The sequence below is a fragment of the Camellia sinensis genome, chromosome 11 (assembly GCF_055761805.1).
Source record: "Camellia sinensis isolate YWXY chromosome 11, ASM5576180v1, whole genome shotgun sequence".
Classification (NCBI taxonomy): domain Eukaryota; kingdom Viridiplantae; phylum Streptophyta; class Magnoliopsida; order Ericales; family Theaceae; genus Camellia; species Camellia sinensis.
The window spans coordinates 126,499,199-126,643,377 of record NC_138971.1 but is presented as its reverse complement, the minus strand read 5'-3'; the positions used below and the strand labels follow the sequence as shown (position 1 = coordinate 126,643,377).

General features: G+C 38.3%; 3 protein-coding genes across 13 annotated transcripts; 2 read left to right on the top strand and 1 right to left on the bottom strand.

The window, feature by feature from the left end:
- Positions 1-25,232: 25,232 nt before the first annotated feature.
- On the top strand, positions 25,233-78,207 carry EMB2410 (embryo defective 2410). Of its 6 annotated transcripts, none has more exons than XM_082894713.1 (25): positions 25,233-25,472; positions 26,072-27,692; positions 27,855-28,287; positions 29,610-29,808; positions 29,992-30,051; positions 33,696-33,800; positions 36,142-36,282; positions 36,956-37,018; positions 38,891-39,121; positions 39,219-39,302; positions 40,196-40,353; positions 40,458-40,986; positions 41,727-41,894; positions 42,016-42,075; positions 68,370-68,492; positions 69,378-69,653; positions 70,909-70,974; positions 71,150-71,281; positions 71,811-72,635; positions 72,779-73,059; positions 73,389-73,645; positions 75,565-75,803; positions 75,939-76,130; positions 76,752-77,024; positions 77,761-78,207. In XM_082894713.1, the coding sequence occupies exons 2-25, from the start codon at positions 26,183-26,185 to the stop codon at positions 77,905-77,907; spliced, it is 6,552 nt and encodes a 2,183-aa protein (XP_082750839.1). In that variant the 5' UTR covers positions 25,233-25,472; positions 26,072-26,182; the 3' UTR covers positions 77,908-78,207. The 6 variants fall into 6 exon arrangements, with proteins under 6 accessions (XP_082750839.1, XP_082750838.1, XP_082750837.1 ...); XM_082894712.1 differs by having other exon boundaries at positions 27,834-28,287; XM_082894711.1 differs by having other exon boundaries at positions 26,072-28,287.
- Positions 61,484-62,789, top strand: LOC114295205 (uncharacterized). Its single transcript, XM_028239407.2, has one exon. It carries the CDS (start codon positions 61,988-61,990, stop codon positions 62,768-62,770), a length of 783 nt encoding a protein of 260 aa, XP_028095208.2. The 5' UTR covers positions 61,484-61,987; the 3' UTR covers positions 62,771-62,789.
- An 18,770-nt stretch (positions 78,208-96,977) lies between the features above and the next one.
- Positions 96,978-109,597, bottom strand: CID6 (CTC-interacting domain 6). 6 transcript variants are annotated; one of them, XM_082894720.1, is made up of 4 exons: positions 109,143-109,524; positions 107,592-107,758; positions 102,698-103,167; positions 96,978-97,491 (listed from the first exon to the last, which is right to left on the bottom strand). In XM_082894720.1, the coding sequence occupies exons 3-4, from the start codon at positions 103,142-103,144 to the stop codon at positions 97,327-97,329; spliced, it is 612 nt and encodes a 203-aa protein (XP_082750846.1). In that variant the 5' UTR covers positions 103,145-103,167; positions 107,592-107,758; positions 109,143-109,524; the 3' UTR covers positions 96,978-97,326. The 6 variants fall into 6 exon arrangements, with proteins under 6 accessions (XP_082750846.1, XP_028093266.2, XP_082750847.1 ...); XM_028237465.2 differs by lacking the exon at positions 107,592-107,758 and having other exon boundaries at positions 109,143-109,597; XM_082894721.1 differs by lacking the exon at positions 107,592-107,758 and having other exon boundaries at positions 102,698-103,179.
- Positions 109,598-144,179: the final 34,582 nt, after the last annotated feature.

Genomic DNA, 144,179 nt, shown 5'->3' with positions numbered 1-144,179 from the left:
AATTGAAGGCCTTATCGGCGGCCGAATTAGAAACCGATTGATGTTCCGTGACCCTCATAACTAATGTGATTTTATGGTATATTTATCTGAAAACTGATTAGGTATGATTAAATTAGATTAAAATAAGCCAATTAAAGAGTTTACCATATTTACCATTTTGCCACTATCTCATATACACACACTTGAGCCTTATACTTGAATCAAAACACATTTGCTCAGCCATTTTCTTGTGCTTAACCGACCAAGAGAGGGAGAGGGAGAGAAATTGAGTTCTACCTTGTGAATTGCTTGGAAATTAAAGGAATTGGAACATAGGTTGCAAATTTAACTTCCACACCTTGTAACTAAAGCTCTAGGTAAGGAATTCAACCCCTCTTTGTAATGTGTTTGAGCTCATTCATGTTAGATTCTTGAGCCTCTAGTGATTCAAGTCTAGAATTGGTTCATTGTGTTGATTTGGAACTCATTTCATGCATGCATGTTTGTAATGTAGATATTTGAGTTGTTTCCATGGCAAAAGGTTACATGCATGTCCATCTTTTGGTCATACCCCATGAATTCATCATGTTCTTGAAGAAATGAGTCCATTTGAACAAGCTTTGAAGATTTAATTTGGTTTGAAACTCATGCATGACATGTTTGAATGTTGTTCTTGAAAATGGGTTTGAATGTGGTTTTAATTGACTCACCTTTGGGGCTTGAATTCATAAATTGAGCTTTGAAACTTGTTATACATTGAATTTAATGATGTTTTCCAGAATTTGGGCCCAAGAGGTCGAGTTTGGAGTGGTTGAATGCTTGGTTTGAGCTTGGGAGGCAGATCTGGAAATTCCAGATTTGGCTTCCTCGCTCGAGCGAAGGATTCCCCGCTCGAGCGAGCACCTTTGTCCAGGGCTCCGCTCGAGCGACCATCGAGCGACGATCGCGCGTAAAATTTCAGCATCCAGTACTTTTACTGTTTTGCAGACCGCTCGAGCGAAGGATTCCTCGCTCGAGCGAAGCCTTTGATTTTGGGCTTACGCTCGAGCGTAGAAAGTCTCGCTCGAGCGAGGCTCCTATTTTCAGCAAAGTTTGCGAAATATTTTCTAAGTGTATTTTTGCATCCTCATCCCATCCTAGGCATTCTTAGGCCTAGTTTAAGACATTTAGATGAGGATATCGTTGTAGAACACACCGAGGCAAATTAGGGATTAAGTTATGAGATTTCCCAACTGTGTAGCTTAGTGTGTGTTCAACCTGTGAACTGTGTAGGGTTGGCAACTGGGGAGACACGCTCTAGCATACTGTAGCCCAGAACTCTGTGAGTAACAATTGTGTAAAGATATGTTCAACTGATATCTTTTGAATACTGAACTGAACTGTTTACTGAACTGGTATTACTGAATGAATGTATGTCCTTTATTTCTGAACTGTACTGTGGCATCCTTAGTACCTACGGTTTACTGTTACTGTTACTGTTACAGAGATCTCTGTCGGTTCTCTCGTGGAACCACTACTGTTTACTGACTGATGGCCATCATTACTGTTCGGTCTTTTAAGACCTACCGTTACTGCTATGCTAATGGATGTACCACATATGACTGTTTACTGTACTGAACAACTGAAATACTGATTGAATTGAACTGTTTTCATTACTGTAAGGACATTCATTCTAAACCCCTTTACGCATTATGTTATTCACTGGGCTTTAGCTCACTGCTCATATATATATGTAGGTGTTCAGGCACCAGATCGGAGCTAGGAGCGTCAGGGTTACTCCAGTTTTGTCAAGCCAGCCTTTGCGCCTCACTGCGAGGTTCCGAGTTGCCATGCTATGGCTTGGGGGTGTTTTGGTTGTTTCCCCCACCTGTCTTCTGTACTGTCTAACTGTTCTGTATAGACTGACTGTTTACTGTACTGTTATACAGGGATTAGGTCCCTGTACTGTGTGACTGTAAATTTTGTATAGACCGTACTGTTTGTACAGACGGAATGCTTTCTGTACTGTTCTGTAGGGTTGAGTCCCTAGTTGAATGGATGTGAATATTGTACATACTGTCCTGTACTGTTTATGTGTGAATGTATGAAAAGCCTTTTTGCATTCAGACTGTCACAGCTCAATGGACACTATTTATTTACTGTATTGGCTTCCGCCAGGCCCTGTACTCTGTTTTACTGAAATACTGTTCAGCAGGCCTTCGGTAATCTCGGATTACTGGCCGGTTACGGTGCTAAACCCATAGGGCCGGGTTTGGGTCGTGACAGAGTGGTATCAGAGCGATACTTACCACGAGTTATACCGCACACACGTGTCCAAATGAGCTATAGGGTGTCCTAGAAAAGTGATTAGGGCATCTCATGAGCATGATAAGTGTGTGGTTACGTTATGACTGAATATCTGCTAATGTGTTAAACTGGTAAACAAATGACTGCTTATGTTTAAAACTGTTATAACTGCTTATAGTGAAATGGACAATGCAAATGAACCTGAGTCCTCATCTACTGAGGCAAGAATGGAAAGAATGGAAAGAATGATAGAACTGATAACTGCTAGACTGGAACAACAACAGAACCAACAGCCTCCTCCTCCTCCTCCTCCGGTACAGCCGGAACCTAATGCGAATGCGGATGATGGGGATATTATTGCTCTTACCCAGAAGTTCAGCAAAATGAAACCGCCATCCTTTCAGGGAGGCCTTGAACCGCTAAAAGCTGAAGCTTGGGTTCTGGAAACAGAGAAATTATTTGAAGTGTTTCCGTGCTCTGAAGCGAATAAAGTACTGTTAGCTACCTTCACCTTACAAGAAGAAGCTAGAAGGTGGTGGATGTTAATCCGTGACACAAATACTGTTATGACTTGGGCTCAGTTCAAGGAGTCCTTCTTTGAAAAGTACTTCCCTCAGTGTGTCAGGGATAGAAAAGTGACCGAATTTGAACAGCTGAAGCAGGGCACAATGTCCGTTGCAGAATATGAAACCAAATTTACTGAACTTGCCCGTTATGCACCGCACATGGTGGATACTGAATATAAGAAGGCCAGAAAATTTGAAGGTGGCCTTAATGTGGCAATACTTGACCGGATAAATGTTTTGAAATTACCGACTTTTGTGGGTGTTCTCGACCGGGCATTGATGGCCGAGTCGAACATTGCAGCAGTGAAACAATCTGAAACACCAACAACTGAATGGCATGGTAAAAGGCAGAGTTTCAAATTTAAGAAAGGCAAGCACAACCCAGCCAACAAGAAACAGAATACGGGGTTGACAACTAGCCCCAGCCAAGGGAGTGGTTTCATACCACCCTGTTCTGAATGTGGCAAGAAGCACAAAGGGGTTTGCTACAGAATATCTGGAGCCTGTTACAGGTGTGGCAAGGTGGGCCACATGGTTAAAGACTGCCCCTCTGCTCCACAAGCCAGTAGTAAAGCTGCACCAAGCGCAGCAGTATCAACTGTAGCACCAAAGCCTAACCCCAGAGCTACCGGGAAAGAGCCCATGAGGCAGGGCCGAGTGTTCGCCCTAGTACCGGGAGACGTGCAAAATACTGAGACCGTTGTGTCAGGTATCCTCTCTATCTGTACACAAAATGCATATGTATTGATTGATTCGGGGTCTACGCATTCTTATGTATCATATGCTTTTTCACGGAAATTGGATAGACCCTTAGAACCCATGAACTATCTGCTAGCCGTATCATCACCCGTAGGGGGATCCATGACATGTGCTTATATGTACCCCGCATGTGAAATCATTGTTGGGGATATGCATCTGTTTATTGATTTACTGCCATTGAACATTGATCATTTTGACGTAATATTGGGGATGGATTGGTTACAAAAATATTATGCCACTATTGACTGTGTGACCAAGCAAGTTGTTTTCCGTCCACCTGGTTTGCCTGAATTTGTGTTTAATGGGAGTGGAGTAGTACCTCCTCCGTATTTGATTTCGTCAGTGAAAGCTGTTAAATTAATTAGAAAGGGGTGTAAAGGATATCTGTGTTCTGTACTGACTGTGTCTACTGATGATAGTGTTAAAACTGATGTGAATTGTATTCCTATAGTCAGGGAATTTCCAGATGTTTTTCCAGATAATCTTCCAGGAGACTTGACTGACAGGGAGATTGAATTTACCGTTGATGTGATTCCCGGAACACAACCAGTTTCTAAAGCTCCCTACCGAATGGCTCCAACTGAACTGAAAGAACTGAAAGTGCAACTGCAAGAACTGTTAGACAAAAAGTTCATCAGACCTAGCACTTCGCCATGGGGTGCTCCTGTTTTGTTTGTCAAGAAGAAAGATGGCTCACTGAGACTGTGCATTGACTACCGTGAACTGAATAAGGTAACTGTAAAGAACAAATACCCATTGCCACGCATTGATGATTTATTTGATCAGTTACAGGGTGCACAAGTGTTTTCTAAGATTGATCTCAGATCGGGGTATCATCAACTGAAGGTTAAACCGGAAGACATTGATAAAACTGCTTTTAGAACAAGGTATGGACACTACGAATTTTTGGTTATGCCTTTCGGAGTCACGAATGCCCCTGCTGCTTTTATGGACCTCATGAACAGAATTTTTAAATCGTACCTTGATGACTTTATTGTTGTATTTATCGATGACATATTGATTTACTCCAAAAGTATAGAACAGCATGAACATCATCTGAGACTTGCCCTACAAACCTTAAGAGAACAGAAACTGTATGCTAAACTGTCTAAATGTGAATTTTGGCTTGACCATGTTATGTTTTTGGGGCATGTTGTTAGCAAAAATGGAATTTCTGTTGATCCGCAGAAAATTGAAGCTGTAGTGAACTGGCCTAGACCAACAAATGTGACTGAAGTCCGAAGCTTTTTGGGATTGGCTGGATATTACAGAAGATTTGTCAAAGATTTCTCCAAAATTGCCCTACCATTGACTCAGTTAACTCAAAAGGGGACATCATTTGACTGGACCGACCAAAGAGAATCTGCTTTCCAGGAGTTGAAAACTCGACTCGTGACTGCACCAGTTTTGACTTTACCCTCAGGTACGGATGGTTATACTGTATTTAGTGATGCTTCTCATAAGGGTTTGGGATGTGTTTTAATGCAGAATGGGAAGGTTATAGCTTATGCTTCCCGACAACTGAGACCACATGAAAAGAATTACCCGACCCATGATCTGGAACTTGCTGCAGTAGTATTTGCACTGAAAATTTGGCGTCACTATCTGTACGGGGTGACATGTGAAGTATACACCGACCATAAGAGTTTAAAGTATTTCTTCACACAGAAAGAACTGAACATAAGACAGCGGAGATGGCTAGAACTGATTAAAGATTATGACCTACAGATATTGTATCATCCGGGAAAAGCCAATACTGTTGCCGATGCATTGAGCCGAAAGTCAATTGCCAACTTAGCTTGTTTGCTCACCGGACAGAAAGAGTTGCTTTGTGACCTTGAAAAATCTGAGATTGAAATTGTTTTGAGAGAACAAGGTGGAATCTTGGCTGCTATTTCTGCTCAACCAGCACTGGTTGAAGAGATTAAAGAGAAACAGCAACTGGATGACTTCTTGAAAAAGATCATCGAAGAAAGAGAATCTAAACCGAGACCGGGATTCAAATGTGAGAGTAATGTACTGAAATTTCAAGAAAGACTGTGTGTACCGAATGATACTGAACTGAAAAGAAGAGTCCTGCAAGAAGGCCACAATTCGAAATTGTCTATCCACCCGGGGAATACGAAAATGTACCAAGATCTGAAACAGAATTTCTGGTGGCCGGGAATGAAGAAAGAAATTGCTGATTTTGTATCCAAATGTCTTCGTTGCCAACAGGTCAAAGCTGAACATCAACGACCTGTCGGATTACTGCAACCCTTACCCATACCGGAATGGAAATGGGAGCACATCACGATGGATTTTATCGTTGGGTTACCTCGCTCCAGAAAAGGTATGGATTCAATTTGGGTTATTGTTGATAGACTAACCAAATCTGCTCACTTCTTACCTGTCAAGACGATTTATAATGCGGACAAATTGGCTGTTATCTATATTGATGAAATCGTTAGACTGCATGGAGTGCCTGTGTCTATTGTTTCTGACAGGGATTCGAAGTTTACATCGAGGTTTTGGCAAAGCCTACAAACTGCACTGGGTACTGAACTGAGACTGAGTAGTGCCTATCACCCTCAGACAGATGGCCAATCAGAAAGGACCATCCAAACTCTGGAGGATTTATTGAGAATGTGTGTCCTTGATTATCAGGGAAACTGGGAAAGTCACTTGCCCTTAGTTGAATTCGCCTACAACAACAGCTACCATTCGAGTATTGGTATGGCGCCTTTTGAGGCATTGTATGGCAGAAAATGTAGATCTCCAATTTGCTGGGCAGAAGTTGGAGATGGGCCGTTGCTTGGGCCCGAGATTGTGTATGAAACAACTGAAAAAGTGAAACTGATACAGCAAAGACTGAAAACTGCACAGAGTAGACAGAAAAGTTATGCAGATGTCAGAAGACGGGACAGAGAGTATGAAGTGGGTGATCATGTTTTTGTGAAAGTGACACCAATGAAAGGCCAGACTCGTTTTGGAGTCAAAGGCAAGTTAGCACCGAGATACGTCGGACCATATGAGATCATTGAGAAAATCAATCCGGTGGCGTATCAAGTTGCGCTTCCTCCTGAAATGGAGCATATGCATAACGTCTTCCACATTTCTATGTTAAGAGACTATCTCCGGGATCCCTTCCATGTAATAGAGCCTACCCACGTAGTGTTGAGTGATGACTACACTTACGAGGAACGGCCTATACAGATTGTAAACCGACGGATCAAGAAACTGAGGAACAAAGAGATCCCGTTAGTGAAAGTTGACTGGCAAAACCACGGTGGCGTGTATGCCACTTGGGAAAGGGAAGATGACATGGCCAAAAGATATCCTGAACTGTTTCCACTGAATCCTGTTTTCTTCCAGAATGAAGGTAACTCGAGTTTAGAGGACTAAACTCTTTATAAGGAGGGGAGACTGTAACAACCCTCATACTGTTTACTGATTAAGGACTGATCGATTACCGATAATCACCGATTACTGCTAAACGGAACTGATAACTGACTGATAATCGAACTGAATGAAATACTGAACTGACTGGCTGAAATTGAAACTGAATTGACTGAGTATATGTTAGTTAATTGCATTCTATCTGTTTGATTGTCTGATTATCTGTTCATGTTTATATGTTTAAACTGCTAATTGAAGGCCTTATCGGCGGCCGAATTAGAAACCGATTGATGTTCCGTGACCCTCATAACTAATGTGATTTTATGGTATATTTATCTGAAAACTGATTAGGTATGATTAAATTAGATTAAAATAAGCCAATTAAAGAGTTTACCATATTTACCATTTTGCCACTATCTCATATACACACACTTGAGCCTTATACTTGAATCAAAACACATTTGCTCAGCCATTTTCTTGTGCTTAACCGACCAAGAGAGGGAGAGGGAGAGAAATTGAGTTCTACCTTGTGAATTGCTTGGAAATTAAAGGAATTGGAACATAGGTTGCAAATTTAACTTCCACACCTTGTAACTAAAGCTCTAGGTAAGGAATTCAACCCCTCTTTGTAATGTGTTTGAGCTCATTCATGTTAGATTCTTGAGCCTCTAGTGATTCAAGTCTAGAATTGGTTCATTGTGTTGATTTGGAACTCATTTCATGCATGCATGTTTGTAATGTAGATATTTGAGTTGTTTCCATGGCAAAAGGTTACATGCATGTCCATCTTTTGGTCATACCCCATGAATTCATCATGTTCTTGAAGAAATGAGTCCATTTGAACAAGCTTTGAAGATTTAATTTGGTTTGAAACTCATGCATGACATGTTTGAATGTTGTTCTTGAAAATGGGTTTGAATGTGGTTTTAATTGACTCACCTTTGGGGCTTGAATTCATAAATTGAGCTTTGAAACTTGTTATACATTGAATTTAATGATGTTTTCCAGAATTTGGGCCCAAGAGGTCGAGTTTGGAGTGGTTGAATGCTTGGTTTGAGCTTGGGAGGCAGATCTGGAAATTCCAGATTTGGCTTCCTCGCTCGAGCGAAGGATTCCCCGCTCGAGCGAGCACCTTTGTCCAGGGCTCCGCTCGAGCGACCATCGAGCGACGATCGCGCGTAAAATTTCAGCATCCAGTACTTTTACTGTTTTGCAGACCGCTCGAGCGAAGGATTCCTCGCTCGAGCGAAGCCTTTGATTTTGGGCTTACGCTCGAGCGTAGAAAGTCTCGCTCGAGCGAGGCTCCTATTTTCAGCAAAGTTTGCGAAATATTTTCTAAGTGTATTTTTGCATCCTCATCCCATCCTAGGCATTCTTAGGCCTAGTTTAAGACATTTAGATGAGGATATCGTTGTAGAACACACCGAGGCAAATTAGGGATTAAGTTATGAGATTTCCCAACTGTGTAGCTTAGTGTGTGTTCAACCTGTGAACTGTGTAGGGTTGGCAACTGGGGAGACACGCTCTAGCATACTGTAGCCCAGAACTCTGTGAGTAACAATTGTGTAAAGATATGTTCAACTGATATCTTTTGAATACTGAACTGAACTGTTTACTGAACTGGTATTACTGAATGAATGTATGTCCTTTATTTCTGAACTGTACTGTGGCATCCTTAGTACCTACGGTTTACTGTTACTGTTACTGTTACAGAGATCTCTGTCGGTTCTCTCGTGGAACCACTACTGTTTACTGACTGATGGCCATCATTACTGTTCGGTCTTTTAAGACCTACCGTTACTGCTATGCTAATGGATGTACCACATATGACTGTTTACTGTACTGAACAACTGAAATACTGATTGAATTGAACTGTTTTCATTACTGTAAGGACATTCATTCTAAACCCCTTTACGCATTATGTTATTCACTGGGCTTTAGCTCACTGCTCATATATATATGTAGGTGTTCAGGCACCAGATCGGAGCTAGGAGCGTCAGGGTTACTCCAGTTTTGTCAAGCCAGCCTTTGCGCCTCACTGCGAGGTTCCGAGTTGCCATGCTATGGCTTGGGGGTGTTTTGGTTGTTTCCCCCACCTGTCTTCTGTACTGTCTAACTGTTCTGTATAGACTGACTGTTTACTGTACTGTTATACAGGGATTAGGTCCCTGTACTGTGTGACTGTAAATTTTGTATAGACCGTACTGTTTGTACAGACGGAATGCTTTCTGTACTGTTCTGTAGGGTTGAGTCCCTAGTTGAATGGATGTGAATATTGTACATACTGTCCTGTACTGTTTATGTGTGAATGTATGAAAAGCCTTTTTGCATTCAGACTGTCACAGCTCAATGGACACTATTTATTTACTGTATTGGCTTCCGCCAGGCCCTGTACTCTGTTTTACTGAAATACTGTTCAGCAGGCCTTCGGTAATCTCGGATTACTGGCCGGTTACGGTGCTAAACCCATAGGGCCGGGTTTGGGTCGTGACAGTAATGACAACCCTCTATTGAAACCCCACCCCCACATCTATCAATCTTCATTGCCCATACCCACCATGATAACATCACCACCATAACACCATCGCAAGCCACTGTTATCCATTACTTCTTACTCAATCCAAATGAACTTCACTGCCATCTCTAATCCATTAAACTTTCTCAATGACAATCCCCAATTCACACCCAAACTAATTTTGACAAATATGTGACAACCCCCAATTCGCACCCAAACTAATTTTGATAAATGTTTTGGAATAGAAGAAGAGAAATAAACCAAAATTCAGTCAAAATCCTCAACACTGTAAACCCACTTCACCTCAACTACACCCTAAATGAACCAATCCACTTCTACTGTCATTGCCACCCAAAACTACCAACCCACCTAAAGTAATGCCATGAAAATAGACCAAAGAAAAATATAAATGCGTCATATAAATAAATAAGAAAACCACAAAATTGAGTAACAAAGATGATTGTAAAGAGTAATATGGTAAATTACATTGACTTAAAAGGGGTAAAATATCCATTCAGATATGTTGTTAACCGTGTAGACATAAAGAGATGCTCAGATAAATTAGGTCATAATTGTCAAATTAGATGTAATTTTCTCTAACTTTATGAAAATTATTGTAAATTACTCAAAAATTTTAGGTGCCGTTTGGTAACACTTACGTTTTCAGTTTTCTTCTTATATTTATAAAAATTTTAAAAACTCAAATAAAAACTTGTTTGGTAAAATTTTTGATTTATAAATTAGTGGTCCCAGTTTATAAATTTGGCCAAAAAATGAAAACACAAAAATGTGTTTCCGTTTTGAGTTTTGAATTATTTTTTTTTACCACCCAACACTAGCCACCACCCGCCACCATTTTCCATCACCGTCTTCCGCCACCACCACCCATCACCCACCCCCAATCACCACCACCACCACTACCTGCCACCACCACTCACCACCCACCTGCCACTACCAGCTACCACCCACTCGCCACCACTACCCACCCTTCGCCACCACCACCTACCTGCCATCCACCCTCCCGCCACCACCACGCGCCACCAACTTGCCACCACCACCCACCATCCACCACCAGCCACCCACCACCACTAGCCACTTGCCACCCACCCGCCACTACCACCCACCACCACCACCACCCATCCGCCACCCACCTGCCACCACCTACTCGCTACCACCTACCACTCGCCACCGTCACCCACCCACCCACCACCACCACCATAACCCGCCATCCGCCACCCACTTGCCACCGCCACCCGCCACCACCACCACTCACTCGCTACCACCCACCACCGTCATCGTCACCCACCCACCCATCCATCATCATCACCACCCACCCACCACCACCCGTCATCCGCCACCCACCTGCCACCACTACCCGCCACCTGCCACCACGACCACCCACTCGTTACCACCCACCACTCGCCACCGTCACCACCACTCGCCACCGTCACCTACCCATCCGCCACCACCACCCGCCATCTGCCACCCACCTGTCAATACCACCCACCACCCACCACCACCCACTCAGTACCACCCACCACCTGCCACCGTCACCCACCCACCCACCCACCATCACCGCCTATCACCCACCCTCCACCACCACCACCCGCTACCACCACCATCACCCATCCACCCATCCACCTACTACCACCACCCACCCACCTACCCACCACCACCACTAGCTACCCGCCACCCACCATCACCACTTTCCACCACCGTCTTCCGCCGCAACTTGCCACAACTTGCCATCTCTCACTCTTTTTTATATTTTTAAATTTTTTTAAATATTTTGTCAATTACCAAACGCGTTTGTAGTTTATGTTTTTCTAAAAATAAACAAAAAATAAACAAAAATCAATTTATAAAATTTTTATAAATATAAATTGAAAACGTAAACGTTACCAAACACACCCTAAACAATAACTGATTGATCCGCGTTGTTCTTTCGGTAAGTCTGTAAACCAAATTTATTGACCCACATCTTGGTCAAAAATGGAATGTGTGGTAAAAATTAGAAGTACGTATTGTGAAATTCATATATAAAATGAATCTGAATCATATATTGATATTTCTTTATAATTTTTGGGTAAAATTTTTGGGTTTGTAGTATTACACCCTGTTTGATTTGGAATTTTCAAGAATGATTTTATGAGTTTTTCAATTCGCATTTTTATATTTTTCGTGATTTTTTAAAAATATTTTTATCGATTTTTTTTACTTTTTAGATCCACTTGATCTTGATATACTTAAAAAGTATAAGATTTATACAAAAATTTAAAAAATTCATTGAATACAACAAAATACAATGGACTGATTTTTCATATATATATGTATATTATATTTTATGTATTTGGTGAATTTTTAGTTTTTTTCACAAATACTATACTTTTCAAGTATATTTACATTAGGTGTGTCTAACAAATAAAAAATTTGCATAAAATATTTAAAAAATCATTAAAAATATGAAAAACAAAAAAAATTTGTTTGATTACTATGGGTGTTGATTTCAGACCACACAACCAAAGGGGAAACTCAGCTGGAGAGTACCGACAAAATAGATTAAGCCCAACACCTGCAAACAAGAAGATGAGAATATCACGGTGGTTCGTCCACCCGAGGACACTCCGACAATCAAGTTAGTAATCTCTCAAAGATATCAAATCAAGTATTCAACTCACAAGTCAAAGCATAAAAAGCATACCTTAGACCCATCGGAGGTGTCTTACTTTTATAATGATTAGTGTCCAACTTCCCCTAGAAGTGTTACTTCATAGGACTCTATCCTTTACAAGGCTAACATCAATCACAACTCACACTATTCACATTAAGATGAACTTCCTCAAGAGTCTCATCTCTATCTAAATAGGTAGTTTGATGTCATCTAGGACTCTAGTCCTCTATCCAAATATCTCGGATTCCGGTATTATCACACCATATCTCGGTACCATGGTTCGCCCACGTGGCACCTCCGCTAACAACCTCGACCGCGTGGACTACCCAAAAATATGTCCCCACAACTGCCCCCTAGGTTTTATTACCTCGGTAAACTAGGGTAATGGAACCTATACATGTACTTCTCCAACCAAGATTGTGACTTGTTGGCACCAAGAAACAAGGACTCAAATGTCCACTCGTCAAGAATCAAGAATTAAGAACCATGAACCATGAACCATCATGTTCCATTTCATCTAGGTCTAACATCTCGACAAAGATCGCACTGCTAACAGAGATCATGACTTACTAGTTCAAAAACATCAAGATCCTAGTATCAACTCATCAGAAACCAAGAATAAACAAGTTCTGCCCCTATCTAAATTCTATATCTCAACCAAGATCAACATCTCAACTGAAATCATCATGTCAACCAAGATCACCATCTCTATTGAGATCGTCATCTCAACCGAGGTCATCATCTTTACCGAGATCAATATCTCAACTGAGATCGCACTTCTCAATCAAGATCATCATTAGATTGGAGCGTACCAACCACGTCCCACTCATGTCGCATCAGTTCTGCCCCCCGCCACCTAACGTTAACACCGGCACGTCGAGACTCAAAATCATAACTTTTTGCCATATATAATTCTAGCAAAACCATTTCATTTTCCCATTTCGTCTCTATCTGTGTCCCTAGACTTTCTTTCTCTTGGCCTCTACAAACCATCATCGTTGTTCTTGAAGCATTCATTACTATGAAGACTCCCTTTGTGCGCAAGGTTCAAACTCTACCAGCTAAACCAGACTAGCAGCCAAGCAATTCATTAGCTGCTCTACACATCGACCCACCATCTTGATGGCAGTGAAAATAACGACAATCTTACAGTTAGAACCAGGAACAGGAAACACCGAAGTCTTAAGCTCCCAGCCTTAGACCTTGATAATTTTCTAATCGCCTTATCTATGAGTAACCATCGTCGTAGCCAATGACGACATGTCTCGCTGAACTCTTGTTGTAGAAGACCTTCTTGTTGACATCCCTGATGTCATAATTGTGCAATCCACTCCATCTATAATCAATCCAATATGCTCATGTCTTCAGCAACTCAATATCTCGAAAGAGAAGCACATGAAACAAGTGGGCCAAGTTACTGCTGCCAATGCCAAGGCCATTGTTAAGGCCGAAAAAACAAGTCAACATGGCCTGCAAAAAAGGCTACTATCTCAGTTGGATGGAAGCCCTCAAAAAGATGTCTGTCCTCGAGGACTCACCTCTCCGTAATATGGGTCAGCTCAATGTCCCTTTCCCTCCCTCTCCCAATTAATCTGAGAATGAGGCCGATGAAGTAGAAGAGGCCGACAACGAAGAGGCCGGAGACAAGGAAGAGGCCGAGACTGAGGTTGCCGAGAAAGAATCTATAGCTACTGCTAGAGCCAAGTCCCTTACTCTAAATGTTCAAGTCCTGGACTTGACAGAGGAAGATGGAGATGAGCTCTTCAAGAGCACCTCGCCAAAGAAGGCCGACACTTCTGAAACCGAGATCACTATCGTTGCAAAGAGCCTGGACCAAACTCTTCTGGAAATCAAAGCCGAAATCGCAGCCAAGAAGCTTGCCCAGCTGTCTACCGAGGCCGAAACAATTCCAATAGCCAAGGTTGAACAATATGAGATCAATGCACAAGATCCTAGTACTTAGGATTTTTTTTTCCATTGTACTTTTTTCTTTGTAATTGTATGTTCTTCTGCTCTGTTTTAAACAGTATCTATTTTTTCGGGCCGATGTGCCTGTTTATGTACTTAAATAAGCTATCTTTTTTCAATGCAAGTCTTATCTTTTCCTCTAAGTGTTGAATGCTTCCTTCATGTATGCTCACTACTTTGTTTTTATGCCTTGCATGTTTTTTCTATACTTAGAAATTTCTTGTCCTTTTTCCAAGTCTGGTAACTTGGTTCCTCACCTCGGACATAAGTGTCTTGGATACATCCACACATTAGAGTTGAGCAGACTAATTATCTCGGATAACAGCCTTTGTTACTTATCTCGGCTGAACAATACTTGTAAATTTTTCTCATTAATCTCTTTATAGGTATTATTTCTTCACTTGTACTTACTGTCTTCTGGCAAGACTTCACTATTCCAAGCCTAACAACCTCACTGGATATGCTGGATAATTACACTTCGGGTACAGTACAGTACTGCCATGTCGAATAGTATCACTTGTCAATGATCTTGAATAATATCAATTTGCAAATTTTTTAAAAAAATTTCACAAATGCTATGCTCATTCCCACTTCCTGCCCTCTAATGTGAACCTGAGTACCACTTATGTTTACATTAAGGACGCATCACATGGTTATCGCCTAAGTCTCTGTTAGACATTCTTTGGCCGAGGTCATCATGTTTGGCTCACCTAAATGAAGCACTTAAGGCTTAACCTTAGTGCATCGAGAGTACCATACTCCTCGGCTTTCTTTTCAAACTGACCAAGTCATGGCCAGTTTCACCTTGTTTCATGCTAAAACATCGCAGACTTAGTTCAACTCTACCATCATAGAAAGCCTAAGTTAGTCGTCATGTTTCAATCGAAAGTATCGCAAACTTAGTTCAACTCTACCATATGGCAAGTGTAATTCAACTCCACCATATGGTAAGTCTAAGTTTATTCGTCATGTTTCAATCGGAAACATCGCAAACTTAGTTCAACTCTACCATATGGCAAGTCTAAGTTATTCGTCATGTTTCAATCAGAAACATCACAAACTTAGTTTAACTCTACCATATAGCAAGTGTAATTCAACTCTACCACATGGCAAGTGTAATTCAACTCTACCATATGGAAAGTCTAAGTTATTCGTCATGCTTCAATCGGAAACATCGCAAACTTAGTTTAACTCTACCATATGGCAAGTCTAAGCTATTCGTATCGGAAACATCGTAAACTTAGTTCAACTCTACCATATGGCAAGTGTAATTCAACTCTACTATATGGCAAGTCTAAGTTATTCGTCATGTTTCAATCAGAAAAATCACAAACTTAGTTCAACTCTACCAAATAGCAAGTGTAATTCAACTTTACCATATGGCAAGTCTAAGTTATTCGTCATGTTTAAACCGGAAACATCGCAAACTTTAGTTCAACTCTACCATATGACAATTGTAATTCAACTCTATCATATGGCAAGTCTAAGTTATTCATCATGTTTCAATCGAAAACATCATAAACTTAGTTCAACTCTACCATATGGCAAGTGTAATTCAACTCTACCATATAACAAGTCTAAGTTATTTGTCATGTTTCAATCGGACACATCGTAAACTTAGTTCAACTCTACTATACGGAAAGTGTAATTCAACTCTACCATATGCCAAGTCTAAGTTATTTGTCATGTTCACCATGGGAACATCGTTATAAGACTATTTAGTCTTATCATACAATCACGGATTCCAACAACATTTTCACGCTTCTTTACATAGGCTTCGACATCATTTTGCATATAAGGCCACCAGAATCTCTATGATATAGCTCTATAGGCAAGGGATCTGCTCCCTACATAGATCTTGTGTAAAAAGTCTTTAACCTAGGAAAGATGTACACATCGCAATAGAGGTCTAGTAAAAGTCCTTCTGTACAGATGGCCTTCTGCCGACAGGCAGAACCTGGCCAACTTCAGTATGATCTTGTGTGCTTCTTTTTTCTCTTCTAGGATCTGGGATCTGCTCATTTAGGCTGAGCTCTTGTCTTCTCAGACCTACTCATCTAGGCCGAGATCTTGTCTTCTAGGATCTAGGATCCGAGATTTGGAATTCGGGATCTGCCCACTTAGGCTGAGCTTTTATCTTCTCAGACCTAATCATCTAGGTCGAGATTTTGTCTTCTAGGATCTAGAATCTGAGATCTGGAATACGGGATCTGCTTACTTAGCTAAGCTCTTGTCTTCTCGAACCTACTCATCTAGACCAAGATCTTGTCTTCTACAATCTGGGATCCGGGATTTGGAATCTAGGATCTACTCACTTAGGCTGAGCTCTTGTCTTCTCGGACCTACTTATCTAGGCCGAAATCTTGTCTTCTAGGATCTGGGATCTGAGATTTGGAATCCAGGATCTGCTCACTTAGGTTGAGCTCTTGTCTTCTCGGACCTAATCATCTACGTTGATATCTTGTCTTCTAGAATCTAGGATCTGGGATCCGGGATCTGAAATCCGGGATTTGCTCACTTAGGCTGAGCTCTTGTCTTCTCGGACCTAATCATCTAGGCTGAGATCTTATCTTTTGGGATCTGGGACCCGGGATTTGGAATCTGAAATTTGCTCACTTAGGCTGAGCTCTTGTCTTCTCGGACCTAATCATCTAGGCTGAGATCTTGTTTTCTGAGATATGAGATCCGAGATCTGGAATCTGAGATCTGCTTACTTAGGTTGAGCTCTTGTCTTCTCGAACCTACTCATCTAGGCTGAGATCTTGTCTTCTAGGATTTAGGATCCGAGATCTGGAATCCGGGATCTGCTCACTCAGGCTGAACTCTTGTCTTCTAGGATTTGGGATCCAGGATTCAAGATTTGAAATCCGGGATCTGCTTACTTAGGTTGAGCCATTATCTTCTCGGACCTAATCATGCAGGCCAAGATCTTGTTTTTTGGGATCTGGGATCCGCGATCTGGAATCCGGGATCTGCTCACTTAGGCTGAGTTCTTGTCTTCTCGGACCTAATCATCTAGGTCGAGATCTTGTCTTCTAGGATCTGCTCACTTAGGCTGAGCTCTTGTCTTCTCGAACCTACTCATCTAGGCTAAGATCTTGTCCTCTAGGATCTGGGATCTGGAATCCAGGATCTGCTCACTTAAGCTGAGCTCTTGTCCTCTCGAACCTAATCATCTAGGTCGAGATCTTGTCTACTTGAAGGTCGCATTTATCTCCTCGGGAGTGTTCATTCCCCTGTATCTTTGCATTCATCTCTTCTGGAAAGGGCCTTCATTCCGTCAATGTTAACACATTCTTCATCTTCGTTGAACTCATCGCTATCGAAACGTTGATTTTGCGCAATGATAGCCATCTATTCTAACTAAGTTCCCATAGACGGCGCCAAATTGTGAGTGTTGATTTCTGACCACACAACCAAAGGAGAAACTCAACTAGAGAGCACCGACAGAATAGATTAAGCCCAACATCTTCCAACAAGAAGATGAGAATACCGCGGTGGTTCATCCATCCGGGGGCACTCTGACGATCAAGTCAGTAATCTCTCAAAGATATCAAATCAAGTATTCAGCTCACAAGTCAAAGCATAAAAAGCATACCTTAGGCCCACTAGGGATGCCTTACTTTTATAATGATCAGTGTCTAACTTCCCCTAAAAGGTTTACTTCATGGGACTCTATCATTTACAAGGATAACATTAATCACAACTCACACTATTCACATTAAGATGGACTTTCTCAAGAGTCTTATTTCTATCCAAATAGGTAATTTAATGTCATCTAGGACTCTGGTCCTCTATCCAAATATCTCGGATTTCAGTATTATCGCACCATATCTCGGCACCATGGTTCGCCCACATGGCACCTCGGCTAACAACCTCGGCCACGTGGACTACCAAAAAATATGTCTCCACAATTACATTTTTCAGAAACTATTTTAAACGGGTTTTCATTTGTCTTTATTGAACTTTTTAATTATTTTAGTCAATTTTTTTATGCATCTAAAAAGAAAAAAAAAATGAACTAAAATACGAAAAAAAATTCAATAAAAATAAATTAAAATCTGAACAAAAATGGATACAATTTTTTGTTTACATTTTCATGTACTTTAGTAATTTTGTAAAAATATTTTATTTAATTTATTTTACATTTTAAATGCATATGAAAAGTATAAAAGAATTAATTAAAATAAAATTCAATAAAAATAAATGAAAATTCATTTAAAAACAAAATTTGAAAACTCAAACCAGAAAAGTGTTAAATTAAGGATGCTGCTATTAGCACCTCCTAAATTATTTTGAACCCCTCAATTTGTAACTTTTTTTAATTACAATAATAACTTCAAATAAATTTACTAAAAAGAACATCAACCCTGTTTGGTAGAGCTTATTTTCAGTTTATTTCAGTCTTTAGCTTAATTTAAGCTATTTTGGTGTGTTTGGTTCAACTTAATAATATAAATTATAGCTTTTTATAAGCCAAAAATTAGCTTTTTCTTTGAGTGGGATTGGAGAAGCTTTTCCGAAACAGCTTCAGCATGCAGCTGCCATTCGAGGGGCAAAATGACTTAAATGCCCCTCTTAATTTCAAGTTATTACAAGTGTGCCATGTATATAAACCAAACAATAATGCTACAGGCTCTAAAGAAATGATTGAATGAATCACCAAACATCTAGTTGGATTGCCACCTAAAAAAAGTGGGTCCTACACTAACTAACTCTCCATCTCCCACCGGGCACAAGTTTGGAAAATGGTTTTGTAATGCCCAAAACGTGTCGTTTTGGGACAAATTCTGGAAAAAGAAAAAAAATGAAAAAATGAGGCAATCTGTTCCTCACGCCCCTCCATTACCGTCCACCTCTCCACCAGCTTTGGCAAGCCTCCACCCCCTCCCTCCTTTGTTTTCCTCTTCTTTCTTTCATTCATTTTTCTTCTGCTTTTTCTAGATCTAGAAGAAACCATACCTAGCTTTGCTATTAGAGAAAAAGTTTTCAAATTAACCATTTCGAATCCATACAAGCAATACTACTTTTCAATTCTAGCCACCACCAGCAAACTTCAATAGAATATTTCATTCTCTCTCTAACTTCTCTCAATTAAACCCACTTCTTTGTGTATTTAACTTTCATTATTCAAACACATTTTTCAGAAGTAAATATCGTTTATGGGATTGAACAAAATAAACATCATTTATGCTATAAAATATATGAACAAATGAATTTATTGTATATAATTTGAATATCACAACAACATCAACAAAGATCAATATTTGGGGAACTATTTTGTCATGACCCAAACCCGCCCCCATGGATTAAGGTCATAACTGGCCAGTAATCAAGGGATTACCTACGGCCTTAAACCAAAACAAGAGATATTCCATCAGAGTTAAGGGGGCCAAATGGAAGCAAACCAAAACTTTGTCCATAGAGTTGTGCTTATATGGCACATCAAAACATCAAAATATATGTATTCATAAATAACTCACACCCAAACGAAAGATAGTTCAAGTTCTATACATACAGTATCATTCAAGTCCAAGTCAACCAGAATAAAACTTATATGCAACGGTGATTCAACATTTTCGCCAAAACGACAAAATTTTAACAAAAGAACAAAAAAGGCGAAAGTAAGTCTCATGCGTGAGACGTTTGGGCTGACTCTCCAAAACTTGACCTTTCTAACAGACTTCACCGGGGTTGGGTTTGGACATCTCTTTGCTCACCTACATACACATGAATGAGTGTGAGCGAAAGCCCAGTGAATAATATTCAATAAAGAAGGTACGCAAATGAAATTCACATATATCATACGGCCTTGGGCCAATGTAGAATTCTATTTAGTGCATTATTTTGGTACATTAGGCGGCCCGAGCCCGAACATATCAGACGGCCTCTGGCCCATTTCGTTCCTTAACAAACAGCCTCGAGCCCAATTAATTCATGTATATCAAACGGCCTTTAGCCCAATCAATTGCATCTAACGGCCTTTGGCCCATTCGTTCATTCATTCACGTCAAACGGCCTTCAGCCCAATCGTTCGTGTCAGACGGCCTTCGGCCCGATCATTTGTGTCAGACGGCCTTCGGCCCGATCATTCGTGTCAAACGGTCTTTGGCCCGATCAATCATGTCAGACGGCCTTCGGCCCAATCATTCATGTCAAACGGCATTCGGTCCAATCATTCATGTCAAACGTTTGTCCACAATTCAATTTAACAAACTTATAAGACTTATATGAAAATAAGCAATTGGACAAATAACATACTTCAAATATCTTTACTAAGATATTACTCACAGTGATCTGCCGATGGATTTGCCCTCGTGCTTAACCCTACACATTTCATAAACATAATGGGTCATAAACGATTCAATCCGTTCTTAATTCATACATCCCTCTTAGGCTTCTATCCTATCATTTTAACTCATTTACGATGCTCAATACATGCCTAAGAGTGCTTAGAGATGAAAGGAAACGGAAAACGAAACACAGAACACCTCTACAAAATTTATGAAACAGGGGTCCTCGCTCGAGCATAGGTTCCGCAGCTCGAGCGGACCTTTATGGTTTGCAAAAGTACTGGTTGCCTCATTTTTACGCTCGAGCGTGAATTCGGACGCTCGAGCCGAAGGTCACACTACATGGCTCCCCGCTCGAGCGTGAATATCCCCGCTCGAGCGGACATCAATGTCTGCAAAAGTTCTAGGAGCTCGCATTTCACGCTCGAGCGGACATACCAAATTCTGGGTTTTCCAGAACTGTTCTTGAAGTTCAATTTTGATGTTTAAAGGTTCCAAACTCATGATTTCAGTTCAAAAACATGTAAACACATTATATTACATGAGAATATAAGAGTATGACACCAAATTGTTCAAAATCATCATCTAATTCTCAAATAACCCTCATTTCTTTTGTATGATCAAAACCCATGCATTCAAACTTTATACCAAATTCATGTCTCTATCAATTCAATATGCATGTTAGTCTTTGACCCCAATTCCATTTCAAATAGCACCAATGATGCTTATAACCATGAAACTCAACAAAACTATGCTTGCATGTATGCTTCAATGCTCAATCTTTCATAATTCACATATTACATGCTAGATTATGTAATTTCATAGCAATTCTCTTCATGCATGTACACATGGACTCCAATCTCAACTTAATCAATTCAATTCATGATCTAACTTACCATTTAATCTTCAATTCACAAAATCACAACTCAAACTCATGAATTAAGGGTTGATTACTCACCTAGGAGCTTCAAACACCCAAGTCCTTTGAGTTTAGCTTCCAATTCTTAAGCCTTGAGCCAAAATTGCATAATTCTCTCTCTTTCCCTCTCTAGAGCCGACCCTCTCCCTCTCTAGAGTGTAAAATCTGCTTTTGAGCTTAAACTAAAGGAATGTGGGTGTATAGTGCCCCTTTTAAAGTCTCCCTTAATCATATTCCATTAACACTAATTAATTGAGCACTATTTCATCAATTTAATCTAATTAATCTGATCCGAATAAATTTTCAATTAAATTTTACCGTAGGCTCTAAAAATTACGCTAATCATAATGGCGTAGTTAATTTCGGGTACTGTGGTCGTTAGGGCCTTCAATTTAAATTCTAAAGCAGAAAATCAAACAGATTTTCCTACGGTGAACAGATAGAAATTCAAAACCACATATATTCATATAAATGTCACTCAAAATCATATCAAACACATAATCACAATCATAATTAAGATTAATTAGCATAATACGGAACAAGGTTATCACATATTTCCTCACCTGAACTTAGACAAACCAAGTAAAGAAACCCACATTATTCTATGCTCTGTTTCATGCTTACGAATTAGAATCATAATAATTCCACAAAAATTAAGCCATGATTTCATGTTTTGTTTCATATGTTGCTTATTTATTTATTTGTTTGTTTTGATTTATAAAGATATACATATATATGCATATATATATATATATATATACATGGTCCTCTCCCTCTATTTTTTTCTAGATCTAGAAGAAGAAAGAAAAGAGGAAAAGCAAGGAATGGGGGGGTGATATGGCTGCGGGAGGACCACCGAAGGAGGAGAATAATTTGGGGAGGTTGCCGAAGGAGAAAGAAGGCTTAGGCGGTCGTCGGAGCTGTTTGGGAAGATGGCTGCCACCGGTGATGATTTTTCCTTTTCTTCGATGATGATTATTCTACTTTCAATGCATTGAAATGAGTTGAGGGGTTTTGGTAGCTCTTTCTTCTCTCTCTCTTTTTTTTTTTTTTAAATTTTCCCAAAAGTATCTTTTTACCACGTGAGAGGGAAATAAATGAGAGTTGTTTAGTAGTGGAACCCACTATTCTTATGTGGCAGTCCAGCTAGGTGTTTGGTTATTCATTCGATAATTTCTTTGGGGCCTGTAGCATTACTGTAAACCAAAACACACTCAATCTGTCTCTCGCACGAACCAGAGAGGCGATTTCCGACGAAGAGAGATGATTTCTAGTTCTGTCTGTCTGTCTGTCTGTCCGTCTCACGAACTAGTGCTCTTCATCTCTCTCATACTCACGAACCAGAGCTCTCTTCTTTATCTCTTTCTCCCTCTCTCTCCGTATCTCTCTTACAAACCAGTGCTCTCCCTCTCTTTCACACTCACGAACCAAAGCTCTATTCTCTCTCTCTCTCTTCCTTTTCTCTTCACCACCATAATCGCATTGTAAACCCTAGCTTTGCGATCGAGCTTCTGTATCTGCGATCTCAATTGAGGGATGAAATCCTAACCATCGCAATTTGAAACCCTAGAGTCACGATCGACTGCGTGACGATTGACGGTGACGATCAACCGTTCGTCGTCATCCCCCATCCCTATCGCCGCTGTGCCTTCGACAGTGACGATCAACAATCAACGACAAACCCTCAAGTTTTTAGTGTTTTTTAAATAAAAAATAATAATAATTAAGCATTTTAAGCCATTAATGAAATAAATACATTTTATATTAATTGATACTAATTAATAATTTTAGTAGTAATTGATACTAATTAAGCCATTAGTTGATAATAAATTAAATAATAAAATGAAAAAATAGTGGAAAAAAATATTGTGTATATTGTATATTTTTGTAATGAATTAATAAATTAAACAAATTAACAAATTTTATATTATCAATAGAAGAGTGTAATTTACTAATTTTATTTTACTTTTTGCAATAATTTTGTTGATTCATCTTTAAATAATTAATATGTAAAAAGAGAAGAACAAAAAAGAAAAGAAAATAAAATGAAAAAAAAGAATAGCAAAAAGTCAAGATAAATTAAATTCATAATTAACAAGGGTAAAAAAGACATTTATGCAGCAAAAAGCTATTTCGTAACTTATTTAATAAATACTACTTAGCAACTTAAATTTATAATTCAACAATTACACCAAATAGATTAATAACTTCTGATTAAAGTCATAATCTATAATTTGTTAAGTTATAATATATAATCTGTTTTAACAGCTACACCAAACAGGCCCATCATTAATTTGGGACACCTTATCTCACAATTAAACCTACACACCCCATACATCATGAATTAGGGTGTATGAGAGCACCCGCATCCATCACTACCCATCCATCTTCCCCAAATCCCTCATTCAAAATTTACCCACCCTCAAAACCTTGAAAACCCTTTGATGGCAATATTCCAACGGTAATGGTAGTAACCATTTGATTACCTACACTTCTCCAGCAATGACAATTAATGGAAGTTTTGTCGGCAACCACAACTTCATAAGACGAGTGGAGTAGAACAATAAAAGTTCTGATGAGTTTCATAGCTTTGATGGTATTCTTAGCTTAGAGGAGATTGGCTTTGTAAGAGTAAGTTTCTTAAAAAAAATGGCAAAAATAATAAAATCTGTTCGTCATTTTTTCCGGGACTGAACTTTCGAACATATGATCAAAATTCGAGAATACAGGCCCGAACATTGTTTATTTGCTTGGGAACTGTTAACTAAACATTTATTATTTGTTCAGAAACAGGTAACTGAACACTAATCATCAAAGAAAATGATAAGGCGATAGAGACAGTAATCACACTTGGCTCTTTTTCTTTTTCGTGGGTTTTGTTAGGGTTTTTGACATAGAGATATTTTTGGGCTGTGGGGGTATGTATTCAATTGAATGGGTGGAATGTTTTTACGAGGATAATTTTGATATTATTTGAGGGGAGAAAATAAATTTTAAGGGTTTCAAAATTTATAAGTAGGGGTTCCAAAGAAATGAGACGTCTAAAATAATAGATGGGGTGTTAATAGTAATACTCTAAATCAAATAGGGCAAATTTCACTTTCCGTCATTGTAATGTTTGGAAATGACCATATAACCCCCTTGTGATTTGTGGACTAAAGTGTACCGTTAAACCCTTTAATGATTTAATAAAAAAGATTAAAATACCTTTATATTTTCGTTATTTGTTTGGAAAGTAAAGTGCACTTTAATTCTGTATTTATTCCATGTACAAATTACCTCATTCAATTTTGAAAATGAACATGTAAACCCTTATATTTGCCACATATTTTACTCTTACTATTAAGTTAGCCAAATATTTAACGATATATTTCATTACACGTACCACGTGAGAATTATAGATCATTTTCAAATATTGATAAACTTTAGATCATTTTCAAATGGGTATGGCTTCTGTCCAGTCCGACTGGACCGTGTTGTTGGGCCCGTGGGGCCTACTACGGGTCCCGTTTTGATAATCTGAACCGTTTAATGTGTAGAAATCGTAGAGTACTATATGCCTGTAAAAAATCACGTTGATCGGATATCGATAGCTATGTGATCAAAACAGTTTTTTGTCAACCATTAATTTGTTCACCGTCCAATTTTTTTAATACGAAACTGATTTGATCATATAGCTATCGATATCCGATCAACGTGATTTTTTATAGGCATATAGTACTCGACGAGTTTTACACATTGAATGATTCAAATTATTAAAACGAGACTCGTGATGGACCTCCACAGACCCAACAGCACGATCCAATTCGATCCCAGACTGGACAGAAACCATGCCCTTTTCAAATATTGATAAACTTTAGTTTGCCCAATCAAATAATTTGGGTTCTCATTCGATAAGGTTATGGTTGCCACTTCCTGCATCCATTAATGGCATTTTCGTCAAAGCAAAAAATATGTTTCGCTTCTGAACAAAATTGGCCTGCGAGCCAAGCAAGTCTAGACCTTTCTCTCTCTCTCTCTCGCTCTCTCTCTCTCTCGATTAAGGAAGCGAGGGAAATCGGAGAACAGACGCAACTTCATAGAAGCAATCTCAGAGAATTGTTAAGATCGAGATTTATGTTGAATCCTATCCTTACAGGTACTCGAGAAATGTTGTTGACTCTGGTTTTCTACTTTAAACGTCATTGTATCTATCTATGCATATTGCATATGTATGTATTTCTATTTCTATTATAACAATGAGTGCAAAATGTTTACTTTCATATGGGTTTCATGTCTATATGTTGATTTCACAGTTTTTGGTGGGTAAACTTTATTCTTTAATGTTCTGTCAAGTCCTAAAAAAAATTATATGAATTTCCATTTTGAGTTGGGGAAACAACTTGTAATCTGTTTGGATTGTGGGTGATAAAAAGAAAAGAAATTATTGCAAGTGATTGTGTTTTTCACTATATGTTTGGATGGGTAAGCAAGCAAAACATGTGGGAAAGGGTTATGGGTGACATTTTTTCTGTTTGAATTTTGGGGACAATTACTTTTGGTGAGAAATGAAATAACCAAAATGAGAGAGTTAATTTTTTATTTTTTTTTGTCCTCACAATTTCTCATCATTTCTGACCAAATCATCCCATCCAAACAGAGTGTTATGTCTAATATCTGGTGGTTGTGTTTGATTTTTTATTTTTATTTTTTGAAATTATTGGTAATTGGAGATGTTTCATTTTGATTATTGTGTAGGTGTTGATTCTTTTGGCACTGGTTAATATTCTGAAAATTTAGGGGACTGAGAGCTGGTTCTTGGTCCCCGGAAAATGAGTTCTGAATTGGGTTAGTGTGTGAATAGAGATAATGAGCACCAAATTACATAGCCCATTTCTGGGGTTTCCTCTTCAATACTCTGTAAATAGAAGAAACAATGGCAATTTAGTTTATCTGGACGAAGTAAAACTACCCAAAAGGGCTTTCAGCAAGTGTAAATGTGTGAAGCAAAATCATTGGGTTTCTCAGGGGATTAGGTTTTCTCATTTTTGCGGAAGAAATGTGGAGCTGCTATGGAAGAACCTAGGGTTGAGAGGCGGGTTGATTGTGAAACATGTAACAAAGCCCTTTTCTGCTGACAAAGCTCTGGTTAGGTCTTTGGTTCCGTTGTGGGAAGAAGGGTTGCTTTTAATCAGGTGCTCTATTTTTTTTGCCGTGATATCTGGGGTGTGCTTATTGGTTTGGTATGGGAAGGCAAAAGCCAAGACTTTTGTCGAAGCGAAGCTTTTACCTTCTGTTTGTTCGGTTCTGAGTGAGTATATTCAGCGCGAGCTTGATTTTGGTAAGGTTCGGCAAATTTCACCTTTGAGCATTACCTTGGAGTCTTGTTCAATTGGGCCTCATAATGAAGAGTTCTCTTGCGGGGAGGTCCCTACTGTAAAACTACAAGTTCTTCCATTTGCAAGTCTGAGGAGGGGGAAGATTGTGATTGATGCAGTTTTGTTTAATCCAAGTTTGTTGGTTGTGCAAAAGAAGAATTATACCTGGCTAGGAATACCTTCTACTGACGGTAGTCTACAGAGGCACTTGTCAAGTGAAGAAGGAATTGATCATTGTACGAAAATTAGGAGGATTGCTAGGGAGGAAACAGCTGCTCGGTTTGATAAAGAGAGAGATGACGCAGCTAAGGAAGCTGCAGACACGGGTTACATTCTTTCTGAGAACGGATCTCATACATTTGAGATTGATGTGCCGAAGGACTATGCTAGTCGTCTATCAGGATTAGCAACCTCTGAATCATTCTTCTCTATGGACGAGCGACTGCACTGGCGAGATGATCACTGCATGGATACAGGTATTGAGTATGATTTGAAGCATGCAGATTTAGAGAAAGCATTTGGTGTAAAAATTCCTGGTTCGGGGGATAAATTTTGGTCTAGATTTATACCAGGGCCTATAAGATATAAATTCAAGAGGAAAGCTAATGGGCGGGATAGATCTGTCACTGGTGTCGCAGCCAAAAGAAGAATTATTGAGCGCAGTGCATCAGCAGCACGTTCTTACTTCCTGGGTCTATCACATGGGAGGTTTGGCGATTCTAATCAGTCATCTGGAGATTATGATGTTCTGAATACTGAGACTCCTGTGGTGAAAAGTGAGGTTGATACTAGTGCCCAACCTTCAGTAAGTAGTTATGAAGAACATATAACAACTGCTTATCAGGATGGGGCAGTTAACTTTGGAGGAGTGAAGAATCCTGAGCACGGAAAAGTTGAAGCTGCTAATGATTATTTGACTATTGGGGGAAAGTCAAGATTGGAGGACAAAACAAAAGTTGGTCCTAAATATGAAGAAAAATCTGGAATCCAGCCTTTTCCAGGTGAATATCATATTAATAGTCTCAGTGTTTTACGCGATCCATTTCTTATGACTGTAGGTAGATTGCTACGAATTAGAAATTCCAATGACAAATTTTCATCTATTCCTGGTGTCATGGGATTGGCAAAAACTAATGGTTCAGATGTACATGACGGAGATTTAGGAGCTGATGGCATAACTAGACATGTGAATACGCCAGATGAATCCAGCAGATTGGAAGACCAGACGTTGAAGTCTATCGACAACGTTTCAGACGGTCAAGGGGGGCATAGATCTCAGAGTTCAACAATATTAAATTTTGAGCCTTTGCTTGCAATGCACCATTCTATCCCCATTTGGCTCTCTAGCCTGAAGTTAGGATTGCCTTCTTCACATAGAAACTTGGGGAAGCTGTGGTCTTACTATCTTGCCGGTCCTGTTCAAAAGCTAAAGTTAGATATGAGTCCAAAGGTTGAAGATATCATTGCAGAACTTGTTGACGGGGCAGATGAGATGCAGACATCAGGCATTGAGAAAATGCTTCCAGTTACTTTGGATTCTGTTCATTTCAAAGACGGAACACTAATGCTACTTGCTTATGGTGACAAGGAGCCCAGGTAAAGTTCCGTTTTCTCACAGCTCCCTCTCACTCGTTAAATAGACTTTACTTCTGTTTTGTTTTTACTAGTTTTGACTGAAAGATTATACGAAAGGCTTAAAATTATAGAATTGTTCATTAATGGGACATGGGAGTTCTTGTTCAAGTGTGAGCACTGTCCAGTCTTCTTGGAAACCCAACCCAGACTGGCAAGATCAGTGTTGGCTGGGTGAAGACCATTCGTGAAATGGATAAGGTGGTTAACAGTTTGGATATCAGAGCCTATCTGTGCATTATGTGATGCAAAAAATAGAGAAAATCTCTTCAAATAATTCCTAAAAAGATTTCATGTGAACATAATATTTTCAAGCAAAAGAAATTGCTTTGGTTCAATTGTGTATAGAGAAATACTTTTTCCCATTTATTTTTATAGTTTTTGTTTTATTTAAAATTTATAAACTTTAAAATTCTTTCTTGTCTATGATTTTGGTGATTCAACTGGTGGCAGTGGGCCAGTTCAGAGCACTGATTTACCCTTTTCTTCTTGTTCATTGTAATTTTAGAGTTTAGTATATCGGTAATGTGTATTTGAGGTTCTTCGTGTGACATTCTTTTCTTAATATACATGAACTACATATTTTTTCTTACTCATGCACCGGACTTCTGAGGATATTTACTAAGCAATAATAGGACCTGACATGCTCCCATAAGTATCATATAGTAGGGTTGATAAGAGACAGGTCATAAGATTATTATTATTTTTTGGGTGGGGGGTGTTGATTGTATTATTTGTGCTGTTTTTTTGGGTGATTTGGTTAGAGAAATTCAAGGAATTTCAAGAATAAATTAGAAGAATTAGAAGGATTATGGGATAAAATTTGTTATTCTTTTTTTTTTGGGTTTTAGTTTCATCTCCTTTTAGGGGGATCCCTTTATTTTTTGTTTCTAGAGATTAGATAGCGGTTTGTGATATGCAATTTTGGTTTTATCCTTCCTTTTATTTTCTGGTGTTCTTCTTGCTCTTCATTACATGGTTTTGTACTTTTTTTTTCCTTTAATAAATTTTTTCTTTCATGTCTAAAAAAAGACTTGATTACTCCACAAGCTTCATCTCGTTGCTTACATCTACAATAAGTAGCTTTACTGCTGTTCTTTAACCACTATGGTATCTGTTTTATCATCAAAAGTAAGTTTAAGTTGGTTTCTGCCCTTGCCATCTTACATGAATCTTTAATTGTCTGTTGGTATCAATTTGCGGATTCATAATTATACGTTATCTGCTAGAAGATGCATTTTATTTGCATTATGACACATTTATGTTCTTTTATACAACTTTAATAGGGAGATGCACAATGTCAATGGTCATGTAAAGTTTCAAAATCACTATGGTCGTGTGCATGTACAACTGAGTGGAAACTGTAGTATGTGGAGATCAGAAGTTATGTCAGAAGATGGTGGCTGGTTGTCTACTGACGTTTTTGTTGATATTGTTGAGCAGAAATGGCATGCCAATTTGAAAGTTGTGAATATATTTGCCCCGGTAAGGTATATAGTGTATACTTAGTTATAAATTTTGGAAACTAATATGAAAGTCTTTGAAGCCTTCTTTTTTGAATTAAAAACTGCAAAGGATGTACTGGTGTAGCCTGAGTTGTGTGATTGTTTATACGTCTTGCTTCCTTTCTGAATTTTCTGATAAGTTTCCTTTTTTACTTTCCTGCAGATCTTTGAAAGGATTTTAGAAATTCCAATCTTGTGGTCTAAAGGGAGAGCTTCTGGTGAGGTGCTTCTCTAACTTTATTAGTTCATTTCTTTTCACAGCATTTTATCAGAATATATCTCACATGAGCACTTTGAGGGTGACCATTGATGACATTCCTGTTCAACCTCTTATATGACTTGCATGCCATTCAAATGTCAAAAGCTGCAGTGAACCTGATCTTTGCATTTTGGTTATGAATTTCTAACTCTTTGGACTGCCTTATGGAGTGATTTCTTGTTGAATTTTAGAAAGTTCTTGTTTGCTTCTGATCTGATTTCTAGAATTTCACTAATTAATATAGATGCAAGTGGTTGAGTTTCCATAATAATGATATCAATTTTAGTCCTTAGACCCTAACAAGGTATGATTGTTTTTTTTTTTTGATAAATAAAGTTAATTATTAAAAAGCATCCAAAAGGTGCAAAGAATACAAAAACTACAGCCCACAGCAGGCCAGAAGGCTAAGAAAACTAAGAAATCAAATCATCCACAAAATCTACAAAGGCCAACACATCCGGATCCACCGATACTGTAACCCAATGATTTTTTTTTTCTTTTTCTTTTTCTCTTCACATTTTTAGTTCTATATAATGTTGTTCATAATTATTGCATGGGATGGAACAACACATCTGTGTAATGGATACCAAATGTGAGGGGATTCGCTATTCAAAGTGGAATTGATTCGCAACAATTCTTTCATATTTCATATAAAAAAATACAGATACGGATTTGGTTAGTGGAACTACTTGGTGTTGCATATTAGAACTCATTAAAGCCTGATTCGCATCATTATGCTTGACAAAAGGAATGAGGGAAGCTTCAATCTAAAATATTGGAGGGGAAAATACTTCGAAGATGAGAATTTGTACATGTAATGCTTGATGCTATTTTCCAAAAGATAGTCTTGTAATCTGTCTTGGATTCAATTTGGGATTAGATCAAATCTGTTAGGAACTTTGACCGGACTAACTCTACTTGAAGGATGAGCATAATATGGATCATAGCAACTCATGACGATATAGTTCAAGGGAAGAACAAAAAAAATTATTTTTTCAATCAAAGCATGCAACAAGCAAGAAGCACAAACTCATGGACCTCTTGCAAATTTTACAAATCCTTCAATGAATAAAAATATTAATCACAATTTTTATGGGAGAATACATACCTTATTTATTATATATATATGCTTGGTTTTGGGCTGTTTAGAAATGTGGTGGTTGCTTTTGGGTTGTTGTGGAGGGTGACTGGCTTGTGCTCAATCAGCTTTTGTGTTTAAAAGTTGGGTCAGATTTGAGTTGATATTTGGGCTCGTTGTTGTGGGTTGATTTAGGTATATGTGGGCTGGTATGTTTTGGGAATATTGGGTTGGGCAACTTATAATTAGGTTTGGTTTTGAGATAGTAATTGTTGGATGGTCTAATTGGGGTAAAGAATTAATTTGGACTGGTTGTTGAGTGCGGTTTGGGTCTAATTTAATTGGGCTTTTGTTGACTGTGATGTGGATTTTAGTTTAAACTGGATTTGGTTTCAGTTAAAAATTTGGGGCGGGTTTAATGAAGTGGTTGGTGGCTTAGGTCAGTAGGGATGGCAATGGGGCAGGGTAGCGGTGGCAACAATGGGGCAGGAGTTGTGCAGGGATGGATTAATTTTGTAACTTTAGGAATGGAAGTACTAATAAAATTGAGAATTAATATGGTATATTACAGAAATAAATTTGTAAGTGATGAGAGTTATACATGTAAGATGAGAAATAAAGAAGTCAAAATGAATGTCAAGTGTAAAATTGTAATGTTTTAGTCTTATTATATTAAAAAGTTTAACTTTATATATTATATATGCATAAATATATTTAATAATATAATTGGGGTTTCGGCGGGGTAAAACAGGTTGGGAGTAGGAAAACCTGTCGCCGCCCCGCTTCCTCATCGAGGGTGGAGAAAACCTACACGGAGCGGCGAATGCGGGAGGAAATTCCTTCCCTACCGGTCAAGTTTAACTTTTTAATTCATCACATTATCTTATCCCGTAGAACAACAGACAAGTTTGGCGGCAATCGAAGAAGCCCCATCTTCCATTGCAACAAACTCTAGCTAAGACACGAGTGAACATGCAACAATCAAGTGTCGTGATCTCTGGCATGCAAGGCAAATATTTTGGTGGCAGTGAATCGACTATGGCATTCCCTGATGGCAAGGTCTGGCTGAAAATGGCTGCTCAAAGGTCAGTGAAGTGATTTGCAAAGGTGGTAGTGACATGAATATTCTAGCAAATCTCGTCAATGACAAACAAGACAACTAGTGAGGGTGGTTCAGTGCCGATCAGTCTCCTCTGTTCATGGATCTTTCTTTTTTTTCTTTTTTTTTTTGTTTCTCTCTCTCTCTCTTTCGCGGTATAAGAGGCAAGCATGCCAACGACAGAAGTAATGCGTTGATATAGGTGATGGTGAAGATAGTTTGAATTGATGTGGTTATATCAAGAAGGCAACCACTCTATTGAACTTAGACGGTGGGCCAAAATGGGCTTTGATACCAAAATTGGGGTAGAACCAAGAGAGCGAAAATAGAAGGAATAAACTACGGAATCACAATCCCAAGACAAATATCTCAATTATTAATAGTCAAATCATATCATAGTCTAGTGTAGTCTCCTAAAACATTACATAAAAGCCAATACATAAGCATCTTAAGGAGCCCTAATTAAATTAAACTTACCAAAACTAAACACTACAATGATTAAATCCTTATAAAAATAAAGCCTAATAAATTAATAAAATCCAATAAATATGAAATAATGCCAAAATAAATCACTAAGTATTTTTATCCAATGCCTCTCCGATCCCCACCAGTTGGGCTTTAGGATATAGATAATTTTGCCTGTTGTCGACAGTTCTTGGACCTATGAAGATAGAGGTAATTTTCACGTTCAATATGCATGAATTAACTTTCTCTAATATCAGAGTTACACCAATTTACCAAAAATCAAGTCTTTAGTATGATTACATTAATGCATTGTTTTATGGAGTATACAAATTCTATATTAGGAGAGGTTCACCAGTATTTATAAAAAATTGTTCCATTGAGTTCCTAGGATTGTAATTTTCGAATTTGTTTTTATTGAAGATTTAAGTATTTAGAGCTTAAATCATGCATCTTCAATTCTGCGCATAAATGTTTTTATTTATTTTTATTTTTATTTTTATAAGCACTTTCTTCACACAAGTTGGTATTGTTGATTGCTTTATACACCCTCCGTCCCATTTTGTTGGTCCATCTTTTCATTTTAGTCCATTCCAAAATATTTGTCTACTTTCTATTTTGGGATACTAAATTTTGTTTGATTCCCAAAATTGCCCACTATAAATTATTATAAACACATTTTAAAATTCAAATAGAAGGGCAATGGTGGGAAAAACATTTCAAAATTTGAATTAAAATGTAATGATTGCATGTCTCCTTAATAAGTTGGATTTTCTATAATGGACAAACAAACTGGGACGGAGGGAGTATTTGTTTCTCTTTTCAGCTAAGCAACTTGACAAAACCTTTTCCAAATTACTGGGGGTTGGTTGGCTATTATATTTATTTTTATTGCAAATTTGCCCTCTACTACATGGTGAGATACCATGATTTATTATTCTTAATTGTATATTATGTGTCTATTTACAGGTCCACATATGTATGTCGAGAGGAGAAACCTTTCCTAATCTTCATGGGCAGCTTGATGTCACAGGGTTGGCCTTTCAAATATATGATGCTCCATCATGGTTTTCTGTATGTCTGGGTCTCATAAGTTGTAATTCACTCTTTTTCCCTTGGAGTTCTCTCTTTTAGTGTAGCATATATTTATCTTGTTTCTAATTAGGAAAAAATTCTTCCTTACTAGATAGAATATAACAATCGATGTTATCTCATCTCTCTGTATATGATGCAGTGACCATCTTTCATCTACATCTAGATCTCTTATCTCATAACATGTTAGGATTATTCTACCAAATTAAATTCCAAGTAGGACTATTTGGAAATTGGGTTTCCTACCAAAATAGTTTTCTTTCTTTGTACAATAGCTTGGATGCAAAATTCAGTATTAACTAATAATAACTTGGGAAGGAGCGGTTCTTTTTTTTTGTAACCGGTTTATATGCAAATGGGTGGAGTCACTTGATCACCTGTTCATTCATCGATGTAGCTAGAAAATTGTGAAGCGTATTGTTTTCTATGTTTGGTGTGAGTTGGGTGATATTGGCTTTTGTGCTTCAACTTTACGAATGTTGCGCTCATGGGTGTTATGTGAAGAGGGTAAAAAAGGCTTCAGGGTGACTTCCATATGCTTAATGTGGTGCCCTTTGGAGAGAAAGAAATTATAGACTTTTTAGGATGTATATAGAGACTTAAAAGCTAGCTTTACTTTGATCTTTTCATTTTTGGTTGAAGGACGAGTTTTGTCATTCTTTCTTATTTTTGGCGGGTTTATAGGAGAGTTCAGTTTTAGGTGGGTTTACAATGTTTGTTTCTTGTAATAATTTTCTTTTTGAGAAGGTATTTATAAAATTGAGGAGCAGAGGAATATGGAAGTTTAGGATTAGAGGAATATGGTGGCCTTGATGGAATTAGAGAATACAAGTTTTATTGTTGAATAAGGAAGTTTGAGGTGGAAATTGCTGACGGGCTGTAATTATAATTAGATCACTTGCAGGAGAAACAAGTAAGTTTCCAATCACTGTAGGATTATACCAAGAGTCAGCCTTTAGCCCTTATCTATCCTAGTCATGTATGAATTGATGAGACACATTCGGGATGATGTCATCTAGTTTATATTGTTTGCAAATGATATTGTCTCAATGGATGAAACTAAAAAAGGAATTAAAAAAGAGAAGCATTTGAGTTTGGTATTTTTGTGTTTTTCCTGTTTCTCTTGTTTGGTTTTTCCATTTCTCTTGTAAGAGGATGCCTTATTCTCTTTTTTCTTGGCCTTGAGCCTTAATAAATCTTTGTTTGTTGCTGATCCAAAAAAAAAAAAAAAAAAAAAAAGGGAAGCATTTGTGTCAAAATAGTTTAAAACAAAATAGGATTAGAACTGAATATGTGGAATGTAACTTTAACAACTGAAGTAGAAATAACGGAGGAAGTATAAGGTTAAAAGTCAGGAAATTCCAGAAAGTGAACAATTTTGTTATCGATTATTGATGAGGATGGAGAAGTTGGAGATGATGTGACCCATAGATCAAACTAGGTTTGCTTAGGTGTAGGGATGTTTTTGGCATATTATGCAGTTGATGGATATCAACAAAAATGAAGGAAATTTTTTATAGAACATTTATAAGGCCAACGATAGCACATTTATAAAATGAGTGTAGCTATATGAGTATGTCAATATTAATGTGTGCAAAGACCAGATAAGATAGAATAAAAAATGAATACATTCATAAAATGGCAAGAATAACATTAATTGAAGATAAGTTGAGAGAGAGAGAGAGAGAGAGAGAGAGAACATACTAAAATGTAGATTCAACAGTAAGGGAATAGTGATATGATCACTGTTAATGGAAATTTTAGGGGGAGGGGAAGACCTAAATTGACATGGGATGGGATATTTTAGTAAATAAAAAGTGATATGAATTAGTTTATTTTGATTGAGCATATAGTCCTTAACAGAGCCAAATGACGGAAAAGGATTTATGTAGCTGATCTCTATTGATTGGAACACAAGGCCTTAGTTTGGTTTTTATTTTCTTTTTGTTCCCAATGTTGTACAAGGTTGATGCTCACTGGTGTCCTTTTAATACTATTTCATACTCGTAGAAAAAAAAAACCTATGTTAATGAATTTTGCTGATGGTGTAATTTTTCTATGAACATTATAGTCCTCATATCTAATTCAAATGGTCAGCCCTTCATTGTTTGAGGCTTTGAGCATTCCTTAAGCTGATGCTATGTTTTTCTTTTCTTAATAATTTGTTTTCTTGCTATGCTCCAATTATGTGCTACTTCTCTCATGATTTTTCCAAGCAAACATTTATGCATCTTTCAGCTTGTGCCCAGACCAAGATAACCATTGAGTAATTTTGTAGCCATTTGGGAAGTTTTACTGGATATCATGCTTGCGTTTTCCGTAGGATGTGTCTGCCAGTTTATGTTTCCGTGGTCAGCGTATATTTTTACACAATGCAAGTGGCTGGTTTGGCAATGTTCCTTTAGAAGCTTCTGGAGATTTTGGCATTAATCCGGAGGAAGGAGAGTTTCATCTTATGTGTCAGGTATAGTCTTTTCAAATAGGCTTGGGTTGGTTCTTTTTGCTATTCAGAATCAACATCAGTCCATTTAATTTGATATGAACTTCTCATGTTTCTTGAGTTGAAGTGGTGCATTTTGAAACTTTGTTACCTGTAGACTCCATCTTAGAAGTAGACAAATTAAAGAAAAGAAATTTCTTCATGCAACAGTATGTTTGTGTGCGCCCATGTATGTGCATGAAATTATATTTGATCTCCTACTGTGCTTATGCACAGTTTCACAAAGGAGTTTTGCTATACTGGGGGGTGTTATATGACTAAATTCTTTCACAGAAATAGAATTATACCATATTAAATAAGACCTCCCAGCTTGAAGTGGCTGCTTGAAGCATGGTCAATAGTGTGGAACTGAGTACATGAAATGAAATGTGAGATGAAAGCAAGAATTATGTAAGTGCTAGGGAGCATTAGATTCTATTACAGGAAACATGGTTTGGAACATGGGACAAAGAACAAGAAAAGTGAGAGTCGACTGGATGTGTTGGAAGGTTCATTAACTATGGCTTTAAGCGGTGTTTTATTTCTACTTATTCCTTTAGTACTTTAATTTTTTGTGGCTTAGTATGGTAGTTGTGTGATTATTCTTTATTTGATTTTTTGGTGGTATTTAATGGATGTGTCATCATTTTTATTCCAGGTTCCTTGTGTTGAAGTAAATGCCCTGATGAAAACGTTTAAGATGAGGCCATTGTTGTTCCCGGTATGTTTATCTTTTGTTTATTGCCTGATTTCACATTAATCTTATGATCTTTATGTGTCTATACTCACACACACACACACACACACACACACACACACACATATATATATGTTTAAATTCAATTCCCCTTGCAGAGCATTAGACACCTTGGTATCATCTGTTGGGGTTTTATGTAGACCTTTACCAATCTGTTGGAATTTCATTTGATGCAAGCACAAATCTTACATGAGCAAAGAATATGAAACAAACAACGTGAATTTATTGACATTCCTTGGGCATCATGGCCTATTGATGCAACAACCAAAATTGCAATCGAGGATCAAATCAAGAGAAAGAGAGAAGAAACCCTTCCCTAGGGCTAACCCTAGGTTAGAGAGTAAAAACCAACACTTTGCTCTAATTACTATCTATAGTCTTCAATTAAAAATTTCTTCCCTAGGGCTAACCCTAGGTTAGATAGAGAAAACCAGAGCACTTTGCTCTAATCATATCTATATTCTTCAATTAAAAACAAAGTACAATGACCCCTACATCATCTATTTATAGACTAAGGCCACTAACAATTATAACTAATTGGACACTTAAAAGACAAACCTAATGACACCTACTCATGAGATTCATTTTTTTTTTTTCAAAGATGTTTATTTTATTACATCACCAATAAAGCTTAATTAATCTTGAACCTTCTGAGAATTCTAGCTCCTTGCTGAGAGATCTGAATCCATGAGAGGAGCATGCCAAGTTTTCTATTTGGTTTACCATTTTTGTACTTTCTTCGGAAACATGTGTGAAGGAGCGGTATCCTAGTCACGGGCAAGATGTTTACTTTCGAAGGTCAAAACCTAGTCACTACTGGCATGGCAACCTAAGGAGGAACTATGATGGGCAAATGTGTTGTACATTGGTGTTCTATGTATGGAGGCGAGGAAAATGCTGATCATCGATTTGCTTTATTGTGGGTTTCAATGTTGTTGTGGTGGCTTCTCTTGTGTGTTTTTGTGATTGCTTGGGGACAGTCAGAGATTCATGGGATTGGGTTTGTGAGGGAGGCATGGTTGATGGCCTCCCTGTGCCAAATGTGGAGAATTTGCTTTCTTTTGAAAGAGTAGAGCTCCTATTCACAGGTTGAGGAGTCTGATACTTAATTCCTTGTTTTGTTGGCTGTATTATAATATTATTCCTTTCATGGTTCTGTTGACTTTTTTGTTTGTTTTATTTTTGGTTCAGTTTTTGGACATTCTTCCTTTGTGTAGATAGATTTAAGGGTCTAAGAACTTGGGTAGTTCTTTTTTTTTTTTTCCGGCAGCCTTCAATATATTGCAGATACTTGGTCGGCCCACTTTTGGCAACCTCAATATATTTTTACAGTTTTACTTATCAATAAACAATTGACTCTGAGTCTACCTCTTCTAAAGCATTCCAAGATCCTCAGTAAGAAAATACAGAGCCAATAATAAATAGATTGCATTTTGTCCTCAGGCCTTGGCTGAGAACTTGGCTATTTTAGTTGGTTTTTTGGCTATTTTATGAGATGAAAAAAAGTTGTGTTTGGGATGATTTGTGAATTTTTTTGTAGTTGAATAGATGGTTATGAGAGAAAAAATAATTGATGTGTAGGATGTGACATGTTATTGGCTATTTTAATCTTTTTTGTCTTTATTGGCTATTTGAGCCAAAACCTTAGCCGCCAAAGGCCAAGTAGCCATCACTATTTAAAAAAATACCTCCAATTCTATTAGAGAAGGGATGCTATTTGCGAATGTTCAGGACTATTTTACATATTTGTAATGTTTGTTTTTCAAAGATTTCTAGACATGAGTTTTTCCTAGTCTTTCTTCATATTATTCAGTTCTCTTTCTTCATTCACTGCAGTTGGCTGGTTCAGTAACTGCAGTATTTAATTGTCAAGGTCCCTTGGATGCTCCTGTATTTGTGGGAAGTGGATTGGTTTCAAGGAAGATAGCACATTCACTTTCTGATTTTCCTGCTTCATCTGCATCTGAGGCAATGATGAATAATAAAGATGCTGGTGCGGTTGCAGCAGTTGACCGTATCCCATTTTCATATATTTCAGCCAATTTCACTTTCAACTCTGATAATTGTGTAAGTTCTAGATAATTTGTGTGCATGTTAAATTAAAGTGTGTCTTTTTTTGTTTCAAATTTGTATATATATTGGCAATTTACTCTGTTTGTGACAGGTTGCTGACTTGTATGGAATCAGAGCTAGTCTTGTTGATGGTGGAGAAATTCGTGGGGCTGGGAATGCATGGGTTTGCCCCGAGGTACTTTATTGAATGTGAAATAATCTCTCTTGCTTGGTCTGCACTTAATGCATTCATTTGTTTTTTTCCCATTCTTGATTTATGTTTACTTCTTTTCATCTGAGAGCTCGTCTTTGAGGGAAAGTGAGTACAGCGGATTAGTAGATTGTAATTGTGAGTTATTATCTGTTGGAATACCTTGCCCCAATAACTTGTGGTTACACATTCCTTTTCCTCCAAATCCATATCTTCAGCTAAGGTATGAATTGGTACTAGATTATATATAGACAGCCATTACCAAACATTTATCCTATAATTCAGGATGCGGGGTGGACTGGATACAGACCAATTTTGACCTGCAGGTGTGGCCCTTGGCTCTACCCAAGCTGAACTTGACTTGGGTTTGCATTATCTTTCCCTTTTTGGCTCTACCCAATTTTCCCAACAAGAGTTGGACAGGGCTCACCCATTACTGATCCATAATTCTGAAGAAATTTATAAATAGTTGCAATTGTGCACATGTGCACCCACACCTACAAAGGAGAACACACTCACAGAGATTCAAGCTATATTTACTGGTGCAAATGGGCCATTTTGGATTTGATGATTTAGAAATTTCTAAATTCTAGCATGTACTTGTGCTAACAATCATATATGATCTACAACATGACTACCTGTTTCAATTGTTACCTCTTGTGAAGTTTTGTTTCCATGGCAGCAATGTCTTTTCTGAATGCAGGCCATAGACTGACATCTGTTATGTGTTAGGTTTGGTCTTTCTTTTGATTATTAATTGTGGAATTGGACCATAATCTTGAGAGTTGTTAATGAGCTTATAATACATACATATCTTTCTAATTTTTTTTCTTAGTTATCTTTCTCAGTTATGATGTTGAAAATCATTATTTTTGTAGGGTGAGGTGGATGAGACAGCAATGGATATGAACTTCTCGGGGAATTTATGCTTTGATAATATTGTGCAACGATATTTACCTGGTTCTTTCCAGTTAATGCCTTTCAAATTGGGATATTTAAATGGAGAAACAAAAGTTTCTGGATCCCTATTGAAACCGTAAGTTCCAAGTCCTGTTTTTCTAATTGTTGATAAAATCACTGATTTAATTGCAAATTGATTATATATGAGGTGGGGTTTTATGCCATAGTTTTCAATTGCAGGAGGTTTGACATTAAATGGACTGCACCAAAAGCTGAAGGGTCATTCAGCGAAGCCCGAGGAGATATAATCATCTCTCACGATTACATTACTGTTGATTCTTCATCAGTTGCTTTTGAATTGTTTGCAAAAGTTCAAACATCTTATCCTGATGAATATTGGATAAACAGAAAAGAGTATGATGCGAAAGGTGCAATTCCCGTAATTGTAGAAGGAGTGGAATTGGATTTACGTATGCGCAGTTTTGAATTTTTCAGCTTAGTTTCTTCTTATCCTTTTGATTCTCTAAGGCCTATACATTTGAAAGCTACTGGAAGAATCAAGTTTCAAGGGAATGTTGTTAAGCCTTTTGACATTATTGATGAGCAATTCTGTTGTTCTGAAAAGAAAATGGAGGATATGCAAATAAAAGATAATGGAGATACACATAGTCTTGTTGGGCAGGTGTCAATCTCTGGTCTTAAACTGAATCAGTTGACGCTTGCACCTCAGTTGGTTGGATCGTTGAGCATCTCACGTAAATGTATCAAGGTTTGCCTTACAACTTCTGTGAATATCTGTAAATAAATTGCTCTTTTGGAGTGTACTTGAGATATTATTTTAATTTATTTTTTGATCAACATACGTGGCATCAGAAAGCACCAGTTTACATGGGTTTTCTACTTTTTGTTTAGATTCTCTAGATTTCATAAAATCCAGAGAGAACAAATCAATATATCAAAAAAGATTTGGAAAAAAAAGAAGGGAAAAAGCCAATAAGCAATTGGATCCAAAATAGGGTTTCTAAGTCAGCTTTTCATCCTTATGTGGACTTTGATCCCTTGTTTTATAATGTTTAAGATCGTTGGTCTTCAAGAATCTGAAATGGGAAAGAGAGGTGAACAATGAGGTTTTGAACCAACCTTTGGTAATTTGCATCCTAACAGGTGCAATAGTGGCTGCACCGCCTCTATGGCTATGAATCAGCATGACTCTGAGGTAGTAGCCCACAGTGGTATTGTTTTATGATATGCATTACGGAAATGGGATTTCCATTGGATGATTTAGCTGGGGACCAGTTGATACATGTGGTGTCTAGTTGATCTGATTTTGATCATATATGTATACATATATTGTGTTGCACAGCTAAGTTTTGAATGCAGTGGTCACCTATCATTGTGCATCTGCTTTTTTATGCTCAAGCAGTGATTTTTATTTTTATAAATTATAAGTAAATATGTACATTTCAATTAATCAAAAAGAGTGGTTTTTCTTGTTACGTGGCGATGCAGCTGGATGCCACTGGTAGGCCAGATGAGAGTCTTGCTGTGGAGGTTTTAGGAGCATTACAGCCTAATGTTGGAGAAAACTTAAATGGAAAAGTTTTGTCCTTTTCTCTTCAAAAGGGTCACCTAAGGGCTAATGTTTGCTACCGACCACTACATTCAGCTAACTTGGAGGTTCTTACTGTCTCATCCATGATCTAATAGCAAAGTTAGTCTTTGTTTCTCTATTTTGACTCTTGAATGGTCTTATTTTGTGAGTTTTTTTTTTTTTGGTCTTCTTTTCATATGCATTTAGGTACGCCATTTACCACTTGATGAATTGGAGCTGGCTTCGCTTCGAGGAGCATTACAAAGAGTAAGCTGTCATATTGGCCTGCTTGACTTTATTGTTGAAAGATTACCTTGGTATCTTCCATATGAAGCTCTCGTTCCCATGTATGATAATCTCATTGGATAGTAGAAAACAAATAGACATAATACAGTAAAAAGCATGAACAAAACCAAAGAAATACATAAATAAAGATGCGTTATTGTATTGAAAGTGGTGTGAATGATTGTTAGATTAGATTGCTCCCACTTGTGTGAGCTTTGAAATTTTTTTTTTGCTCTCCGGCACAAACACTAGTGCAGTACTTTATTACTTGATCAAATTATTCATATATTTGATTAGTGTTGGACAATCTTTTTGTTTTTGTTTTTGTTTTTTGTTGATAAATAAGCAAATATGATTAAGAAAGCATCAAAATGATGCAACGAATACAAAATGACATCCCCAATTAGGGGAAACCAAAAACAGACTAATCAATCACTTCATCTAGAAAATCTAAAAAAACAAACATGCCCGGATCAACCTTCATCTCCAACCAACTATACAAAACTATAAAATGGCGATTTTCTAACCAAGCAACCCCATGAGAAACTTCTAAGAAAGTACGTTTATTCCGCTCCATCCAAACAAGCCACATCAAACAGAATGGCCCCATCAACCACACCCGCCGGCGTTGACGCCCAATCCAAACACCCCATCACACCCAAAGCATATCCAACACCCCCTTCGGTTGGACCCAAGCAATCCCAAAGAGAGCAAATGAAACCCTACAACCGTGAAGCCGCCGAACAATGAAGAAACAAATGATCCATCGACTCGGCATTAGCACAGCACATGCAGCATCGATTCACTAAAACATGCCCACGCCACATCAAGTTGTGCAAAGTGAGATTTCGTCCTAAAGCTGCTGTCCACATGAAGAACGCCACCTTAGATGGAAAGCCCGGCACCCAAACACTTTCCCAAGGAAAAGCTTCCCCCACCAAAACCCAATACAATGATGCAACTGTGAACCGCCCCTTTGCACCCACCCCATTCCACACCATAACATCTTGTCCCACCCCAGTAATCCCCAAACCGTATAAAAAAAACCCCACAACTCCACCAACTGAGCAACCTCCCAATCTTGCACCTCTCGCCGTAACTGAATATCCCAAACCACCACATCCCCACCCCCTAAATAAGATGCCACCATCGCCTCCCGATCAACCATAATATTAAAAATCAAAGGAAAACTGGCCTCCAGTGACTCCCCACCACACGACCTATCCTTCCAAAATCTCACCCTCAACTCATCTCCCACCTTGAACCCTACCCACTTCCAAAATTCCTCCCTCCCTAAGCCAAATCCCTTTAGTTGAAGTGTAAAAGCATGAAAAACTTTGATTAGGGCTAGAGAGAAAGAGAGAAGTTCCTTTCATAAACCTAAAACATCAACAAATATATAGAATACAATATGACCATAGTACCCTCACTCAAACACAAAAAATAACATATATCACTATATATTCTAACACTCCTTCTCAAGTTGGAGCAAAGAGATCGAACATGCCCAGCTTGGCAGAGAGACACTGAAACGAAGAGCGAGCAAGTGGTTTGGTGAAGATATCACCCAATTGATCATCAAAGTGAACATATGGTGTCACAAGTTGCTGACGCAACAGCAACTCCTGTATAAAAATGACAGTCAACTTTAATATGTTTCGTACACTCATGAAACATGGGGTTATTGGCAATAAAAATAGCAGCTTGATTATCATAGCTCATGCTCATAGGAGTAGGAACACGGATACCAAAATCCTATAGAAGATAATAAACCCATAACATCTTAGAGGCGGTATGCACCATAGCACGATACTTAGCTTCAGCACTCAAACGAGCAACAACTGGTTGTTTCTTGCTATGCCAAGTAACAAGGTTACCTCCAACAAAAGTGCAATATCCAGATATAGAATGACGGTCAGTCCGATTGCCAGCCCAATCAGCATCACTAAAGCCAGTGACGATAGATGATAAAGTAAACGGCGACTTGGAGCATGTTTGAGATAACACACGATTTGAAACACAGCATCAAAATGAGGTTCATGAGGAGTATGCATAAATTGGCTAACAACACTCACCACATAAGTGATATCCGGATGAGTGATGGTAAGATAAATCAACTTTCCAACTAAACGATGATACTGACCAATATCATTAAACAACTCTCCAGTCTCACCATCAAGTTTAACCGAGGAGTGTATAGAAGTGTCATTGGGACGAGTGCCCAGAAGACTAGTTTCAACAAGAAGATCAAGAACATACTTACGTTGAGAAAGAAACAAACCCTGAGACGAGCGAGCAATCTCAATCCCAAGAAAATACTGCAGACTACCTAAGTCCTTTGTGTGAAATTGCTTACCTATATAAAGCTTCAGATTAGCAATACGGGTGGAGTCACTGCCAGAGATGATGATGTTGTCCACATAAACAATGAGAACAACAACCTCAGTAGATGAGTGACGAACAAAAATAGAGTGATTAGAAGTGGAATGACAGAACTCATGCAAGCACAACAATACTGAAGCGATCAAACCAAGCACGAGGACAATGTTTGAGACTATATAAAGCCTTCCGTAACGGACAAACCGAATGCTCATGACTAGGAACAACATAGCCAGGAGGTTGATCCATATAGACCTCCTCGTTAAGGTTGCCATGAAGAAAGACGTTCTTTATATCAAGCTGATATAAAGGCCAAGACTGACTAATGGCAACAGAGAGAAGAATCTGAACAAAATTAAGGCGAGCCACAGGGGAGAAGGTCTCTAGATAATCAACGCCATAGGTTTGAGTATAACCTTTGGCCACGAGACGGGCTTTAAGCCGCTCAACAGTACCATAAGGAAGATACTTAACAGTATAAATACAACGATAGCCAACAACAAGTTTCCTAAAAGGAAGAGGTGTAAGTTCTCAAGTTTGATTCTAATGAAGAGCACTTATCTCCTCATCCATAGCATGTTTCCAACCCAACATCAACATAGCCTGCTGAAAAGAAGATGGAATAGAAAGACAAGACAAGCTATGAACAAAGGAGTGAAAACTAGGGGAAAGGCGAGCATAAGAAACAAAATTAGAAATAGGATGCTGAGTACAAGTACGTTTACTTCGGCACAATGCAATAAGTAAATCATCATCAAATGGCATAGGTAGAGGGGGGGCAGGAACCTCAGACATAAAAGATGAAGTAGCCGGGCCATAAGAAACCACTTGATAGGCTTGGGACTGCTGATGAACTTGTAGAGGAGATGACGGAGAAGAATCCAAACCAACAGAAGATGACGAGGAAACAAAGGGCACCGGAAGAGTAGGAGTTAGAACGGATGTCTCCCCCTCATAACAAAAGATAAGATCCTCTGATAACTGCTAACCAGATGAGGAGAAAAAGGAGGTGGACTCAAAAAAGGTGACATTGGCACTAATAAAGAATCGACGAGACTCGGGATGATAACACTGATAACCTTTTTGTGTATGGGAATAGTCGACAAAAATACATTTGCGAGCTCGGGAGATAATTTATCTTGCCCCGGATCAAGGACATGGACAAAGGCCACACAACCAAAAACATGAGGAGGAAGAGGAAACGAAGAACAATTAGGGTATAATTGAGAGAAGGGAGACTGATTATGTGCTGGAAATTTGTGTTAATGCATATAATAAGATAGTGGCATATGATAGTGGTGTTGGTGGTAGATAGTGGCATGTATAGAATATGATAGTGGTGTTGGTGGTAGATAGTGGCATGTATAGAATATGATAGTGGTGTTGGTGGTAGATAGTGGCATGTATATAATATGATAGTGGTAGATAGTGGTAATATATAATATGTAAGTGGCATATAATGGGTTATAATGATGTTTGTAATGTCTCCTATATAAGGAGTGTCATTTGGTCTTGTAAAATAAGAAGTTTTGAATATAACAGAAATATATTCCTTCTTCCTCATATTTTCGGAGTTCTTCTTCCTCATATTTTCTAAGTTGGTATCAGAGCTACAAAAAACACAGCAGCCCTAAAACCGTCATAGCCATGTCGGAAGTCACGTCCGAAACCACTTCAACCCCTGCCGCTGCCATTCCGGTGAAAACGTCCAACTCTCACTCTGTCCAAATCACCACCATCCGCCTAAATGGTGATAATTTTCTCCGCTGGTCACAATCTGTCCGGATGTATATCCGTGGGCAAGGAAAGATCGGTTACATCACTGGTGACAAGAAGGCTCCTGCTGTTAATGATCCGCTGTTCGACAGTTGGGACGCTGAAAACTCCATGGTTATGACATGGTTGGTCAATTCCATGGAGGAGGATATAAGCTCTAATTACATGTGCTATCCTACTGCACAAGAATTGTGGGATAATGTTAGTCAGATGTATTCTGACCTAGGAAATCAATCTCAAGTTTTCAAATTAACTTTGAAGTTGGGAGAGATTCGTCAAGGAGATGATTCCGTCACCAAATATTTCAATTCGTTGAAAAGGTTGTGGCAGGATCTTGACATCTTCAACACATACGAATGGAAATCGGTTGACGACTGCAACCACCACAAGAAAACTGTGGAAGACAACCGTATTTACAAGTTTCTTGCCGGCCTCAACATTGAGTTCGATGAAGTGCGAGGAAGAATTATTGGCAGACCTCCTCTCCCATCCATTGGCGAAGTATTTGCCGAAGTCAGAAGGGAAGAGAGCCGAAGGAGCGTCATGCTTAAGAAAAAAGGTACTGGTGAATCAATTGAAATTTCTGCTTTAATTAGCGATGCTGCGGCCAACAAGGCTGCAAATTACCAGCGCAAGTTTGATGATAAGCCACGGGTCTGGTGTGATTTTTGCAACAAGCCTCGCCATACACGCGAAACGTGTTGGAAGATCCATGGCAAACCTGTCAACTGGAAAAGCAGCAAACAAGGAGAGAAGAATCGTGGCTTTCCTACCGCTAATGAAGCCGATTCAGGTCCCTTCAACAAAGAGCAGATTGATCAACTCTTAAAGCTGATAAAATCCAACTCCTCATCCGGTACTCCTAGTGTTTTGTTGGCACAAACAGGTAGAAATCCTAAAGCCTTCTCTTGCCTAAACTTCTCTCCGTGGATCATAGATTCCGGTGCCTCCGATCACATGACTAGTTTTTCCCATTTGTTTAGTACCTATTTCCCTTGTTCTGGTCATGACAAAATCAGAATAGCCGATGGTAGTTTTTCACCTATTGCAGGAAAATGATTTATTAAACTAACTGAGAAAATTAATCTCAATGCTGTTCTTCACGTCCCCAACTTAGCTTGTAACCTTTTGTCTGTCAGTAAACTATCTAAGGATTCTAATTGTCGTGTTACATTTTTTGAATCCCATTGTGAATTTCAGGACCAGAACTCGGGGATGATGATTGGGCGTGCTAGGATGCTTGAAGGTCTTTACTACTTTGATGAAGTACCTGTTAGTAATAAAAAAGCTCAGAGCTTTAATAGTACTAGTTCAATCTCTGTTCGAGAAAAAATAATGCTATGGCACTATAGGCTAGGACATCCTAGTTTTCTTTATCTGAAACATTTATTTCTAGAATTATTTAAAGAGATTGATTGTTCTTCTTTTCATTGTGAAAGTTGCATTTTTGCAAAATTTCATCGCTCTACTTATTTGCCAAAACCTTACCAGGCTTCCAAACCTTTTTATTTGATTCATAGTGATGTTTGGGGCCCTTCTAAAATCACTACTCTTTCTGGTAAAAGATGGTTTGTTACATTCATTGATGACCATACCCGCTTATGTTGGATTTATTTGATGAATAAAAAATCTGACGTGAAAAATTTATTCACAAATTTTTACAATATGATTGAAAACCAATTTCAAACCAAAATTGGTATTTTACATTCTGATAATGGAACAGAATATTTCAATGAGCAGTTGGGTGAGTTTTTGAAAAAAAAAGGGATTTTTCATCAATCTACATGTCGGAATACCCCTCAACAAAATGGCATTGCAGAACGAAAAAATAAGCATCTACTTGAAGTAGCACGTGCTATAATGTTTTACATGCATGTTCCTAAATATTTATGGGGTGAAGCAATTTTAACAGCCTCTTATTTGATAAACAGGATGCCTACAAAGGTGTTAACATACAAAACACCTTTCGATTGTCTCAAAACTTTTTTTCCTGACACGAGGTTGTTTTCTGATTTACCCACCAAAGTTTTTGGTTGTACTGCCTATGTTCATGTTCCTAGTCAATTTCGTTCAAAACTTGACCCCCGTGCTATAAAATGTGTTTTTTTGGGTTATTCCTCAAACAAAAAGGGGTATAAGTGTTTCGATCCTCAAACCAAGAAATTTCATGTGAGTATGGATGTGTCATTTGTGGAAACAAAATCCTATTTCCCCAACACTTCTCTTCAGGGGGAGACAAGTGGAGTAGAAGACCGTTTTTGGGATATTTCTATCCCGCTCCCCAATGTCATTTATCCTACACAAAAACCACATCTGTTTGATAATGATCACTTAGGAGAACCAAGTTCTATGGTGCCTAGTCAAGAAGATTCTTGTTTAGGGGGAGAAGTACTACAAAATGATCTAAATCCTGAGCTTCAGGTTTATACTAGGAAGCGATTTCATCTGAGGAATAATGACCCGAATGTCCATCCTAATGACCCGAATGTCCACCTGAGTTCTGGCATCGAAATTTTAGGTAATCCTATTCCTTCTATTTCCGACCTTGATGTTCCTATAGCAATAAGGAAAGGTGTCCGAAATTGCATTAAACATCCTATTGCAAATTACCTCTCCTATCAAAGACTGTCTAAAAACCATAGAGCTTTCACATCTAGGATTTCACACTTGTTTGTTCCAAGGAATATACAGGAAGCATTGGATGATCCGAATTGGAAATTAGCAGTCATGGAGGAGATGAATGCTTTAAGGAGAAGTGGTACTTGGGAGATAGTTGATCTACCCAAAGACAAGAAAACAGTTGGGTGTAAATGGGTGTTTACGATAAAATGTAACGCAGATGGAAGCGTTGAGAGATACAAGGCGAGACTGGTGGCTAAAGGCTTCACTCAAACTTATGGGATCGACTATCAGGAGACGTTTGCTCCTGTTGCTAAAATAAATTCCATCAGAGTACTGTTATCTCTTGCAGTAAATTCAGATTGGCCTCTACATCAACTTGACATTAAAAATGCATTTCTCAATGGTGATCTTGAAGAGGAGGTGTTCATGAGCCTACCGCCGGGATTTGAGCAGTGACTTGGAAGCGACAGAGTATGCAGATTGAACAAGTCATTATACGGACTCAAACAATCACCAAGAGCGTGGTTTGAACGCTTTGGGAAGGCAGTTATCAGTTGTGGCTTCTCACAGAGTCAAGCAGATCACACAATATTTTATAAACATTCAAAAAACAGTAAAATTGCAATTTTGATTGTTTATGTTGATGACATCATTTTAACTGGTAATGATGAAGCAGAGTTAGCAGCCCTCAAAGAGAAACTCGCAAAAGAATTTCACATTAAGGATCTGGGAGCCCTCAAGTATTTCCTCGGAATGGAATTTGCAAGATCCAAGGAAGGTATATTCGTTAATCAGAGAAAATATGTTCTTGATCTCCTTGGAGAAACAGGTATGCTTGGTTGTAAGATGGTGGAGACTCCGATCGAGCCTAACTTGAAGTTACAAGCTGCTAAGGCTGAAGAAGTCAAAGAGAGGGAACAATATCAGCGACTTGTCGGGAAATTGATTTACTTGTCTCATACGCGGCCTGATATTGCCTTTGCAGTCAGCATGGTAAGTCAGTTCATGCACTCACCAGGGGCAGAGCACTTTGAGGCCGTTTATAAGATCTTAAGATATTTGAAAGGAACTCCAGGGAGAGGCTTACTGTTCAAGAAACATGGACATCTTCAAGTTGAAGTATACACAGATGCAGACTGGGCAGGAAGTGTTACAGACAGGAGATCAACATCCGGATACTGCTCCTTTGTAGGTGGGAACCTAATTACATGGCGGAGTAAAAAACAGAATGTGGTAGCTAGAAGTAGTGCAGAAGCAGAGTTTAGAGCTGTTGCCCATGGAATCTGTGAAGTAATGTGGATTAAAAGAATTCTTGAAGAATTAAAGCTTTCTCACCCGACACCTATGAAGGTCTATTGTGACAACAAAGCAGCTATATCTATAGCTCATAATCCAGTTCTACATGATCGCACAAAACATATAGAAGTGGATAAACATTTCATCAAGGAGAAAATCAATGCTGACATAATCTGTATGACCCACCTTCCAACAGGTGAACAATTAGCTGATGTGCTTACGAAGGGACTACACAAGAAGCAATTTGATAAGCTGACTAGCAAGCTGGCTATGGAAGATATCTTCAAACCAGCTTGAGGGGGAGTGCTGGAAATTTGTGTTAATGCATATAATAAGATAGTGGCATATGATAGTGGTGTTGGTGGTAGATAGTGGCATGTATAGAATATGATAGTGGTGTTGGTGGTAGATAGTGGCATGTATATAATATGATAGTGGTAGATAGTGGTAATATATAATATGTAAGTGGCATATAATGGGTTATAATGATGTTTGTAATATCTCCTATATAAGGAGTGTCATTTGGTCTTGTAAAATAAGAAGTTTTGAATATAACAGAAATATATTCCTTCTTCCTCATATTTTCGGAATTCTTCTTCCTCATATTTTCTAAGTTTATGTATAACAACGGAGGGCACGCGGTTAATAAGGAAACATGCAATTAACAGAGCATCACCCCAAAATTGTTTAGGAACATGCATGTTAAACATCAAGGTCCGGGCAACATCTAGCAAATGTCGGTGTTTCCGCTCAGCAACACCATTTTGCTGCGATGTATGAGCACAACTAGTTTGATGGAAAATACTAAGAGCATCACAAAAATATTCATAATAGATTACACATATTCTAAGGCATTATCAGACTGAAATACCTTAATGCGTTTCCCAAACTAAGTAAAAATTTCATTATAAAACTTAGAAATTATTTAGGGCAAGTCAGAACACTGCCATAATAAAAACAACCAAGTCATTTGAGAATAATCATCCACAAAAATAACAAAATAATAATAAAAAAAACCATTAACAGTGGGAGTGCAAGAAGGACCCCATATGTCTGTATGGACTAAATCAAAAGACGCTGACACAAGACTAATACTACGACTAGAAAAAGAACTACGGTGATGCTTGTTGAGTTGACACGCTTCACATTCAAGTTGAGACAAATGGCTTAAACCCGAAATAGCTAACTTAAGCTTGGCCAAGAATGGATGACCCAGATGGGAATGCCATTGCAAGGGAGACACGGTAGCACTTAAAACAACAGAACTAGAAGGAAGAGAACCAGCAGTGTCCAAAAAATATAAGTCATCCTTCTCATGCCCTGAATCAATCATCTTCTTGGTCTAGAGGTCTTGTAAAACACGAGAGGAGAGAGAAAAGGTTACAGAACATTGTAGAACTTTAGTTAATTGACTAACAAAAAGAAAATTAAAAGGAAAGAACGGGACATAGAGACTAGAGGGTAAGGAGAGAGATGGAGTGGGCTGAAGAGTGCCTTGGCCACTAACAGGTCGGGAGGATCCATCACTGAGTATAATATTACGGGTAACAAGACGAAGAGTATGAAAAAGATAGGAATTACCAGAAATATTAGAACTAGAGCCAGAGTCTAAAGCCAAGGTTGAGGGGATTGAGCCATGCATGCAATATTACCTGAGCTAGCTAATGTAGCAGTAGAAGATGAAGAAAAAGTAGTATGAAGAGAATTGACTATCTCAGTAAGCTCGTTAATCTGGGTGGTGAGTGCATCACGAGAATCAGTCGGGGAAGCATTTGGTCCAGAGGGAACTAAAGTCAACTTAGAGGATGGAGCATCCATAACCTGATTCACATGATCAGGTTTACTATACTTCTGTCAACACCAAGGTTCAGAATGACCCAAGGCACCATAATGAGTACATTTCCGATCACCACAAGATACAACACCAATACCACATCCACCACCACTATGAGAACCATGAGAATAATGACCACCACGAGAGCCATGTGAACAATCTCAAAGATAGCCTCCTAGGGCTATTTTGGCTCCCAAGGAAGAGGCTTCAAGAAGCAAAAAACTCTGGGTAAGGAGCTTGATCGCAAATAAAAAATATGACACTATTAACTCGAAAATCTTTCAAAAATAAAAAACTCACATCAGATGGTCTCAAAAAAATTCACAAAAATCACCATTGAGATCAGAAGAGGAAGACGACTAAGGAAGGGTCACTTCGTCCGTATAGTCTGTGACATCATGTTGACGTCATCGTACGGAAGATGATGTCAGCACGTCGTTGTCCCCCCAAAGGAAACGCGAGTGACTAAAGAACACTTTGATAAGGTTGAATCGAAGCTCTGATACCAAGTTGAAGTGTAAAAGTATGGAAAACTTTGATTAGGGCTAGAGAGAGAGAGAGAAGGAACAAAGGGAAGACTGTGTATCTTATTAAACGTATGTTTCTTGGTTCCTTTCATAAACCTAAAACATTAGCAAATATATAGAATACAATATGACCATAGTACTCTCACTCAACACAAAAAATAACATGTATCACTATATATTCTAACACCTTTCCATAGCCCACATTCATAAGTCCTGATCACGTCCCTAGAGACCCAATTCCCCCTTCCCACCCCATACTCAGAAGATACCACCCTTTGCCAGAATCTATCCTGCTCCGAAGCAAAATGCCACAACCACTTTCATAACAACGTTGCATTAAAAGTCACCAACCTCCTCACCTTTGAATCCCCTACTTGCTTAGATCGACAAATTCGTCCCCAGTCAACCAAATGATATCTAAATTCATCACTGCCACTACCCCACAGAAAATCCCTTTGAAGCCTCTCCAATCATTGCGCCACAAACATTGGGATAACATGGACCAACATGAAGTAGGTCGGAATGCTGTTTAACACACTCTTTTCTTTCAAAAGATATTGCCTCTTCCAAACGACGTTGAACACGGTTCACCACTCCATCCCACACTTCTTTCGCCTTGAATGAAGCTCCTAACGGCAAACCCAAATAAAATACCGGCAGAACTGACACCCTGCAACCCAAGACTGCGGCTAGAACTGGCAACCTTTCAACCTCCTCAACTGGAAAAAACTTTAACTTTTGCAAGTTAACCTAGAGGCCTGACTCTGCCTCAAAGCATAACAAAACACAATCTTAAATATCCTATCTGCTCCACTTCAGCCCTACAGAAAATCAAATCATCATCTACATATAATAGAAGCCCTAAACAATGATCCCACAGCAAAACCCTGCAATAGACCTTCATGCACAGCTCTATCCAATAATCTACTAAACGCCTCCATCACTAAGAGGAATAACAGAGGTGACAAAGGGTCCCCCCACCGAAGACCTCGATGCGTCGGAAAAAACCGCGCTGGAGTCCCCGTTAATCAAAACGGACATCCACATAGTCGATACGCAAAACTTGATCTATTGGCAACAAATCTCCATAAATTCCATACGATCCAACACATACAAGAGGAAATCCCAATGACGTTATCATATGTCTTCTCAATATCCAGTTTGCATATCAAACCAGGGCGCTTTTTACGAATTCGAGAATCCACACACTCATTAGCAACCAACATTGCATCCAAAATCTGCCTACCCCCCACAAACGCATTATGAGACTTAGACACCGCAGCTTGCAAAACTCCTCTAAGTCTATTTGCCAACACTTTAGCCAATAATTTATATACACTCCCTAACAAGCTAATAGGCCTGATGTCACGAACATCCTCAGCCCCCTCTTTCTTAGGGATCAAAGCAAAAAAAGTTGCATTGAAACTTTTCTCAAATTGTCTAGACATAAAAAAAGCCTCCATTGTTGCCATCACATCTCCCTTAACCACGCTTCAACAGTGCTGAAAGAAAGCCATAGAGAAACCATCTAGACCTGGGGCTTTATCACCACTCATGGCCCACAGAGCCCCATACACCTCCTCCGTAAAAGCTCGCTCCAACATCTCCCTATCCTCACCCAATATCATATCAAACTGAACCCCTTCTAAGCCCGGACGCCAAGCCCTCTCTTGATGTCGAAATCAATACTGATAGAAATCCACAACCTTTTCCTTAATCTCCACATCCGCACATAGCTCTCGACGATCCACTCGCATCCTATTGATCTGATTAACCTGCCGATGTGCATTCACCATCCGATGAAAGAATTTCGTGTTCTGATCCCATCCTTCAACCACAAACATCTAGATTTTTGTTTGAAACACACCTCCATGCGAGAGATATGAACAAAGTCCTGTCTAGCTGCCTCCTTCCTAACACTATCGTCACTAGACAATCCCTCTTGTGCCTCTAATTCATCCAGGGCTTGGAGTAAAGACACCACCTCCGTTTTTTGGCCCTCTAATCGACCAAACACTTCCTTATTCCACTTCTTCAAATCTCCTTTAAGCATTTTCAATTTATAGGCCAGCACACCACTAGGAGAGCCAGAAGTGACATAACTACTCCACCATCCCCGCACCAAATCCAGAAAGCCTTCCGCTTGTAGCCACATATTCTCAAAGTGAAACGACACGAGGCCACGCCGAATCCCCCCACTATCAAGCAAAATGGGCCAATGGTCAGACACTGGGCGAGGAAGGCGTATATGAACGACCTTCGAAAAATGCTCCTTCTATCCCCCAGTAACTAGAAAACAGTCAATTCAAGACAACCTCTTCCCATTTAACCAAGTTAAGCTTCACTCTCGAATAGGTAAGTCAGCCAGTTGCAATTTATCTATGAAAGAGCAAAAGGCTCTCATGGAGCCCGAGACGTGAGTATTTCCCATCTTCTCCAATGGGCACCTGACAACATTAAAATCACCCCTCCACACACCATGGTTCATCCTATCGAAACACAATATTCTCCAGTTCCTCCAGGAACACTCCTCGTTCCGAATTTTGCACCGGATCATACACCCCAGTAAAGGCCCGCCGAAAGCTATCCTCTATACATTGAAACAAACAAGACACTGAAAAAATCCCGACCTCCTCCTCCTCCTTCACCACCATCCTTTAATCCCAGCAAAGAACCCCACTCGCCATACCTGATGACGACGAAAATGTCCATTCCACAAACCTCCTCCCCCACACTTCCCGAGTCAACTCCATCCTCAACACCTCCATCTCTGTTTCTTGTAGACACACAACATCAACTTTTGCACTCTGCAGCTCTACCTTCATCGTCATCCTCTTATCCTTGTCGTTCAAACCCCACACATTCCAAGATAAAATTTTTAACTTCATTTCAACAACAATGGTCCCCTACGATCTCTTCTATCACCTTGTCTTGCATTCTTCCTCCCCATGATCATAATTACCCCTTTTACCAGGGGTAACGAACGGCGTACCCACTCTCTTACTGGGAGCCCCTTGCTGCCACGATGTTTCCACTGCCACAAATAATCGCATAGCCTCCGCTTTATAGCCTTCAAACGACAGACCCAGACAACGACTAATTTCCCTGATGTGTTCCAACACCCATTCTGACACTGCCTCAGACGATGGTACGTCAATCCCATTCAACCCACCACTAGCTTGAAATATCTTTTGGTTTTGTCCCAGAAATTCCTTTGGAGCACCCTCCTCCATCGCTAATGGTTGCAGCACCATGGGCAACACCTCTTCACTGCTATTGTCACTCTGTCCACCTTTGTCAGCCCAAGAGACACCTCCATACGCCTCCGTATCTGGGTGGACCTCTTCGTCTTCTGAGTCCGAGCTCTCTGATTGAGAACTAATTCCACCACCATCCGACATCATCTTCGACCAAAGATCATCGCCAAATGAGTCACGATGGGCCACTAGCTCCCACCCCAACTTCGTCTTTGACCAGCAACGCTTATCGTCTTCATTGGCCGGCTCCGCCCTACCCATATCACCTGGGTTCTATCATCCAAGCCATGGTACCCGCTCCTCATCTCAACCCGACCCACATAAATAGGGTCTGTATTGACTTCGGTGAACGCAGGTTGGCCCAATTCACTCCCCTTTGGGCTTGAGTCACGAGCTGAAGTTCCCACCACATTATTCTCACTGACCTATACTTGTGTAAGTTTCTGAATATTTTTGTATATTCCAATTGTCAATAATACAAAGAGTATAACCGAATTATATAGACCTAATCTAAAAAAAGAAATAAGAATTAACTTATATTCTTACAATCAATCTAATATTCACACTATTAATCTAATATATTTGCATAATTAGCATAATATTCTCACACTCCCGCTTAAACTCAAGATGTTTTAGTAGAAAATACTGAGAGTTTGCCAAGAAGGAATTGAAAACGAGCAGTGGTGTGAGTCTTGATAAATAAATCAGCAAGTTGAAGTGCTGAAAAGATTTTGGAAGGGAGATAGAGCCAGACTGCAGATGCTGACGAACAAAATGACAATCAATCTCAATGTGCTTCATCTGCTCATAGAAGACAGTGTTATGGGCAATCTGAATAGCACTGCGATTGTCACATTAAAGAGAGGTCGGAGAAGATTGAGGTACACCCAAATCAGATAAGAGACAACGAAACCAATCAATTTTAGTAGTGGCATAAGCCATAACACCGTACTCAACCTTTGTAGTGGAACATGCAACAACAGTCTATTTCTTGCTCTTCCAAGAAATTAAGGAATCACAAAGAAACATGCAAAAGCCAGAAGTAAACTTGTGATCAGTAACATCATCAGCCCAATCAGAATCAATATAGGTTACCACGTCAAATAGGAAGTAGAGGACAACGGTAAGCCCTGAAATATAGTACCCCTGAGATAGCGAAGAATGCAAACCAAAGCAGCCCAATGTATAGAACTAGGAGTAGAAATGAACTGGCTAATCACATTAACAACATAGGCAAGATCAGGATGAGTGACAGTCAGATAGACTAAGCAACCCACAAGCTCTCCATATGACGTAGGATCATCCAAAGGGACACCATCAGTAGTGTTAAGATTCACATTAAGCTCAACTGGGGTATCAGAAATTCTAGTGTCAATAAGACCGACACGATGAATAACCTCATTTGCATACTTAGCTTGAGACAAAAAGTAGCCTTTAGGAGAATAAGCTACCTCAATACCAAGAAAATACTGCAAGGGGCCCAAATCTTTCATTTTGAAGGTACGGAATAGATGCTGCTTAACCTCAGAGAGAGCAAAAGAGTCAGAACCAGTGATGATCGTATCATCCATATACAGTAACAGGGTAACAAAATCAGCAGAGGTGTGAAGGAGAAATAAAGTAGAATTCTGGGTATAAGGATGAAACCCAAGTGAAGTGACAGCAACTTGAAAACGATCATACTAGGCATGAGGGGATTGTTTCAAACCATACAGAACACGCTGAAGACGACAAACCTGTCCAGAGGAATGGGGAAGGCCAGGGGAGGACGCATGTAAACCTCCTTAGTGAGATTGCCATTAAGAAAAGCATTCTTAACATCTATCTGATAGAGAGGCCAATGATGAACAACAGCAATAAAAATCAAAGTACGGACAATAGTTATATTGGCAACAAGGGCAAAGGTCTCCTCATAATCGATACCATATTCCTGTGAGAAACTTTTGACAACTAGGCGAGTTTTGTAGTGCTCAAGAGAACCATTAGAGCGAGTCTTGACTTTATAGACCTATTTACAACCAACTGGATTTTTGCCAGCAAGTAACGAAACTAGCTCCTAAGCAGTAGTCTTCTGTAAAGCAAACAACTTATCCTCTATATCTTGAATCCAATTAGGATCCTGACGGGCCTCCTTGTAAGACTGAGGTTTTGAAAAAGAGTGAAAAGCAGACAAAAAGGTGCAATATGAAGGAGAAAAATATATCATAGCAAAACCAAGTTTGACTACATGTTTACGGATGCGAAGAGAATACTTACGGTAAGCAAGATCAAAGTCGTCAGAAGCAAGGTGATCAGTAACAGGGGCAGAGATAACTGGTGGAGGGAGAACCTTGCGATGAGAATAGACTAACAACGGAGGAGGATGAGGAGGAGAAGGAGCAAGTAGGATAGGAGGAGGAGTAGGAGGAGAAAAGGGAACAGACTCATGGGGGTTAATGGAGAGGGACTCATTAGGCGGGGTGGGACGAGGAGAAGAGGGAACAAGTTCATGGGGAACAACAGAGATGTACTCATTAGGAGGGACCTCAGAAGGAAATGGATCTATATGAACCAAATCCTCTTTGGAAACTAGGGTGGTGAGAGAAGGAAGCTGAAAGTAAGGTAGACGTTTAAGAAATGCAACATGGCGGGAGACATATAGGCGACGGGAAACAGGGCCATAACAACGATAACCTTTCTAAGTAAGATTGTAACCCAAAAAGACACACAAGACAGATCGGGCATTCAGTTTGGTTCTATCTTTACGGGGTAAAAAGACAAAACAAGGAGACCCAAACATACGAAGGAGGGAGTAATTGGGAAGTTGTGAAAATAGAGCCTCATAAGGAGACCGACTAGAGAGGAAAAGAGTAAGCAAATGGTTGAGAAGAAAGGCAATAGTAAGAACTGTCTCACCCCAAAACGGAGTCGGAACAAAGGCTGAGAGAATAAGAGACCTAGCTGTCTCAAGGAGATGACGATATTTACGCTCAACTCGACCATTTTGGGCAGGTGTATCAGTACAGGAAGTTTGGTGAATGGTATCCAAATTGGCCAAATACTCATAGAACTCAGTTTTAAAATATTTCCCACCTAAGTCAGACCGTAACAATTTAATAGTAGACCCAAACTGTGTAGTGACCATAGACTGAAAAGTACAATATTTTGGTAGAAATCAGACTTATGAATCATAAGATAAATCCAAGTGTAACGGGTGCACTCATCAACAAATGACACATAGTATGCAGAACCCCCTTTAGTGAGAACATGAGAAGGACCCCATACATCAGTATGAACTAAAAAAAACGGTGTTTCAGATATAGAAGTACTTTTATGGAAAGTTAAGGCTATTATTTTGGCAAGTTTATACCTCTGACACTCGTTAAGTTGACTAGGAGAAACTTTATCCAATATACCTGACTGAGATAAAGACTGTAGGCGGTCAGCAGATAAATGCCCTAATCTAAAATGCCACAAATAGAAAGAACTAAACAGAGAATCTAACTGAAAAGAGGAAAAGACAGTCAGAGAGATAGTCATAGGCAGATGCAAGCTCTCTACCACATACTTGGATATCTGATCCTATACAGAACAGATAGAAGAAGAAAAGATAACAGCAAAATCAGAAACATCAAGCTGACTGATAGATAATAAACTGACAGATAACTGGAGAACATAAAGGACAGATAGAATAGAGACAACAGACATAGCAGACGGTAAGATAGACTTAACAGATATAACAAACATACCAAACCTATTAGCAGCATCTATGAAGCACGGACACCTCTCCGAGGGCTCCGTACCAGTGTCGGACACGTGTCGGACACGGACACACGGTGGACACGTGTCCGACACGCACTAGAGTGTTCAATTTTTTTTTAATTTTTTTTTAAGCCGGACACGTTATGGACACTTTCGGGACACGCATGGGGTCAATTTCAGAATTTACAAAACATTTTTGGGTCAATTTTAGAATTTACAAAATATTTTTGGGGTCAATCTGTAAAAAAACAAAAATAACTTCTGTTTGCCCTAAATCGATCAAAAGCCCTAAATCGATCAAAGAGCTTAGCAGAGAACAAAAAGAGAGAGAGAAGGCGAAGATAACAGAGGGGAAAGAGAACCTGGTCGCTTGTCCGTCGCTCGTCATCGCTCGTCGCTCGTCGTCGCTCCTCGCCCGTAAGGTACACCTTCTTCTTCCTTCTTCTTCTCGTCTTCGTTCGTCAGTCGATGTTTCTCTCTCTCTCTCTCTCTCTGTCGACGTCTCCTCTCTCTCTCTTTGTCTGAGTATATTTTTGTTTTTTATTTTGTTTTTTCAAGTCTTTTTTTTTTCTATTTTCATTTTATATTTTTTTCCCCTTATATGTCTTATTTCAGAATATATATATATCTATATATTTATATATATCTATATATTTATATATATGTCTTATTTCAGAATATATGATAGTTGTTGGTACATTGGATAATTTTATATTTTGTGGTTTGATTTTCATGCATTTTGTAACAAATGATGGTTGGTAGCTTCGAATGACATGTTATGTATTGATGGAATGCAATTTTATGTTATTTCAATGTTTTTTTAATTATTTTTTAATAATTTTGACATATAATAAATAAAATTAATTATATATATTGAACGTGTCCCCAGCGTGTCGTGTCCCCCATTTTTTTAAAATTTGCGTGTTGGCGTGTCCGTGTCGTGTCGTGTCACGTGTTCGTGCTTCATAGAGCAGGATTAACAATAATAAGAAAGGGAGGGGGAATACAATTTTGAAGTAAGAAGAGATGGGGAGTCGTATGATAAGAGGCATCAGAGTAAAAAATCTAGACATACGAAGAGATACCTGAAGAAGATCCAAGTAAACTTGAATGAAGAGAAGAAACAATAGAGGTAGACGGGGATGGTTGGGAGGTAGACAGTTTATGATGAATTTGACTAATCTGAGCACTCAAGGAAGCTAAGTCAGGATCAGGAGCCGGAGCTAGAGCTGGAGCTGGTGCAGTAGAATCGGCGAGAGGCCGAACAATACTCAGAAGAGGGGTGTAGAACTGGATCGGAAATTGCTGAGAAGACGAGGCAAACAGACATTCCTTTTTGGGACAATGGTATTTCCAATGGCCCCTCTGATAGCAGAAGGTACATTCATCAAAAGCCAGAGACATTGTAATAACCAGAAAGCTCAGGGGTTCAAGTATAATAATCCAAAATCAAAACCAGAGGGATCAAACTATAATAAGCAAAAAAGTTATCCAACAAACCCACAAATTAACAAGGTCTTGAATGAAAGATATAATAACCAGGTGTGGTCCAAATATAACACCTAGATTTTTTGACCCTAACACCCACAAATATCAGAATTTGAATGAATCAGTAATGTAAACCAGAGTTCGAGGAAGATCCAAGAGAGAGAGTCTGAAGCTGAAGCCCAAGTCGAAGAGGGTTCAGACAGAGATCGTGAGAGAGAGACACATAACAACCACAGACCAAAGATGAAGGCTTCGCAAGATATAGAGAGAGGCTTCGCGATCACGAATGTGAGTCTGGGGAGAGAGAAGTCGCGATTTTGATGGTGACGAACCAAACAAACTAGAGAGGGCTGATACGAATTAGAGAAGTGTTAAAATCCACCTACTCTCCACCTACTTCACCCACTTAAACCTACTCCACTAAACCTAACCCACTACACCACACACACTCACCTACTTCACCTACTCTTCACCTACTCCTTACCTACTACACACTCACCCTCTTCTATATATAGGAATCATGAATCATTGTAATAGATATCAATATAACATTATATCAATCAATAATACAATCATTTCTCTTTATACATTAAATTTCTACATGGTATCAGAGCAAGGTTAAGCTCTTGGTGCTCTTCGCCTTCTGGCGGGCGGCAACTTTGCCTTAACCGCCCGCCAGACCTCAACCAATTAAAACCTACCAAAACCTCCAACCACTGCAGCAACTCAAACCACTGCTAGCTCGAATTGACGCCAACTCTTCTCGCAACCAGTGTTTCATTTCGGCCTACTGCAGATACAGATTGCCTTGCTGCAACTCCAGGCACCGTCGCCGACCATCCCAACTCGCATGGTTTGCATGCTTCGTGTCCAGCACCTGCAATATTGCTGCGTCTGACTGCTGACCACGACGCCTACCCAATACGTCGTTGGTCCGTCCATCATCTTTCTCATTCACTGCTCATGCGAGCTACATGTGCTGCCGCCGACCTGTTCTAACTGTCTCGGTGCCGTGTATGTGTTCAGATGTAAGAACACAAGACATGTCCTCTCGTCCCAAAGTCTCCACTCCTCTCACCTCCCTCCGCCGCCTGGCTGAAGGTTACTGGTTGAAACAGTCCTCGATGTCTCCCTATGCAGATTTTGTCACTGCAATGCTTATTCGTTCAACTGGCCTGAATCTTCAAAAAGCATATTCTCAAAGATTGAAATCACTAGGCCTTGTTGGACTGTTGGAAAATTCAGAGATTCTTTCATCTGGGGATATGGCTGCTCTGGTGTACTTATGGAATCCTTTTACCATAGTCAGTTGTGTGGGTTTGTCTACTTCTCCAATTGAAAATTTGGTCATCATACTGTCACTTTATGGAGCTTGTACACGACAAATTCCATTGGCAGCTTTTGGATGGGTCATAGCAACACATTTGTCCCTTTATCCTGCTATTCTGATTGTACTGGTGATTCTTTTATTAGGTTATGGTCCAGATGCTCCCCCAAGGAAATTGTTACTGCAAAGGAATTCCTGTGAACTGACAGGTCAACAGAAGGAACTGAAAAATCAACCAGTGCAACTAATTTGTTTCTCTTGGAAACCAGTTGTGTGTTTCTTCTTGTGGGCATCCATGTGGGCATTCTACGTGTTAGTTCTATGTGGCATTTCTGTTAAACAATATGGTGGTCTTCGGGAGATGTTTAAGAGAACTTATGGGTTTATTCTCACAGTGGAAGACTTGTGCCCAAGTTTGTCATCTTGTTAAAGCAAACAAATTCACTCTCTCTCTCTCTCTCTCATCTTTCCACTTTCAAACCCACAATCCTTTTTTTTTAATCAACCCACTACCTCACTTTCTTTAAACCCCACTTTCACTCACACTCACATGGGCTTGTCCCATTCTCCTCTCATCTTTTCAACTTTTCTTTCAACTTTTTTTTCCAAAGTATTTGATCTGCCCAAGACGTGGCACAACACTTTATTTTATATATTATTATTATTCTTATTATTTCAACCAAAAAAAAAAAAAAAAAAAAAACAAAGGCAGAATTGTACACCAAACCTTCCCTTATTTTATTCATGTCGGGCCTCACCCCGATCACCATTTTACATATAAAAAAAAAAATAAAAAAAAAAAAAAAAAAACCCAAACAACCACATACACAGGCGGGATTTTTCTTCTCTACTCTGCCGCCTGTCTTTTCTTCTTGCCTCCGTCCTGGACGGCCCTTGACGGTGTTGCCTCTGTGCTTCCTAGACCACCAAGCAAGTTTCCTCCTCCCTGCTCCTCCACTACAACATATGGTGGACCTCCAAATCGGAACATCACGGTGGCCTTCCGCTTCAGCTCCTTGTTTTCTGTCTTTAGCACACTTATCTCTGCTCGCGCATCCTTATACATGCGTTGGAGCAGAGCCAGCTGGGAGTTTAACTGTTGCACCTCATTTGTCCTGCTCTGCAGCCGGTGCGACAAGTTTGTGACCGCAGTCATGGTTTCCACACATGACTTCAGAGTATACTGATTGGCCTCAATATCAGTTTGCACCGCCATTTTTTGCTCCACCGACCGCATCGGAAAGTTCAACGGAGCAAAACCAGAGGTGTTTGGTTGAGGTTCACTGGCCACCGCACCAGTTATTTCTCTTGTGGACTCGTTCAGTTCTGGAAAGAGCGTGAGCAGACACCGGGAAGAGGAGGCCATGTTTTGGGTCGCTGGACGGGAAGAAGAGGCCATGTTGCTGAGTGTTTCAGAGACGGGTTGGTTACAGAGTATTACAGAGTTTCTCTCAGCAAAGGAAGAGTTTTTTCAGAGGATTTTCAGAAGTTTTTTGTCTGCCTCAGCCTCAGCATCAACCTTGGTTAAATAGCCGAGGCAGCCACGCGTATCGCGCGCCACTTGACGCCAGACGACAAACGGGCGCGCCAGCCAAGGCACTCACGTGCCTGGCCATCATATCTGGCACGCCTTTTTATGGATTGGGCACGCCTTTTGATGGCACGCCTTTTTGAAAGATTGGGCACACCTTTTGAGGGTGCGACTTTTTTTGGGGTCCGACAAGACTCTGTAAACTGTCCCGACATTGATTCCGGTTAGCTCCTTCATGGGTCCGACAAGACTCTGTAAACTGTCCCGACATTGATTCCGGTTAGTTTCTACAAGGGTCCGACAAGACTCTGTAAACTGTCCCGACATTGATTCCGGTTAGCTCCTTCATGGGTCCGACAAGACTCTGTAAACTGTCCCGACATTGATTCCGGTTAGTTTCTACAAGGGTCCAGCAAGACTCCGTAAACTGTCACAACAACTGTCAGAACATTGTCTGCTACAACGGTCCGACATGACCCCATAAACTGTCTTCTACATCGGTCTGACACCGCCATACAATGTCCTCTACAACGTTATGACACCCCCATACAGTGTCCTCTACAACGTTATGACACCACCATCCAGTGTCTTCACCAATGGTCTGACACGACCACACAGTGTCTCTTATCCTCTTTTATTTTTATGTATTTTCTTGTTTTGTTACTCTCTCCAAACTCAAGTTGGTTAGTTCCTATCCCCCTTGAGTTTGCGGGGGGCTGTTAAAATCCACCTACTCTCCACCTACTTCACCCACTTAAACCTACTCCACTAAACCTAACCCACTACACCACTACCACCTCACCTACTCCACTAAACCTAACCCACTACACCACTACCACCTCCACTTCACCTACTCCTTACCTACTACACACTCACCCTCTTCTATATATAGGAATCATGAATCATTGTAATAGATATCAATATAACATTATATCAATCAATAATACAATCATTTCTCTTTATACATTAAATTTCTACAAGAAGTCGCGAGTCAAGGTTAATGATGGTCACGAACCAGATGAACCAGAGATGGGTCAAGACAGATGACCCCTCGACCAGCGAAGACGAACCACGACGGCGACAATCAAAGCACCTAGGGTTTCGAATTGAACTCTGATACTGTGTAAGTTTCTGAATATTTTTGTATATTCCAATTGTCAATAATACAAAGAGTACAACCGCATTATATAGACCTAATCTAAAAAAGGAAATAAGAATAAACTTATAATCTTACAATCAATCTAATATTCCCACAATCAATCTAATATATTTACATAATTAGCATAATATTCTCACAACTTGATCCTTTTTATTTTTTGCCACAACCCATGTCTTGCGGCCCACAATTCCTTTCCTAGCTTCTTGGGCCTTTTCCAGGCCCAACTATCCCCTTTGGGGCCCCATTGGGTAACCTACACCAGTCCCCAATGGTTGAGGTTTACCCAGTATGCCCATGGACCTCTTTTCCATCCTAAATCTTTGCAGATACTTCTTCACCCCACAAACTCCATCTGATTGCGCAAGATTCTTCCTTTCCTTATACAAACCAGATCCCCTAACCCTTTTGGCCGTCAGCAACCTCAGCTTACGATCGGGTCTTCCTCCATCCATACAAGCAGCAAGAACCGCCATATCCCCCATCGAATGAAGACTCGCGACAGTGTGTGCTCTGAGCATCTCACTCCAGCTGAACACAACCCAGATCCACCGATGATTCATCTGTCTCCACGAAAACACCACACCGATTGCCAATAGCATGGTGCACCTCTACCCTACAAAGATGAATAGGTAGGCCCACTACCTGAATCCATACACTTTTCTCAGGCATCGACATCTTTCCTGAAGTACACGGAGCCAATGGTGACTACCATTCCAGCAATGGGTCATGCCCATCCACTGTCCATCGTTGTCGCATCACCGCCTTTGCCTCACTTCTATTTGGCAAGACGAAAAGGAAGGCCTTATCCCCTTACGGTCACACCTCCACCTTCCCTGACTGTTGCCACCAACGACCAACCCATTCCGAGATAGCCGCTAAGCTTAGACCCTTGTCACCCATCCCCCCAACTTGCCCACCAACGATCTATCCAACATCGGGAACCAATCAACTTCTACCCTAGTGCGAACGACCTCTTCAGACTCTCGAGGGTTGGCCAATAACGTTGGGCTAGAAGTGGACGGCATCTTCTTCGAACCACCAAGTCTCATTACCTTCTCATTAGTCATTCCAAAGTCTTCTATGACCAGCGCCACCCCCTCCCACCCATCGCCAAAGGCAGACATAGGTATAAAAATCTGTTCTCTCCGCTTTCTTGTCGTCACCACTATTTGAAACGATGACCCACCACTTTCCTCGCCACGAACCCATACTGCAACAAAGTGATTACCCCCACTGAGACGACCTAGGAATTTTAGATTCTCTGGTTCCATAGATGCTATCTTCATTCTCGCCACAATCGATCTTGCTTCCGACCCATTCAACACTGCCGCCCATCGAATCCCCTCCCCCCTCTCAACAATGGACTAATTGCACCGCCCATCCACTCCCACCAACGTCTCCTCAAACTCGAACGATCGGCCACCAAGAAAGAGAATCCGATGGCGTGGACCGACTTCTTTCTTTATTGGGAACATTTACCTTTCCTAGAATCTCAGAGCATTATTCCTAAAAGCTGCATAGTTTTTTTCTAGGTAGTAGACTCAACAAAATTTGCTTCAAGAATACCTACAAAATACTATTACATCACTCATCAACTATCCACTAAAACTGAAAAACTTGATGTAACAAGATAAGTGGAGCAAGATTATCACCAACAATCCTCTTCCACGACTGCTGGTTGTTTCCTTGACTACAAGCCAAAATGGTGTTAGACAATCTTCTCTTGCCCCTTGGTAGAGTTGATTCTGTTGAGTTGGAGTTTTGTAGTTTTGAGTTAGAACATTTTTTTTCCCCTTTTGAAATCCCATTCTGCCCATGCTGGTAACATTAGTATTTTAAGGCGGTGAATAGTTTGCAATGTTGGAGATTGGCATCCAGTACTGAGCACATCATGGATCTCTTCCAAGTGTCAAGCTGAAAGTTGGGATGGGAGAAGGGCATGGAAAGATGTAGTGTAGGCTGAAATGACATAAAGTTGTCCAGTGGCAAAGCTAGAATTCTTCTTGAACAACTAGTTAGTATATGACTTTTCACTCTGCGAAATTTACAAAAAAAGAAATTATTTGCGATACATTCCTATATGATTTTTCTCTTATAAAATTGAATGTATTAAAAAGAAAAGTTATTCCAGAATAAAAATGAATAAGTTATAACATGTGAACCATGAAAGCAAGAACAAATGTAAGCATTGGAACTTTTACTTAACTTATATTTTAATTATTGTTTGACATTAACCCCCTTAGTTTAATCTTTTAATCCTTTTCAAACGATTTTAGTGGGTTCAAAATGTATAAATGTCCAAAGTTTAAAGAAAATATCAAGTAGGTCCATACTTTCTTCAAAATCTTGTTGGGTTCAATCCACTAGGAGCTATGTCGCTCTGCCCTTCAAGGTACCAAATCAATAAAGATGAGATTAAAAAGCCTTGGCTCTTCGAATAAATGCTCATTTTTTGACCTCTCTCTCTCTCTCTCTCTCTCTCTCTCTCTCTCTCTTAATCCTCCTTTTGACAAAAAAGAAGGGATTTTATTCATGTTGCAAAAAGTGGTTCTATAGATGGCAGCAAAAGGGAATGGACAACAGAACTCTAGACTTGGGAAGCCTAATAAGGCTCCAAAATTTAGTTGCTTGCTTTTCTCAAAAACAGTCCAAGGGGTTACCATATGCAATTACAGACATTAAAGATGCTAAACCAAATGGATTTTGTGAAGCCAAAGTGCCCCCAGAATTGTATGCAAATTAACTCTGCTATGTGATAAAGCTTACAGTATATTGCCTTAGCATAGACTTCATGGTTCCATTTTCTTGCAATCAGTTCTTAATCATGGATTGTGGAACAGAGTGACTGTCCTGATAGGATGATAAATTTTACATGGAACCAGAGATTTTGAAATGAAAAGGATGCCACTTTTGTACTAGGAAAAATTTTCAATTTGCGAATTTGAAAATATCAATTTACTGCTTTATTTTCTGTGCACTTTTTCAATCTGTTTATAATTTTTCGAAGTTCAATCGCATGTGTGAATTTTGTTTTTGTTTTTGTTTTTGTTTTTGTTTTGTTTTGAATTTTGATTCTATTTTGTGCATTCTTGTAACATGATCTGCAGCTGTATACCTTCCTTTCTGCTAAAGATTGTTTTTTGTTTTTGGATAAATAAAAAGAATTCTTTTCTGCTTAAGATTGTGACATTTGTGAAAAGCTATTATACTGGCAGAATGTTTCTCTGTACAAGAAAATCTGTTGAAGTTGGTGACAATTTCTTGTTCTATATTCAATTGTCAATATCAGTTTAAAATATAAAAAGAACACTCTGGTTTTGATTTTCTATTTACTTTCAGGCAGAAATTCAGCTTAATTTTCAGAAAAGAAGAGGCCATGGAGTATTATCTGTACTTCGGCCCAAATTCAGCGGTGTGTTGGGTGAAGCTCTAGACGTGGCTGCCAGGTGGAGTGGTGATGTTGTGAGTATTTAAACCAAAGTTTCTGTTCTGAAAATTCGACCTTTTTGTGGATGTCCTGGTTCGGATTTCTTCTGAGACACACACTTGGGAGTCCAAGACTTTCTAATTCACCCACTAAAAAAAAAAGACGACTCATTTGTCCAAGACTCAAACTACTTAATTCACCAGCACAAAAAAAGGAGTCCTTTTTCTTTCTGCTAATTTCTTACTTGAAGCTGCAAATGTTAAATTGGATGTCAAACAATCATTGTAAAGAAAGTCCAAGATTCATTTGTTCATGATTCAAATGGACCATCTTGATTCTTGACTTTCATGTCCACCCCCAAACCCTGCAATCTTTCTCCATGGAGGTGAAAAGGCGCACGGTGGTGTTGGGGTTTTTAGATATGATTTTCAATGTTCTCTTTTTTCAAGAGAAAACAGAAATCTGTTTGCCGTTTTCAATTGATGGCTGATATCTTGAATATTTTTTACTTGGAATTTAAGCAGATATTTTTTTGATTTCAATATTTTTCTTTGAAAAAACTCATGAGAAAATAGAACGGGCACTAAAAAATTTTAGTTGGGCTATAGGAAATAGCCTCCAATATCGATCACTTCCAATATGTATTGGTGTCAAATTTCGAGTTTGGTTTGTTTCAGGTTGAGAATTTTTTAGAATCAAACAAAATGCCAGCAAAATCGTTTTAATTTTCTTCTCTTTGGCTTAGTTGAGATGTTTTAAATTCTTTCAGCCCAAAAATTAACCTTGGTCCCTTTTTGGTTCAATTTTTTTTTTTTTTTTGGGTGCTGTTTAAGGTCTTAATGCTGGAAAAAAAAAAAAAAAAAAAATTTGTTTTTGTTTTTGGTTCGCAATCTCATTACTGCTTGATGCTTTATGTCTAGATCACTGTTGAAAAAGCTGTTTTGGAACAATGCAATAGCCAGTACGAGTTACAAGGTGAATATGTGTTACCTGGCACCCGAGATAGAAACTCCATTGTTAAGGAAAAGGGTAGTCTATTTGAAAGAGCCATGGCTGGGCATCTGGGTAGTGTGATATCTTCAATGGGTAGATGGAGAATGAGACTAATAGTTCCTCGAGCTGAGATTTCTGAGATGCTTCCACTTGCAAGGCTTCTTTCTAGAAGTACAGATCCTGCTGTTCAATTTAGATCCAAGGTCATTTTCAACTTTAATGTGATGGAACTGGTATTTATGATAGTTAACTATATGTATTTCTTTAGCATGTTGCTGGTTAACTATATGTATTTCTTTAGCATGTTGCTGGTTTAAGTTTAGCAGGTGGTAGCCTATGTTCCTATTACTATACAGATGCCGTAACCTTATAATTTCTTATTTTATTTTATTTTTTTGCATTTTGACAATTTATATTGAATAAAATCTAATACACACTATCACCACCCCCTTACAATGAAGGAAAAAAAGCAGTGTTCAATTTGTGTAATCTGAGTAGCTTGGTATTGCAGATGAATGTGATTTATAATTTGCTATAACAATTGTGTTATGATCTTATATGATTGATTGAAAATTCGCTAGATTCTCCTGCAGGTGATATAATTGTAGTTACAACCCTATCATACATGTCTATTATACCATTTGGTCCACTGTTTATTCCAAAACCACCATATTATATTTCTAGGCATGCTATCGTATAGTTTTTCTATATCTATAAAATCATAAGAAAATTTCTCTCTCTCTTTGTGCTTTTCTATTAATCTTCTTAGTAAATATATCAAACAAGAAGCCGTAAAAAGAATAATAAATATAAAAATAGTATTTATAAATTTTTAGTAATTATTGAAAAATAAATTTCCAAACTTCTTTGATGATTTGGTAAATTACAACCAGAGTAATATTTAAAATAAAATAAAAAAAACATTTTTAATAATGATTCTAGAAATTGAACTTTTAATTTGTAGAACAACTCAGCTAATCACAATCAAGAGTAAGAACTAAGAAACTATATTACACAATATGTACCAATTAAACAAACTAGATAATTTTAAAAGTAGGACTTGGCTATTATGTAGGCCAAGTAAGCTGTCAATGTCTTGGGCACCATATGTACCTTGCTTGATCATGAACCCCAAACTGCATCAAGCTAATTGTAGATGTACTCAGAATCAACCCCTGCTCTTATTTTGTCAGGAGAGGAGAAATCAATGGCATGTAGGCCTAGTAGGTAGATTGAGAATTACCAAAAAAAAATAATATCTCAATGTGAGCCTACTATTATATTTATGTGGTACAGACAAGTGATTTAGCAAGGACATGCAATTAATCACTTCTCTTTTATCTCTTGTCGACTTGCCTTGACTTGTTCTGCGTACTTTCTTTATAGTGTTTTTTAGAACACAGATAGTATGTCTTGTCATAAATTTTAAGTCTCGTGTTTCTCGTGCTATACTTGCAGGACCTTTTTATGCAAAGTTTGCAGACAGTGGGACTCTATGGCGAAAACCTTCAGAACCTGCTTGCGGTACTTATTAAAAAAAAAAATTAATTTTCTCTTTTACCATTCAGATACTAGACCTAGAGGAACTGGTTGTCTTTTTTATTCTGTCCATGGGGATAAGATGAACTGAACAGAAATCATCTCCAAGTCATGTTTCTATGTCTTCTTTTAACATTAAAGTAATTATAAAAATTTTCAGGAAATTCAGGGGCATATTACTCCAACAAATGAAGTTATTCTTGAAGAGTTGAGTCTTCCAGGTTTAGCTGAGCTTAAAGGTCGCTGGAATGGCAATCTTGATGCGAGTGGTGGAGGCAATGGGGACACTGTGGTAGATATCTCTGAAGTTTATTCACAGAGCAATATAAGTTGCATTTCATACAAATAATTAACTCAATACTGAAATATAAACTAATGGAGACTCATCCCTCCATTGTCCAGAGCATTGTCAGTGCATAAAACGTTGTGTCAGACTTTTAATTTTAAATTTTTTTTACTCTTTATTTTAGACGTTGAAAGTTGGGGTGGGTGACCTTCATGAATTTTGCTGGCTGATACAGATGGAATTGTTTGTTACCTATTTGCTGATTTCATTCATATAAATTTCGTGAAATTTCTCACTCTTTTTTTTTTTCAACTTAAGAATTGACCATTAGAGATAATAATTTTGCCTCTCCTTTATTTCGCAAACAAATTAAAACCAAAAATAAAAAATAAATAGATAACAAAGATGAATAAAAAAAAAATTAAAATACTTCATCTTTTGGTATTAAAAATGGAATTTGATTATTTGTTGCCTCTTAGCCATGTGCCTTTTGTTCTCGATATATTTGGCCTTTTAACTTTGCCTATCTTTGCAGGCAGAATTTGACTTGCATGGGGAGGAATGGGAGTGGGGAACCTACAAAACTCAGCGTCTTCTAGCTGTTGGTGCATATAGCAATGATGATGGTTTGCGCCTTGAGAAAATGTTTATTCAAAAGGATAATGCCACAATCCATGCAGATGGAACCTTGTTAGGGCCAAAAACTAATTTGCATTTTGCTGTTCTGAATTTTCCTGTTAGTTTAGTCCCTACTCTGGTTCAGGTTATCGAATCTTCAGCCACTGATGCGGTTCATTCGTTGCGGCAATTGTTAGCACCAATAAGAGGTATATTACACATGGAAGGGGATCTCAGAGGAAGTCTTGCTAAACCAGAATGTGATGTGCAAGTAAGGCTCTTGGATGGTGCTTTTGGTGGGATTGATCTTGGACGAGCTGAAATTGTTGCTTCCCTAACCTCAACTAGCCGTTTTCTGTTCAATGCAAAATTTGAACCTATCATTCAGAATGGCCATGTACACATTCAAGGAAGTATTCCGGTAAATTTGGTCCAAACTAGCAATTCGGAGGAAGAAAAGTTGGAAAGGGAGAAAAATGAGGCAACTTGGATCCCTGGTTGGTCCAAGGAAAGGAGTCGAGGGTCTGTGGATGAAGGCACTGATAAGAAAGCCTCCAGAGATAGAAATGAAGATGGTTGGGACACTCAGTTGGCAGAAAGTCTCAAAGGTTTAAACTGGAATATTTTGGATGTAGGGGAAGTTAGGGTTGATGCTGACATTAAAGATGGGGGCATGATGTTGTTAACAGCTTTATCTCCCTATGCCAACTGGCTTCATGGTAATGCTGACGTAATGCTTCAGGTAGATCAAATCAATATTGCCTTTTAATGGGTCAAACTTTTTGTAGCATATTTTAGAAAAAAAAGAAGTTTGAGCTTGTATCTTTAAGGGATTTGATTAGGAATAACTTTATTAATGCAAGTGAAAACGTCTTAAATAAATAGGTCAGAGGTACAGTTGAACAGCCAGTGCTCGACGGATCTGCATATTTCCACAGGGCAACTGTATCTTCACCAGTGCTCCGCAAACCATTCACAAACTTAGGTGGGACGGTTCATGTGAATTCAAATAGGTTGTGCATCATTTCATTAGAGAGTAGAGTCAGCAGAAAAGGGAAGCTGTCAGTGAAAGGGAATCTGCCCCTCAGGACAAGCGAAGCATCTCTTGGTGATAAAATTGACTTGAAATGCGAAGTCTTTGAAGTACTGGCGAAGAATGTCCTAAGGTCTCTCTCTCTCTCTATATATATATATGAATTTTATAATTAATTAGTTCTGGCTTTTGGCAGCATCTATTTTGATTTAGTTTTGGGTGAAATGATGTGATGCATGCCTTTTGATACATCTTAGTTTTCTTTTTTATTGTACGTTTGGGTTTTTGATTTTTTCTTCTTCTTGAAGCCCAAAAATGTTGGCCTTGCTCTGGTAATGATGTTTGCGTCTTTCTCTTTGAGATATTAAACTGCATCTGTTTGCTCTGAAACTTTTATTTGCCATTTCTTTTCTCATTTGTATGTTGTTGATGGAGAACTAACATATCTTATTAAAATTGCAGTGGTCAGGTTGACACTCAATTGCAAATATCGGGCTCCATATTGCAACCAAACATATCTGGGAAGATTAAATTGAGCCATGGAGAGGCATATTTACCGCATGATAAGGGTAGTGGAGCTGCTCCTTTGAATAAAATGGTATCAAATCAATCAAGTTTTTCAAGTGGTGGTTACAATCGGGTGGTTGCTTCAAAATATGTTTCACGGTTTTTCACCTTTAAGCCTGCTGCTTTAACAGCTCCATTCCATCTGCCTCCAGGTAAGTTGACTGTGTAATGGGAACCTTCTACCTCATATTAGGTGCCTATTACCTTGATAGAATTCAAAATCAGTTTCAATTAGATGTGAACTGGGATTTGTGGTTTGTGGTTTGTGGTTCGAACTTCTAATTCAGTTTAAAAAAAAAACTCTTAAAAAATGTTCCTCTGGGCTTTGGGATGTAGTTAAAAGGGTAAGTGTAAGAGAGTTTTTTTTCTTCTCAAAAAGTGACCCTTTTCGAGTATTTATAAAGAGCCTCTTACCATTTCAAGAAACTAAACCATTTTTAGACAGTTTTTCTGATATTTGATTTTGTTATGTAATGATAATTCCCAATTCTGTCACTCTGATAGTCTGTAGTTATAACAGATAAATATGTTAGCTGGTAGAAATCTTTGAACTAATGATGTTTATGTAAAGGTTACTGCTATATTAGACAAGAATACAATTATACAGAAAGAGTACGTTAATTAACAAATAACTTTTTTGGGGATTTTTATGTGTTTATTAATCTAAAAATCCTAACACATTGGTTGACAGGCATCATTTGGAAGTTCTGGTGGTTAGTTTTTGAACTATATATGTTTGGATGTACATATAATATATATTTTGTCTCTTTATGTAGATCATTGAAAATTTCAATTTCTTTCAATTTTTTAATTTTTTGTTACATCTTATATTCATTAATCAATTTGACCAATGAACTAATAATTTGGCAATCAAAAATTAAAATTAAAAGAGAAGGAAAAATCTAATCTATTTTGGTGCCAAATTAACAAAAAATTATTTGGTGGTCTTGGGTTAGCTCCATGTGGTGCCCCAACTTGGTTCTCATTGGTCAAGACAGTGGGACCCAGTACTTTTTGTTTGGTTTATGGGGGACAACATGACATGTGTCCTGTGTTGAATGGTGTGGAGCATTGCTCCTAGGCCACTAAAGAATCACTCCAAATTAACTGTATCATAAATGAACAAAGTAATTCATAGTTAAAGTTTTGGGTTTCCTTATTCATATTCTTGATCAATTGGGGAATGATGTTGATCAGTGGAATATAGTATGTATATATAGAAGATGAAAGAGTTTGCTCTTTTTTCTCAATCTTTATTATTTTCAGCGTTTGCTTTTTTTTCTCAATTTGTATTATTTTCAGCTTTGTCGTTTATATTACAGCTTGAGTTAAATATATACACCATGAATCTATTTCTGGTCTATTATATCCAAAAATTAAATTTTTTTTGGAATTTAAATATTTTTTTTTAAAGAAGAATAAATTAAAAGGTTTGATTCAGGTGTCTTTTGTGATTGACTTTGTCTTATCAATCAATATCCATAGTATATATCCTACTTTTTTACAAGAGTGGGGTTGCTTTCCTAACTTTGCTGCCTAAAGAAAATAGATTTGTAAATTATGCATAGTTATTGGAACACACTAGAACCGGGTATTTTAATTCAGTTCTAACTTTGATCATATAGCGTATTTATGCCTCATCTGTTTTTTCTGATTTTCTATTCAATATCATTTGAGATTGAAGTGTTCGTGTAATATTCTATTTCTAATTATTTACTTTTATGTCTGGTCAAGTTCTTGCCTACAAAACCTATGTCATGTTTCCTTTCAAGTGTTTCAGTCATTCAGTGTGTCCTCAAATTTTCTTCCCCTCCCAGTATGTTACTTCTTTATTGCTTGTTACTTGGGATAAACCTTGGTCCTTAATAAATCAGTGATTTGGCGTTGAGAAGTGTTTTGGTATTGCACTAAAACAATTTTGTCCCTGTGAACTGTGGCTTCAAATTCTCAGAACATTTTTCATGGTGGCTTCCTAGTTGCCGAAGGGGGCATCTAACTATTGTAGATTATTGAGGTGGCTTCTGTAATAAATATTCGACATTCTCAAAATAAATTCTTGATCATTTTACAGGTAAACAGGGTGAAGTGGAAAAGGAAATGGGTCAAGTAAATAGCAAGCCAAAATTAGATATCCGTCTTACTGACTTAAAGCTCGTTCTTGGGCCAGAGTTGAGAATAGTTTACCCTTTGATTCTCAATTTTGCTGTTAGTGGCGAGCTTGAGTTAAATGGCATGGCTCATCCCAAATGGATAAAACCTAAAGGCATTCTTACATTTGAGAATGGTGACGTAAATCTTGTTGCAACACAGGCAAGTATTTTTTATCCTTAGGTTACTCAAGTAGTTTGATCTGTCAGTTGCATGGCTTGTCCTCTTTTGTTTTTGTCTTCTGGGATGGCATGCGATTGTTGTTGAATATGCTCGTATTGATCTTTCCAAATTTAGGTAAGACTAAAGCGGGAGCATCTGAATATAGCAAAATTCGAGCCTGATTATGGACTGGATCCTATGCTAGACTTAGCTCTGGTTGGATCAGAGTGGCAATTCAGGATTCAAAGTCGAGCTAGTAATTGGCAGGAAAAATTGGTTGTGACCTCGACACGTTCTGTGGAACAAGATGCCCTCTCACCTACTGAGGTAACATTCTAGTTGTCAATATCCTAAATTCTTTGATTATCTTGAAGCAGTCAGTTATAATTTGAAGTCATAATGCAAGTGCTAAACACTTTTTTGTATGTAATTCAGTGTTTCTTTCTTTCCCTTTTCACTGGAGTAGACAGATGCATAAATCTGACAGTCGATGCATGTCCATCCATATCTATACACAATTCACCTACATACATATTAAGCTTGTGTTGTATAAGTTTCCTTTATATGCTGCAGTAAATTCTAAGCCAATACCTATCACTGTTGTATAGTTGCCCTGGACTTGATTCGTATTTTTTGGCACATAATCTGCTAGATCAAGATGTCTATATAACCAATGGGGCTAGCCTGTTTGGCCTGAACCTCTTTATTTCACTAGAAGGTCAGTGGTTCGAATATCTCCACCTGCATGTGAGTTTTATTCCTCGTTATTTGTTGAGTTTTATTCCCCTTTGTATATATTATGTGTTGTATTTGATCTTCATAAATATCAGTGTAATTCATTGTAATATTATATATGAATATAAAATAAAGTCTGTATAATATTTTTTTGTATGTCCTGGACATGAACTTGTGTCGGTCTGAATTTAGCAGTTGTTCCTGATTCCACAGGCTGCTAGAGTCTTTGAGAGTCAATTGGCAGAGTCCATCTTAGAAGGCGATGGCCAGCTTGCATTCAAGAAGCTTGCTACTGCAACACTCGAGACATTAATGCCAAGAATTGAAGGGAAAGGAGAGTTTGGACAGGCTAGGTGGAGGCTAGTTTATGCACCTCAGATCCCTAGCTTGCTTGCTGTCGACCCCACTGTTGATCCTCTTAAATCTCTAGCCAGCAATATTTCATTTGGTACAGAATTTGAAGTTCAGCTCGGGAAGCGCCTCCAGGTTATCATTTATGCATTATTTGTCTGCTTGAAATTTTTATTTTTTGAAATACCCACTTTTGTATTGTTCAAGTGCTGTTTTTTCAGAAAAATACAATTCATAAAAGGTGTTTGCTTCTAAAAAATGGAAAGAGAATTTTAGGTGAGAAAAAACTTGACAAAGAGCTGGAGACTAAATTCATAAAGTAGTGTATGATGCTATGAAAATGAATAATAGTAGTATGTTTAACATATCTGCATTATGCCATAGAGGCAATGGTTTCGGGATTGAGTTTGTGTGTACATAGGCCATCAATTTTGTCATAATTACATCCATTGCAATTAACGTTGCTACTTTGACAGTACTGCAATTTCAAGGGTTGTTAGAGAACACCATTTAAGTGCTTAATTCTAAAAATTTCAAGTTCACATGTTTTCTAGATTCTTTTCTTTTGTTCTTTTTATTTATTTTTTGATAGTCAAGCAATGGGATTCAAACCCTAGTATATATTACATATTTTGCCCCCTACTAGGCTCAAAACATCGGTTAGGATAAATGCTGTGAAAAATCTTGTTTTTTCGAGGAAAAGAAGTCTGTTGAATGGGTGGGTGAGATTGTAATAGAATTGTGGCCGGGCCACATTATGCCTTAATTTAGGCCAAGTCAATATTGAAATTTTGATAAGAACACAAATTATGCCATTATCTTTCTCTCTATTGCTCATAATCATCTGAGATGCTTTTTTATGCTCTTTCAGGCCTCTGTAGTACGGCAGATGAAGGATTCAGAGATGGCAATGCAATGGACATTGATCTACCAGCTTACAAGCCGCCTCCGAGTGCTCCTTCAATCTGCTCCGTCCAAACGCCTTCTTTTTGAATATTCTACTACTTCGCAAGATTAACCTTCCAGGCATCTCAAATGCATCTTTTTTTTTTCTTTTTTTTCAAATTATCTAGATTTTATGTTCTTTTTTATGCTCTCTTATTTTTTTTGCCCTTTTTTAATTCTCTCTCTCTCTCTCTCTCTCTCTCAATTTTTGATGGGGTTGGGAGGTTGGTATAGAATGTAGGAGTGGATATTGTATGTATATATCTCTTATTTACTTTGCTCAGAAAATGAATGAGCTTGTTTGTTTGTAAGTACAGAACATCCATTATATGTCAATAATTTTCCTTGCTCAAAATGGAAATGAGCTTTGTTTTATGAGTCCATTCAATCTCTATGGAAGTTGTTTTTATCCAACACGAAAAAAAATTGATAGCATAGATGGATTCATTTATTTATTTTGAGAGGAAGCATAGGGAATTTTAATTCCTTATAGAGAGCATGGAATTAGAGACCATTTGGTCCTTATGAATTTCAAGGGAACGACTGCCTCAATGAATTTCTAGTTGGATTAATTTCCTAGAACTTCTAACACTTGGTAATGTTCTTGTTTTATTCTTTTCTGTTTTTCTGTTTCTGTTGGTAGTTCACCTTTTTTTTTTTTTTTTTCTTGCTTTAAAAACGAATTTTCATTCCTCCATCATCTCTCTCTCTGTCTCTCTCGCTATATATATATATATAAACTGACTAAGAACATATCCGAATAACTATAGATTTGGGGACCAAAAACTCGGATTCGTGCCAAACTTGAAGGAAAGTTGTTCTACGCGTCAAGGGCTACAAATCTATCAGAAAAGAACTCATTTGCACTATTATTTTGATTCTAAGGTGGTTGTGCTTGAATTTTTCCTAATCCTGGATGCCTATATGCACTGCAGAGTAGAAGCAAACTTTAGTTTTGTGCGATGATTAGATTATTATTGAACCAAATATAGGCTAGGACTTTGATTCGATTATTATTAACCAAATGTAGGCTTGGACTTTGACTGGTTATTTGAAAATGTATGGAGTCGCTACCTAACAAGTGTTTGAATGTGTTGGGGCACGCAGCCTAATCCATTGGAAAAGTCTTGTTTTTAAGAAAAATATAAAAAAAAAGCATAGTAGTTTCATAAGAATTGGGGTTTACTAACCCCACTGTGAGTTTACTAACTCAAAATATGTGATTCTCTTGAAATAGGACAATTTGTGGACAAGGAAAAGCAAAAGCAAAATTAAAGAAACTTACAATTGCATTTCTGGATTCCCATGGCAAGAATGGAGGAGAAGATGAGTAAGATTAGGAGGATGAAGCGAATCAAGAAGAGTGTGATGGACGAGAAAATAATGCTGACAATGATGCGTAGTAGTTTTAATGGCGTTTGTGGAGAGCCACGGCCTTGTTGCTGGATCTATGTCTAGACCAACCTCGTACTTGAATGTGTTATGGATTTTGTGGATGTCCAAATATGTTTATTAACACTTCATGCTTACTTTTGGGAGTTTAACATGCGATTACCTCTATGTAGAGTCTAGTTTTCATGATTTTTGGTGTTATCATAAATATAATCTACTCATCTTAATTAGTTTTCCATGTTTTTTTTGGCGAATCAATTCTTCTCCAAGACAGTTGCCGATTGGTTTGCCCAGCTGTGGAATGCAAAACTCAACCTAGCAACCTTGGAACCTTTAATATGGCTGCAGTGAACCTAGTAATCTGCAGCAATGACATCTCCCCAGAAGAGGGGGATCATCTAGTCCGAAGCACTAAAAAAAATGAAAAATAAATAAATAAATATGCCAATTAAGTTAATGATAAGTAATGAATGAAACACCAGTTAAGAGAGGGAGTTCTGAAAACCATTCAAGACACGCACAAGGAAGATTTTGAAACACCAGTTGGAGAGGGAGTTCTGAAAACCAAGACATTGTTGAGTAATCGTGCACCTACATCAAGTGTAATCAAACTCTACCTTGTATATAGCATTCAACATTAAAAAAATGTAAATTTCAAATAGGATTTTGAAGCTCAAAGATCGATCAATTTGAGAAAGTCGTGGCCCCTAAAATTTAATTGGAGTAAAGTGGTGCATTAAATAAACAATAAAGAAACATTTTGTAAGGTCAATTTACTAATGATCAACTTAACTATCAATTGAAAGAGCAATAACGCATAGTTGACGACCCACATCCCATCTTCAAGTACAAGTAAAAAAAAACACTAAAACCCTTTGCACTTGTTTTTTAATCAAAAAAAAATTTATGTAACTTTTATTTTTTATTTTAATATGTTTGGTTGAACACACAAATTTAATGTGGTTGATGTTTTGGTATCCAAAGGAAATTTTTTATTTTAATATGTTTGGTTGAACACACAAATTTAATGTTGTTGATGTTTTGGTATCCCAAGGAAATTTTTTATTTTTAATATGTTTGGTTGAACACACAAATTTAATGTGGTTGATGTTTTTGTATCCAAAGGTTCTAGGAAATTCAAGCAAGAGTCTTGTTTTGATGATCCGAACCATTTTGTAACACCCTGAGTGTATCATTCAAGGAAAAAATTAGCTCACTCTGACAATCATAATATTTTTATTTTATTGCGTTTGTCCCTGAAAAAGATGACAAGTATGTTTTTAAAAATACTCTTTTTTTCTTGAGGCAAACACATAAAATAAAAAGACTATGATTGTCTGATCAATCTAATAAACTGATTTAGATCATCAAAACGAGATCCGAACCCACTATAGCGATCCCGGGTTTACCCTTGTTGTACAGTGATCCGGACATGTGTCCGTGGATGTTGGTAGTTGGTTATTATCGTGTTTACATTCCTTTTTCTTCATATTTGAGTTATAGGATGTGTTGGGCAGGTTTGTTACAGGTTGGTTGTGTTCGGGAGCCTAGTGTTGCTGCCCAGAATTTTGGACCTTCGCTCGAGCGAGGAGTTGGTCGCTCAAGCGAGAGTGGGGTTCGTGTTTGGTGGGTCGAGCCAGAGTGGCTCGCTCGAGCGAGCGGTTGCACCTGGTTCTGGACCTGAGAGCTGTCTTTCTTGGCTCGAGCGAGCTTCCTTCGCTCGAGCGGTCTGGATTTTTCTTCGCTCGATCGAGAACTTCTTGGCTCGAGCGAGAGTTTTCTGTGTCTGGTCGCTCGAGCGACCAAGCCTTCGCTCGAGCGAGCGTGTTTTATATCAGCGGACAGTAGCGTCTTAAACATCACTTTTTCAGTTCCTTTCTTTGAGCAAAACCTAAATCCGACACCCTCTCTCTCTAAACTTGTACTCTCTCTAAGATTTGATCTCCCTAGGGTGTGAATCTAGCCTAGGGCCTTTGTTAAAAAGATAGAGGGCGTTGAGGGCTTCGATTTAATCTGAAAAAGTTTGGATTTGGAGCAAGTTGATCTTCGAATCTTCATCTCCTTTGTGGCTTAAACTTCGAGGTAGGGATATCCTACTCCTCTCTATGGGTTTTGTCTTTAAATTTTGGTATTTTGAGATGTTGGGCTTGGTTTGGTAATTTTGTGAAAGTTTGGGGCTTTTGTGTAATTTTACAAAAGTTGGGGTTTTATTCATAATAAACCTAGATGCATGTTTAGCATAGAAAAATGGAATGATTGTTGAATCATTGATGAAAATGGGACCTAAGGGTTGAAATGTTAATTATGGGAATTGACCTAATTACATTGTTTAATTAATTGGGATAATTAATTGAGAAGAATGAAGAAATGAAATGTTGATTGAATATCCATTGTGCATTTATTTTCTGTTTAGAAATAACTGCTTTGGGCTATCGGTGGAGGATAGTCGTGATTGTTGTAGACAATGCATGATGATTAGGCAAACTGAAACTAATCAATGAAATGTGTCATGGAACTTGACGGTTGATAGAATACATTAACTGTATGTATTGGGTGATTGTATATAGAACCAATGTGTTTATATACGTTATGTGTAGAGGAGGAGATATGGGATCTACTCCACGGTTTAGGGGAAGATAGGGGATGTACCTCTAAACCGGATAGTGATGGGAGAAGATAGGGGATGAACTCCGTAGATACAGCTCATATGCTTGTCTAAAGAAGTGAAGATAGAGCTTATATGCTTATCTTTGTGATGTGTGGATATAGCCTTTATGCTTATCTGTGGATATTGTTGTTATACATATCTGTTATAGAATGTGGATATAGCTTATTTGCTTATCTGAGAATGTGGATATTGTTGTTATACATATCTGTTGAGCATGTGGGTAGTGCTTATATGCCTATCTGTTGAAAAAGGAGAAATGAAAAGTAATTGGGACTTGTAAGTCGTTTGACATAAATATATGATTTATGTGATTGTATCAGTGTTGGCCATCTATCAATTGCTAATATTTTAGGCATTGTTCATGGTTGGTTTAGTGTATTTCTACTGGGCTGTGGCTCACCCTATATGGGAATATCATTTTCAGGTGCAGGTAGCATGCCACCTCCAAGGACATAGCTGGGAGGCTAGAGGCAGGCATACTTTTGTTGCTTAACTTTTGATGTATTACATGTAACTTCAAGCCAAGGGCTTAATGTGTAAACGAGTTAGTACTCTTTTGTTGTAACCAAGTGTTAACTTGGAAAGCTGTAAGCCCGTAGGGCATTTTGTTATGATGTTAACATGTAATACTTATATAATGGAACTCTAATGAATAAAGGAATGTGGTTAGTTTATATGTAAATGCATGTCTTATCTGATGGGTTTAATGTTGTTATTTTGAGGGCGTTACAACTTGGTATCAGAGCGTACCGGGTTCGAATACTTTGGGTACGTGGGAAGTGATTAGGATCACAATGGGTTTGTCTCGCTTGATAGAGACTTAAATGTAGTATCATATGCTATGTGCTTAAGTGATAACATGCTTATGTGACTATGTGGGTATGGGATTTAATTTCTAGGATGTTGATTGGATCCTTGAGTTTCTGGGAGTCTTGTTGGAAAAGCACTTGATCAATGCTGTTTCTAACCGGAACTCTAGTAACGCCTCGGGACTATCATTATCTGGAAATGAAATTCGTAAGTGCTTATGTGTTTATGTGCTTATGTGGAATGAATTACAGTTGTCCATGCATTAGGACGTGAGTGTTTAGTTTCGGCACATTCATGAATGTGCTAACGTTCTGTGTTGCCTTTATTAGGATGTCAGGACGAGGAAGAGGAGCTAGGCGTGGTAGACTTGCGAGGCAGGAAGTACCGTTACCGGGTGAGATTCCGGCAGTGCAAGAGGGAGTTGGGCAGGCCAATGTGGCCGAGCCAGTGGGTCAGCAGGCTATGGGTGCCTTGGCCAGAGAGATAGCAGGAGCTTTGGGTATTCTTAGAGCTGGGAATCAGGTAGCTGAGACAGGGCCTTCTTTCTTGAAGAGGGAGTTTTTCCGGTCTAATCCGGATGAGTTTGTCGGGGATCCGAAGGAGCCACTGAAGGCTGATGAGTGGTTAGAACAAATGAGTAAGACGTTCGAGATGCTTGGCATCGAGGACGGAGCACTGAAAGTGACCTTGGCATCCTTCCAGTTGAAGGGAGATGCGGGTCAATAGTGGAAGTACGAGAAGGCTCGTGTTGGTGGTACTTAGGAGGCGTTTATAAATGCTTTTCAGGAGAGGTTTTTGTCTGCAGCAGCTAGGGAGAAGCTGAGGGATCAGTTTAGCCGGCTTAAACAGCAGGGCTTGTCAGTGGCCGAGTTTGAGGCTACTTTTACCAGTCTGTCCAGGTTTGCACCGGAACTGGTGGCGTCTGAGGAACGCCGTTGCTATGAGTTTGAGCGGAAGTTGAGGCGGGGCCTCAAGTTGAGAGTTGGTGGGTCTTACATCCGAGAGTATAGACACCTAGTTGATGCTGCTGCTCATATGGAGATTATGATGCAGGAGGAGGAGGAAGAACAGAGGGGCTCCAAGAGGAGCCAGGATAGTCAGAGTGATGGCAGGAGACAGAAGGGTTATAACCCTCAGCAGTCTCAGGGTGCAGTCTCTAGATCGACCTTTCCAGTGTCGAGTGTAGGCTCGGGGAGAGGCAGTCAGGGGGAATTCACTTGTTACAAGTGTGGCCAGTTGGGTCACAAGGTTTCAGTTTGCCTGCAGAAGGGTGGGGGTCAGAAAGCTGCTTCTTCTTCAGCTAGACCGCAGAGTCAGAGTTTGGGCAGGGGGCAGCCCTTGACTTGTTATTAGTGTGGACAGCCTGGGCACTTGAAGAGGTTTTGCCCGCAGTTGAGTGCCACTTCGGGAGCGTCTGGTTCTAGGCAGACGCAGGGTTTTCAGCCAGCTCAGTCTGTGCAGGCCTCGAGGGCCAATCCAGGAGTTTCGTCATCCCAGTCTGTGCAGCAGTCTTTTGCTCCGAGAGGTGATCAGGTAGACCAGGGGCCTACGGGGCGCGTGTATGCTGTTACCGCGCAGGATTTTGTACCGGCTCCATCAGTAGTGAGAGGTACTTTTCTGTTTTGCAACTCGGTTGCTAGTGTGTTGATAGACACGAGTGCATCTCATTCTTTTGTATCTGCTGCATTTGCATCTGTTTTGGAATTGGAGTTAGCACAGTTAGCATCTCCTATTTGTGTGGTATCGCCTTTGGGTGGTGAGTTGATTCTAAAACAGGGTGTTAGAGGATGTGATATAGAGGTCGCCGACTATAGGCTTCCTTTTCCGTTTGTTGTCATGCCCATGAAGGGCTTTGATGTTATTTTGGGTATGGACTGGCTATCGTCATACCGGGCTGTTATTGATTGCTACCGCCAGAGGGTCACGTTATGTACCTTGAGCGGGGAGTGGTTCCATTTCTTGGGAGACCGGGTTGGTAGTGTTTTGCCACCGGGGTTTGATTCGCGAGGGCGAAGTGAGCTTAGTAGTTTACTTGCCAGCTTTGAGAGTGGTGAGACCCAGCTTGTGTTGCCGAGGGTGGTTTGTGAGTATTCGGATGTCTTTCCCGAAGATCTTGTTAGTTTACCACCTCACCGAGAGATAGAGTTCTCTATTGATTTAGTGCCCGGTACGGCGCCGATTTCTATGGCACCTTACCGTTTTGCTCCAGCAGAGTTGGTTGAGTTGAAAGTTCAGCTCCAGGAATTGCTCGATAAGGGCTTTGTTCGCCCTAGTGTTTCACCGTGGGGAGCACCGGCACTCTTTGTTAAAAAGAAAGATGGTGCCTTGAGATTGTGTATTGACTATCGGAAGTTGAATCAGGCTACGGTTAAGAATAAGTATCCTATGCCCCGTATAGATGATTTGTTTGACCAGTTGAAGGGTTCTCGTTGTTTCTCTAAGATAGATTTGAGATCGGGTTACCACCAGTTGAGGGTCAGGGAAGAGGATATTCCGAAGACGGCATTCCGTACGCGGTATGGCCATTATGAGTTTCTGGTGATGCCATTTGGGCTTACCAATGCACCGGCAGTCTTTATGGACTTGATGAACCGGATTTTCCGGGAGTTCTTAGATCGATTTGTGGTCGTCTTCGTGGACGACATCCTTATCTATTCGCCTTCAGAGGAGGAGCACGAGGAACACTTGAGAGTGGTGCTTGAGTTGCTTAGAGCCCATAGGCTGTATGCCAAGTTTGGGAAGTGTGAGTTCTGGCTGAGGGAAGTCAAATTCTTAGGCCACGTGGTATCCGGGGAAGGGGTGTCTGTTGATACATCCAAGGTTGAGGCAGTGCAAGATTGGGCACAGCCTAAGAGTGTGTTTGAGATCCGCAGTTTTCTGGGATTAGCTGGGTATTACCGTCGGTTTGTGAAAGATTTCTCCAGGTTAGCGTCACCGTTAACTAGACTGACTCGGAAGGGAGTCAAGTTTGTGTGGAGTGAGACTTGTGAAAATTCGTTTCAAGAGTTGAAAGTTAGATTGACCACCGCTCCGGTGTTGATTATTCCGGAGAGAGGGTTGAGTTATGCGGTTTATTGTGATGCCTCACGAGAGGGTTTGGGTTGTGTGTTGATGCAAGAGGGGAAAGTGGTAGCTTATGGCTCACGTCAGTTGAAAATACACGAGAAGAATTACCCCACACACGACCTAGAGTTAGCAGCAGTGATCTTTGCCTTGAAAATCTGGAGGCACTACCTTTATGGTGAGAAGTTCGAGGTATTCTCGGATCATAAGAGTTTGAAGTATCTGTTTACACAGAGAGACTTGAATTTGAGGCAGAGGAGGTGGATGGAGTTCATCGAGGATTATGATTTTGAGTTGCACTATCATCCGGGAAAGGCCAATGTTGTGGCCGATGCCCTTAGTAGGAAGACCATTAGTGATGTAGCTTGTATAGCCATCCGGGAATGGGAGATGTTGGGAACGCTTGATGAGTTTGATTTGCTACTGGGCGAATCTGTTGAGGCTGCGGCCTTGTTTTCTGTTGTTGCGCAACCTACACATGTGATTAGAGTGTTAGAGGCACAGAGAGGTGACCTTGAGGTAGAATCCCTCCGAGAGAAGATCTCCAGTGGAAAGGTTGAGAAGGGTTTGACGGTGTATCCCGACCTGAGTGTGAGATACCGAGACCGTTTGTTTGTACCGGAGTCTTGCCGTGAGGAAGTACTCCGAGAGTTTCATCATTCGCGCCTTGCGGTGCATCCGGGAGGTACTAAGATGTATCAGGATTTGGGTCGCCAGTTTTGGTGGCAGGGTATGAAGAGAGATGTGGCTGTTTTCGTATCAAAGTGCCTTACTTGCCAGCAAGTGAAGGCCGAGCATCAGAGGCCAGCGGGTTTGTTGCAACCCTTGCCTATTGCCGAGTGGAAGTGGGAGCATGTCACTATGGACTTCGTTGTAGGTCTTCCGAGGACTCAGCGGGGTAGTGATGCTATTTGGGTGGTTGTAGACCGGTTGACTAAGTCGGCGCACTTCATTCCTATGCGCGTGAGAGATTCGGTAGATCATCTTGCCGATTTGTATATTCGGGACGTAGTGAGATTGCACGGGGTCCCAATGACGATCATCTCAGATAGAGATCCTCGTTTTACTGCTAGGTTGTGGCAGAGTTACAGAGTGCCTTGGGCACTAAGTTGACTTTTAGTACGGCCTATCATCCTCAGACTGACGGGCAGTCCGAGCGTACTATCCAAATCCTCGAGGATATGCTTCGGGGTTGTGTCCTTGACTTCAGTGGGACGTGGGAGAGGCACTTGCCTTTGGTAGAGTTTGCCTACAACAACAGTTTTCAGTCTAGCATCGGCATGACACCGTTTGAGGCCTTGTATGGCCGACCGTGTAGGTCTCCAGTGTGTTGGGCCAAGGTGGGTGATGCACCTTTGTTGGGTCCGGAGTTGGTTAGGGAGACGACGGAGAAAGTTGAGCTTATCCGTAGGAGGCTTGTTACAGCCCAGAGTCGACAAAAGAGTTATGCCAACCGTAGGAGGAGGCCTTTGGCGTTTGAGGTAGGTGATCATGTCTTTCTGAAGATATCACCTAGACGAGGCCTGATGAGGTTTGGGAAGGGTGGAAAGTTATCCCCTCGGTTTATTGGTCCTTTTGAGATCCTTGAGCGGATAGGTGAGGTTGCTTATCGGTTAGCCTTGCCGCCGCAGTTGTCCGGAGTGCATGACGTGTTTCATGTGAGTATGCTTCGGAAGTATGAGTCAGATCCATTACATGTATTGGATTGGACCGATTTAGAGGTAGATGAGGATGCCTCGTATGAGGAGAGACCGGTTCGGGTCTTGGATAGGCGGGATCAGGTCCTGCGTGGCAAGACCATTTCTTTGGTGAAAGTCTTGTGGAAACATCACGGAGTGGAGGAAGCCACTTGGGAACGTGAGTTGGGAGTCCGTGAGAAATATCCGGACTTGTTTGTTGATGTGTGATCTTGTATTTAAATTTTACATTTTGTTGAACTTAAGAGCTTTTATATATGTCTTAAGTTGTGAAACATTGAAAATGTTTTGGTTATTGGAAGTATGTTTTGGAACTTGCCTCATATGGAAGTTGAATGTAACATTATATGTGTTAAGTATATTGTTGACATTGGAAAGTTAGTGCATAATGTTGGTGCATGTTACAAGTACATATGTTATTTACATATTGTGAAATGTCTCTTGTTAAAGGGATGGGATGACCGGTAATGGGTCGAATTGTTGAATGTTAAATTGTAACATTGTCTAAAATGAAGGAAAACTTGTTTTTGAAAACTTGTGCTTAATTTCGGGGGCGAAATTCTTTAAGGGGGGGAGGTTATAGCGATCCCGAGTTTACCCTTGTTGTACAGTGATCCGGACATGTGTCCGTGGATGTTGGTAGTTGGTTATTATCGTGTTTACATTCCTTTTTCTTCATATTTGAGTTATAGGATGTGTTGGGCAGGTTTGTTACAGGTTGGTTGTGTTCGGGAGCCTAGTGTTGCTGCCCAGAATTTTGGACCTTCGCTCGAGCGAGGAGTTGGTCGCTCGAGCGAGAGTAGGGTTCGTGTTTGGTGGGTCGAGCCAGAGTGGCTCGCTCGAGCGAGCGGTTGCACCTGGTTCTGGACCTGAGAGCTGTCTTTCTTGGCTCGAGCGAGCTTCCTTCGCTCGAGCGGTCTGGATTTTTCTTCGCTCGATCGAGAACTTCTTGGCTCGAGCGAGAGTTTTCTGTGTCTGGTCGCTCGAGCGACCAAGCCTTCGCTCGAGCGAGTGTGTTTTATATCAGCGGACAGTAGCGTCTTAAACATCACTTTTTCAGTTCCTTTCTTTGAGCAAAACCTAAATCCGACACCCTCTCTCTCTAAACTTGTACTCTCTCTAAGATTTGATCTCCCTAGGGTGTGAATCTAGCCTAGGGCCTTTGTTAAAAAGATAGAGGGCGTTGAGGGCTTCGATTTAATCTGAAAAAGTTTAGATTTGGAGCAAGTTGATCTTCGAATCTTTATCTCCTTTGTGGCTTAAACTTCGAGGTAGGGATATCCTACTCCTCTCTATGGGTTTTGTCTTTAAATTTTGGTATTTTGAGATGTTGGGCTTGGTTTGGTAATTTTGTGAAAGTTTGGGGCTTTTGTGTAATTTTACAAAAGTTGGGGTTTTATTCATAATAAACCTAGATGCATGTTTAGCATAGAAAAATGGAATGATTGTTGAATCATTGATGAAAATGGGACCTAAGGGTTGAAATGTTAATTATGGGAATTGACCTAATTACATTGTTTAATTAATTGGGATAATTAATTGAGAAGAATGAAGAAATGAAATGTTGATTGAATATCCATTGTGCATTTATTTTCTGTTTAGAAATAACTGCTTTGGGCTATCGGTGGAGGATAGTCGTGATTGTTGTAGACAATACATGATGATTAGGCAAACTGAAACTAATCAATGAAATGTGTCATGGAACTTGACGGTTGATAGAATACATTAACTGTATGTATTGGGTGATTGTATATAGAACCAATGTGTTTATATACGTTATGTGTAGAGGAGGAAATAGGGGATGTACTCCGCGGTTTAGGGGAAGATAGGGGATGTACCTCTAAACCGGATAGTGATGGGAGAAGATAGGGGATGAACTCCGTAGATACAGCTCATATGCTTGTCTAAAGAAGTGAAGATAGAGCTTATATGCTTATCTTTGTGATGTGTGGATATAGCCTTTATGCTTATCTGTGGATATTGTTGTTATACATATCTGTTATAGAATGTGGATATAGCTTATTTGCTTATCTGAGAATGTGGATATTGTTGTTATACATATCTGTTGAGCATGTGGGTAGTGCTTATATGCCTATCTGTTGAAAAAGGGGAAATGAAAAGTAATTGGGACTTGTAAGTCGTTTGACATAAATATATGATTTATGTGATTGTATCAGTGTTGGCCATCTATCAATTGTTAATATTTTAGGCATTGTTCATGGTTGGTTTAGTGTATTTCTACTGGGCTGTGGCTTACCCTATATGGGAATATCATTTTCAGGTGCAGGTAGCATGCCACCTCCAAGGACATAGCGGGGAGGCTAGAGGCAGGCATACTTTTGTTGCTTAACTTTGGATGTATTACATGTAACTTCAAGCCAAGGGCTTAATGTGTAAACGAGTTAGTACTCTTTTGTTGTAACCAAGTGTTAACTTGGAAAGCTGTAAGCCCGTAGGGCATTTTGTTATGATGTTAACATGTAATACTTATGTAATGGAACTCTAATGAATAAAGGAATGTGGTTAGTTTATATGTAAATGCATGTCTTATCTGATGGGTTTAATGTTGTTATTTTGAGGGCGTTACACCCACCATGGATCTCTCAAGTTCCCTCAAGTTCAAATCTAAACTTGCTAATGAAACATGAGGTGATCGACCAAATGGAGAAGCATGAAAATAGAAAATTTAGGGATTCAAAATAAACACCATTTAGCAACAAGATGAATCTCATATACTAATAAACCCAAAAATAAATAACATCAACAAAAACAAATAAAAGAGTGTAACAATGTATTGCTTATGAGAACCAAAAAACCCTTTGGAAAAACCCTAATGATGTGTTTGGTTGAGGGGTTTAGGGAGGAATTTAGAAAGGGAAAGAGAAAATATGTGTGAAACTAAGTGAAATGTAAATATATTTTATTCACATTTTACCTAACTTTTTATTTTCCTTTCCAAATTTCTCATCAAATCTCCCAACCAAACACAACGTAAAAGCAACCAAGAGAAGCTTAAAATTGGGCTATTGTATATCACCGTAAAATGAGAACAAAATCACTGGATAATCGGACAGAAATTGCCACCATAATCCATGAGAGAGAAAGCCTCTAGGAGTCGATGAGAGACAGAGAGAGTGTGTTTATTTAAAAAGGGGATCCAACATTGGTTTTGTTCCAAAAATTGGGAGGAAAAATTTGACTAATGTTTCTACCCCTTAAATTTTTACTCTCAAAATAATTAGTCTTTTTTAAAAAATTTAATTTTTTTGTATAATTATTACATTTTAAAAATATTAATTTTTTTAAAATTACTCTTTGATAATATATTTTTTAAAAAATATTAATTATCATAATTGTACTTTTTATATTATTAATGAATTTAAGAAAATGATAAAATAAGAAATTTATAGTATTTGAGTCCTTAATCTTTGAGAATGAACTAATATTTTAGGGCAATAAAAAATAAAATAAAAAACTAATATTTTAGGATGGAGAAAATAATAATTTCATTAAAACCATGAACAATATTATAGATCCATATTTTTATATCCATAAATTCATCCAATGTATGATAAGAAAGTTGAGTCTCATTTTATTAGGTGGGTAACAAATACATATCCGGCCATATCATTGTGACACCATTGTGAAAACTTTTTGAAAGTTTCAAATATTTTTCTAAAAACATATGTCTAAACATCGTTAGATATTTAAATATCATTATTTTTTTACAACCAATTAAATTTAACTTCTTATATTTTTAATAAGATTTTTAGTATATTTAGAATTATTTTGGTGCAAATAACATATTAGGTGAAAATAAATCTTAAAATATAATCTTGTGAATTGTTTAATCCTTCCTTCTTCTTTTTTTATTTATAAAATCAAAGGACCCATTAAAGTAGAAATCATACAAAATAATAATCATTTAGGCGCCGTTTGGTAACACTTACGTTTTCAATTTTCTATTTATATTTACAAAAATTTTAAAAACTCAAATAAAAATTTGTTTGGTAAAATTTTGATTTATAAATTAGTGGTATCAGTTTATAAATTTGGCCAAAAAATGTAAACTCAAAAAACGTGTTTCCATTTTGAGTTTTCAGTTTTTTTTTTTTTTTACCACCCAACACTAGCGACCACCCGCCACCATTTTCCACTACCGTCTTCCGCCACCACCACCCACCCCCCACCACTACCTGCCACCACCATTCACCATTCACCACCCACCACCCCCCACCACCACCACCATCACCACCCCACTCGCTACCATCCGCCACCGTCACCGACCCACCATCGGCCACCTACCCACCACCACCCGTCATCCGCTACCCACCCGCCACCACCACCCACCACCCGCCACCACTACCACCACCACCCACCACCCGCCACCGTCACCCACCCACCTACCACCACCATTACCCACCCGGCACCCACCTGCCACCACCACTCACCACTCACCACCACCCGCTACCGTCACCCACCCACCCACCCACCACCACCACCACCCACCACCCACCACCACTACCCACTCGCTACCACCCACCACCCGCCACCATTACCCACCCACCCACCACTACCACCACCCACCCGTCACCCACCTGCCACCACCACTTACTCGCTACCACCCACCACTGTCACCTACCCACCCACCATCACCACCCGCCACCACCACCCATCCGCCACCTCCCGCCGTTTGCCACCCATCCGCCACCACCACCACCACCACCCACTCGCTACCATCCACCGCCCGCCACCGTTACCCACCCACCCACCACCACCCGCTACCATCCACCACCCGCCACGTCACCCACCACCAACACCACCCACCCGCCACCACCCGCTACCCACCACCCACCGTTACCACTTTCCACCGCCGTCTTCCGCCGCCACTTGTCATTTCTCCCACTTTTTTATATTTTTAAATTTTTTAAACATTTTGTCAATTACCAAATGTATTTGTAGTTTATGTTTTTCTAAAAATAAACAAAAAATAAATAAAAACCAATTTATAAAATTTTTGTAAATATAAACTGAAAACGTAAATGTTACCAAACATTTGGATTTAATTTTTAAAAGATAAAAGTGAGTTTCTCTAAATGTAAAATTACACATTTAAGTAATCTGCACTACAGAAGTTTTAGATTTTCACTCATTTTGGAACAAATCTCACATTACGAACAAAAACGTAATAATTCAATATAACACTTCAATAACGTAATACTCCAATGTGACACACTAAAAAACTTAGTGTACTTTTTCTAAACGTAACGTAACACTCCAATATAACACACAAGAAAACTTCTTAGTATATTTCACACTCCAATCAATGTAATCCTTAATGTAACACACAAAAACAATAAAAAATTTCTTACTGTACTTTTTCCAAACATAACACTCACAGTTTGAAATTATATATTTGCCTAAAACTTAGAGCTTCGTTTGGGAAGTGGGTTTGCATTTTGGCTTTTTGACTTTTTGGCTATTTTAGCCTGGAATAGAAAGTCTCGTTTGGGTTAGACTTTTTAAATTTTTTGACTTTTGTAAGAGAAAAAGTGAAATGATTATGATTTTGATGTGACATTTTATGTTTGATTTTTAACATATTTTATCTTTTTATGACTATTTTAGCCTTTTAGCCCCTGACTTTTACATGCCAAACGACGGCTAAGGGGTTTTTGTACTCTTTTTGGAATGGTTTGAAGAATTTCATATTTTTTTTTGAAGTATTACATTGAAATGTTACGTTTAGAAAAAATACACTGAGGCGTTTTTTTGAAGTGTTACATTTGAGTGTTACCATTTGAAATTATACATTTGCCTAAAACTTACTAAGGAGTTTTTGTACTCCTTTTGAAATGTTTAAAGAATCTCACATCTTTTTGGAATGCTTGAAAAATCTCATATTTCTAGTCATTTTTATACTCCTTTTGAAATGTTTTCTAAATAAAAAAGATTTTTATATAAAAATTCATCTCAAATTTAATTTTTATAAATTGTGTATTTTACCTTTCTAACCAAAATAAATAAATAAATGTATAACCATAAATTTAATTTCTAAATGATATATTAAATCTACCTTTTGAAAATCAATGAAACTAATTGGTTTATAAGAAAATCTTTTCCTCGAGATGGGATTTATAGGTAAATTTTTCTAAAATATTGGGTCCTAATTTTTCCGTTGAAAATTTTAAAATGAGATGCAATGCTTAATTAATTTTTTAAAAAAATACCAAAAAAAAAAAATTTATTCACATTTGATCATTCTAATAATATAATTTTTTATTTTTTATTTTATCAATTTAAATTTTTAATTTTTTCAATCTAAACCATATCTTTTTCTATTAAGTAAAATTGATGAAAAAAAATATTTTAATTATTAAATTCAGTGAAAATAGATTAAGAGAATTAAGAATGAATATATTCGTAAATATGTGGGAGTAGCACCAATCGAAGATAAGTTGAGAGAGAATAGATTAAGATGGTTTGGTCATATACCACGGAGACACAATAGTGAAGAGATGTGATACAGTGACGGTAGATGGAAGTGTTAAGGGAAGGGACAAACCTAATTGATGTGGGCAAGTGTAATAAATAAAGATATGAATCTTTATAATTTGACTAAGCAAATAGAGAAGAAGAATTCATATAACTCATCCTATTTAATGGGACCTAAAGACTTGGTTTGATTTGATTATTAAATTCATTCGAAATGAGTAATAAGTAGAGCGTCTTGAATTTAGGAATATGCATCAATCAACTTAAAAGACTCTCAAGTCTAAATTATCTTCAAAACTAAGTGTATTTATTGGCATTTTGATCTCATCTAGAAATTTATTGAACAGGGTGTTGATCTCGATCATATTGGAGACAAGTACTTTGACTTTTACCATATCTTCATGCATTGACTCTATGATCTCTAATGGTGTAGCCATTGTCAAGGATCAATTACTTTAATATCACTTGTTACATACCTTCTTGTTAACAAAATTAACAAAAATAAAAATAAAAATAAAAGAAATAGGAGAGAGAGAGACTCATTTTGAAGGGAGGAAGACCTCTAATTAGTTCACATAGAGGAGAACATGACCTCTTGTTCTTCACAAATGAAGAGTTCTGATAATAGTTTTCATTTTCCACTTTTATTAATAAATATGATTTATATACAAGGAAACTAAAACATATGATCTAAACCCATGATCCTATGTGATAGGATAACTACCCACTAGTTTACTAGCCCATGACCCCTAGCACTAACTAATATCTAATAAATAATAAAATAAAAATAAATAACATTTTTAATAAAATGATGAGTCTAAGGTATTGATCAATAAAACATTAAATAGTTGCATTTTTTTTTTTTTGGTCAATTGCTAGGAAAGTAATTACATGAGGCTTTATTTGGGAAGTTGGTTAATTTTTTAATCTTTTAACTATTTTAGTCTGGGCTAAAAGGCTTCGTTTGGGTTAGGCTTTTTGAATTTTTTTATTTTTGTGAGAGAAAAAACGAAATGATTATGGTTTGAATGTGAAATTTTATCTTATTGACTTTTTAACCTATTTTATCTTGTCGTGGCTATTTTAACATTTTAAACCCAAAAACCTTTTTGCCAAACAAGGGTTATTACGTCAAATTGACTATTAACCCAACAATAACTAAAAAAGCAACAATCACCAAACATAACAACTATCACAATTACATACAACTTATAAACCCAACGTGAGAAGAAATAATCAACTATTGCATACAAACATATAATGGGCATTTAAGAAATGCTTATAGTTGGAGCCAAATAAAACTTGTGTTTGAGTTTGTCATATAATGGGAAAAAATCATTCATATGGGTGTTGCCTTGGTAACCAATTACTCATAGAATTGAAGGCGTCGTAATGGGTTATTCGTTCATAGAGAAGCAAATAACCCATTGAGAAAATACCAATACAACGTTCTGATCACTGTCCATGGAGATAAAAACACCAAGTTCTTCCACCGAATGGCCGCTTGGAGGAAGCAAAGGAATAAAATCAGCATTTTGCAGTTGGAGGAGGGGTCAACAATAACAGAACAAAAAGCCATCCAACAACAATTTGAGGCTCATTTCAAGAATCTTTTCAGCGGAGAACAAGACAACACGAGACCTCCAGAAACTCCCACTCAGTTAGGAATACAAATTTGTGGCGGATGGGTCATGGAGAGCAGCAATTTGTAGTGCAGGAATTACTTGGGTATGTTACAATGCAAGGCACCAGCAAGTAGCGCAGAGATCTACCAAGCTAATCCATCATCCAGCATTAGCAGTGGGGTAAAAGCTTTGCTTTGACGCTATTCAGTGGGCGAGAAGACGTGGTGTGCTCAGCATTATAATATACACTTGACTCCCAACAAATAATTTTGGCCCTAAACAGTAGTTCTGCATCTGATTGGAATGTATCCACTATAATTAATGACATATGATATTGTACTGGGTAGTAGGTATTTTAATGTTCTTATTCTATGTAAAGTTGAACGGTCTGTTGTAAAGTCAGCTCATGATCTGACTAGATGTGTAAACGATTTTCTTACTTTATAAATGTCAATGTTTCATATGTGCTCACAAAAATGGGTTATTTATTCTAAAGTGATGGGCTCAAAATGAGTGCTACTAATAGTCTGCATGATGTTTCTTCGGACTCTCCACTCACCTAAATTACTCCCCGCGTATTTTTCTTTGAGCATCTACGGTAATCCCAACTATACTCTTCCTCCAGTAACCCCCTTTCCCAGCTTCCCCAGCCTGTTCCGCCCCCAGCCTTTTCCCACCTTCAGCACCACCCCCCCAACCCACCTCCCCCTCGTGCTGTGATCTCCTCTCCCTTACCTCCCATCCCAATTTTACCCACTTCCTCTCTGTCTAAGGGAAAGAAGAAGAGGAAGAAGGGATTGCAGAGAGGCAAAAGAGGGTGGTAAGCAGTTGGAAGGTGCCAGGGTGGGTCTGGAGAGTGTGGAGAGGGGTTGGTGATTATAGGCAAGGAGGGTCACCGAAGCTGGGAATGGGAAAGAGAGGGAGGCGAACGGGAGTTGGTGGTGGCGCATAATGGCTGGGATAGGAGTATGGTTAGGGTTTAGGAGGCTAGATGTGGATATAAAATCAGTATTTTGGGATGGGATAAACTAGTAATAAAAAAAAAATGTAGGGGTGGGGGTCCATGAAAACCTGGTGGGGACAAATAACAATACCTGCTCAAAATCCAAGTCAGTCATTATGTACATATTTTCTATATGGATTTAATATTTATATATCACCACTCTTTGCTATAATTTACAGCTGATAAGCATTCAATCAAGAGATAAGAAAGCAAACTACACAACTGTACACAAATTTTCAGCTCAAAATTCCCAATCCTTCATGTTTGAGTTGAATAGTGTTAAAAACAAACACTCAACTGTCACCACCTGTTAGATCATGCACTGGAAGCAAAAATATAATAAATCAAAAGATTAAGAATGCAAAGTTCATCGCTATGCAATACATAGGCTATGCAAAATCAAGGTATGATATGTAAGTTGATTGATGCCAGTAATTCATTACATGATCTTTACACCACAGCATATTCAAGCTTGATGGTATCAACAAGCAAAGACTTTGTTCAGTTCAGGAAAAACTGTAATCTGACCTACCTGACGAAAAACATCAACCCAGGAAGTGAGAAAGATTACAACTTCAAGCAGCCAAGGGCTACATCCAAAAATAAAAGCTGTATACAACCTAATTGCAACCAAGACACCCAAAAAAAAAAAAAAAAAAAAAAAAATTTCCCCAACTTCACAGTTCATATCCACAGAATTGGAAGGGCAGAGCAAAAATATTAATTTTTGCGGCTTCGATTAGGTGATGAGGGCTGGTTCTGTGGAACCAGACGAGGAACCAGAGACTTCACCTGCCACATTCTTGAGTTTCAGAGATGCTGACTCACCAGAAGATCTGGATTCTGACACGGAATCAATGTCGAAAGTGTCCGGAAGATTTTCAGAAGAATCGCCTGTGCAGAGCTGTTAAAAAATAAAAAATAAAAATTTCTTAAGATGTGAATTTATACTGACTAATCCATCTTCCTTTAGGTTGTGTTTGAGTTTATGAGTTTGAAATGAAAGGATTTGGCACTATTCATTCAAGGAGAATAGCTCAAATTCAGATTTAGTAGTTTAGAAATTGATTTTAAGGAATTTGAGAGTTTTGTTGGCATAACCGGTGTAAAATAGTTAACTGAAATCCTTCAACGCTAATGGTCCTAATAAAATACTTCTCTTCAATTTCTATTTTATCTTCCCCTTCAGTTTCTCAACCCACCATAGTAGCTAAATCTCCTATATTTCTACAAAATTAAACCTTCAATCCCTTCATTTGAAATCCATCCATTGCCCAAAATTTCCAGTATGTTTAAGTAGAGCTTTCTAAAAATTGCTCCAAAATATTCGAAATCTATCCATCGCCCAAAACTTACAATATATATATATAATTTTTTTTGGCAACAAGAAAAGAATCTTTTGAAAATGACGACATCTTGGACTTTTAATAATAGCATTTCTATAAGATAATTGTTTCTACTACAAATATAATCAAAGAGAATAATATAGTGCTTCCAAACATAATTTCGGGACATAATTATATAATGCTTGGTGTGATGAATCCTCATCAACTCATCTACAAAGCAGGCATTACATGTCTTTTCCTATAATCACTTATTAGTGACATTCAAGCATGTTTCACACATGTTGCAGAGTCGTAAATATTTTTCAAAATAGATTTGAATATCCAAAAACTCCGCCGAGATTGTTAACAACTCCGCCAGTCCCAAGCCCGGGTTAAAGAGGAGGGTTGTGTGTTAGGTAACCGACAGCTAACACGTAAAAAAACCACTCAGATCCCTTATGACAATGAATCCTACTTTGAATCATTTAAATGCTAGGTCGTTCCCCTCACATGACACGTTGCGCTTGCCTCCGGGTGTTTCAAAAAGTGAGCTAGGAGCGCCACATCGACACTTGGGTGCAGTGAAAAATAGGCAAAAGTTCCCGCGTTTCTTTTGGCGAGCACGGGTAAAAAAGCTAGTCCAAAACTATAAATTTAGGGTAGCCACTTGGAACATAGGAACCTTAACTGGTAAGACGATAGAATTGGTAGCTTGCGTACAAGAAACTAAGTGGACGGATGAGAAAGTTAGAGAAATTGAGAATACCAGTTTTAAACTCTATTATAGTGGTAAGGATAGACGCAAGAATAGGGTAGAAATCATAATTGCCAAGGGTCTTGTGGAGAATATAGTGGCGGTCACTAAGAAAGGGGATAGGATTATGCTAATTAAACTAGTTATTGGAGGGAATATTGTGAACGTTATTAACGCATACGCCCCTGAAGTAGGATTAGATGATCAGACTAAGAGGGATTTTTGGGAGCAAATGGATGAGATCTTACAGGAAATACCCGTAGAAGAAAAACTGGTTATAGGTGGAGATTTTAATGGCCATGTGGGCATAAATAAACTAGGCTATGAAAGGGTGCATGGTGGATACGGTTTTGGTGACAGAAATGAGGCTAGAGAGAGTATCTTGGATTTTGCGTTGGCTTTTGACCTAGCGGTGAGCAATACTATGTATAAAAAGAGGGAGGAGCATTTGATAGAAAAGTGAACCGTCTAAAATGTAATGATTGTAAGGTGATTCCTGGAGAGAGCCTAGCCTCTCAACATATGATTTTGATACTAGATTTATGTTTTAGAGGGCAATACAAAGCTAAAAATGATGATGGGCGTCGTAGGACGAGATGGTGTGACCTAAAAGGGAATAAACTAGAATTATTTAAGAATCGAATGGATAAGGAAGGTGCTTGAGACTTGGAAGATGATGCTAACACTATGTGGAACTCGATGGCCAATTAAATGAGAAGAATCTCAAGGGAAGTGCTTGGAGAGTCGAAAGGAATGAGACCTAGCTTTAGGGAAACTTGGTGGTGGAGGGAAGAGGTTCAAGCGGTAGTTAAGGCAAAAAAATAGTGCTTTAAAAAATGGCAGAAGAATAGAACTGAGGAAAACCTTAAGAGCTATAGATTGGCTAATAAGAAGGTCAAGAAAGTAGTGAGAGAGGCTAAGTTGAAAGCTTATGATGACCTATATACTAGACTAGATAGTAAGGAGGGAGAGAAGAGGGTATACAAGCTTGCAAAGATACGCGAGAGGAAAACAAGAGATTTTAATCAAGTTAAGTGCATTAAGAGCGAGGATTCTAAGATATTGATGAAGGATGAAGAGATTAAAGAAAGATGGAAGAATTATTTTGAGAAACTATTAAATGAGGAACATAGAGGTACGACAATAGGGGAAAAAATAGCCAATAGTACAATAAACCAAGACTATAGGTTCTATCACAGGATTAAGAACTTTGAAGTGGAGATTGCACTTAAGAAGATGAAATCAAATAAGGCTTTAGGACCCGATGATATTCCTATTGATGCTTGGAAGTGTTTGGGTAAAAAAGGAGTTGCTTGGTTGACTAGGTTGTTTAGCAAAATTTTGTTGACTAAGAACATGCCAGATGAGTGGAGGAAGAGTATTTTAGTGCCAATCTACAAGAATAAAAGTGATGTCCAAAATTGCAACAACTATAGAGGAATCAAGCTAATGTGTCATATAATAAAAGTGTGGGTGAGGGTGATAGAACGTCGATTGCGAAATATAACAGAAGTGTCAGAGAATCAATTTGGGTTTATGTCTGGCAGGTCAACAATAGAAGCGATCTATCTTTTGAGGAAAGTAATAGAAAAGTATAAAGAAAAGAAAAGAAAAGAAAAGAAAAGAAACGAAACATTCATATGGTGCTTATCGACTTTGAGAAAACATATGATAGAGTACTCCGAGATATAATATAGTGGGTGTTAGAAAAAAAAAAAGGTGACAAAATGTTACATTGATGTGATTAGGGACATGTATGAAGGGGTTGTAACCACTATTAGATCGCCAGCTATAGAGATTAATGAATTTCTTATCACTGTAGGGTTACACCAAGGATCTACATTAAGTCATTATCTTTTTATTTTAGTTATGGATGAGTTGACGATAAATATTCAGGATGATGTGCCATGGTGTATGCTTTTTGCAGACGATTTTGTGCTAGAAGAGCAGATTAGAGAAGGAGTTAACACAAAGTTGGAGATTTGGAGAAAAGCTCTTAAATCTAAAAGATTCTGGATAAGCAGAACTAAGACAGAGTACGTGGAGTGTAAATTTAGTAACAGTAACAATGAAAACAGATGAGAAGTGAAGATTGAGAATCAAAAACTATCTAAGAGTGAATATTTTCATTATTTAGAGTCGATTATCACAACATCGGGGGAGATTGATACAAATGTGGCCCATAGGATTAAGGCGGGATGGTGTAAGTAAAGAAGTGCATCTGGAGTATTGTGCGATAAACGAATACCCACTAGACTAAAAAGGTAAGTTCTATAGAACGGCTATTAGACTAGCAATGTTATATGGGATGGAGTGTTGGGCAATCAAGAAACAATATGTAGAAAAGATGCGTGTGGCTGAGATGAGGATGCTAAGGTGGATGTGTGGTAAGACTAGACAAGACAAAATTAGGAATGAGTGTATTCAGGAATTGGTAGGAATAGCACCAATAAAAGATAAGTTGAGAAAAAATCGATTGAGATGGTTTGGTCATATTCAATGGAAACCAACAGAGGCAATAGTGAAGAGATGTGATGTTGTAACTGTAGATGGAAGTGTTAGGGGACGGGGTAGGCCTAGATTAACGTTGACTAGTGTTGTAAATAGAGATATGAATCTACTTAATTTGACTAATGAAATGGCCTTTGATAGAGCCGCGTGAAGAAGAAGGATTCATGTAGCCGACCCCATTTGAGGGGACTTAAGACTTGGTTTGGTTGGTTAGTTGGTTTGTAGATTTGAATATCCAAAATTTGAAGAACTCTAAAACTTGGCCAAAATTTTGTCAGTATAGAATAATTACATTTGTCCTAAAGATTTCACATGCAATATGCAGAATATTGTAGGGTGATCAACAAGCAAACATAATTTGACATCTAGTGACTATAAGGATTCTTCCTTGAATTTGTTGCCAATCAAAGCCATTGTGACACTCCACCATATCACCTCCTATATCCACCGACGCTATTATCAATAGAACAAATCGACAAGACAGAACCAATACAAAACAGCCTTTGCCAATGAATAGGATAAATCAACTACAATAAAGCACAAACAACATATAACATGCTGCGTGTAATATAAAGGGGAAATAACTTGACAGTGGTGCCAGTAATGATAATTAATTACCAAAAGGTGTAAAACATTATAAATATTAATAATTAAATTATAAAATAGAGATAAAATAAAGATCTGCCACTAAACAAGGTTTTCTGGTGATTGAGGATGAACAAACTACACAATTGGAAATATGTATAAACAACAATATTGCATTGAAATCAAGATAACACCATTACCGTAACAAATACTGTAGACCAAAAACAACCAATTTTAATTACTGCCAACAGAAATTGAACTGAAATAGATAATATCACAGATAGATGGTGTCTCAAGTTGTATAGACCCTCTTAGTTCATCTAATCACCGATCAAAGCACACTGAACACAGCATGAAAGGCATTGGTGTCATCTCAAACTAGAAAGGGAGAAAGGATCCAGGTCTCTTAGTTTATGTTTCCATTTATAAAAGATTCCTTTCCCTAATATTATTTTCCCATCAATTTTCATTTGACTATGCAAAAAGTTGAATGCGCCAGATGTGATTTCTTCAATGTTCTGCCTCGTTTGGGAACATGCTTTTTTAGTAACTTTTTGGCTAAAATATGATATAAAAAAACTAGTATGTTTGTGATGACTTTTTGGCTTTTTACGAAAAGATGTGCAAAAAGTACAGAGAAAAAGGAATCTTTGACTTTTTGGTATAGGTTGTTGGCTTTTTGGCTTTTTTAGTAATTTTTTGACTTTTTGACTAAAAAAGCCACTTGCCAAATGAGGTTATATCAGTACCATCATAAAAATGAAAAAAAATATATATATATATTTATAATAGTAATATAAGAAGTTATAGTAGTAGTGGTCCATTTCAGATAGTGCATATAAACAGGCCCCCCAGAAATATGCACATTTCAATTTCCAGCAAAATCCATGATTGAAAGTTGACAACTCCATGATTTAACAGGTAATATAATTTACCTCAAGTTGGTTCAACATATCAACCGCAGCTTCCAAGTCTCCATTATTTGCCACGTAGACATCAGAAAGGGACTCCTCAGATAAACCAGGAAATATCATCTGAAGATATGCCAAATCCATGTCAAATTCTTCATCCATCATCTGTTTTTCTGTCATCTCTTTCGTATTTTGTGATGATGAACCATAAGAGCCATGGACAGAGTTTGCCTTCCATGTGTAATCCTCAAGAGTCAGGGTACAATGTCCAACATAGTTTTGAGAAGCTTTGCTTTGGTGCTGGTTCTGTGTTGTATCCTCAGAATGAGGCCCTGACCAGTCAGTCTCATTGCCACTCTTATAACCTTTTGCTGTCAATGAGTAGTCATTGTTTGAATCAGATGAACCTCTTCTTGAAAGTGGTATGTATGACGCTGCATATGGATTCAAGGAAGATGTTCCTGTCTTCATTGGCTCAGTTCATAAAGAGACCACTGTCAAAACACCTCAAAAACAGAAAAGAGCACATTAGCAGATACAACATGTCATGTATAATATATATAAACTTCAAAACTTCATGCAAATAATAAAGGGGTTGCAGGTTTGAATACGAGGGCAGCCACTTTGTGCAAATAATAACAAATTTTAGGTCTGCCCAATCTATCCCTCCTAGCCCCCCACATCCAATGGGACTAAACTGGGTGTACCATTTTAAAACTGCAAACATTTTAAAACTGCAAACATTTAATATGCTTAAAATTATTTTTTGCAAGTTAAATGACTAGCTTCTTAGATAAAATCTGGTACAGCTGCATAACAAATTAAAGGACAGTTTTACCTTTCATATCGATGAGTGCCAGCCACAAGGGGAAAAAAATATATATCAAAAATGTACTAACAGGAAAAAAATTAAGGGCTTGTTTGGTTTGTTTTTTAGAAAAATTTTTGGAAAAATTCTCTACAAACAAATTTTCAAGAGTAATCAAACCAAACAAATTTTTTCAAAAAAAATCTCAAAATTTTGTTTGGTTACCTACTTTCCAAATCACTCTCTCTCTCTCATACACATCAAATCAATCACTTTTTTTAATACTCTCTCCCCAAAACAATTTTCCAAAACTATTTCTGAAAAAGGCAAACCAAACAAGTTTTAGTACTTTTTATCTCAAAAATTACTCTACAAACACAAACCAAACACACTCTAAATTAATGACATGCGTAATACATTTTTCAGTGGAATTTCCAAAGTGGCACCGTTACTTGAACTCATGATTAATTGAACAGTTCAACTAGCATTGTGTAACCTCAACCACAGCCAATGGAGATTTGCTGAAGGGCATATTACAGACATATTTGGCTAAGTAGAGCCATCGAAGCTCATGCAGCTCATGCATAATAAATAAATTCCCGACTGTACATAGAAAACCCATTTCATAGTCATTTTCTTGCCATTGAATTGTTAGACAATCCACATGTCAACTGATAAACAACAAAATTTGTGATCCAAAACAAGTACAAGCTCCACACATATACCCACACAAAAAAAAACGTAATATAAACTTTTATCATAATCTTGGCCTAATAACCTTGAGTTTATGGTTTCAAGTCTCGGGACAACCACTTTGTGCACTATGCCAAAGGTTAGGTGTGTACCCAAGCTTTCTCCTCCTAAACACACATTAATATGTATTAATTGAGCATTGTTTTTTTATAAACTTTTATCATAGTAAAATCTTGAAATATAACAATCAAACGACACAGGAATCAAGATTAAGAAAAGATAAAGATAAAGAATCCCTACCCTTAGCTACAATTACTCTTAATTATGGAATGCCATAAAGAATTTCACTTAATAGGGAATCTCCACAACTTTTCAAGGAGAGCAATAATCCTTGTCATAAAGTTTCCTACAACAAGTTCCCTTTGTGTTTAGGGAGAAAAACCACCACCCAATTCACCAAGTTGACCCTTTTTCCCTTCATCCATGCCTTCCCACAAGGATTCCGTTATTATTTTATCAATTTTATTTTCTATCCCAATCGGAATCTTAAACAAAGACAAATAATAAATTGGAATGCTACACAAAACTTATTGCACAAAAGTATACCTACCTTAGTTGCACGAAGCGGGAGCGGGAGCGGGAGCGGGAGCAGAAGCGGAAGCGGGAGCGTGGAATCGTAGACATTTCAAGAATCGTTAGTTGAGAGCGTTTGTATATAGTTTAAATAATATATAAAAATATATTGTAAGATAATATTTTTTTATGGGACTATACATGTTATAAATAAATAAGAAGTATAAAAAATTATATGTTAAAATATTCTAATTATATACTTTTATTAGAATTTTTTTAATTTATTCTAAAATATTTTTATTACTTTTTTTATCTATTTATTCTAAAATACTTTTGTTAAAAATTATTTGTTTTACGTTATTTTCTTATAAAAATAGCATAATAACATTAATTCAATAAATATAATATATAAATAAATACACATAAATTTATAAAGATAATATATATATATATAAATTAAAACAAATATATATATATAATTTATAAAGCTTATATATAATATATAAATAAAAACATATATATATATATACATATATAAGTATAATTTATAAAAACAAAAACAAAAATATATATACATAATATGTATTACATATATATATATATATCTTTAATCTGAGAAGAGAAGATCAAAGAGAGAGAGAAGTTGTGAACCACTTGCAAAGAGAGAGAGAGACATCGCGCGCAGACCAGCGAAGAGGAGAGAGAAGTCGCGATGGCCTGTGTGCGACTTGCGAAGACCAGCAAAGAGAGAGACGTCACAGAGACCAGTGAAGACGAGAGAGAAGTCACGATGGCCTATGTGCGACTCATGAAGACCAGCGAGGAGGAAGGGAGAAGTCTGCGATGACCTGTGAAGGTCTTGCGATGACCCACGATGGAACTCCGACTAAGAAGACGACAGATTCATGATCAGATTCGTGTTTCTCTAGCATCAAAATCGCGATTCTTCAACGAATTTGAGTTAGAAGCGCAGAATCGCGCTTCTGAGGAAGAATCGTGAGCAGCATGAACGATTCCTGCTATTAAGATACCTACCAAACCAAACCAAGCCTTGTCTTAAGTCCCCACAAAAGTATACCTACATTCTCTAGAAAAAAAAGCTATTTTATTTTTTGTTAAGCTTTAAAAAATAACAAGGTATGAGGTTAAGAGGCATAATAAAAACTGTCATAAAAAGCTTTTATATGGAGGGCTACCCTATGTTGCCTAATCCGTAACATTATGACCCAAACATACTCAAGCATAGGCTACGTTACACGGACGCGGGTATGGGTGCGAGTATCGGGTACAGGTGCATATCTAGGAGTCGGACACCTTAAAACTGAAAATGGAGGGTACAGGGATATGGATCCAAATTTTGATATGGGTACAGTGATACGGTAAATAGTTATTTTTTAAAAATATTTATTAAATTACCATATTAAAAACTTGACCAAATAAGATTTAATTAATTAAATACAACATAAAAATATTTTTAAATAAAGTCATTATCTTTATAAAGTCATTATTTTAACAGTAATGGGGGTGAGAGAGAGAGAGAGTCATTATCTTTAAATAAAAGTAGTGGAGTAGTGGTGTGATATTGATTAAGGAACAAAAAAAAAAAAATTAGTCAAAGAGGCTTTATCTGTTAAAAAGAGGAGAGAGAGATAGAGAAGACAAATCTACATATAGGGAGAGAAGACAATCTACATGTAGGGAGAGAAGACAGATCGAGAGAGAGAGAGAGAGAGACAAAAGAACATAAGATCGACACGGGTATGGGTAAGGAAGATGAGATCGAGATCGCACTTCAACTTCGACTTCGCACTTTGAACTCGATCATGTCAAGCAAGCACTTCAGGTCTCATGCTTACTCAATCATGCTTGATGTATCCACTTTCTTACTGCCGTATCCCGACCGAATTCCATACCCGTACTTGTGTCGTGTCGTGTCGCGTCGACATGGGTACTCTACCCTAAACCGGCAATTCCATGTAACATAGAGCATGGGAATACCCTTTTGTGAGCTGTGACAAACTCTATTCAGAACCTAATTCAAGATTACAAATACCTTCGGCACACATAAACCCAATCGACGAATGAAAACAAAAGTTCATATACAGAATCTCATAAAGAAAAATTATCAATAACAACGTTAGCCCAAAGAATAGCAAAACCATGCAGAGCCACCCAGACATGCATATAAAGATATCCATATAAATCAATTTAGAGTACAGAATTCAGGACCAATTTTTACCTCAAAAAATTAACCAGGTCACACAGGTTAATCCAGAGTCCAGAAGATCAACTAAATATTCTTGAACAAATGAAAAGTTCATAAACAAACAGATCAAATATACATCAAACACTTGATTACCATACGTAATATATTTTTGCTGTAATGGGAAAGTTGATCTTGGTATAATTGCAATAAAAAACTGTATAGTAATCAATATAATATTAATCTAATTCAATGTGTATGTCTGTATAAATATACATACATATACAAAACACACGCAAAAAAAATACATACATATGTACAGGCACACTAATACAGATTGAAAGTCACCAAACCATACACAGTGATTCAAACCAAACGATCTTCGGAGACGCAATTTTGAGTATGTGTATATAACTAAACAATTGATTGATTGAGGAAACCTAGTTTCATTTTCTGATAAAATCAATCGGATTTACGCTCAAATTATCAACGCTGATCTTGACATTTTCGTTTCAAGAAATGAGAGTCAATTTCGCCATAACAACAATCGATACAGATATACGAAACAAAAACAAAGAGAGAGAATTATAGAGAGAGAGAGAGATGATCACCGCAGAGATGAATATGGGATCAAAACTCACATGTAGGAAAATGAGGATTGATTGGTGATGAGAACCTCTGAAAACCCTAATTTCTCGATCGCTCGAGTCCGAAGGAAGCTCCTCGCTAACACTCTCTCTCTCTCTCTCTATTCTTTTTCTCTCTCTCTGAAGCAAGAAAGTGATGCAACCGAAAAAGGCAAAGGGACCTGGATTTTAACATGACATATTTTATGTAAATTACATTGACACCCCCTTAAACCTTTAAAATTACACTGACACCCCCTTAAACCTTTAAAATTACATTGACACCCCTCTATTCTCTGAAAACAACATTTGGTTCCTATTTTCAAGATTCACCTCAGAAAATTAAAAAAAAAAAATTTCATATTTTTTTTTGTTTTCACTGAAATTTTAAAATATTCTAAGTAACTTTTTTTAATTTTTAACATAAATACACTTAAAAAATATAATATTTATGAAAACAATCTTTAAAAAATTCAGTAAATACCAAAAATATTAAAAAATACAAAAATTCAATATATTTTTAAATTTTTGTGTATTTATTGATTTTTTTAAATATTGTTATACAAATATTTTACTTTTTAAATACATCTAAGTAAGTTACATCTAAAAAATAAAAAAAAAAATTACTTCAAATTTTAAAAATATTTACTAAAAACATAAAATTTTAAAAATTAAAAAAAAACTCAATTTTCAAAAAATTAAATCTAAAAAAATAAAACCAAACACAATCCTTATTTTGTATTTTTCAGATAACAAAATCCCCCTTTTCAATAATGTTTTACACAATCATACATATAGTGTTTATAAATTATTTACATTTTTAATAATATAAATAACAACAATAAAAAAATTATTATCCAACTAACCTAAGAAAATTATAATTCTTTGTCATAATTATAAAAAAGAAAATTCTATTTACACTACATAATAAACTCCTTACGCCCATTTACTTTTTACATCATTCTCAAAAATTTGAAATTTTAATTTATTCCCATTACACCTACAATAATACCAATCTTCTTAAATCCAAACCCTAACCCCACTCTCGATCACCACCTTCACCACCACCACCACCACCACCACCATCATTATCGCCTCTGGCAGTCATCCCAGTACCTCCCTACCAGTGATCGCCCTCCTACAACCTCCGACTACCACAACCCCCATTCCTCTTCCCTCCTCTTTTTTTCTTCTTCTTCTTCTTCTTCTTCTTCTTCTTCTTCTTCTGCTTCTTTTCTTATTCTTCTAGATTTAGATTCTCTCTTTCTCCCTCTGAAATCTAGGTTTTCTCATTTTCTTCTTCTTATTTTTTGTCTTCTTCTAGATCTGCTCTCTCTCTCTCTCTCTCTCTCTCTTACAGGCGATGGAAGTGGGCGAAAAGGCTGAGTAGTGATGGCGATAGTAAGATGAATTGCCAGTAGGGAAGGGGGAGAAGAATAAAAGCGCAAATCAAAAGCCAAAACCCAAAAACAACAACAACGGCAAGGTAATCGACAAAACAACTTGTTTCTAAATTTGTTACCAAACCCTAATTCCAATTTTGAAACTTAAAATCCAAGCATGAACCTGTCAATTCTTCATCTTCCAAAGCCCTAACCGATGAGCCGAAGATCAACGAACTCAATCTCCCCAAGCAAGAAGTCATTCGCCACCTCCGATTGCTCAAACAATCGGTTACGTTGTTTGGGTTAGATGATAAGGCGAGACTCGATTGATTGAAGTACGTGTTGAAGGGTAGGTTGTTTGAGGTTGATGATAGTGATATGACTGAAAATGATGAAAAGATGTGGTTGGCGGTGGGAAATGGAGTTGATGGTGGAGAAGAAGGGCTAAAGGTTAGTAGTCGGAGGTGGCAAAGTCGCCGAGATGGAAGAAGGAGTCACCGGCGGCATTAACAGTCGTGGTCATCGATGGAGATTGTGAGAAAAATGTTGGTGGGCTAGAAATTAGGGTTTTGAGGAATTTTTTGATAATTTTGAATGAAGATAAAATTATAATATAAAAAATGGGTATTTTTTCATAAATCTATTTTCATTCCATTTAATTTACATTATTTTCTTATGTTCCAATAAGTCCTATGGGTGACATAATTATCAAAATACCCCTAATAATATTCACATTTACAGTATGAATATTTCATGATGTAAATGTTACGTGAATATTCACATGTCAACATGAATATTCATACCGTAAAATATGAATGTTCACATCATTAAATTGCTAACCGTTCAAAAAATATTTATAAGGGTAGAAATATCCATAATATACCTTAAATATGAGAATTAGGATTTGATATATCAAATGTTCAAATAATAAGATTTATTGAAATACAAAAATATCTTATGAACTAATTGAGATATAAACACATGAAAAATAAATTTTTTAATAAATCTCCCTATAAAAAAAAGAAAATTATGAGCGTAAAAGAGATAAAAAGGTGGTACAAGTAGAAAAAATATTGGAATGCATGTTATGTCATTTTGTATTCAAGAAAGGACAAATACTCAATAAATTCTACTTTCTCAAAGAAAAAATAATAAAGTCTTATCAATTTTCTACTTGAACAATTCAGTCCTATATTTAATAATTTATTCCAAAATAGTTCAAAACTAAAATAATAGGGAAAAATTTATTTTATTTCCCTATGATATGACTTAATAACACTTTATTCTACTGTCTTTTAAAAATAGTCATATATCCCTAAGACCTCGTTTGTTTTGGGAGATAAAGGTGAGATTGAGATTGAGATAGAGGTGAGACCTACTATATATTGTGTTTGTTTTGGGAGATAGAGAGGGAATTCATAATGTCATAAGATTAGAATGGGCCTTGGTGTTGGGATTGAGATGGAGGGGTGGAGATGGTATTCGGAAATTAGTCCTATGGGATTAGGCTTTTTTATTTTTTATTTTTTTTATTTACATGTTGGGCATTTTTTTTATTTAACATTAATGTTTAATGTTTTTGTATTTTTTGTTAATTAAAAATTATAATTTTATTTGTTTTAATATTTTATATTTCTTTTATAGAGTAATAATTTAATAATCCCCACATTAACAACTACAATCAAAACAAACCCAATTTTATTTAATCCCTCACTATCAATCCCTTGCATTCTACATCTGAAAACAAACAGGGCCTATGTAATTTTGTATTAAAATACAAGCTTAACACCATTAATGTTAACAATAAAAAGACAACTAGACTCTTTTTATGGCTTATTCTTCTATTTTTAGTTGTCTTTGTAAATAAATAAATAAATTTACCTCCATGACTAAGAAAAAAAATTAAAAACATAACACAAAACTGACTTAAGAAACTAGAGTTTCCTAAATACTTTTTTTAATAAACTTAAATTTTTTTATTATTTTATGATTTAATTTAATAAATATATATGTACATGTTTAATTTAAAATATTATTAAATAATAAATTGAGTTAAAAATTAAAAATTAGATTAAGGTACTTTTATGATTTAATTTGTGTTATACATATATATATATATATATATATACGTGTGTGTATTATGCATATGTTTTATTTAAAATGTTATTAAATAAAAAATTGGGTTAAAAATTAAAAATTATATTAACGTAGTTTGATGATTAATTTTTATAATAATAAATTAAAGTATTTAGGTTAATTTAATTATATATAATATGTATATTTAATTTAAAATATTATTAAATAAGTAATCTATATTATGTATTGTAACAAATGGACTTTTCGTGCGGAGCTTTGTGGGAGCTCCAAAACTTCCGACTAAAATTTTGAATTAAAAAATAATTTAAAAAAATGCTATTGGCTAATATATTAATATAATAATTATAAAAATACTAATTATTCCATGATTTATGTTTTTTAAAAGGGAAATTAAAAGAAACTCTTTCCTATTTTGTGCAAACCTAGTATCTCTTGCAAAATATTTTGGCAAGATGGTTAGAACCCATCTTCAAGCTTTTAACCCATTTTTGATTACATCATCTCTCATATTTTGTACACATTTTTCAAACAAGGTCAAAAAAGTCAAAATGTCAACTTTTAACCATCTTTTCAAAACAATCCAAAAATTCAAAAAGGTCGTTTGGGAAGTGGATTGACTTTTTGACTTTTTGGCTATTTTAGCTTGGGACTAAAAAGTCTCGTTTGGAATTTTTGACTATTTTAACCTGGGGCTAAAAAACCTCGTTTGGGAATGATTTTTTGACTTTTTTGACTTTTCATGAGAGAAATGATATAATGATTATGAATTGGATGTGATTTTTGTCTAATTGGGCTAAAAATCTATTTTGTCTTTTTGTGACTAAAATAATCCTAAATCCACCCAACCCATTCTTCCCAAACGAAGCCATTTTTAGCTAGGTTCTCAAAATTGTATTTTAAATTCTTACATCGAAAGTACATATGTAAGAAAAAATTATTAATAATTAATTATTTATGTTTATTAAAAATATACTTATCAGATTTGTTTGGTTTAATTTTTTATTTTTTTATTTTTTTGAGTTTTTATTTTTTTTAATCTTCAATAAACTCTTTTTAATTTTCATATTTCAGTTAAATACACCAAACTAAGATATTTATGAAATTTTTTTATAAAAACAAAACACTACAAAAAATGTGTCATTTTTTTTTGTTTTTATTTTTGATCTTTTCATTTTAGTGATTTTTTCTTTTAAGTTTTCGTTACAAGTTTTACTTTTTAGGCGCATTTACGATTAGGGCTATTTACATGAAGACCCTCTAAACTATTGAAAAGTATCACTTTAACCCCTTAAACTATAAAAACGTACAAAATTAACCCCTAAACTATTTTGAAGTATCATTTTACATCCTAAACTACAAAACTCTACAAATGGACCCCTAAACTATAAAATAAAAAAAATAAAAATAAAAACTATAAAAGTATATCAGTTGGACCCCCTCATGAAAAAAATCAAAGTGAAACATGCCAATAGTGTAGGAGGTTTATTTGTACGATTTTGTAGTTTAAGAGGCAAAATGACACTTCTCAATAGTTTAGGGAATTAATTTGTATGTTTTTATAGTTAGGGGATCAAAATGATACTTCTCAATAGTTTAGGAGTCTTTGTGTAAATAATCCTTTAGATTAGGTGTACATAAAAATTAATAAAAAATGAAACATGATAAAAAAAATTACTAAAGATAAAAAAAAATGAAAAATAAAAAACTCAAAAAATGTATTTGAGTTTGAAAATATTATGACTTTGCCAGCTTTTCTTTTTTCTTTTCTATAGTCAAGTTAAATTATATTTATTAATGAACTTAGTTATAATTTCTTTATAAAATAAATAAATAAATAAATAAGTAAATCACATAGATGAGTTTAGCAAATACATGTGTAATAAGATTACTGGTTATCTTAATATTATTAATTCTTTTAAGTGCAAATGTTACAAAATTATTATTTTGAATCATTTCAATATTTTGATCATTTCTTTTAATAAAAAAATTTGTACTTTTGAACTAAACAATATTTTTTGGAATAATTTACTTTTAACATTCTACCTCTTTACATTTTTTTGAAAACAATTATAAAAAGATGAACAATAAGAATATATATATATATATATATATATGCGCGCGCGTTTAGAGTTTAAACTCCAACATTTATTAAAAAGTAAAAAATCATTTTCAATTGAATTTTGCGAGTGGCCCAAATTGAAATTATTATTAAAGATGACAAATTCATTTAGAAGCACTCCAAGTCACCCCCAAAATAATATTAATGACAATTCATGTATAATGGATTAATTGAGCGGGTTTGAAATTTATAAATCATTTTAGGATCAGGTTTAAGATGGCTATATTAATCTTAATATTGTGTTAGGGCTGAGTTGACACATAATTTTTTTTTAATGTAATTTAGCTCAATATGAACCTAGCCTGGTTGGTGCCCCTCTATCAAATATACTTAATAGACAATTCACCTAACTAATATAGAATATAATAGTTCTTAACAAAATTTGACATTCTTTTAACAATTAAATTTTAATAGTTAGTTTAAAAATATTGAACTATTTTTTTATATATGAAATTGCTTTGTAGAGTTCAAATAAATCTGATGAATTATTTTTATTTTATAATATTTTGTATTTAAAAAAATTCATTTCGTTCATAGCACGGGTTTGTTGCTAATCTAGATAAAACAAAAATGTAAAATAAGGTTAGTTTTGTCTTCTTACATTAAAATTTAATTTTAACTAATTATTTTTTCCTTCCCCACTCTCGAATAGGCATGCGAGACACATTCTCCATCAGTTTGAATGAAAATGTAGCATTTTAGTCCAAAATCATGGGAGGTACGTGGTTATTTTTAAAAAAACATAGAGGTAAAGTACTATTGGGTCATACCATAAACGGGTACAATAATACTATATATCATGAAATAAATATCATGAAAAGTCTTCATGAAAATTTTCCATCTTTGGATTAATTCATAGTGTTTGTAGTGTTTTATTACATATTATACAATCACCATTGGATTAGTTTCATGAAACTTTTCATGATATTTATTTCATGATACGTAGCATTATTCGAAGGGGTAAAATTTTAAAATGAATTTTACCCAAAATAATACTCTACTTTCTTCCAATTCTTTACACTATTACTCATAATGTAGTAATCCATTTTAATTTGAGTTTTGTTTATTTGGATGTAAAATATTTTTTTTATGATAAACCATTTATAGAAAAAACATTTTCATTTATTTTTTTTCCCAGGTTAAGACCTAAAATGTTTTTATTTTTTTTCCAATAATTGGGATGGAAAAACTTTCAAAGCTAAATTATTAAGGGCAAATTACAAATGCACCCCTAAGATTTGTTTAAAATACTAATTGTCCCCTGTGATTTAAAAAATTACAAATACCTCCCTATCAGAATTTTTATTTAACAGAATTAATTAAAAAAGTGAAATTTCTAACTATTCACTTATACGATAATAAAATTTTCCGAATTATTAATTGAAATAAAATTTTAACATAATTAAAAACTGTTAATTAACTTGCTGATTTATTAATAAAATGAACTGTTTATTATGAAATTAGAAACCTTATGGGACGTATTGTAATTTTTAGAATCACAGAAAGTAATTTATAATTTAAGTAAATCTCAGGCGGTGTGTTTGTAATTTACCCAATTATTTAATAACCTATAAAATTAAATACAATTGGTCTTGGCTTAATTAATATAATCTCTCTCTACAGTTCGTAGTGATGTCTTTGCAATTGGAGAATAATTATGGAATTAAATTCAGTGTATTTGGTTTTAATTTTCTAAATTTAAATTTTTAAAAATTAATTTTTTTATTTTTCATATATATTTTTTTATTTTTAGTGAATATTTTTAAAATTTTAAGCAATTTTTTTACTTTTTAGATGCACCTTATTTAGATGTATCTAAAAAGTTAAATATTTATAAAAAAAATATTTTTAAAAATCTATAAATATACAAGAATACAAAAAATGTACTGAATTCTTATATTTTTTTAAAATATATTTTTGATATTTAGTGAATTTTCTAAAGATTTTTTTCACAAATATTATACTTTTAGTGTATTTATGTTAGGTATGTGTGAGAGAGTTCAAAAACGTTGTTAGAAAATTCAAAAAAATTTGAGGATCTTTGAAGAAAACTTGAGTTCTCTAGAAATAATGAGAGGCTTAGATTCTTCATCAGTTACAACTAGGAACACAATAACAAAGAGATGATGGAGATAAGAGATTGGGTGAAGAAAAATGCAAAATAGTTAGAAAGAGAATAATGGCAAGGCTCTCTCGTGGATCTCCCACTTTCACTCTCAAGGTAAATAATGAGAAGAGAAATTGGTTCTTTCCCAAGAGTTGTCTCTTTAAAATTCATCACTTGTAAACTATAGGTAGGTGTTGTTCATGGACACCTCATGATGTAAGATGGAGCCCTTGTGCAAGGCACATGGGGAATATTTTCTTTAACTACTTTGCCCGAGGAGGTGACCTCTTTAAGGTTGAGAAAAATCCTAAAAAGGAGATTAACCTCTCGGCGAACCCTTCTTCATAGCCACGGCTAACCAATGATCTCCAATCATCCCAAAGGGTTAAGGGTAGTCCAAGAGGACACCCTGCCGCAGATATTACCAAGTCTCATGGACCCCCCGGGATTGTGCCACCTCGACCCGAGTATAGGCTAAATTAACCGATGAGTGAATTCATCACCACCTTTCGTCCTCGGGATTTAGGCCCTTTGTTCAGGCTCTAATCTCACTCATGATTCTAGTGGGTTGATCTCAGAATGCTCCAAGTCCGCAAATGTTCTGGGACTCACCAATGGAGCGGCTTCTAGATTGTGATCGAATCTGTTCGAAGCCCGACGCCTCGGACCTCTAGGCTTGCCTAATACCTTTTTTAGTTTGGGCCCGAGTAAGTCTCTAAGTTCGTGGATCCTAACCCTTTCGAGACTTAGAGCGATTCGACTCGTTTGATGGCGATATATTCAGACCCACCAATCTTGGACTTTCCGATTGGGCCTAGCTAATTTAGTTGGCTCAAGTTAACTCCTCTTATATTGGCCCTTTGCATGTATAAGAAATTTTGAATTTTTCGAACATGCATATTATCACTTCTTTGGCCACGCTTCGCATTGTTCTCTCGAGTATGTTTTGTCTTTCTTTTTTTTTTTGATCAGCAAAGAAAAATTTCATTAACAGCATGAAATTAAAGGTACAAGAAGATGACATACATCGAGAGAGATTCGAAAAGTATAAAATTACCCCTACTACTGCTACTCACATCCATACAATCAACCCCTTGCCTCACGATTTTATTTTTTTTTTAAACAAAAAAAGTTAAGAAGGACTTAACTATAAATTAAAAACATGAAACCCCACAAGATCAACCCAACAAAACACCCAAGCTGCACCTGATTACAACGCCCACACAGCCAAGACCCACGCTATGCTAACACCCTAAGCACACGTCACCTCTGTTGCAGCCCCCACTACCTACGCCTCTGCACCTACACCTCTGCTGTTGCAGCCTACACCACCTACGCCTCTGCTGCCCACACCACACCATACCAAGAAAAACTCTCCGACCGAGAAAAACTCCAAGCCAACACCAGAAACCTCCATCGCGTAAGCTGCTGCGGCTTCCCTGCTGAAGTTGACAATGCAGTACCAACAGTAGCTGCAATATTCTTCTTCTTACACACCCCCAAGTTCTTCTTCTTTTTCACACTCGCTGCAAATCCAAAAACCCACTACAGATCCAAGGCCCAATTTCTTCTTCTTTCTCATACCCACTACAGCTCCCCTGTTCTTCTTCTTTCACGTACCCAAGTTCTTCTACTTTCTCACACCCACTGCAAAATCCGAAACCCGACCAAAACACCTACCAACCGCTGGGATAACACCATACATTTGGAAGAAAGTTCACCCCTCAAAACTCTCACTCGAAAGGAGCGCACGAATGAAAACTAGCCAGATCTGGATCGCCCAAGCAGAGCATCGATACTACTCCAAAAATCTGAACCAGTGAACACCCCTCAAGCTCCTACTCGCAAAAGAGTGCTCGAATGAAGATCCTGGACGACCCCTAAAGAAAACAACACACCACTTCCCCCAATGAACTAGCTATTACGAGCATCGATACTACTCCAAAAATCTGAACCAGTGAACACCCCTCAAGCTCCTACTCGCAAAAGAGTGCTCGAATGAAGATCCTGGACGACCCCTAAAGAAAACAACACACCACTTCCCCCAATGAACTAGCTATTACGGGCCCCGAATCACCAAAAATACAAATTACCGCAGCACACACCTCCAGCTAATACAAAACACACCTAGATGGAAAAATCATGGGAGAATCAAGTTTATTAAAGGAAGAAACTAACAAACAAACGATGGAAAGAGCTAAGGCCAGCCGACCGCCATAGCCAAAGGCAGCGGCCGGCAAGTCCAAAGGAGGCCTGGGGAGGAGATTTTTAGAGAGAGAGAGAGAGAGAGTTTTGAGTATGTTTTGTCTTAATGTGACCTATGAATAAAATTGATGACTCATCATAATTTATGAATAAATTAACAACTAACAAAAATAGTAAGGAATCTTTTTTTTTTGTTTTTAGAACATCTAGATAATCTCTTTTTTTTTTTATAGAACATCTAAAAAAAAACCTGCCCGTAAAATAAGCCCACGTTTTTTTTGTCCTTTCCCAAAATATTTAAAGGCTCATTATTTATATATATATATATATGTATGTATATATTTAGGCTATTCCAGCACCATCAACATCACACTTTTTGCTCCATCAACATCACACTTTTGCTCCAAGGAAAAGGATAAACCTTAATCCTTATTTTTTTTTTTTTTTTTTTTTTGACAAATTACATATACCTCTCGAAATTTGGTTAAATTATAAATATTTCTTGAGATTTTAGAAATTATAAATTTTTCCCTAAATGTTATAGTTGCATAACAAATTAAGGAGTAATTTGTTATGAAATACAAATCTCAGGGGACAAATTATTACGAAAATACAAATCTCAAGAGACGGAATATAATTTTCAAAATCTCAAGAATATCTGTAATTTAATTAAACCACAGAAGACATATGTAATTTGCCTTTTTTTTTTTTTGGAAGATCCGTTTCGGCTGACTCTCTCCCTAAACCAAGTTTATTAAAGGAAAAAACTAACAAACAAACGACGGAAAGAGCTAAGGTCAGCCGACCGCCATAGCCAAAGGCAGCGATCGACAAGTCCAAAGGAGGCCTGCGAAGGAGGTTTCTAGAGAGAGAGAGAGAATTTTGAGTATGTTTTGTCTTAATGTGGCCTATGAATAAAATTAATGCCTCATCATAATTTATGAATAAATTGACAACGAACAAAGATAACAAGGAGTCTTTTTGTTTTTTTTTTTTAGAACATATAGATAATCTCTTTTTATTTATAGGACATCTAAAAAAAAACCTGCCCATAAAATAAAGCCCACGTTTTTTTTTTGTCCTTTCCCAAAATATTTGAAGGCTCATTATATATATATATATATATACTTAAGGCTATTCCAGCACCATCAACATCACACTTTTTGCTCCAAGGAAAAGGGTAAACCCTAATCCTTATTTTTTTTTTGGGCAAATTACATATATCTTTCGAGATTTGATTAAATTATAAATATTTTTTGAGATTTTAGAAATTATAAATTTTTTCTTAAATGTTATTGTGTGGGTAAAAATCTGACCACACTGCCCGTTTAGTGATCAGCAGCAAAGCACCGGCAGAATAGATGGCTCCGACAACCTGTAACAGAAAGAAAAAGCTCCGGCGGTGGTTCTTCCACCCGGGGGCCCTCCGACGATCAAGTCAGTATGTTTCTCAAGGATAGTCAAGTATTAAACTGAATACTCAAGGTTTGAATTACATCCCTTAGACCCACGGGGGTGCCTTTCTTTTATAACGTACTCAATCCAAGTCCAACTAGAAGTATGACTTCTATGAACTCCAATCTTAGTGCTTACTCTGGACTCTTTAGGAGATACAGATAAACTCCCTAAGAGATTTATCCTTATCTTAATTAAGTCCCCTTTTTGCTCCAGGACTCTTGTCCCTTATCTTCGGATTCCGACATCTTAGGAGATGACCTCGGCTTCTCCGAGATTACCTCGGCTTAACTACCAGGGCACGTGGCACCTCGGCTGACACGTCGGCGTCGCCATGCCACGTGTTGGTATTCAAAAAATATGTCCCCACAACTGCCCCCTAGGTTCTATTACCTCGGCATTCTGAGGTGATGGAACCTATTCCGAATTTTTTTTTTTTTTTTTTTTTTTTTTTTTTTTTTTTACTTCCTTTCTGAATAATGGTTCAAGAAGACTGCTTTGCCAAGGTTATCTTCTTTCAGCCGACGTGTTCTCTTCGGAGAGCGAGGCTTCGGTCGTACTCCCCTATGCACATGAGCTGTCATTCATGTCTAACTGTTTCTCCCACGTGTTTCGTCTTTGTTTGAGCGTGTCAGTGACGCGCCTGGAAGCTGTCTGTTCGTTCGTCTGCGCCGTCTGACGCGTGCGTTACCCTAGGCGCAATAATTGCCCTATTTTTGCCGCCGTTTCAAATTTTTGACAAAACTTCTTTTGCCTCTATCTTTTCTTCACTTTTTCTTTTCATCTTCTTTACTCTTTCTCTTCCGAAAGCTCGTTCTTCCTTTTCAAATCTGCCATTGCTTCAATTTCTTCTCTGGAACTGTTCTTAGTCCCGTATTTCTTGCAAAGCCTTTTTTGCTGTCGCAACTGGTTTCTGGATTCAACGAGTATTGCCTTGGCTTCACTTCTCCTGGTAAGACCCCTTCCTTTAATTTCTTTTATTTTCTTTATGCGCTATTGTCAGTCTGTTGCCATTGCTGATCTTACTCGAGGTCTGGGATCTATTTGTATCTTCAATTTTGTGGCTATATTTTGAACCTCTATGTTTTTCCATCATTCTCTCTGCCGCTGTTCTTGATTTTTTCCTGTACCTCTATTGTTTCTGAAAATTATACCTCTGTTCTTGAATCTGAAACCTCGTTTTTGTTTTCTCTTTTTTGTATCTGCCCCAGATCTGTGCCCCCGATCTTTATCTTAATAGTTCGTAGATTTGGGATTTGTCTGTAGAACCCTTAATCTTTAGGGAAACCTGAAAAACGCCCGTCTTCTGAAACATATTCCTCTTAATTTAGGTCGACACAATGGGTATGTGGAGGCACAGGGTAAATACCCCAACAAGTCTTGAATACTTTAGGCAAGAATTCTCTATCCCAGCCGACGTTCATCTTAAGCTGGCTAGGGATAATGACACTATCGTGCCTACAGACCATACAATGCCTTTTCCAGTAGTTGCTTTTATCGAATGTGGACTTCGGCTTCCACTCGATCCCCTTTTTCGTCAAGTTCTCTATTTCTATAAGCTAAACCCCATGCAACTTACTATCAATTCCTATAGGATAATTAATGGTATTATAGCCTTAGCTAGGCAAGAAAACCTCAGAATCACCCTCGCCGACCTTCAATATTGTTATACCATGTGCCCTCTTGATCTGAAGGATAGGGGTTTTGTATATTACCTTAAGCCGAGATCCACTCAGTACAAGATTATAGCCGACCTTCCAGACTCCAACAAGGGGGCTGGAGATGACTATCTTATTGCCTCTGGAAATTGGGAATTTGGCCCAGATGAAGATGTCCACCTTTACCCTCTTCCTCGAACACTTACAGAGGGCAAGAGTAAGAGCCCTGAGTCAACACTTAGTTGTTTTTATTCAACATTTAAATACTTTTGTTGTTTCTGACGTCTGATTCTTTGCAGATCTTCATCAACCACCGAAAAATTTTCGTCAATCCTTCTTCCCAGGACCAGATCTGAGAACACTTCTTGGTCTTCCAATCCTTAAACGAAAAGCCCCAGTATTATTAAACTTTGTCCCCACACACAAATCCATTTTACCCGATGTCCCTCGAAAAAGGAAGAAGAGTCTCTCTCCACCAACAGCCACAACCTTAACTGCTTCTACATCTCGGACAGATCAAGAGTCCACATCTGACCCAGCCGATCTTCCATCAACTTCGGCCCCCTTCTTAATACCAATTCCTGAACGTAAACGCCGACGAAGGCTAGTAAAGACTGCCGAGATGGTTCGTCCGAGGCCTGTCGTCCAAGACCTTCTCGCCGATATTCCAACTGATGCCGAAGCCGCACCGGCGCAATCAACGCTCCCTCCCAAACAAAAGAGAGTAAAAAAGGCTCAGCCTAAGGCCAAGGCTACAGACGCCGAGGCTGAGGATGCTCTGCCGATTTCGAAGCTGGCTGAAAGCAAAAAATCAACCTCTACTTCAACCAAAAGGTCTGCTGAGGGCCAACCCTCAGGATCTACACAAACAAAGAGGCCAAGGTCATCGTCTGCGACGACCTCGGCTTCAAAGAAGCCTGACGTCCCATGGGCCCCTGATCTTTCTCTGGAGGACAGGCCTATCATGGCTAGTGAAAGTGCTGATGATATCAACGTTGCTGTCGCCCTTAGCACCGCTCTTCTTCTACCAAATGACTTGGAGCGAAATGCCAAGTTCAGTGAGTATGAAAATTACGCTCTGATGCTCCAACACTCTGCTCAAGTAAGTATTTCTATTTGTATTTATGTTTCTTCCTTCTTTTTCTTTCTGAGAAAATTTTCTGATACTTCTGTTTGCATTCAGGCTATCCAACATGCCCACTCATTTTCAATGCAATCCTTTGAGAATCGTCAAAGATTGGTTGATATGAAGAGGGAAGCGACCTCAATGAAGAGAGAATTAAGGGCTCTTGAAGTAAAAATGAAGAAACTAGAGGATCAAGCCGAGGCTGCGACGAAGAACCAAACCTTAGCTCTTGAGAAGGCCGAAGCTGCTGAGGCCGTTAAAAAAGTAGCTGAAGCCGAGAAAAGGGAGGCCGAGGCTCAGAAGGTCCAAGCGCAAAAAGAACTTCAACAAGCTCTGGCCACCAAGGAGGCCGAAGTCAAGGAGGCCGATGAAAAGGCCTATGCTCAAGGCATGGCCGACGTTGCAGAAGAATACAAACTTCAAGTCAGGCAGGCATGCAACAGGGGATTTTCCCTTGGTTGGATGTCTCTGATAAAGAAGCTTGATCTCCCTGCTGACTCGCCATTACGCCAAGTTGATGCTAATCTTCTACCATTTCTTCCTCCAAGTCAAGCTGAGGATGAATCAGAGACCGAGGTAGAAGCTGAGGGTGAAGACGAAGAGAAAGATGAAGGTGAAGCCTTGGTGAGAAAACCCAAGGGCGCTACTGAGGCCAAGTCCTTTCCAGCTGAGCAAATTTTAGACTTAACTCAAGATGAAGTGGGTGATGAGGCTGAGGAAGTGCCCAGGGAACCTGTTCAGGGGTGTCCATCATCTGACCTTCTTCTGACTGACAGAAGTCTTGACACAACTTTAGCAGAGATAGATGCCGAAATACGAGCGGAGAAGGTGGCCGAGGATATTCCAGCTGAATCATCCGAGGTTCCAGTTTCTGCTGCTGCTGATGTTCAAGAGTCTTGATTTTCCCTTCTTTCTTTTCTGGATTTTGGACTTTGTTTTTTCTTTTAATTTCTGAACAATGTACATTCCTTCTTATGGCCGATGTGCCTTTTTCAGTATGTAATTGCAACTGTTCTTGCAATGGATATTTTTGATCTTGTGATGTTCTGTTGCTTGCTTCTGCATAGTTCTATACTTAGAAATTTTTGCATGCTTTCTTTGTGCAATCTTCTCGGGGCTACATACCCTGGGTATAACTGCAAGGCTTTTACTTCGGCGAGATACTGACCTTTGCATCGACCCGTTAATTTTCTGTATACCTCAGCGGGTGATCATACGTCGGCTTAACATAACCTTGTAAATGGCTACAACTTTCAACAAGTGTTATGCATCTTCTCTAGGGTTCAGACAACCCACATATTGCTATGAGAACTTACGCAATAACCTCGGCCTATCTTCGACTTGTAAATTGCTACAAATTTCAACAAGTGAAGGTAGGGAATCAGCTTGATTCCAACTTGTAAATTGCTACAAATTTCAACAAGTGGATCAAGGAATAACATCGGCTTAACTTCAACTTGTAAATTGCTACAAATTTCAACAAGTGAAGATAAGGAATCAGCTTGATTCCAACTTGTAAATTGCTACAAATTTCAACAAGTGGATCAAGGAATAATATCGGCTTAACTTCAACTTGTAAATTGCTACAAATTTCAACAAGTGAAGATAAGGAATCAGCTTGATTCCAACTTGTAAATTGCTACAAATTTCAACAAGTGGATCAAGGAATAATATCGGCTTAACTTCAACTTGTAAATTGCTACAAATTTCAACAAGTGAAGATAAGGAATCAGCTTGATTTCAACTTGTAAATTGCTACAAATTTCAACAAGTGGATCAAGGAATAATATCGGCTTAACTTCAACTTGTAAATTGCTACAAATTTCAACAAGTGAAGATAAGGAATCAGCTTGATTCCAACTTGTAAATTGCTACAAATTTCAACAAGTGGATCAAGGAATAACATCGGCTTAGTTTGCCTGAGTTTGATATGTCTTCAATAACCATTAATCATACGTGTTGAGAGAATTCTGAAAAGACTTTATTGATAATATCGGCCAAACAATGATGTTTATCTAATGATAGAAGAATTTCAAGTTACAAGTATTCCAAGGTCTGGGTAGTGCTTTGCCCTCATTGTCTTCAAGCCGATATGCTCCATTGCCCAATACTGAAGTAACTCTGTAGGGTCCTTCCCAGTTCGGGCCTAGCTTGCCTTCCCTGGGATCCTTCTTGTTTCCGACGACTTTTCTTAGGACTAAGTCGCCAACTTGAAAATCCCTTGGATTAACCTTCTTGTTGTAAGCTCTGGCAAGCTGTTGCTGGTATACTGCAAGCTGAATTGCAGCCTTCTCTCTTCGTTCTTCCAGTAGATCCAGGTCTCGGGCTAAGAGTATGTCATTGGTGCCATTCTCTACTCCCTGGGTTCTGATCCCTGGGATGCCGATCTCCAATGGGATGACTGCTTCTGTGCCATAGGCCATGGCAAAAGGGGATTCTCTCGTTGATCTTCTCGGCGTGGTCCGATATGCCCAAAGTACGTTGGGCAGCTCGTCCACCCACTTTCCCTTTGCTGCTTGGAGCCTCTTCTTTATCCCATCCAGGATTACTTTGTTGGACGCCTCTGCTTGCCCATTACTTTGAGGAAAACTTGGAGTTGAGAAATAGTTTTTGATCTTGAATTTCGCACAGAAGTTTTTGATAAGTTTGCTGTCGAACTGTGTTCCGTTGTCGGCAACTATTGCTCTTGGAATCCCAAATCTGGTGATTATGTTTCGCCAAATAAAATTCTTGACATCCACATCTCGGATTTTGGCAAGAGGTTCTGCCTCTATCCATTTTGTGAAGTAGTCCGTTGCTACCAGTAAATATTTTCTTTGCCCAGTTGCCTGGGGAAGTTGTCCCACCAGATCCATGCCCCATTGGGCAAACGGCCAGGGGCTGGATACTGGGTTTAGGTCGGCAGCTGGCTGATGTATCAAAGGTGCAAACCTTTGACATTGCTCACATCTCTTTACATAGGTTTCGGCATCCTTTTGCATGTAGGGCCACCAATACCCCTGGGTAATGGCCCTATGGGCTAACGATCTGCCCCCGGCATGGCTTCCACAAATTCCTTCATGGATCTCATAAAGAAAATCTTCAACCTGCAAAGGGTGTACGCACCTTAAAAGTGGTCCAGTGAAGGACCTCCTGTAAAGATGGCCTTCCGCTGTTAGGCTGAATCTGGCGGATTTCAGCCTAATTTTATGTGCTTCTTTGTGGTCTTCTGGCAGCTTCCCCTCTTTTAGGAACGCAATGATTGCATCCATCCAGCTTGGTCCAAGGCCCACGCACATTGTTTCTTGTTCGGTGCTCTGTTTATCTATACTCGGGGCCGACATGTAGTCGATCATAATTGTCCTTGTTTTTCCAGTTTGAATTGAACTGGCCAGGTTGGCTAATGCGTCGGCATGGGTGTTATCATCTCGGCTGACTTGGAGTAATCTGCAGTTCTGAAATAGGGCCGCCAGTCGGATGACTTCCTTTGCATATGCCGACATTCTTTCGTCTCTGGCTGCAAATTCTCCTGTTGACTGGTTAACAATTAATTGCGAATCACAAAAAACAATTACCTCGTCTGCCTCTGCTGCTGCTGCTAGCTTTAGTCCTGCAATTAATGCCTCGTATTCTGCTTCGTTATTGGAGGCTTTGAACCCCAGTCGGATGGATTGTTCTACAATCTCTCCATCTGGAGATATCAGCAGTACTCCTGCTCCTGCTCCCTGGCGGTTTGAACTTCCATCGACATACAGTCTGAACGAATCGCCGATGTAGATGCTGCATGGTCTGAGCCTTTCTTTCTCTTGCTGTTTTGTCTTTGACTGGGTTTCTTTTTGTTTGTCGGGGTGATGCTCATCTCGGCTCGACGGAGCCTGAGGTGCGATGGCTTCAGGTGTGAGTTCTGCGACGAAGTCGGCCAAAACTTGGCCCTTTATTGCTGTTCTTGGCCTGAATTCTAGGTCAAACTGTCCCAGTGTTACTGCCCATTTTGCTATCCTTCCTGTTAAGTCTCCTTGATGTAATAAGGACTTCAATGGGTGCTCTGTTAGAACCACAATCTTGTGTGCCTGGAAGTAATGGCTTAGTTTCTTTGAGGCCATTACCAAGGCTAGCATTAATTTTTCCAGTGGTAGGTACCTTGTTTCTGCGTTAGCCAAAGTCTTGCTTACATAATAGACAGCTTTCTGCTCCCCTTTTTCCTCGCGGATTAGCACTGCACTGACTGCGTGTTCAGAGACTGCTAAGTACAAAAATAATTCTTCTCCTGGAACAGGGTTAGAAAGGACCGGGGTTGTGGTCAGGTACTTTTTCAGATCGGCTAAGGCTGCTTCACATTCTTCGGTCCACAGGAAGTCTGTGGCTTTTTTTACCAGGTTAAAGAAGGGTCTGCACTTGTCCGAGCTTCTGCTGATGAATCGGTTCAGGGCTGCGGCCCTTCCAGTGAGCATTTGGACTTGCTTTGCCGATGTTGGGCTCTGTAGCTCCAGGATGGCTTTGATTTGGTCTGGGCTGGCCTCTATGCCCTTTCTTGTTACCAGATAGCCTAGGAATTTACCTGACCCAACTCCGAAGGCACACTTTGCGGCGTTGAGTCGGAGCCGATATCTTTTGAGTATGTCAAAGACCTCTTTTAGGTCGGCAAGATGACCTTTTGACTCCTTGGTCTTTACGACCATGTCATCAATGTAAACTTCTACTGTTTTGCCGATCAGATGTTTAAACATCTTTGTTACTAACCTCTGATAGGTTGCTCCTGCGTTTTTCAGCCCAAAAGGCATTACCTTATAACAGTACAGGCCTTTCGGGGTGATGAACGCGGTCTTCTCCTCATCTAGAGGGTACATAGCAATCTGGTGGTACCCCCTGTATGCGTCTAAAAAACTCATCCTTTCGTGTCCCGAAGTGGCGTCAACCAGTTGGTCGATTTTGGGCAGAGGGAAACTGTCCTTGGGGCAAGCTTTGTTGAGGCTGGTAAAATCCACACAAACCCTCCACTTGCCATTTTTCTTTTTTACTACTACTGTGTTGGACAGCCACGTTGGGTACTGGACTTCTCGGATTGCCCTGGCTTCAAGGAGTTTGTCTACCTCTTCCTCCACTGCTTCGACGTGTAATAACGTCGGCCTTCTGGCTCGTTGAATCACTGGTTTTGCCGATCTGTCGACATTCAAACTGTGGCAAGTGACCTCGGGGTCAATGCCAGGCATTTCATAGGGTGTCCAGGCAAATGCCTCTATGTTTGCCCTTAAAAAATCTTCTAGTTCTTTTTCTTCTTCTTTGGCTAGGCCGGAGCCGAGAAGAAAAAATCGTTCTTCGTCGCCCTCCTGGACGAAGATTTTCTTTAGTGCTTCTTCGCTTTTCTCGGTCGGTTCTTTCCCGACGTCTTCCAGGACTTCCATGTCTCCATCTTCAACTTCTGCTTTCTTTGGCTCCTGTATACTACAGGTGGACTTTATTGCTGCCATGGAGCAATTTTTGGCTTGTAGTTGATCCCCTCTGACTTCTTCAATCCCATGCTCCGTTGGGAACCGGAGTAGTTGATGCAACGTCGAGGGAACTGCCCCCATTGCATGCAACCACGGTCTTCCAAGGATGATGTTGTATGGTGAGGGTGTGTCAATGACCAGGAATTCTGTCCTGATCTTCTTAGTGCCGGCTTGTACCTCTAAGCTTGTTGCACCCAGTGGCCATGTTGGCGTTCCATTAAAGCCGACCATCGGGCCGCTGGATTGCTCTAGGTCATCGGGGTGAAGGCCTAGCTCTCTGTAACATCTGACGTACATGATGTCACAGGAGCTGCCTTGGTCTATTAGGATGCGTTTTACTTGGCATTCCCCAACCTGGAGGGATACTACCAAGGCATCATTATGCGGATGTTGGACCAGTTCTAGGTCGGCTTCGGTAAAGGCTATCATTGGCCCTTGGCATTCTTCTGGCCGATGTCTCTTGTCCCCAACTTGGTGGATATGCTGTAAATGTCTTACCCTCTGGGTTTCTCCTCTGACCTCGTTTTCGTTGACCCTTGAGTGGATCACATTGACCACCCTTGGTTCTCCTGCCTGTGGTCGCTGTGCTGGGGGAGGGGGTGCTGCTGGTGCTTGAGGCAACCTTGCCTGTTCTTCCCTTGTTCTGGCCTCATCGACCAGGTCCCTCAGAAGGCCTTGCCTTACTAGGTCCTCCAAGTGTGCTTTTAAGGCCCTGCAACCTTGAGTTGGATGCCCTCCTTCATTGTGGTAGGCACAACGTCTGCCGATGTTTTTTCCCATGAATTCCCCTGGTGCTCTTTCCGGAGCCCTGAAGTATGGTTGATTCCGAATCCGATCCAAGATTTTATGGATTGGGATCCGGAATACCGTGGTTACCGCCTGTTTATTTCTTAATTCTATTTCTTGTCTGGTGGGTCCATTGTTGACTCGGCCTCGCTTTGGCGAGCCGTTTCCATTTTCTTGCTTCACCTCTTTGTTTCCCGACGTATCTTCCTCGGCCCTGGCGTATTTCTCAATTCGTGCCATGAGTTCTTCCATGCTCTTTGGCAGTGTTTTTGCCAAAGACTTCCGTAGTGGGCAGTCATCTTTCAGGCCGTTCTTGAAAGACACGACTGCTACTTCCTGGTTGCATTCAGGTATTCGGTTGAACACCTCGTAGTATCTCTTCGCATAGGCCCTAAGGCCTTCTTCCTTGGTTATTCTTAGAGCCATCAAAGCATCAACCCTCAGGGGTTGCAGCTTGTTGGTCACGAACCTGGCCACAAACATCTCGGCCAGGCCTTCCCATGTCTTTATACTTCCTTTCGGTAACTTGTGGAACCAATCAGATGCAATTTCCCCAAAGGATGAGGGGAATACCTTGCAGAGCAATGGTTCGTTCCCGCTATATAGTGCCATTGAATTTAGGTATAGCCCAACATGAAAGTTTGGATCTGACTTACCATCATAGATTTGGAACCTCGGCATACTGAACCTCTTGGGAGGTTCGAATTTGTCCAGTTCTACCGAGAAGGCTGTCTTCGGTTTTACTGGGGAGTTTACCTCGGCCTCTGCATTTTGCTGCCTCCTCTTGAGGTAGTCCCTTAAGTCTTCTTTGCTCCTCCCTGGAGCTCGGCTGTCTTTTGATTTTAGTCTTTTTGGTATACTGCTCTCGGCCTCGAGGTGGGTCCGTTTGGGTCTCTCTTCATGGGTTGTGTCAAAGTGGAGTACTTGCCCCTGAACATGTCGATGTTCTTTGGGGTCTGAATTCTTCATGTGTTGCGTCCTTCGGGACTCTTCTTGCCTCGGCCTTTCTCGTCCGACTTCCCTGGAAGGCCGGTGAGAATGCCTTCCGCTCCTGGTATGTTGAGGGACCTCGGGGATTGTTTTTCCTCCACCCTTCTGGGTGTTGGTTGCTGGCATTGGCGTATCTTGCAGCGGGTATGGTGGTTGCATAACATTGTTCTGCATCATGAAGTTGACGACCGACTGGAGGTCCGCCAACTTGTTTGCTAATTCCTTTACTTCCTCGTCTCTGCGTAGGCACCTGTCCCTCCATACCTGGAGGTTGTCTTCATTGTAGTATTTTCCTTGGTTTGATCTTTTTGTTGTGTCACCTTCCTGGATATCGTCGTTCTCCCTGTGACCCTGGTCACGGGCTTCTGTATTGCGATTGTCTCCTTCGGTGTCAAGGTTAATCGGTCTGCTGCTTCCAGAAGGAGCATCGTCCCCAGCGTTTCCTTGTTGTCCGTTACTGGCCATCTATTCTTCCTTCGTTCCCACAGACGGCGCCAAATTGTGTGGGTAAAAATCTGACCACACTGCCCGTTTAGTGATCAGCAGCAAAGCACCGGCAGAATAGATGGCTCCGACAACCTGTAACAGAAAGAAAAAGCTCCGGCGGTGGTTCTTCCACCCGGGGGCCCTCCGACGATCAAGTCAGTATGTTTCTCAAGGATAGTCAAGTATTAAACTGAATACTCAAGGTTTGAATTACATCCCTTAGACCCACGGGGGTGCCTTTCTTTTATAACGTACTCAATCCAAGTCCAACTAGAAGTATGACTTCTATGAACTCCAATCTTAGTGCTTACTCTGGACTCTTTAGGAGATACAGATAAACTCCCTAAGAGATTTATCCTTATCTTAATTAAGTCCCCTTTTTGCTCCAGGACTCTTGTCCCTTATCTTCGGATTCCGACATCTTAGGAGATGACCTCGGCTTCTCCGAGATTACCTCGGCTTCTCCGAGATTACCTCGGCTTAACTACCAGGGCACGTGGCACCTCGGCTGACACGTCGGCGTCGCCATGCCACGTGTTGGTATTCAAAAAATATGTCCCCACAGTTATAGTTACATAACAAATTAAGGAATAATTTGTTATGAAATGCAAATCTCAGGAGACAAATTATTACGAAAATACAAATCTCAAGAAGCGGAATATAATTTTTAAAATCTCAAAAATATCTATAATTTAATTAAACCGGAAGAGATATATGTAATTTGCCTTTTTTTTTTTATTTTTTATGGAAGACCCGTTTCGGCTGACTCTCTCCCTAAACCAAGACAGACCTAGATTTCAACATTTTTCCCTTTCGAAACAATACACCAGACATTCGTCTTTCCTTCGCACCCACTGAAGACCACTGTGGCCTGATTCTTTTTGTCCCTTGCTCTGTCACTTCGGCAAAGCTTGCACACTGCCGCTGCTTTCTTGTGCCGCCACCGACTTGTCTTAGCTCTGGCTGCTGCAGACTTCGCAACCCAAGCTGTTGCTAATCCGCACCGTCACCATCGTACCGTCGGCCTCTCTGTGCTGCAGCCTTGCCTCCAGCTTTGGCTGTTTAGCGCCAACCACGCACGTCGCCCACTCAACGCGACATTCGTGGTCCCACCAAGCACCGTTCAGCTCATTGTTGGTGTTCCATCATAGCTTAGCAACATTTTTCAGAGCTCCGAACTCACAGATCTCGGCCCTGCTTTTATACTCACTGAAACCCATTGCCATTGGTTCCAGCTGTGATTAATCAACGCCGACCACGTCGCTGATTCAACGCGGCGTCGGTTTGCCTAGTTGCCCACTGTTTCGTGCACCATTCTCAGCCTACGTCGCTTTTGGTCTTCATTCTCCTCATTGCTTTTATAAGTCCGTGGGTAAGCACTTCAAAATTTATTTATTTATTTTTTTGTTAATTTTGGTGTAAGCTTTTTGTAAAAAAAAACTTTTCAGAATCTCTAATTCTAATGGATTTTTTTTAGCTCAAGAACTTTGATAAACTGGACCTTAATTTTTGTGATTTGAAGCTCCACTGAGAAGTTTAAATAGAACTTTGATGTTGTGACTCCCACTGATGTTTGAGATTTGTAGATCTTGAGAGTGATTGAATTTTTTTTGTTCATTTGCCATCTTGAGGAAATGACTCCTTAATACTGGACTTGTTGTCATGAATATTGGATTCTAGACTTGGTGCCATAAACATGAATTTTACACAATGTTAGACGTCGTAGAGTTGCAGAATTTTTTTTTTATTGCTTGAGCAATATTTTGTTGTAGCGTCTGAGTCTAGAGAGCACTGTTCTAGAGCTTGAATTTGTGTTGATGTTGCTTTGGAACTTGGGGAAATGAATTGTTGATGACATCCGAGGTTGAGTTTGTTGATAAACCTATCATGTTGCATATAAATCTTATTATCAAATGATTGATTGTTGCAACCCCTAGAATAGTAGACTTCATGCTTAAATGTAGAATTCATCATAGAATTTTTTGAATTCGTGGATTCTTTGAGAAACAAGTAGTGGATGCCGAAATTTTGTTTAAATTCCTATTAATTTGTGTTGTTTCAATTCAAATAGTTTGAATTTGATATGGTGGACTCCTTGCTGTTTCAGCTATATATGTCTTCTCGAAAGAAATCTATCATCCTAGGGTCATCAGAACCGGCTCTTATGAAGGAGAGGGATGCGCCTCCGGTATCCGAGTGGAGGAATCTCCTTATTTTGGTCAGAAGGATCCGTTCTAGCGAGCGGTTATCTCCACCGCTTCTCTTCCATCTCCCAAGAGGGCTCCATTGTGTCTTTCTGAGGATACTGATTCCAGACATGGAGCCTTCATTTCCCCTTCTTCGGTGCTACGCTTTAGGGTTGAGCGAGGGGATTTTCCTTACTATTATCCCCAGTTCAAGGCTTTCTCCAACCCTCCTTTTGGTTGGCAGGAATGGGTCGATGATGTCCCCTACGACAAGGGCCTCTATCAGAGGCTTCAGGAGGCCCAGTTATTGGTTCCAGTGAAGATATCTTAATCTTTATCCATTCGCCACAACAATGCTAGCCTTGAAACCATAGGTCTCTGGTGGAGCACCGAGACACACACTTTCATACTTGGCCAACATGAGATGGGGCCCATCCTCAAGAGATGTGTGAGGATGATTCTCTAATCCAATTCCTAAAACAAAATCTTCAAGCTTGTGGTCGATAGAGCTCTGTATTTGATGGTTCAGCGAGGAGGACTAAACAAGTGAGGACGGACCGTGCCTCCTACACCGCATGGATCTACCACTTCTTCAGAGATCTTCAGCCCCTGGCTAGAAATGCTGACCCTAGTTCTCAAGAGTACGAGGTCGGCCCGATGTATGGTTTCAGGTTTTATTTTTTGAGATTTCTAGCTTGCTTCCTCTCATTCTTCATTCTTCTGAGCACACTTCCAAATTCTCTCAATCCTTTTGTCTTCCCATTGGCAGTTAGATTCTTCAAAGGGAATCAGATCCCCTTAGCCCCATTATTTCTTGGAAACCTGTATTACCAATTGGATTTGCTACACCAAGATATGGTACGCTCTGTGGGTCGGTATGAGCCTGTCTCTTTTATTCACAGTCAGTTCTTTCTCTGCTTCTTTTTTGAGAGGTTCCCAAAGTTTGCCCCTACTCTGACTGTATTTGAGGCAGAAGTTCTTCGGAAGATAGTAGATAAAGAGGGTATCCTTATGCTTAGAATGGACAAGTCTCGCATATTTGAGAATGCGAAAACTTGTCAGCCGTTGATCACATGCTGGTCACGTGTCATTTCCACCCTATCCCTGAATACTTTGGTGGATGATCCTCAGCGCTTTATGGACATCCCCATGTATGCCCACCAGTAGGTGTGGCGATGTTACTTATTTATCATGGTTCCTCCCAACTAGTGTCATTTCCCTTGCCAAAGGGTATTTCTGCGCATCTTGTTAATATGTTGATAATGGTTCGTCCCAGTTCGCTACCAGTCTAGTATGAGGAAGGCCTCAATAGCACCTTCTATAGACCTAACAGAATAGCATGCCAATTTGGACTTGACCACTGTTCCCTGGGGCTGACACCTTATTTATTGTCTTTTTCAAAAAGTTACGGATGCCTTAGTCGTGGACTTGTACACACCCTGCTTTCCATATCTAGCTCTTTGACACTGGCGGGTTTAAGTCGGGTAGGGGGTTTCACACCTCTTTCAGGAGATATTGGCGGAAGAACATTGATGCATTTATTGAGTTTGTTTAGAGTAAACTAACTATATGTCTGCCTCTATAAGAAAGACTCATCTCTTCGGTTGCCTGAGAGTCAAAAATCTAATCATATGTATGAAAGCTTCTTCGCTTTATCCGCTCCGACTAACCCTTCAGCTCGGATATCTACTACTAGCTTGGCAATTGCTGTCTCAGAGCCAATCCCTTTAAATAAGGCTTCTGGTCCTTGAATGACCCGCCTTAAGAGGATGACCCATAAGCGGGCTTTTAATGCCAATCCTTCCACTCCTCGCCTTTCTAAAAGGCTCTATCAGGTACCAACTAGACATCTTAGTTCTTCTGCTGATTCGTAGTTATTTTCCTTCTTGCGGCTATATCCTCTTAAATGAATACTCCTTACTTTTCCTGTTGTACAGGACCTTACTCCATCTTTTGATCCTGTGATTGCTGATGTTCTCGGTTCCGCGGATATAATCCAAATTACCCCTACCGGAATGGACTTAGACCTGGATGACACTCTTCCTCTGTCTGCAAGGCTCGTGAAGATTCGCACCCCACTAGTAGCAACTATAAATGATGATAAGATTGAGTTTTCCGATCACTTTTGTGACCTTGTCCTACGTGTGCATCGTCACCGATCAATTGTAACTGAGGATGCCTCCCCATCTGTTAGATATTCCCTTCCTCACTTAGTTATAGGGGAGGAGCGCCGTCTTGACAACGAGGTTGTTGGGGATCACTGTTCTGATGTTGAGATTATTAAGAAACACGGCTCTTTTGTTGAGATTATTGAGAAACACGGCTCTGATGTTGAGATTATTGAAGAGACTGATTGTGATAACCCAACTTGTACTATGCTTAATTATATATGTGATTATGTGTTTGATATGAATTTGCAAGTTGAGTATGGGAAATATGTGAATTTGGAAAAATATCTTTTAAAAGTAGGAATATCTATTGCAATTGAAACTTTGAACTGAAATTGAAAGCCATAGAGGCGCGATAAACAAAAACCGACTTCATAGCTATGATTAGCATGATTTTTAGAGCCTTTGGTAAGATTTTGAAAAATTATGATTCGTAATGATTAAATAATGTTTTGTGAGTTGGGTCATATATGTGTGTTTGCCTATTATTCTTCATTGTTGCTTGAGAATCCTAGAGTGTGAGTTAGAGAGAGAAAAAGAGAAGAAAGCTAGCGATTTGAAGGAAATCAAGGGGCAAACCATAGATTTGAAATAAGGTATGGAAAATCACTCACAAACTTTGATTCTAACACATCTTTGTCAAGAAATCAAGAAAAAATTAGGGATTTGAGCTAGGGTTTTGAGTTGTATGGTGGTTGAGCTAAAGGCATGAAATTGAACCCTAATCTCTCCATCTTTATTTGATTTAAGTTCACTCTTGTGATTGACCCATGAAACAAACCCTAGATAATTCATGAAAATAAGATTTGTTGAAAGATTGCTCATGGATCATGTATTTTGAATTTGTTTATGTAATGTATGAATATAGGAAAAAAATGAGACCATGGAATTGTTGTTGATGCAAGATTGATATGTTTAATGTGGAATTACACTTGTATCATGCTTATGTATCATGATTTTGAGTGAGTTTGCTTTGATTTGAGCTTGGAATTGAGTTTGGAGGGTTTTGTATTTTTTTGGCCATTTTCGGACTGTTTGAGTTTGCCTAGACCGCACGAGCGGCCACGAGCACCACACGAGCGGAACATGAAGGAAAAAAGAGGTTTTCATTCTGCTCCTTGGGCGCTCGAGCGTCTCACACCCAAATTCTAAGTACAAAAATAGATATGCTCAAATTAGTGCTGCTTATTTTCTTTTAACCGTTTCATGCCATTTTCTACCCTAACTTAGTTTACTTTCACTTCTTGCTATTTCCTTAAATCTTAAATAAGTAAACATGATATGTTCAATGAAAAACATATGAAATTATTGTAGGAAATATTAATTTAAGTCATGAACATTTAGGGTTGTTTAAAATACATCTTTGGAACATGCTTTGTACGTGGTTCATTTGTAGAGAAGATTAGCATTAAACACTTGAGAGAAATTAAAGAAAAGTGTACAAATTGAAACAAATGATTTATCGAATGTGTATGTGACATGTTTTTTGTAGGTCGGGTGCCGGAGGCAACGCCGCAAGACCAAACGCACTGTGAGTAATAATATAGTACACTTATACTCTTCGTTGCGTATCTTGAACCATGAACGATGATTGATGCTAACATTATGAATTGATTGGAAATGATGAAACTTCATTAATATTATATGACATGTGCTAAATGATTGGCTTGAGGCCGCTTGCTATATATATTAGGCCCGAGGCCATTTTGATATATCATTGGGCCTGAAGCCGTTTTGATATATGATTAGGCCCGAGGCCGTTTTGGTATATATATTGGGCCCGAGACCGTTTTGATATATGATTGGGCCCAAGGCTATTTTGTTATATATTGGGCTCAAGGCCGTTTTGTTATATGTTAGGCCCGAGGCCGTTTTGAAGCATGATTGGGCCTAAGGCCATTTGTTTATACGATTTTGAGTATTGTGAGAATCTTATAACTATCTATTTACAATGTTTTACTGTATTGTTGCTCATTGAGCTTCGCTTACCCAATTTTATGAACGCACATGTAGGTAATCCGCAACATGGAGCATAACCCTAGAGTTAGCTTCAGGAGGCATCCTTTTTGAGACCCAATCGAGTCATGTCTCCATGATGGAGTTTTGTTTTGACTCACTTTATACGTTGACTTTACTTTGTTTTATTAATGTGGTCTTGGGTTTGTAAACGTTGTGCATAATTTCCTTTGATACTTATATTCTTTTTACATGGTTGTGTTACATTTTGCTCATATTAGTATAGCTCAATGGACTCATTCTTTTGTTGTATACTTCCGCTTTTGGCCCCATTACCATAATTACTCTGTATGTTTGTTTGAGGCCGAAGGTAGTCAAGTGATTACCGATCGGTTATGACCCAAACTTTTAGGGGTGGGTTCGGGTCATGACACTAATACTGAGAAACATGCTTCTGGAGGCAGTGCAGAGGTGAGATATGCTTCTGGTGGTGTCGATGGACACACTTCTAAAGATGGAGTAGAAATGAGGTGCGTCTCTAAGAGCAGTGTAGAAGTGGATGTGCTAGAAGTCTATGAGACTCGCTCTAGCACTTATGGTGATTCTTATCCTCCGACTTTCCTTCCTTCCTCGGGGATAAATGTTACTATTCTAGCTTAATTAGATGTTGAGATCAATCAAGTGCCCTCCATATAACCAAGTGACTTTGTTGATGCTAGGAGCCCTCAAGTTGCCTCAACTTTGCGTAATGATTCTCTTTCAGGTAATCTTGCTTTCTAAAATCTATCATGTACTTCTATTAGTGAGAGCTTCTTGCTCAAATGACTTTATTGCTCCATGTCCCTAATAGGACTTCCTTATCTTTTCTTCAGTGTTAGCCGCTACCGGGGTCTTGCCTTCACCTGCCTCGGACTCTGCTTCAACTCTCTTTGTAACTCCTCATGGCTCTCCTTCTCAAGGGGACACACTTGCCTTTGAAACGATTGCTAGAGGCCTTTTATCGCTAGTGCCTTCGAATGTTTTGGATCTAAATCTTAGTAATTTTCATTTTAGTGATGTTTTTGGTCTTTCCCCTCATCGGACTGTATTCTCAGGCTCGGGACTTCTCCCAGAAGTTACCCCTTCTGGTGGTTCATCTAACCCAATAGAAATTGGAGAGGTTCCTGAAACTAATACCTTCTCGGCCCCAGTTCCCTCTTCGATTTCTGGCAAAGTAACATTTCTCCATTATTAGGTAGCTTCTGAGTTTGTGTTGGTTTTACAGCTTATGCATTCGAGTTACCCTGAGACCTTTGCTTCCTTTTCTTGCCAATGCCCGCCCATTCAGATTGCTCTTCTCGAGTCTTTTGCCACTATTTTATATAGCCTGGATAGGCAACGACTGTGTGACCTTAACGAGAAAGTAATCGAGACAGTATATTAGGGGATCTCTGACATGGAGCGTCACCAAGTGGATCTATCGTGGCTTCGGAAGCGCCTGGATATTATAGCCTCGAACGCTAGTCGCAGGGTAGAAATTTTGTCTTTGCTTGCCTCTTATCGGACCTCTATAGATGAGACAAATGCAACTCTTTGTGAACTTGAGTCGGGCTATGCTCAGGCCTTTGAGGCTTTAGAGGCACACTCTGCTGCTTGTCATTTGGATGTAGATGTGACGGGCAACTTCTTCGAGGGTATTTTCAGAAAGGATTGAGTTATTTATTTATTTATTACTTACTTGCCCTTTTCAATAAAAATGTTTTATCTAGGACAATGCAATGAAATGACAAAGCCCTTGCTTTTCTTGAAGATTTTCTCATTGTTTTCTCATTCTATTTGATAAAATATTTATCTCGAATGATGCAATGGAAATAACAATCACATGCACATATTTATAAAAACTGAAATATTCTCATTACTTCTACAACTTTCTTAACAAAAGTATAAAATTTTCATCACAAGTGATGGAACAAACATATACATCATAAGGGAAATTAGTTTCTTCATAACAAAAAGAAAATACAACTTTTAGATAAAGCAAGAAAATGAAAACGATATTTAACATAGATGAGTCCATTTATGGGTTATAATGCTTGATGAACTTTGTATTGAGTGAGCCTGTTCAGAAGCCATCTTCAACCCTTACAAGCCTGTAGTACCCACTTGAGCTTGCTTGAACCACCTTGTAGATCCCTTCCCATTTCGGAGAAAACTTGGGCAAAGGTTGTCCTTGTATGATTGGGTCTACGATCTTCCATACTAGATCACCCTCTTCGAACTTTCTTGGCACCATAGTCTAATTATAGGCTCGGGCGATGGATTCATGATACATTTCCATGACTTTTGCGACTCTGTCTTGCTTTTCCTCTAATGCCTCTAGTTTGGTGGTTCGAGGCTCAAGTACCATTCCTAAGGTGAGAGCCATCCGAGCATGTGGTGTCTCCAACTCTATAGGTAACACTACCTCAGACCCATACACAAGGAAGTAAGGTGTTGCTTGAGTTGGCTTTCTCTTTGAGGTGCGATATGCCCATAGGGCTGCTATCAGCTGTTCAGACCAAGTCCTACCGAATTCATCTATCATCTTACTCAAAATCCTTATCAAGGTCTTATTTGTGGCCTCCGCTTGTCTGTTCCCTTTTGGTTAATATGGCATGGATTTGTGATGCTTTACTTGGTAAGTCTCTAGGAGACTTTTCACATGTTTGTTTATGAAGGGTGTGCCATTATCCGAAAGGATGGTGTTCAGTACTCCGAACCTGAAGATGATATTTTCCTTGATAAAGTTTGAGACTGCGAGCCTAGTAACATTCTTTAAAGGATTGCCTCGACCCATTTTGTGCTCAACTCCGTAGCTGTAATGATCTATTTATACCGTTTTGACAGTGAAGAGATGGGCCCTATAAGGTCAAAAGCCCAGGTATAAAATGGCCACGGTGTTCGGATACTATGCAAATCTACGGCCAGCGCGTGGATCAAGTTTTCGTGCTTCTGACAAGTCTAGCACCTTTTCACGTAATGGGAGGCATCTAACTCCATGGTCGGCCAATAATACCTGAGGTGTATCAATTACTCGAACAGCCGAGCCCCTCATTGATGTTAAATTTCATGGGCTCTTCCGAGGACTAGATTTGACTCCTCCTTGGAAAGACATCTTAGGGGAGTGCCCTCAATGCTTCTTCTGTAAAGCTTATTTTGATCAAGAAAATATTGCCTCGCTCTCCACTTGAGATGTGCAATGTCCCTCAGGTTCTCAGGTAATGTCCCCTCCTTGAGATAGTCACTGTAGACTTGTCTCTAGTCGGGGGTATTAATTTCGAAGCAACTCTTATCCTCCCAGATATATAACTGACATTTGGGGCATTCTTTCTATAGTTGATTCGAGGCCTTCTCAATCTCAGACTAATAATAGCCTTGTCTTTGAATCTTTCTATACAGACTAATATTCCCGTCTCTGCAGGACTTTTCGTGAATTTGTTATAGTTGGAAGCTTGCTTCTTGTTAGCCAAAACACCGGGCTAGAAATCTGGTATTTCCTCGGAAGTAAAGTTCACCTTGGATAATTAGGAATTTAGCAAGCTTAGCCAAAGTCAATTTTCTGACTTTATTTCTAAGCTGTTCGAGGGTTTCTTCTCTCTAGTCCTTCGGAAGGTCTTTATTCTCATGTATTATTGAAGGCTCCGTTCTCCTCTTGATAACAATTGTCGCCTCCTCCTCTGGAATGTCAACTTTTGCCCCTGATGTTGCAAGGGTATCTGAAAACTTGTTGTCGGAGTGAGGCACATGCTTTATTTCGACCTTCTGAAATTTGCCGAGAAGCCTTTGGACCGTCGTTCGGTATGTAGCCAAGACAGGCTTTTTTAGGACGAACTGTCTTGAAACTTGCTTCACTATCAGGTTTGAGTCCTTCCAAATCTGAATCTTCTTGATATTGTGTTACTCAGCTACTATCAGGCCTAAAATAAGAGCCTTATACTCGGTTTCATTATTCGAACAATGGGAGTCCAGTTTATAAGACAAATATAACTTTTTCCCACTTTTGCTTGTAAAGATTATCCCGGTTCCACCTTTCACTCTGGCTGCTACTATGTCAAAGCTTAATGTCCAAAAGCTTTCCTCGGAAACCATAGCTACATGTATTTCTTCTCTTAATTCTTCATTCATTGGTTCATAGTCACCACTTGAAAATTGAGCAAGGAGATCGACTAAGTCTTGGCTTTTGATTGCCTTGGGAGCTACACATGTGATCTCGAATTCACCTAGTGCTAACAACCATCTTGCTACCTTCCCTGTTAGAGTAGGCTTGCTAAGGAGGTATCGAATTGGATCACTTCTGGTAACAATCTGAATCTGATGTGCTAAGAAGTAATGTTTGAGCTTTTGGGTGGTGAATACCAAAGCTAAACAATGTCTCTCCACCGGAGTATATCGGACTTCTGCTCCTCGAATTTTCCAGCTAATGTGATACACCGGGCGTTCTACTCTATCTATATTTTGGACCAATAATGCCCTTATGGACTTGGGGTTTAAGTTACGTACAACATTAGAGGCATCCCGAGCTGTGGGGCTATCATGGTTTGAGGCGAGATCAAGGTTGCCTTAATTCTCTTGAAGGCCTTTTGGTGCTCTTAGTTCCACTCAAACTCGACATCTCCCTTTAACAAAGAGCTGAAGGGGACAAAGATCTCTGCCAGTGCTAGAATAAACCTCCGAATATAAGACACCTTATCGAGGAACTTCTTTAACTCTTTTTGAGAATACGAGAGAGGCATTGTTCTAATAGATTTGACCTTATCTTCATCTGCCTCGATACCATGTCTATGTACAAGAAACCCGAGAGACTTTCCGGCCATCACTCCGAAAGCACATTTGAGAGGATTCATCATTATTTTGAATTTCTGGCACCTCTTGAATACTTTCTCAAGGTCTCAGAGATGGTCCTCTTCTTTTTTAGACTTTACCACTAGATCATCAACATAATCTTCCACATTATGATGGATCATGTCATGAAAGATTGCAGTCTCTTTGGTGGATTGCTCCGGCATTCTTGAGTCTGAAAGACATGACTGTATAAAAGAAGTTTCCGAGAGGTGTTCTAAAAGCAGTATTTTATGCGTCCTTTTCGGCCATCTTAATCTAATTATATCCGCTGAATACATCCATGAATGAGAACATCTGGTGTCTTGAGGTGGAATCCACGAGAGTATCGATGTGAGGTAAAGGAAATTCTTCATTCGGGCAAGATTTGTTCAGATCTCGAAAGTCTATACATACTCTAATTTGACCATTTTTTTTCTTTATTGGCATTATCTTTGCCAACCTCATGAGGTACTGTATTGGCCAGATAGGGATGTAATAATAGCCCAGGCTATAGCCCAAGCGGGCTTTGCGGGCGCCCGCCTTTTTAGCGGGTCGGCCCGGGTTGGCCCATGGGCCAAGAAGCGAAGCCCAGGCCAAGGCTCAAGCCCAAGCCCACACATAATAGGGCCTCGGGCCTAAGGTTAGGCCTAGTCAGGCTTTTTTTTTTTTTTTTTTATATATATATTAGGAATAAAAAAATTTTAAAAAAAATTATACTGGAGTATTTTAGTTAAGATTAATGAGATGTTTTGTTTGGTTATGTAATGTTTCATAGTGATATTTAAATTTAATTATGTATGAATTATATTTTTTTAATTATGAACTTATAATTAAAAAAGTATGCAATTATGTAATTTTTTTCTCTCGAAATGAATAATTATATATATATATATATATGAAAATGAAACTTTAAATATTACAATATTAAATTATTTGTATAACATTTATTGAATGAATAATTTTTATTTCAAAATGAAATAAAATATTACAAAAATTGATAGTATTAAATAAATTAGGTGTAGATTACTGATGATGGTAAAGCAATTGCATCACTATAGGTCAAGTACATCCTAACTAGGTTGGCACCTACTAGCCTACCAATCACTTGCATTATACTCCACCTCAATAATCCAATACCAAAAAAAAAAAAAAAACGAAATGAAATGAAATAGTAAAAAACAAATTATTGATCAATCATCAGAGGAGATAGACATTTCAGTCACATTGCCTGAGGATATGTCATCCAAATCATTTTAAATTCGCTTATTTTCATTACTTCTTGTAAACGCATGCATATGATCTCTGAATATCATCAGTGCCTCAACCATTTCGGGTGAAAGCTTGCTCCGGCAATCGCTCAACACCCGTCCACCTGCACTAAAAGCTGTTTTCTAAAGCAACTATAGAAATAGAAACGGTTAGTATATCACGGGCCATCTGTGAAACCACAGGCCACATAGTTTCATTTTGTTTCCATCATTCCAAAATTTCACAATCATTGAAATGATCCACTGACGGGCTTTCCAAATAACGTTGTAATTCAGAACTACTTACGTTTGTATGTTGAGATATTCTTCTACTTTTTATTGCTAAAAAAACACTTAATCTCCCGTCTCGAGATGAGATTGCTAGTGTAGTGTGTGTAAGTATATTTACAGATACAGTTGCCCTATATTCTTCAAATAATCTGTTACGTGTTTGCATAATAGGGGCAAACTGTGTTTGATCAGCGAAAAGACGCTCTAAAAATTCTTGTAAACAAATTTATTAACACCTAGAATCAATTAATATGACTAAACCTAATAAATGAGGCAAATGATCAAATATTTTTCAAATTTTTCTTTCATTTAAATAATAATGGTTATATAATATTCATTACCCATATATTTTATGAAAACTTTAATTATTTCTACTAGCATATGTAAAACAAATGGTGAAGTAGGAATATATAAATATATATATATATATATAAGAAAATAATTTTGTTGAAGTATTGAAAATTTTTAAAAAATCTTTATACAAAGCTACTTGGCGCCAATTAAGTTTAGTGGGAGTCAGTACCCCTCCTATTGATGTTGTTGTAAAAAATAAATCTATTACTCTTCTTTGTTTACAAGCTATTTTTAACATATTATATGTTGAATTCAACTTACTATCTACATCTAAAATTAATTTTTTAAATGACATATTTTCTCGTTAACAAATTTTTCTATATTTTGAAATTCGATTACCAAAAGACATAATAGTAACAACTGCATTTTTTATTACAAGTATAGAAGTTTCATATACATGCATAGCTTCTTTAGCAATCAAATTTAAAATATGGGCACAACAACGAATATGAAATAAATCACCATCAACAAATAGTTGTAAAATTAATTTTAAATGGGTTACAGCTTGATTATAATATGATGCATTATCTAAACTAATTGTAAATATTTTATTTTGTAAAACCCATTCGTATAATACATTCCTTATTTCTACACCAAGCGAATGACCAGTGTATGGAAGTTCAACTAATTTAAATGAAATAATTTTTTTATTTAATTTCCAATCATTATCAATAAAATGTGTGGTGATACATTAATATTCAAAACTATTATTTGACCACAAATTAGATGTTAAACAAACTCTTCCATTCAAAATTTTAAAGATGTCAAATAATTCACTTTTAACATTCTCAAATTTCTTTAAAATCCTGATTCTAGTAGTATTTCTTGAAAAACTTTGATATTGCTGTGCAAAACTTTCGTGAATCATTTCGGTAAAATCGGGACATTCACTAGTAGTAAAAGGTTGTTCTTTTTTAATAATATAATCAACTACAGAATTTTGGGCATGTATAGGATCATATGAAAATATTTGTAAATTACCAGTTGATGAAGCCCCTAATTGCATTTGACTTCGAATATCAGGTTGTTGACTTTGTAAATGTTTGTTAGCATGCCTTTTTAGATGACTAGTACCCCCTACAGATACAACACTGAGTAAATGTGCACAATATTTACATTTTGCTCTAAATGTAATTGTACCATTAGGATTATTTATAGATATTTTTTCAAAATGTTTCCAAACACTACTACTTCTGCTCCTAGATGATGATCCAACTGTTGGAAGATGGATATTAGAAGGAGAATCAACAAATTCATGTTGTGTAGTATAGGTATCAACATCGACATAAACATTAGGCATATTAGGATCCATAGTAATGTAAGTAAAATAATATATAAGAATTAACAATTAATTTAAATAATGTGCAAATATAATCAGTAAAAAATAATAATTAATATATGTGCGCAAATAATTAATGAAAAAAATGAGTAGCAAATAAATTTAATTAAACTAATTAATGTTACTGACTGGCGAATGCGATACAAAAATTTGCTTCTTCTGATAAAAGTTTCTTATTGCACAATTGCAATTGTCACTTAGAGATAGCACTTCAAAATTAATTGAGAGTTGAGAGAGATTGAGAGAGTTAAAGAGAGAGAAAGAGAATTATATGTTGTGAGATTTATTTTGAAAAATGAAAGATATTTATAGTAGTTTGAATTATGACCGTTTGTATATAT

Bases quoted from the DNA above. Each gene is read 5' to 3' on its own strand.
- EMB2410 (XM_082894711.1), top strand. From the start codon at position 26,183: ATGAGCACCAAATTACATAGCCCATTTCTGGGGTTTCCTCTTCAATAC. The intron at 36,283-36,955 runs GTATAGTCTTTT...TTTTTATTCCAG, and splicing joins AGTTTCATCTTATGTGTCAG to GTTCCTTGTGTTGAAGTAAA. The intron at 71,282-71,810 runs GTAGATATCTCT...CTATCTTTGCAG, and splicing joins GAGGCAATGGGGACACTGTG to GCAGAATTTGACTTGCATGG.
- LOC114295205 (XM_028239407.2), top strand. From the start codon at position 61,988: ATGTGCTGCCGCCGACCTGTTCTAACTGTCTCGGTGCCGTGTATGTGT.
- CID6 (XM_028237465.2), bottom strand. From the start codon at position 103,144: ATGAAGACAGGAACATCTTCCTTGAATCCATATGCAGCGTCATACATA. The intron at 97,492-102,697 runs GTAAATTATATT...ATTTTTTAACAG, and splicing joins ATATGTTGAACCAACTTGAG to CTCTGCACAGGCGATTCTTC.